We start from the raw sequence: 143,689 nt of genomic DNA, 5'->3' as shown, positions 1-143,689 counted from the left end.
GCTGTGTCTGCTTAGTTCGGCCTGGCAGGGTGAACCCAGGGCGCCAACATGAAGCCCGGGAAAGCAAGGCCTAAGACGGACCAGTCTCTGCAGCTCTTCTTCCGTGACGCGACAGAGCGAACACCGAAATCCTTGCTGAGGAAGCAGCAGCGAAGTGCGGTTCGCGCAAACCTGAACACCTCTGCGAAAGCATAGCAGTCGCTGAGAAATCAGAGTCGGTTCTGTGGGCTGCTGTTGCTGCTTGCCTTAGCGTAGTATTCGCAGCACGGCGGGAGAAACCCGCATAGAGCGAAAGCCTCTTTGCTAGGGCATCCCCTCTGGAAAAGCACAGCATTCTCTTGGAAATCAGAGTCGGATCTGTGGGATGATGCTGCTGTTTTCCAGAGGAAGACTCCACAGCATGGTGTAATAAATCCGCATGGAGCGAGATCCACTTTGCCTGGGCATCCCTTCTGCCTGAGAGAGAAGCGTGGTTGCGCCTGTGGAAAGAGCCTTAAGGAAAGGGACATGTCTGTCACTGCACTCCCCAGGAGCCTGTCTCGGGAAAGTGCAGCATGCTGCCCTAGGAGAAGAGAAGGAGTCGTTGGACTTGTGGTCGGGATATGGTCGCGAAGCAGGAGCGCCGGCCCTGGCAAGAACAGCGGGCCGGTGGCAAGACAAGTGTCACCCTCTGCCTGTGCAGAGAGACGAAGCCTGGCTGCTAGGAGACACGAGGGGACGATTTGGCAGGGGAGCGTGCTCCAATCTGAGGAAGGAGTCTGGGCAGAAGGAAGGTCTTTCCTGTGCCTCTGGGCCCAAGGGGACAGCAGGTCCTTGGCCACCTGTCCAGAGGGCAGACGTGGGCTTGCCACCAATCTCCCGGTCCTGAACTCGCAGAAACACCTCCTGGAGGAACGGGCAATCAGAGGCTGACTTCCTCCAGGATTTGGCAGTCTTGGCGGAGGCAGTGGGTGTCTCGGGGAAACAGGGACAGTTTCCCATTACTCCCCATCCCAGGGCACGGGCCTGTGCAGTGATCCTCTCGCGGCTCCTCAGGGATGGGAAAGGCACGGGCCTAGTCCCCTGTCGCCCTGAACGCCAGAGCAAAAGGGCAGGCCTTGCCTATGCCGAGAGATGGCATTGTGAGCAGAGTGCCATCCTAGGCCACGCACGCTGCTGCAGAGTCGAGGCTGGTTCTGCTTATTTCGGCTTGGCAAAATGAACTCAGGATGTGAACTTGGAGCCCGGGGGAGCAAGGCACAAGAGGCACCAGGCTCCCGCAGCTCTTCTTCCCTGAAGCAACTAAAGCCTTGCTGAGGAAGCAGGGGCCAAGTGTTGTTCGCTCCAAGCCAAAGTCTTTGCGAAAGCACAGCATTCGCTACGAAGTCAGTGTCATTTCTCCGGGCTCTGCTGCTTCTTGCCTGAGCCCAGTCTCGCGGTGGGAGAAATCCGCATACAGCGAAAGCCTCTTTGCCCGGGCATCTCCTCTGGGAAAGCACAGCATTCACTGGGAAATCAGAATCGGATGTGGGGGATGCTGCTGCTGAATGCCTGAGCTAGTCTCTACAGCGTGGTGGAATTTACCCGCATGGAGCGAAATCCTCTTTGCCCTAGCACCTCTTTGCCTAAGAGAGAAGCGTGGTTGCACATCTGAAAGGGCCTTAAGGAAAGGGACACGTCTTTCACCGCACTCCCCAGGAGCAAGTCTGGGGCAGGCGCAACAAGCCGCGCCCCAGAGAAGAGAAGGAGCCATTGGCCTTGTGGGTGGGAAACGGTCGGGAAGCAGGAGAGCCTGCCTTGGCAGGCAGAGCAGGCCGGTGGCAAGACAAGTGTCACCCGCTCCCTGTGCGGAGAGATGATGCCTCCCTTCTAATGAGACATGAGGGGATGACTAGGGCAGTGGTGCCTGTTCCACTCTGAGGAAGGAGTCTGGGCAGAAGGCAGGCCTGTCTTGTGCCTCTGGTCCCAAGGGGACAGCATGTCCTTGACCACCTGTCCGTAGGGCACACTTGGGCTTGCTACCAGGCGCCAAAACCGGAACTCGGAGAAACAGCTCCCTCGAGAAACGGGCAGTCAGATGCCATCTTCCTCCAAAATGTGACAGCGTTTTCGGTGGCAGGGGGTTTGCCGGGGAAGGATTGGGGACAGTCCCCCAAAGATCCCCATTCCAGTGAACGGACGGTGGTCAGGGATCCTGTCGCCTCTCCTCTCCTGTGGCGAAGGCACTGGCCTTGTCCATGAGTCCGCCTGACAGCCAGTGCCAAAGGCCAAGCGTTGCCTACACCGGGAGATGGTAGTATGCATTGAGTGCCATCCTAGGCCACGCACGCTGCTGCAGGGTTGTCGCTGAGTCTGCTTAGTTCGGCCTAGCAGGGTGAACCCAGGGCGCCAACAAGAAGCACGGGAAAGCAAGGTCTAAGACGGACCAGCTCTCCGCAGCTCTTCTTCCGTGACGCGACAGAGCGAACACCGAAATCCTTGCTGAGGAAGCAGCAGCGAAGTGCGGTTCGCGCAAAGCTGAAAACCTCTGCGAAAGCATAGCAGTCGCTGAGAAATCAGAGTCGGTTCTGTGGGCTGCTGTTGCTGCTTGCCTTAGCGTAGTATTCGCAGCACGGCGGGAGAAACCCGCATAGAGCGAAAGCCTCTTTGCTAGGGCATCCCCTCTGGGAAAGCACAGCATTCTCTTGGAAATCAGAGTCGGATCTGTGGGATGCTGCTGCTGTTTTCCTGAGGAAGACTCCACAGCACGGTGTAATAAATCCGCATGGAGCGAGATCCTCTTTGCCTGGGCATCCCTTCTGCCTGAGAGAGAAGCGTGGTTGAGCCTGTGGAAAGAGCCTTAAGGAAAGGGACATGTCTGTCACTGCACTCCCCAGGAGCCTGTCTCGGGAGAGTGCAGCACGCTGCCCCAGGAGAAGAGAAGGAGTCCTTGGCCTAGAGGTCGGGAAACGTTCGCGAAGCAGTAGCGCCGGCCCGGGCAGGAACATCGGGCCGGTGGCAAGACAAGTGTCACCCTCTGCCTGTGCTGAGAGACGAAGCCTGGCTGCTAGGAGACACGAGGGGACGATTTGGCAGGGGAGCGTGCTCCAATCTGAGGAAGGAGTCTGGGCAGAAGGAAGGTCTTTCCTGTGCCTCTGGGCCCAAGGGGACAGCAGGTCCTTGGCCACCTGTCCAGAGGGCAGACGTGCGCTTGCCACCAATCTCCCGGTCCTGAACTCGCAGAAACACCTCCTGGAGGAACGGGCAATCAGATGCTGACTTCCTCCAGGATGTGGCAGTCTTGGCGGAGGCAGGGGGTGTCTCGGGGAAACAGGGACAGTTTCCCATTACTCCCCATCCCAGGGCACGGGCCTGTGCAGTGATCCTCTCGTGGCTCCTCAAGGATGGGAAAGGCACGGGCCTAGTCCCCTGTCGCCCTGAACGCCAGAGCAAAAGGGCAGGCCTTGCCTATGCCTAGTGATGGCATTGTGAGCAGAGTGCCATCCTAGGCCACGCACGCTGCTGCAGGGTCGAGGCTGGTTCTGCTTATTTCGGCTTGGCAAAATGAACTCAGGATGTGAACTTGGAGCCCGGGGGAGCAAGGCACAAGAGGCACCAGGCTCCCGCAGCTCTTCTTCCCTGAAGCAACAAAAGCCTTGCTGAGGAAGCAGGGGCCAAGTGTTGTTCGCTCCAAGCCAAAGTCTTTGCGAAAGCACAGCATTCGCTACGAAGTCAGTGTCGGTTCGGCGGGCTCTGCTGCTTCTTGCCTGAGCCCAGTCTCGCGGTGGGAGAAATCCGCATACAGCGAAAGCCTCTTTGCCCGGGCATCTCCTCTGGGAAAGCACAGCATTCACTGGGAAATCAGAATCGGATGTGGGGGATGCTGCTGCTGAATGCCTGAGCTAGTCTCTACAGCGCAGTGGAATTTACCTGCATGGAGCGAAATCCTCTTTAACCTAGCACCTCTTTGCCTAAGAGAGAAACGTGGTTGCACATCTGAAAGGGCCTTAAGGAAAGGGACACGTCTTTCACCGCACTCCCCAGGAGCAAGTCTGGGGCAGGCGCAACAAGCCGCGCCCCAGAGAAGAGAAGGAGCCATTGGCCTTGTGGGTGTGAAACGGTCGGGAAGCAGGAGAGCCTGCTGTGGCAGGAAGAGCGGGCCGGTGGCAAGACAAGTGTCACCCGCTCCCTGTGCGGAGAGATGATGCCTCCCTTCTAATGAGATATGAGGGGACGACTAGGGCAGTGGCGCCTGTTCCACTCTGAGGAAGGAGTCTGGGCAGAAGGCAGGCCTGTCTTGTGCCTCTGGTCCCAAGTGGACATCATGTCCCTGACCACCTGTCCGTAGGGCACACTTGGGCTTGCTACCAGGCGCCATACACGGAACTCGCAGAAACAGCTCCCTCGAGAAACGGGCAGTCAGATGCCATCTTCCTCCAAGATGTGACAGCGTTTTCGGTGGCAGGGGGTTTGCTGGGGAAGGAGTGGGCACAGTCCCCCAAAGCTCCCCATTCCAGTGAAAGGACGGTGTTCAGGGATCCTGTCGCCTCTCCTCTCCTGTGGCAAAGGCACTGGCATTGTCCGTGAGTCTGCCTGAGAGCCAGTGCCAAAGGCCAAGCGTTGCCTACACCGGGAGATGTTCGTGTGCATTGAGTGCCATCCTAGGCCACGAACGCTGCTGAAGCGTTGTGGCTGAGTCTGCTTAGTTCGGCCTGGCAGGGTGAACCCAGGGCGCCAACATGAAGCCCGGGAAAGCAAGGCCTAAGACGGACCAGCTCTCTGCAGCTCTTCTTCCCTGACGCGACAGAGCAAACACCGTAATCCTTGCTGAGGAAGCAGCAGCGAAGTGCGGTACGCGCAAAGCTGAAAACCAATGCGAAACCATAGCAGTCGCTGAGAAATCAGAGTCGTTTCTGTGGGCTGCTGTTGCTGCTTGCCTTAGCGTAGTATTCGCAGCACGGCGGGAGAAACCCGCATAGAGCGAAAGCCTCTTTGCTAGGGCATCCCCTCTGGGCAAGGACAGCATTCTCTGGGAAATCAGAGTCGGATCTGTGGGATGCTGCTGGTGCTTGCCTGAGCAAGACTCCACAGCACAATGTAATAAACATGCATGGAGCGAGATCCTCTTTGCCTGGGCATCCCTTCTGCGTGGTTGCACCTGTGGAAAGAGCCTTAAAGAAAGGGACATGTCTGTCACTGCACTCCCCAGGAGCCTGTCTCGGGAAAGTGCAGCATGCTGCCCTAGGAGAAGAGAAGGAGTCGTTGGCCTTGTGGTCGGGATACGGTCGCGAAGCAGGAGCGCCGGCCCTGGCAAGAACAGCGGGCCTGTGGCAAGACAAGTGTCACCCTCTGCCTGTGCAGAGAGACGAAGCTAAGGAGACACGAGGTGATGATTGGGCAGGGGAGCGTGCTCCAATCTGAGGAGTCTGGGCAGAAGGAAGGTCTTTCCTGTTCCTCTGGGCCCAAGGGGACAGCAGGTACTTGGCTACCTGTCCAGAGGGCAGACGTGGGCTTGCCACCAAGCTCCCGGTCCTGAACTCGCAGAAACACCGCCTGGAGGAACAGGCAATCAAATGCCGTCTTCCTCCAGGATGTGGCAGCCTTGGCGGAGGCAGGGGGTGTGTCGGGGAAACAGGGACAGTTACCCATTACTCCTCATCCCAGGGCACGGGCCGTGTGCAATGATCCTCTCGCGGCTCCTCAAGGAAGGGGAAGACAGGGACCTAGTCCCCTGTCCCCCTGAATGCCAGAGCAAAAGGGCAGGCCTTGCCTACGAGGAAAGATGTCATTGTGAGCAGAGTGCCATCCCAGGCCATGCACGCTGCTGCAGGGTCGAGGCTGGGTCTGCTTATTTCGGCTTGGTAGGATGAACCCAGGATGTGAACTTGGAGCCCGGGAAAGCAAGGCCCAAGAGGCACAAGCTCTCCCGCTGCTCTTCTTCCCTGAAGCGACTAAAGCCTTGCTGAAGAAGCAGCGGCCAAGTGCTGTTCGCTCCAAGCCAAAGCCTCTGCGAAAGCACAGCATTCGCTGAGAAATCAGAGTCGGATCTGCGGGCTCTACTGCTGCTTGCCTGAGCCCGGTCTCGTGGTGGGAGATACCCGCATACAGCGAAATCCTCTTTGCCCGGGCATCTCCTCTGGGAAAGCACAGCATTCACTGGGAAATCAGAATCGGATGTGGGGGTTGCTGCTGCTGTATGCCTAAGCTACTTTCCACAGCACGTTGGAACTTACCCGCATGCAACGAAGTCCTCTTTGCCCTAGCACGTCTTTGCCTAAGAGAGAAGCGTGGTTGCACATCTGAAGGCCCTTAAGGAAAGGGACATGTCTTTCACTGCACTCCCCAGGAGCAAGTCTGGGGCAGGCCGAACAAGCCGCCCCCAAGGAATAGAAGGTGCCATTGGCCTTGTGGGTGGGAAACGGTCGGGAAGCAGGAGAGCCTGCTGTGGCAGGGAGAGCAGGCCAGTGGCAAGACAAGTGTCACCCGCTCCCTGTGCAGAGAGACGAAGCCTCACTGCTAATGAGACATGAGGTGACGACTAGGGCAGGGGCGGCTGCTCCACTCTGAGGAAGGAGTCTGGGCAGAAGGCAGGCCTGTCTTGTGCCTCTGGTCCCAAGGGGACAGCATGTCCTTGACCACCTGTCCATAGGGCACACTTGGGCTTGCTACCAGGATTCAAACCCGGAACTCGAGGAACAGATCCCTCGTGAAATGGGCAGGCAGATGCCATCTTCCTCCAAGATGTGACAGCGTTTTCGGTGGCATGGGGTTGCCGGGGAAGGAGTGGAGACAGTCCCCCAAAGCTCCCCATTCCAGTGAACGGACGGTGGTCAGGGATCCTGTCGCCTCTCCTCTCCTGTGGCGAAGGAACTGGCATTTTCCGTGAGTCCGCCTGAGAGCCAGTGCCAAAGACCAAGCGTTGCCTACACCGGGAGATGGTAGTGTGCATTGAGTGCCATCCTAGGCCATGCACGCTGCTGCAGGGTTGTGGCTGTGTCTGCCTAGTTCGGCCTGACAGGGTGAACCCAGGGCGCCAACATGAAGCCTGGGAAAGCAAGGCCTAAGACGGACCACTCTGTGCTTCTCTTCTTCCCTGACGCGACAGAGCGAACACCGAAATCCTTGCTGAGGAAGCAGCAGCGAAGTGCGGTTCGCGCAAAGCTGAAAACCTCTGCGAAAGCATAGCAGTCGCTGAGAAATCAGAGTCGGTTCTGTGGGCTGCTGTTGCTGCTTGCCTTAGCGTAGTATTCGCAGCACGGCGGGAGTAACCCGCATAGAGCGAAAGCCTCTTTGCTAGGGCATCCCCTCTGGGAAAGCACAGCATTCTCTGGGAAATCAGAGTCAGATCTGTGGGATGCTGCTGCTGCTTGCCTGAGCAAGACTCCACAGCACGGTGTAATAAACACGCATGGAGCGAGATCCTCTTTGCCTGGGAATCCCTTCTGCCTGAGAGAGAAGCGTGGTTGAGCCTGTGGAAAGAGCCTTAAGGAAAGGGACATGTCTGTCACTGCACTCCCCTGGAGCCTGTCTCGGGAAAGTGCAGCATGCTGTCCTAGGAGAAGAGAAGGAGTCGTTGGCCTTGTGGTCGGGAAACATTCGCGAAGCAGGAGCGCCGGCCCTGGCAAGAACAGCGGGCCTGTGGCAAGACAAGTGTCACCCTCTGCCTGTGCAGAGAGACGAAGCTAAGGAGACACGAGGGGATGATTGGGCAAGGGAGCGTGCTCCCATCTGAGGAAGGAGTCTGGGCTGAAGGAAGGCCTTTCCTGTGCCTCTGGGCCCAAGGGGACAGCAGGTCCTTGGCCACCTGTCTAGAGGGCAGACGTGGGCTTGCCACCAATCTCCCGGTCCTGAACTCGCAGAAACACCTCCTAGAGGAACGGGCAATCAAATGCCATCTTTTTCCAGGATGTGGCAGCTTTGGTGGAGGTAGGGGGTGTCCCGGGGAAACAGGGACAGTTACCCATTACTCCTCATCCCAGGGCACGGGCCGTGTGCAATGATCCTCTGGCGGCTCCTCAAGGATGGGGAAGGCACGGGCGTAGTCCCCTGTCCCCCTGAATGCCAGAGTGAAAGGGCAGGCCTTGCCTACGAGGAAAGATGTCATTGTGAGCAGAGTGCCATCCTAGGCGATGCACGCTGCTGCAGGGTCGAGGCTATGTCTGCTTATTTCGGCTTGGTAGGATGAACCCAGGATGTGAACTTGGAGCCCGGGAAAGCAAGGCCCAAGAGGCACCAGCTCTCCCGCTGCTCTTCATCCCTGAAGCGACTAAAGCCTTGCTGAAGAAGCAGCGGCCAAGTGCTGTTCGCTCCAAGCCAAAGCCTCTGCGATAGCACAGCATTCGCTGAGAAATCAGAGTCGGATCTGCGGGCTCTACTGCTGCTTGCCTGAGCCCGGTCTCGCGGTGGGAGAAACCCACATACAGCGACATCCTCTTTGCCCGGGTATCTCCTCTGGGAAAGCACAGCATTCACTGGGAAATCAGAATCGTATGTGGGGGTTGTTGCTGCTGAATACCTAAGCTACTCTCTACAGCACGTTGGAAGTTACCCGCATGCAACGAAATCCTCTTTGCCCTAGCACTTCTTTGCCTAATAGAGAAGCGTGGTTGCACATCTGAAAGGGCCTTAAGGAAAGGGACATGTCTTTCACTGCACTCCCCAGGAGCAAGTCTGGAGCAGGCCGAACAAGCCGCCCCCAGAGAAGAGAAGGTGCCATTGGCCTTGTGGGTGATACCGTCGGGAAGCAGGAGAGCCTCGTGTGGCAGGAAGAGCAGGCCGGTGGCTAGAAAAGTGTCACCCGCTCCCTGTGCGGAGAGATGATGCCTCCCTTCTAATGAGACATGAGGGGACGACTAGGGCAGTGGCACCTGTTCCACTCTGAGGAAGGAGTCTGGGCAGAAGGCAGGCCTGTCTTGTGCCTCTGGTCCCAAGGGGACAGCATGTCCTTGACCACCTGTCCGTAGGGCACACTTGGGCTTGCTACCCGGCGCCATACCCGGGTCTCGCAGAAACAGCTCCCTCGAGAAACAGGCAGTCAGATGCCATCTTCCTCCAAGATGTGACAGCGTTTTCGGTGGCAGGGGGTTTGCCGGGGAAGGAGTGGGCACAGTTCCCCAAAGCTCCCCATTCCAGTGAAAGGACGGTGTTCAGGGATCCTGTCGCCTCTCCTCTCCTGTGGCGAAGGCACTGGCCTTGTCCGTGAGTCCGCCTGAGAGCCTGTGCCAAAGGCCAAGCGTTGCCTACACCGGGAGATGGTAGTGTGCATTAAGTGCCATCCTAGGCCACGCACGCTGCTGCAGGGTTGTGGCTGTGTCTGCTTAGTTCGGCCTGGCAGGGTGAACCCAGGGCGCCAACATGAAGCCCGGGAAAGCAAGGCCTAAGACGGACCAGTCTCTGCAGCTCTTCTTCCGTGACGCGACAGAGCGAACACCGAAATCCTTGCTGAGGAAACAGCAGCGAAGTGCGGTTCGCGCAAACCTGAAAACCTCTGCGAAAGCATAGCAGTCGCTGAGAAATCAGAGTCGGTTCTGGGGGCTGCTGTTCCTGCTTGCCTTAGCCTAGTATTTGAGCATGTTGGGAGGAACCCGCATAGAGCAAAAGCCTCTTTGCTAGGGCATCCCCTCTGGGAAAGCACAGCATTCTCTTGGAAATCAGAGTCGGATTTGTGGGATGCTGCTTGTTTTCCTGAGGAAGACTCCACAGCACGGTGTAATAAATCCGCATGGAGCGAGATCCACTTTGCCTGGGCATCCCTTCTGCCTGAGAGAGAAGCGTGGTTGCGCCTGTGGAAAGAGCCTTAAGGAAAGGGACATGTCTGTCACTGCACTCCCCAGGAGCCTGTCTCGGGAAAGTGCAGCATGCTGCCCTAGGAGAAGAGAAGGAGTCGTTGGCCTTGTGGTCGGGATACGGTCGCGAAGCAGGAGCGCCGGCCCTGGCAAGAACAGCGGGCCGGTGGCAAGACAAGTGTCACCCTCTGCCTGTGCAGAGAGACGAAGCTAAGGAGACACGAGGGGATGATTGGGCAGGGGAGCGTGCTCCCATCTGAGGAAGTAGTCTGGGCAGAAGGAAGGTCTTTCCTGTGCCTCTGGGCCCAAGGGGACAGCAGGTCCTTGGCCACCTGTCCAGAGGGCAGACGTGGGCTTGCCACCAAGCTCCCGGTCCTGAACTCGCAGAAACACCTCCTGGAGGAACGGGCAATCAGACGCTGACTTCCTCCAGGATGTGGCAGTCTTGGCGGAGGCAGGGGGTGTCTCGGGGAAACAGGGACAGTTTCCCATTACTCCCCATCCCAGGGCACGGGCCTGTGCAGTGATCCTCTCGCGGCTCCTCAAGGATGGGAAAGGCACGGGCCTAGTCCCCTGTCGCCCTGAACGCCAGAGCTAAAGGGCAGGCCTTGCCTATGCCGAGAGATGTCATTGTGAGCAGAGTGCCATCCTAGGCCACGCACGCTGCTGCAGAGTCGAGGCTGGTTCTGCTTATTTCGGTTGGCAAAATGAACTCAGGATGTGAACTTGGAGCCCGGGGGAGCAAGGCACAAGAGGCACCAGGCTCCCGCAGCTCTTCTTCCCTGAAGCAACTAAAGCCTTGCTGAGGAAGCAGGGGCCAAGTGTTGTTCGCTCCAAGCCAAAGTCTTTGCGAAAGCACAGCATTCGCTACGAAGTCAGTGTCAGTTCTGCGGGTTCTGCTGCTTCTTGCCTGAGCCCAGTCTCGCGGTGGGAGAAATCCGCATACAGCGAAAGCCTCTTTGCCCGGGCATCTCCTCTGGGAAAGCACAGCATTCACTGGGAATTCAGAATCGGATGTGGGGGATGCTGCTGCTGAATGCCTGAGCTAGTCTCTACAGCGCGGTGGAATTTACCCGCATGGAGCGAAATCCTCTTTGTCCTAGCACCTCTTTGCCTAAGAGAGAAGCGTGGTTGCACATCTGAAAGGGCCTTAAGGAAAGGGACACGTCTTTCACCGCACTCCCCAGGAGCAAGTCTGGGGCAGGCGCAACAAGCCGCGCCCCAGAGAAGAGAAGGAGCCATTGGCCTTGTGGGTGGGAAACGGTCGGGAAGCAGGAGAGCCTGCCTTGGCAGGCAGAGCAGGCCGGTGGCAAGACAAGTGTCACCCGCTCCCTGTGCGGAGAGATGATGCCTCCCTTCTAATGAGACATGAGGGGACGACTAGGGCAGTGGTGCCTGTTCCACTCTGAGGAAGGAGTCTGGGCAGAAGGCAGGCCTGTCTTGTGCCTCTGGTCCCAAGGGGACAGCATGTCCTTGACCACCTGTACGTAGGGCACACTTGGGCTTGCTACCAGGCGCCAAAACCGGAACTCGGAGAAACAGCTCCCTCGAGAAACGGGCAGTCAGATGCCATCTTCCTCCAAAATGTGACAGCGTTTTGGGAGGCAGGGGGTTTGCCGGGGAAGGATTGGGGACAGTCCCCCAAAGATCTCCATTCCAGTGAATGGACGGTTGTCAGGGATCCTGTCGCCTCTCCTCTCCTGTGGCGAAGGCACTGGCCTTGTTCGTGAGTCCGCCTGACAGCCAGTGCCAAAGGCCAAGCGTTGCCTACACCGGGAGATGGTAGTATGCATTGAGTGCCATCCTAGGCCACGCACGCTGCTGCAGGGTTGTGGCTGAGTCTGCTTAGTTCGGCCTGGCAGGGTGAACCCAGGGCGCCAACATGAAGCACGGGAAAGCAAGGCCTAAGACGGACCAGCTCTCCGCAGCTCTTCTTCCCTGACGCGACAGAGCGAACACCGAAATCCTTGGTGAGTAAGCAGCAGCGAAGTGCGGTTCCCGCCAAGCTGAAAACCTCTGCAAAAGCATAGCCGTCGCTGAGAAATCAGAGTCGGTTCTGTGGGCTGCTGTTGCTGCTTGCCTTAGCCTAGTATTCGAGCACGGCGGGAGGAACCCGCATAGAGCAAAAGCCTCTTTGCTAGGTCATCCCCTCTGGGAAAGCACAGCATTCTCTTGGAAATCAGAGTCGGATCTGTGGGATGCTGCTGCTGTTTTCCTAAGGAAGAGTTCTCAGCACGGTTTAATAAATCCGCATGGAGCGAGATCCACTTTGGCTGGGCATCCCTTCTGCCTGAGAGAGAAGCGTGGTTGCGCCTGTGGAAAGATCCTTAAGGAAAGGGACATGTCTGTCACTGCACTCCCTAGGAGCCTCTCGGGAAAGTGCAGCATGCTGCCCTAGGAGAAGAGAAGGAGTCATTGGCCTTGTGGTCGGGATACGGTCGCGAAGCAGGAGCGCCGACCCTGGCAAGAACAGCGGGCCGGTGGCAAGACAAGTGTCACCCTCTGCCTGTGCAGAGAGACGAAGCTAAGGAGACACGAGGGGATGATTGGGCAGGGGAGCGTGCTCCCATCTGAGGAAGGAGTCTGGGCAGAAGGAAGGTCTTTCCTGTGCCTCTGGGCCCAAGGGGACAGCAGGTCCTTGGCCACCTGTCCAGAGGGCAGACGTGGGCTTGCCACCAATCTCCCGAACCTGAACGCGCAGAAACACCTCCTGGAGGAACGGGCAATCAAATGCCGTCTTCCTCCAGGATGTGGCAGCCTTGGAGGAGGTAGGGGGTGTCCCGGGGAAACAGGGACAGTTACCCATTACTCCCCAACCCAGGGCACGGGCCGTGTGCAATGATCCTCTCGCGGCTCCTCAAGGATGGGGAAGGCACGGGCCTAGTCCCCTGTCCTCCTGAATGCCAGAGCGAAAGGGCAGGCCTTGCCTACGAGGAGAGATGTCATTGTGAGCAGAGTGCCATCCTAGGCCATGCACGCTGCTGCAGGGTCGAGGCTGGGTCTGCTTATTTCGGCTTGGTAGGATGAACCCAGGATGTGAACTTGGAGCCCGGGAAAGCAAGGCCCAAGAGGCACCAGCTCTCCCGCTGCTCTTCTTCCCTGAAGCGACTAAAGCCTTGTTGAAGAAGCAGCGGCCAAGTGCTGTTCGCTCCAAGCCAAAGCCTCTGCGAAAGCACAGCATTCGCTGTGAAATCAGAGTCGGATCTCCGGGCTCTACTGCTGCTTGCCTGATCCCGGTCTCGCGGTGGGAGAAACCCGCATACAGCGACATCCTCTTTGCCCGGGCATCTCCTCTGGGAAAGCACAGCATTCACTGGGAAATCAGAATCGGATGTGAGGGATGTTGCTGCCGAATACCTAAGCTACTCTCCACAGCACGTTGGAGGATACCCGCATGCTACGAAATCCTCTTTGCCCTAGCACCTCTTTGCCTAAGAGAGAAGCGTGGTTGCACATCTGAAAGGGCCTTAAGGAAAGGGACATGTCTTTCACTGCACTCCCCAGGAGCAAGTCTGGGGCAGGCCGAACATGCCGCCCCCAGAGAAGAGAAGTTGCCATTGGCCTTGTGGGTGGGAAACGGTCGGGAAGCAGGAGAGCCTGCTGTGGCAGGAAGAGCAGGCCGGTGGCAAGACAAGTGTCACCCGCTCCCTGTGCGGAGAGACGATGCCTCCCTTCTAATGAGACATGAGTGGACGACTAGGGCAGTGGCACTTGTTCCACTCTGAGGAAGGAGTCTGGGCAGAAGGCAGGCCTGTCTTGTGCCTCTGGTCCCAAGGGGACAGCATGTCCTTGACCACCTGTCCGTAGGGCACACTTGGGCTTGCTACCCGGCGCCATACCCGGAACTCGCAGAAACAGCTCCCTCGAGAAACAGGCAGTCAGATGCCATCTTCCTCCAAGATGTGACAGCGTTTTCGGTGGCAGGGTGTTTGCTGGGGAACGAGTGGGCACAGTTCCCCAAAGCTCCCCATTCCAGTGAAAGGACGGTGTTCAGGGATCCTGTCTCCTCTCCTCTCCTGTGGCGAAGGCACTGTCCTTGTCCGTGAGTCCGCCTGAGAGCCTGTGCCAAAGGCCAAGCGTTGCCTACACCGGGAGATGGTAGTGTGCATTAAGTGCCATCCTAGGCCACGCACGCTGCTGCAGGGTTGTGGCTGTGTCTGCTTAGTTCGGCCTGGCAGGGTGAACCCAGGGCGCCAATTGAAGCCCGGGAAAGCAAGGCCTAAGACGGACCAGTCTCTGCAGCTCTTCTTCCGTGACGCGACAGAGCGAACACCGAAATCCTTGCTGAGGAAGCAGCAGCGAAGTGCGGTTCGCGCAAACCTGAACACCTCTGCGAAAGCATAGCAGTCGCTGAGAAATCAGAGTCGGTTCTGTGGGCTGCTGTTGCTGCTTGCCTTAGCGTAGTATTCGCAGCACGGCGGGAGAAACCCGCATAGAGCGAAAGCCTCTTTGCTAGGGCATCCCCTCTGGAAAAGCACAGCATTCTCTTGGAAATCAGAGTCGGATCTGTGGGATGCTGCTGCTGTTTTCCTGAGGAAGACTCCACAGCATGGTGTAATAAATCCGCATGGAGCGAGATCCACTTTGCCTGGGCATCCCTTCTGCCTGAGAGAGAAGCGTGGTTGCGCCTGTGGAAAGAGCCTTAAGGAAAGGGACATGTCTGTCACTGCACTCCCCAGGAGCCTGTCTCGGGAAAGTGCAGCATGCTGCCCTAGGAGAAGAGAAGGAGTCGTTGGACTTGTGGTCGGGATATGGTCGCGAAGCAGGAGCGCCGGCCCTGGCAAGAACAGCGGGCCGGTGGCAAGACAAGTGTCACCCTCTGCCTGTGCAGAGAGACGAAGCCTGGCTGCTAGGAGACACGAGGGGACGATTTGGAAGGGGAGCGTGCTCCAATCTGAGGAAGGAGTCTGGGCAGAAGGAAGGTCTTTCCTGTGCCTCTGGGCCCAAGGGGACAGCAGGTCCTTGGCCACCTGTCCAGAGGGCAGACGTGGGCTTGCCACCAATCTCCCGGTCCTGAACTCGCAGAAACACCTCCTGGAGGAACGGGCAATCAGACGCTGACTTCCTCCAGGATGTGGCAGTCTTGGCGGAGGCAGGGGGTGTCTCGGGGAAACAGGGACAGTTTCCCATTACTCCCCATCCCAGGGCACGGGCCTGTGCAGTGATCCTCTCGCGGCTCCTCAAGGATGGGAAAGGCACGGGCCTAGTCCCCTGTCGCCCTGAACGCCAGAGCAAAAGGGCAGGCCTTGCCTATGCCGAGAGATGGCATTGTGAGCAGAGTGCCATCCTAGGCCACGCACGCTGCTGCAGAGTCGAGGCTGGTTCTGCTTATTTCGGCTTGGCAAAATGAACTCAGGATGTGAACTTGGAGCCCGGGGGAGCAAGGCACAAGAGGCACCAGGCTCCCGCAGCTCTTCTTCCCTGAAGCAACTAAAGCCTTGCTGAGGAAGCAGGGGCCAAGTGTTGTTCGCTCCAAGCCAAAGTCTTTGCGAAAGCACAGCATTCGCTACGAAGTCAGTGTCAGTTCTGCGGGCTCTGATGCTTCTTGCCTGAGCCCAGTCTCGCGGTGGGAGAAATCCGCATACAGCGAAAGCCTCTTTGCCCGGGCATCTCCTCTGGGAAAGCACAGCATTCACTGGGAAATCAGAATCGGATGTGGGGGATGCTGCTGCTGAATGCCTGAGCTAGTCTCTACAGCGCGGTGGAATTTACCCGCATGGAGCGAAATCCTCTTTGCCCTAGCACCTCTTTGCCTAAGAGAGAAGCGTGGTTGCACATCTGAAAGGGCCTTAAGGAAAGGGACACGTCTTTCACCGCACTCCCCAGGAGCAAGTCTGGGGCAGGCGCAACAAGCCGCGCCCCAGAGAAGAGAAGGAGCCATTGGCCTTGTGGGTGGGAAACGGTCGGGAAGCAGGAGAGCCTGCCTTGGCAGGCAGAGCAGGCCGGTGGCAAGACAAGTGTCACCCGCTCCCTGTGCGGAGAGATGATGCCTCCCTTCTAATGAGACATGAGGGGACGACTAGGGCAGTGGTGCCTGTTCCACTCTGAGGAAGGAGTCTGGGCAGAAGGCAGGCCTGTCTTGTGCCTCTGGTCCCAAGGGGACAGCATGTCCTTGACCACCTGTCCGTAGGGCACACTTGGGCTTGCTACCAGGCGCCAAAACCGGAACTCGCAGAAACAGCTCCCTCGAGAAACGAGCAGTCAGATGCCATCTTCCTCCAAAATGTGACAGCGTTTTCGGTGGCAGGGGGTTTGCCGGGGAAGGATTGGGGACAGTCCCCCAAAGATCCCCATTCCAGTGAACGGACGGTGGTCAGGGATCCTGTCGCCTCTCCTCTCCTGTGGCGAAGGCACGGGCCTTGTCCATGAGTCCGCCTGACAGCCAGTGCCAAAGGCCAAGCGTTGCCTACACCGGGAGATGGTAGTATGCATTGAGTGCCATCCTAGGCCACGCACGCTGCTGCAGGGTTGTGGCTGAGTCTGCTTAGTTCGGCCTAGCAGGGTGAACCCAGGGCGCCAACATGAAGCACGGGAAAGCAAGGTCTAAGACGGACCAGCTCTCCGCAGCTCTTCTTCCGTGACGCGACAAGGCGAACACCGAAATCCTTGCTGAGGAAGCAGCAGCGAAGTGCGGTTCGCGCAAAGCTGAAAACCTCTGCGAAAGCATAGCAGTCGCTGAGAAATCAGAGTCGGTTCTGTGGGCTGCTGTTGCTGCTTGCCTTAGCGTAGTATTCACAGCACGGCGGGAGAAACCCGCATAGAGCGAAAGCCTCTTTGCTAGGGCATCCCCTCTGGGAAAGCACAGCATTCTCTTGGAAATCAGAGTCGGATCTGTGGGATGCTGCTGCTGTTTTCCTGAGGAAGACTCCACAGCACGGTGTAATAAATCCGCATGGAGCGAGATCCTCTTTGCCTGGGCATCCCTTCTGCCTGAGAGAGAAGCGTGGTTGAGCCTGTGGAAAGAGCCTTAAGGAAAGGGACATGTCTGTCACTGCACTCCCCAGGAGCCTGTCTCGGGAAAGTGCAGCATGCTGCCCTAGGAGAAGAGAAGGATTCGTTGGCCTTGTGGTCGGGAAACGGTCGCGAAGCAGGAGCGCCGGCCCTGGCAAGAACAGCGGGCCGGTGGCAAGACAAGTGTCACCATCTGCCTGTGCAGAGAGACGAAGCTAAGGAGACACGAGGGGATGATTGTGCAAGGGAGCGTGCTCCCATCTGAGGAAGGAGTCTGGGCAGAAGGAAGGCCTTTCCTGTGCCTCTGGGCCCAAGGGGACAGCAGGTCCTTGGCCACCTGTCTAGAGGGCAGACGTGGGCTTGCCACCAAGCTCCCGGTCCTGAACTCGCAGAAACACCTCCTGGAGGAACGGGCAATCAAATGCCGTCTTCCTCCAGGATGTGGCAGCCTTGGCGGAAGTAGGGGGTGTCCCGGGGAAACAGGGACAGTTACCCATTACTCCCCATCCCAGGGGACGGGCCGTGTGCAATGATCCTCTGGCGGCTCCTCAAGGATGGGTAAGGCACGGGCCTAGTCCTCTGTCCCCCTGAATGCCAGAGCGAAAGGGCAGGCCTTGCCTACGAGGAGAGATGTCATTGTGAGCAGAGTGCCATCCTAGGCCATGCACGCTGCTGCAGGGTCGAGGCTGGGTCTGCTTATTTCGGCTTGGTTGGATGAACCCAGGATGTGAACTTGGAGCCCGGGAAAGCAAGGCCCAAGAGGCACCAGCTCTCCCACTGCTCTTCTTCCCTGAAGCGACTAAAGCCTTGCTGAAGAAGCAGCGGCCAAGTGCTGTTCGCTCCAAGCCAAAGCCTCTGCGATAGCACAGCATTCGCTGAGAAATCAGAGTCGGATCTGCGGGCTCTACTGCTGCTTGCCTGAGCCCGGTCTCGCGGTGGGAGAAACCCGCATACAGCGACATCCTCTTTGCCCGGGCATCTCCTCTGGGAAAGCACAGCATTCACTGGGAAATCAGAATCGGATTTTGGGGATGCTGCTGCTGAATACCTAAGCTACTCTCCACAGCACGTTGGAAGTTAGCCGCATGCAACGAAATCCTCTTTGCCCTAGCACCTCTTTGCCTAAGAGAGAAGCGTGGTTGCACATCTGAAAGGGCCTTAAGGAAAGGGACACGTCTTTCACTGCACTCCCCTGGAGCAAGTCTGGGGCAGGCCGAACAAGCCACCCCGGAGAAGAGAAGGTGCCATTGGCCTTGTGGGTGGGATACGGTCGGGAAGCAGGAGAGCCTGCTGTGGCAGGAAGAGCAGGCCGGTGGCAAGACAAGTGTCACCCGCTCGATGTGCGGAGAGTCGAAGCTTCACTGCTAATGAGACATGAGGTGACGACTATGGCAGGGGCGCCTGCTCCACTCTGAGGAAGGAGTCTGGGCATAAGTCAGGCCTGTCTTGTGCCTCTGGTCCCAAGGGAACAGCATGTCCTTGACCACCTGTCCGTAGGGCACACTTGGGCTTGCTACCAGGCGCCAAACCGGAACTCGCAGAAACAGCACCCTCGAGAAACGGGCAGATGCCATCTTCCTCCAAGATGTGGCAGCGTTTTCGGTGGCAGGGGGTTTTCTGGAGAAGGAGTGGGGCAGTCCCCCAAAGCTCCCCGTTCCAGTGAACGGACGGTGTTCAGGGATCCTGTCGCCTCTCCTATCCTGTGGCGAAGGCACTGGCCTTGTCCGTGAGTCCGCCTGAGAGCCAGTGCCAAAGGCCAAGCGTTGCCTACACCGGGAGATGGTAGTGTGCATTGAGTGCCATCCTAGTCCACGCACACTGCTGCAGGGTTGTGGCTGAGTCTGCTTAGTGCGGCCTGGCAGGGTGAACCCAGGGCGCCAACATGAAGCCCGGGAAATCAAGGCCTAAGACGGACCAGCTCTCCGCAGCTCTTCTTCCCTGACGCGACAGAGCGAACACCGAAATCCTTGCTGAGGAAGCAGCAGCGAAGTGCGGTTCCCGCCAAGCTGAAAACCTCTGCAAAAGCATAGCCGTCGCTGAGAAATCAGAGTCGGTTCTGTGGGCTGCTGTTGCTGCTTGCCTTAGCCTAGTATTTGAGCACGGCGGGAGGAACCCGCATAGAGCAAAAGCCTCTTTGCTAGGTCATCCCCTCTGGGAAAGCAGAGCATTCTCTTGGAAATCAGAGTCGGATCTGTGGGATGCTGCTGCTGTTTTCCTGAGGAAGAGTTCACAGCACGGTGTAATAAATCCGCATGGAGCGAGATCCACTTTGCTTGGGCATCCCTTCTGCCTGAGAGAGAAGCGTGGTTGCGCCTGTGGAAAGAGCCTTAAGGAAAGGGACATGTCTGTCACTGCACTCCCCAGGAGCCTGTCTCGGGAAAGTGCAGCATGCTGCCCTAGGAGAAGAGAAGGAGTCGTTGGCCTTGTGGTCGGGATCTGGTCGCGAAGCAGGAGCGCAGGCCCTGGCAAGAACAGCGGGCCGGTGGCAAGACAAGTGTCACCCTCTGCTTGTGCAGAGAGACGAAGCTAAGGAGACACGGGGGGATGATTGGGCACGAGAGCGTGCTCTAATCTGAGGAAGGAGTCTGGGCAGAAGAAAGGCCTTTCCTGTGCCTCTGGGCCCAAGGGGATAGCAGGTCCTTGGACACCTGTCCAGAGGGCAGACGTGGGCTTGCCACCAATCTCCCGGTTCTGAACTCGCAGAAACACCTCCTGGAGGAACGGGTAATCAAATTCCGTCTTCCTCCAGGATGTGGCAGCCTTGGCGGAGGCAGAGGGTGTGTCGGGGAAACAGGGACAGTTACCATTACTCCCCATCCCTTGGCACGAGCCGTGTGCTTTATCCTCTCGCGGCTCCTCTAGGATGGGGAAGGCACGGGCCTAGTCCCCTGTCCCCCTGAATGCCAGAGCGAAAGGGCACGCCTTGCCTACGAGGAAAGATGTCATTGTGAGCAGAGTGCCATCCTAGGCCATGCACGCTGCTGCAGGGTCGAGGCTGGGTCTGCTTATTTCGGCTTGGTAGGATGAACCCAGGATGTGAACTTGGAGCCCGGGAAAGCAAGGCCCAAGAGGCACCAGCTCTCCCGCTGCTCTTCTTCCCTGAAGCGACTAAAGCCTTGCTGAAGAAGCAGCGGCCAAGTGCTGTTCCCTCCAAGCCAAAGCCTCTGCGAAAGCACAGCATTCGCTGAGAAATCAGAGTCGGATCTGCGGGCTCTACTGCTGCTTGCCTGAGCCCGGTCTCGCGGTGGGAGAAACCCGCATACAGAGAAATCCTCTTTGCCCGGGCATCTCCTCTGGGCAAGCACAGCATTCACTGGGAAATCAGAATTCTATGTGGGGGATTCTGCTGCTGAATACCTAAGCTACTCTCCACAGCACGTTGGAAGTTACCCGCATGCAACGAAAACCTCTTTGCCCTAGCACCTCTTTGCCTAAGAGAGAAGCGTGGTTGCACATCTGAAAGGGCCTTAAGGAAAGGGACACGTCTTTCACCGCACTCCCCAGGAGCATGTCTGGGGCAGGCCAAACAAGCCGCCCCCAGAGAAGAGAAGGAGCTATTGGCCTTGTGGGTGGGAAACGTCGGGAAGCAGGAGAGCCCGCCGTGGCAGGAAGAGCAGGCCGGTGGCAAGACAAGTGTCACCCGCTCCCTGTGCGGAGAGACGAAGCCTCGCTGCTAATGAGACATGAGGTGACGACCATGGCAGGGTCGCCTACTCCACTCTGACGAAGGAGTCTGGGCAGAAGGCAGGCCTGTCTTGTGCCTCTTGTCCCAAGGGGACAGCATGTCCTAGACCACCTGTCCGTAGGGCACACTTGGGCTTGCTACCAGGATTCAAACCCGGAACTCGAGGAACAGCTCCGTCGTGAAATGGGCAGTCAGATGCCACCTTCCTCCAAGATGTGACAGCGTTTTTGGTGGCAGGGGGTTTGCCGGGGAAGGAGTGGAGACAGTCCCCCAAAGCTCCCCATTCCAGTGAACAGACGGTGTTCAGGGATCCTGTCGCCTCTCCTCTCCTGTGGCGAAGGCAGTGGCCTTGTCCGTGAGTCCGCCTGAGAGCCAGTGCCAAAGACCAAGCGTTGCCTACACCGGGAGATGGTAGTGTGCATTGAGTGCCATCCTAGGCCACGCACGCTGCTGCAGGGTTGTGGCTGTGTCTGCTTACTTCGGCCTGGCAGGGTGAACCCAGGGCGCCAACATGAAGCCCGGGAAAGCAAGGCCTACGACGGACAAGTCTCTGCAGCTCTTCTTCACTGACGCGACAGAGCGAACACCGAAATCCTTGCTGAGGAAGCAGCAGCGAAGTGCGGTTCCCGCCAAGCTGAAAACCTGCGAAAGCATAGCCGTCGCTGGGAAATCAGAGTCGGTTCTGTGGGCTGTTGTTGCTGCTTGCCTTAGACTAGTATTCGAGCACGGCGGGAGGAACCCTCATAGAGCAAAAGCCTCTTTGCTAGGTCATCACCTCTGGGAAAGCACAGCATTCTCTTTGAAATCAGAGTCGGATCTGTGGGATGCTGCTGCTGTTTTCCTGAGGAAGACTCCACAGCACGGTGTAATAAATCCGCATGGAGCGAGATCCACTTTGCCTGGGCATCCCTTCTGCCTGAGAGAGAAGCGTGGTTGCGCCTGTGGAAAGAGCCTTAAGGAAAGGGACATGTCTGTCACTGCACTCCCCAGGAGCCTGTCTCGGGAAAGTGCAGCATGCTGCCCTAGGAGAGGAGAAAGAGTCGTTGGCCTTGTGGTCGGGATACGGTCGCGAAGCAGGAGCGCCGGCCCTGGCAAGAACAGCGGGCCGGTGGCAAGACAAGTGTCACCCTCTGCCTGTGCAGAGTGACGAAGCTAAGGAGACACGAGGGGATGATTGGGCAGGGGAGCGTGCTCCAATCTGAGGAAGGGTCTGGGCAGAAGGAAGGTCTTTCCTGTGCCTCTGGGCCCAAGGGGACAGCAGGTCCTTGGCCACCTGTCCAGAGGGCAGACTTGGGCTTGCCACCAAGCTCCCGGTCCTGAACTCGCAGAAACACCTCCTGGAGGAACGGGCAATCAAATGCCGTCTTCCTCCAGGATGTGAAGCCTTGGCGGAGGTAGGGGGTGTCCCGGGGAAACAGGGACAGTTACCCATTACTCCCCATCCCAGGGCACGGGCCGTGTGCAATAATCCTCTCTGGGCTCCTCAAGGATGGGGAAGGCACGGGCCTAGTCCCCTGTGCCCCTGAATGCCAGAGCGAAAGGGCAGGCCTTGCCTACGAGGAGAGATGTCATTGTGAACAGAGTGCCATCCTTGGCCATGCACGCTGCTGCAGGGTCGAGGCTGGGTCTGCTTATTTCAGCTTGGTAGGATGAACCCAGGATGTGAACTTGGAGCCCGGGAAAGCAAGGCCCAAGAGGCACCAGCTCTCCCGCTGCCTCTTCCCTGAAGCGACTAAAGCCTTGCTGAGGAAGCAGCGGCCAAGTGCTGCTCGCTCCAAGCCTAAGCCTCTGCGAAAGCCCAGCATTCGCTGAGAAATCAGAGTCGGATCTGCGGGCTCTACTGCTGCTTGCCTGAGCCCGGTCTCGCGATGGGAGAAACCCGCATACAGTGAAATCCTCTTTGCCCGGGCATCTCCTCTGGGAAAGCACAGCATTCACTGGGAAATCAGAATCGGATTTTGGGGATGCTGCTGCTGAATGCCTAAGCTACTCTCCACAGCACGTTGGAAGTTACCCGCATGCAACGAAATCCTCTTTGCCCTAGCACCTCTTTGCCTAAGAGAGAAGCGTGGTTGCACATCTGAAAGGGCCTTAAGGAAAGGGACACGTCTTTCACTGCACTCCCCAGGAGCAAGTCTGGAGCAGGCCGAACAAGCCGCCCCCAGAGAAGAGAAGGTGCCATTGGCCTTGTGGGTGGGAAACGGTCGGGAAGCAGGAGAGCCTGCTGTGGCAGGAAGAGCAGGCCGGTGGCAAGACAAGTGTCACCCGCTCCCTGTGCGGAGAGACGAAGCCTCGCTGCTAATGAGACATGAGGGGACGACTAGGGCAGGGGCGCCTGCTCCACTCTGAGGAAGGAGTCTGGGCAGAAGGCAGGCCTGTCTTGTGCCTCTGGTCCCAAGGGGACAGCATGTCCTTGACCACCTGTCCGTAGGGCACACTTGGGCTTGCTACCAGGCACCATCCCCGGAACTCGCGGAAACAGCACCCTCGAGAAACGGGCAGATGCCATCTTCCTCCAAGATGTGGCAGCATTTTCGGTGGCAGGGCGTTTCTGGAGAAGGAGTGGGGCAGTCCCTCAAAGCTCCCCATTCCAGTGAAAGGACGGTGTTCAGGGATCCTGTCGCCTCTCCTCTCCTGTGGCGAAGGCACTGGCCTTGTCCGTGTGTCCACCTGAGAGCCAGTGCCAAAGGCCAAGCGTTGCCTACACCGGGAGATGGTAGTGTGCATTGAGTGCCATCATAGGCCACGCACGCTGCTGCAGGGTTGTGTCTGTGTCTGCTTATTTCGGCCTGGCAGCGAGAACCCAGGGCGCCAACATGAAGCCCGGGAAACCTAGTCCTAAGACGGGCCAGCTCTCCGCAGCTCTTCTTCCCTGACGCGACAGAGCAAACACCGAAATCCTTGCTGAGGAAGCAGCAGCGAAGTGCTGTTCACGCCAAGCTGAAAACCTCTGCGAAAGCATAGCAGTCGCTGAGAAATCAGAGTCAGTTCTTGGGCTGCTGTTGCTGCTTGACGTAGCCTAGGATCCGCAGCACGGCGGGAGAAACCCGAATAGATCGAAAGCCTCCTTGATAGGGCATCCCCTCTGGGAAAGCACAGCATCCTCTGGGAAATCAGAGTCGGGTCTGTGGGATACTGCTGCTGCTTGCCTGAGCAAGACTCCAAACCATGGTGTAATAAACCCGCATGGAGCGAAATCCTCTTTGTCTGGGCATCCCTTCTGCCTGAGAGAGTAGGGTGGTTGCGCCTGTGGAAAGTGCCTTAAGGAAAGGGACATGCCTGTCACTGCACTCCCCAGGAGCCTGTCTCGGGAGAGTGCAGCACGCTGCCCCAGGAGAAGAGAAGGAGTCCTTGGCCTAGAGGTCGGGAAACGTTCGCGAAGCAGTAGCGCCGGCCCGGGCAGGAACATCGGGCCGGTGGCAAGACAAGTGTCACCCTCTGCCTGTGCTGAGAGACGAAGCCTGGCTGCTAGGAGACACGAGGGGACGATTTGGCAGGGGAGCGTGCTCCAATCTGAGGAAGGAGTCTGGGCAGAAGGAAGGTCTTTCCTGTGCCTCTGGGCCCAAGGGGACAGCAGGTCCTTGGCCACCTGTCCAGAGGGCAGACGTGCGCTTGCCACCAATCTCCCGGTCCTGAACTCGCAGAAACACCTCCTGGAGGAACGGGCAATCAGATGCTGACTTCCTCCAGGATGTGGCAGTCTTGGCGGAGGCAGGGGGTGTCTCGGGGAAACAGGGACAGTTTCCCATTACTCCCCATCCCAGGGCACGGGCCTGTGCAGTGATCCTCTCGTGGCTCCTCAAGGATGGGAAAGGCACGGGCCTAGTCCCCTGTCGCCCTGAACGCCAGAGCAAAAGGGCAGGCCTTGCCTATGCCTAGTGATGGCATTGTGAGCAGAGTGCCATCCTAGGCCACGCACGCTGCTGCAGGGTCGAGGCTGGTTCTGCTTATTTCGGCTTGGCAAAATGAACTCAGGATGTGAACTTGGAGCCCGGGGGAGCAAGGCACAAGAGGCACCAGGCTCCCGCAGCTCTTCTTCCCTGAAGCAACAAAAGCCTTGCTGAGGAAGCAGGGGCCAAGTGTTGTTCGCTCCAAGCCAAAGTCTTTGCGAAAGCACAGCATTCGCTACGAAGTCAGTGTCGGTTCGGCGGGCTCTGCTGCTTCTTGCCTGAGCCCAGTCTCGCGGTGGGAGAAATCCGCATACAGCGAAAGCCTCTTTGCCCGGGCATCTCCTCTGGGAAAGCACAGCATTCACTGGGAAATCAGAATCGGATGTGGGGGATGCTGCTGCTGAATGCCTGAGCTAGTCTCTACAGCGCAGTGGAATTTACCTGCATGGAGCGAAATCCTCTTTAACCTAGCACCTCTTTGCCTAAGAGAGAAACGTGGTTGCACATCTGAAAGGGCCTTAAGGAAAGGGACACGTCTTTCACCGCACTCCCCAGGAGCAAGTCTGGGGCAGGCGCAACAAGCCGCGCCCCAGAGAAGAGAAGGAGCCATTGGCCTTGTGGTCGGGAAACGGTCGGGAAGCAGGAGAGCCTGCCGTGGCAGGAAGAGCAGGCAGGTGGCAAGACAAGTGTCACCCGCTCCCTGTGCGGAGAGATGATGCCTCCCTTCTAATGAGACATGAGGGGACGACTAGGGCAGTGGTGCCTGTTCCACTCTGAGGAAGGAGTCTGGGCAGAAGGCAGGCCTGTCTTGTGCCTCTGGTCCCAAGGGGACAGCATGTCCTTGACCACCTGTCCGTAGGGCACACTTGGGCTTGCTACCAGGCGCCAAAACCGGAACTCGGAGAAACAGCTCCCTCGAGAAACGGGCAGTCAGATGCCATCTTCCTCCAAAATGTGACAGCGTTTTCGGTGGCAGGGGGTTTGCCGGGGAAGGATTGGGGACAGTCCCCCAAAGATCCCCATTCCAGTGAACGGACGGTTGTCAGGGATCCTGTCGCCTCTCCTCTCCTGTGGCGAAGGCACTGGCCTTGTCCGTGAGTCCGCCTGACAGCCAGTGCCAAAGGCCAAGCGTTGCTTACACCGGGAGATGGTAGTATGCATTGAGTGCCATCCTAGGCCACGCACGCTGCTGCCGGGTTGTGGCTGAATCTGCTTAGTTCGGCCTGGCAGGGTGAACCCTGGGCACGAACTTGGAGCCCGGGAAAGCAAGGCCCAAGAAGCACCAGCACTCCCGCTGCTCTTCTTCCCTGAAGCGACTAAAGCCTTGCTGAAGAAGCAGCGGCCAAGTGCTGTTCGCTCCAAACCAACGCCTCTGCGAAAGCACAGCATTCGCTGAGAAATCAGAGTCGGATCAGCGGGCTCTACTGCTGCTTGCCTGAGCCCGGTCTCGCGGTGGGAGAAACCCGCATACAGCGACATCCTCTTTGCCCGGGTATCTCCTCTGGGAAAGCACAGCATTCACTGGGAAATCAGAATCGGATGTGGGGGATGTTGCTGCTGAATACCTAAGCTACTCTCCACAGCACGTTGGAAGATACCCGCATGCAACGAAATCCTCTTTGCCCTAGCAACTCTTTGCCTAAGAGAGAAGCGTGGTTGCACATCTGAAAGGGCCTTAAGGAAAGGGACATGTCTTTCACTGCACTCCCCAGGAGCAAGTCTGGGGTAGGCCGAACAAGCCGCCCCCAGAGAAGAGAAGGTGCCATTGGCCTTGTGGGTGTGAAACGGTCGGGAAGCAGGAGAGCCTGCTGTGGCAGGAAGAGCGGGCCGGTGGCAAGACAAGTGTCACCCGCTCCCTGTGCGGAGAGATGATGCCTCCCTTCTAATGAGACATGAGGGGACGACTAGGGCAGTGGCACCTGTTCCACTCTGAGGAAGGAGTCTGGGCAGAAGGCAGGCCTGTCTTGTGCCTCTGGTCCCAAGGGGACAGCATGTCCTTGACCACCTGTCCGTAGGGCACACTTGGGCTGGCTACCAGGCGCCATACCCGGAACTCGCAGAAACAGCTCCCTCGGAAACAGGCAGTCAGATGCCATCTTCCTCCAAGATGTGACAGCGTTTTCAGTGGCAGGGGGTTTGCTGGGGAAGGAGTGGGCACAGTTCCCCAAAGCTCCCCATTCCAGTGAACGGACGGTGTTCAGGGATCCTGTCGCCTCTCCTCTCCTGTGGCGAAGGCACTGGCCTTGTCCGTGAGTCCGCCTGAGAGCCAGTACCAAAGGCCAAGCGTTGCCTACACCGGGAGATGGTAGTGTGCATTGAGTGCCATCCTAGGCCACGCACGCTGCTGCAGTGTTGTGGCTCTGTCTGCTTAGTTTGGCCTGGCAGGGTGAACCCAGGGCGCTAACATGAAGCCCGGGAAAGCAAGGCCCAAGACGGACCAGCTCTCTGCAGCTCTTCTTCACTGACGCGACAGAGCGAACACCGAAATCCTTGCTGAGGAAGCAGCAGCGTAGTGCGGATCCCACCAAGCTGAAAACCTCTGCGAAAGCATAGCCGTCGCTGGGAAATCAGAGTCGGTTCTGTGGGCTGCTGTTGCTGCTTGCCTTAGACTAGTATTAGAGCAATGCAGGAGGAACCCGCATAGAGCGAAAGCCTCTTTCCTAGGGCATCCCCTCCATGAACGCACAGCATTCTCCGGTAAATCAGAGTCGTGTCAGTGGGATGCTGCTGCTGCTTGCCTGAGGAAGACTCCACAGCTCGGTGTAATAAACCCACATGGAGCGAGATCCACTTTGCCTGGGCATCCCTTCTGCCTGAGAGAGAAGCGTGGTTGCCTGTGGAAAGAGCCTTAAAGAAAGGGACATGTCTGTCACTGCACTCCCCAGGAGCCTGTCTCAGGAAAGTGCAGCACGCTGCCCCAGGAGAAGAGTAGGAGTCGTTGGCCTTGTGGTCGGGAAACGGCCGTGAATCAGGAGCGCCGGCCGGGGCAGGAACAGCGGGCTGGTGGCAAGACAAGTGTCACCCTCTCCCTGTGCAGATTGGGCAGGGCAGCGTGCTCCAATCTGAGTTAGGAGTCTGGGCAGATGGAAGGACTTTGCTGTGCCTCTGGCCCCAAGGGGACAGGAGCTCTTTGGCCACCTGTCCAGAGGGCAGACGTGCGCTTGCCACCAAGCTCCCGGACCTGAGCTCGCAGAAACACCTCCTGGAGGAACGGGCAATCAAATGCCATCTTCCTCCAGTATGTGGCAGCCTTGGCAGAGGCAGGGGGTGTTCCGGGGAAACAGGGACAGTTTCCCATTACTCCCCATCCCAGGGCATGGGCGGTGTGCAGTGACCCTCTCGTGGCTCCTCAAGGTTTGGGAAGGCACGGGCCTAGTCCCTTGTCCCCCTGAACGCCAGAACAAAAGGGCAGCCCTGCCTAAGCCGAGAGATGGCATTGTGAGCAGAGTGCCATCCTAGGCCACGCACGCTGCTGCAGGGCCGAGGCTGGGTCTGCTTATTTCGGCTTGGCAGGATGAACCCAGGATGTGAACTTGGAGCCCGGGAAAGCAAGGCCCAAGAGGAACCAGCCTTCCCGCAGACTTCTTCCCTGAAGCAACTAATTCCTTGCTGAGGAAGCAGCGGCCAAGTGCTGTTCGCTCCAAGCCAAAGCCTCTGCGAAAGCACAGCATTTGCTGAGAAATCAGTGTCGGTTCTGCGGGCTCTGCTGCTGCTTGCCTGAGCCCAGTCTCGCGGTGGGAGAAATCCGCATACAGCGAAAGCCTCTTTGCCCGGGCATCTCCTCTGGGAAAGCACAGCATTCCCTGGGAAATCAGAATAGGATGTGGGGGATGCTGCTGCTGAATGCCTGAGCTAGTCTCTACAGCGCGGTGGAATTTACCCGCATGGAGCGAAATCCTCTTTAACCTATCACCTCTTTGCCTAAGAGAGAAGCGTGGTTGTACATCTGAAAGGGCCTTAAGGAAAGGGACACGTCTTTCACCGCACTCCCCAAGAGCAAGTCTGGGGCAGGCGCAACAAGCCGCGCCCCAGAGAAGAGAAGGAGCCATTGGCCTTGTGGGTGTGAAACGGTCGGGAAGCAGGAGAGCCTGCTGTGGCAGGAAGAGCGGGCCGGTGGCAAGACAAGTGTCACCCGCTCCCTGTGCGGAGAGATGATGCCTCCCTTCTAATGAGACATGAGGGGACGACTAGGGCAGTGGCGCCTGTTCCACTCTGAGGAAGGAGTCTGGGCAGAAGGCAGGCCTGTCTTGTGCCTCTGGTCCCAAGGGGACAGCATGTCCTTGACCACCTGTCCGTAGGGCACACTTGGGCTTGCTACCAGGCGCCATACACGGAACTCGCAGAAACAGCTCCCTCGAGAAACGGGCAGTCGGATGCCATCTTCCTCCAAGATGTGACAGCGTTTTCGGTGGCAGGGGGTTTGCTGGGGAAGGAGTGGGCACAGTCGCCCAAAGCTCCCCATTCCAGTGAAAGGACGGTGTTCAGGGATCCTGTCGCCTCTCCTCTCCTGTGGCAAAGGCACTGGCATTGTCCGTGAGTCTGCCTGAGAGCCAGTGCCAAAGGCCAAGCGTTGCCTACACCGGGAGATGTTCGTGTGCATTGAGTGCCATCCTAGGCCACGCACGCTGCTGCAGGGTTGTGGCTGAGTCTGCTTAGTTCGGCCTGGCAGGGTGAACCCAGGGCGCCAACATGAAGCCCGGGAAAGCAAGGCCTAAGACGGACCAGCTCTCTGTAGCTCTTCTTCCCTGACGCGACAGAGCAAACACCGTAATCCTTGCTGAGGAAGCAGCAGCGAAGTGCGGTACGCGCAAAGCTGAAAACCAATGCGAAACCATAGCAGTCGCTGAGAAATCAGAGTCGTTTCTGTGGGCTGCTGTTGCTGCTTGCCTTAGCGTAGTATTCGCAGCACGGCGGGAGAAACCCGCATAGAGCGAAAGCCTCTTTGCTAGGGCATCCCCTCTGGGCAAGGACAGCATTCTCTGGGAAATCAGAGTCGGATCTGTGGGATGCTGCTGGTGCTTCCCTGAGCAAGACTCCACAGCACAATGTAATAAACATGCATGGAGCGAGATCCTCTTTGCCTGGGCATCCCTTCTGCGTGGTTGCACCTGTGGAAAGAGCCTTAAAGAAAGGGACATGTCTGTCACTGCACTCCCCAGGAGCCTGTCTCGGGAAAGTGCAGCATGCTGCCCTAGGAGAAGAGAAGGAGTCGTTGGCCTTGTGGTCGGGATACGGTCGCGAAGCAGGAGCGCCGGCCCTGGCAAGAACAGCGGGCCTGTGGCAAGACAAGTGTCACCCTCTGCCTGTGCAGAGAGACGAAGCTAAGGAGACACGAGGTGATGATTGGGCAGGGGAGCGTGCTCCAATCTGAGGAGTCTGGGCAGAAGGAAGGTCTTTCCTGTTCCTCTGGGCCCAAGGGGACAGCAGGTACTTGGCTACCTGTCCAGAGGGCAGACGTGGGCTTGCCACCAAGCTCCCGGTCCTGAACTCGCAGAAACACCGCCTGGAGGAACAGGCAATCAAATGCCGTCTTCCTCCAGGATGTGGCAGCCTTGGCGGAGGCAGGGGGTGTGTCGGGTAAACAGGGACAGTTACCCATTAATCCTCATCCCAGGGCACGGGCCGTGTGCAATGATCCTCTCGCGGCTCCTCAAGGAAGGGGAAGACACGGACCTAGTCCCCTGTCCCCCTGAATGCCAGAGCAAAAGGGCAGGCCTTGCCTACGAGGAAAGATGTCATTGTGAGCAGAGTGCCATCCCAGGCCATGCACGCTGCTGCAGGGTCAAGGCTGGGTCTGCTTATTTCGGCTTGGTAGGATGAACCCAGGATGTGAACTTGGAGCCCGGGAAAGCAAGGCCCAAGAGGCACAAGCTCTCCCGCTGCTCTTCTTCCCTGAAGCGACTAAAGCCTTGCTGAAGAAGCAGCGGCCAAGTGCTGTTCGCTCCAAGCCAAAGCCTCTGCGAAAGCACAGCATTCGCTGAGAAATCAGAGTCGGATCTGCGGGCTCTACTGCTGCTTGCCTGAGCCCGGTCTCGTGGTGGGAGATACCCGCATACAGCGAAATCCTCTTTGCCCGGGCATCTCCTCTGGGAAAGCACAGCATTCACTGGGAAATCAGAATCGGATGTGGGGGTTGCTGCTGCTGTATGCCTAAGCTACTTTCCACAGCACGTTGGAAGTTACCCGCATGCAACGAAGTCCTCTTTGCCCTAGCACGTCTTTGCCTAAGAGAGAAGCGTGGTTGCACATCTGAAGGCCCTTAAGGAAAGGGACATGTCTTTCACTGCACTCCCCAGGAGCAAGTCTGGGGCAGGCCAAACAAGCCGCCCCCAGAGAATAGAAGGTGCCATTGGCCTTGTGGGTGGGAAACGGTCGGGAAGCAGGAGAGCCTGCTGTGGCAGGGAGAGCAGGCCAGTGGCAAGACAAGTGTCACCCGCTCCCTGTGCGGAGAGACGAAGCCTCACTGCTAATGAGACATGAGGTGACGACTAGGGCAGGGGCGGCTGCTCCACTCTGAGGAAGGAGTCTGGGCAGAAGGCAGGCCTGTCTTGTGCCTCTGGTCCCAAGGGGACAGCATGTCCTTGACCACCTGTCCATAGGGCACACTTGGGCTTGCTACCAGGATTCAAACCCGGAACTCGAGGAACAGATCCCTCGTGAAATGGGCAGGCAGATGCCATCTTCCTCCAAGATGTGACAGCGTTTTCGGTGGCATGGGGTTGCCGGGGAAGGAGTGGAGACAGTCCCCCAAAGCTCCCCATTCCAGTGAACGGACGGTGGTCAGGGATCCTGTCGCCTCTCCTCTCCTGTGGCGAAGGAACTGGCATTTTCCGTGAGTCCGCCTGAGAGCCAGTGCCAAAGACCAAGCGTTGCCTACACCGGGAGATGGTAGTGTGCATTGAGTGCCATCCTAGGCCATGCACGCTGCTGCAGGGTTGTGGCTGTGTCTGCCTAGTTCGGCCTGACAGGGTGAACCCAGGGCGCCAACATGAAGCCTGGGAAAGCAAGGCCTAAGACGGACCAGTCTGTGCTTCTCTTCTTCCCTGACGCGACAGAGCGAACACCGAAATCCTTGCTGAGGAAGCAGCAGCGAAGTGCGGTTCGCGCAAAGCTGAAAACCTCTGCGAAAGCATAGCAGTCGCTGAGAAATCAGAGTCGGTTCTGTGGGCTGCTGTTGCTGCTTGCCTTAGCGTAGTATTCGCAGCACGGCGGGAGTAACCCGCATAGAGCGAAAGCCTCTTTGCTAGGGCATCCCCTCTGGGAAAGCACAGCATTCTCTGGGAAATCAGAGTCAGATCTGTGGGATGCTGCTGCTGCTTGCCTGAGCAAGACTCCACAGCACGGTGTAATAAACACGCATGTAGCGAGATCCTCTCTGCCTGGGAATCCCTTCTGCCTGAGAGAGAAGCGTGGTTGAGCCTGTGGAAAGAGCCTTAAGGAAAGGGACATGTCTGTCACTGCACTCCCCTGGAGCCTGTCTCGGGAAAGTGCAGCATGCTGTCCTAGGAGAAGAGAAGGAGTCGTTGGCCTTGTGGTCGGGAAACATTCGCGAAGCAGGAGCGCCGGCCCTGGCAAGAACAGCGGGCCTGTGGCAAGACAAGTGTCACCCTCTGCCTGTGCAGAGAGACGAAGCTAAGGAGACACGAGGGGATGATTGGGCAAGGGAGCGTGCTCCCATCTGAGGAAGGAGTCTGGGCAGAAGGAAGGCCTTTCCTGTGCCTCTGGGCCCAAGGGGACAGCAGTTCCTTGGCCACCTGTCTAGAGGGCAGACGTGGGCTTGCCACCAATCACCCGGTCCTGAACTCGCAGAAACACCTCCTAGAGGAACGGGCAATCAAATGCCATCTTTTTCCAGGATGTGGCAGCTTTGGTGGAGGTAGGGGGTGTCCCGGGGAAACAGGGACAGTTACCCATTACTCCTCATCCCAGGGCACGGGCCGTGTGCAATGATCCTATGGCGGCTCCTCAAGGATGGGGAAGGCACGGGCGTAGTCCCCTGTCCCCCTGAATGCCAGAGTGAAAGGGCAGGCCTTGCCTACGAGGAAAGATGTCATTGTGAGCAGAGTGCCATCCTAGGCGATGCACGCTGCTGCAGGGTCGAGGCTAGGTCTGCTTATTTCGGCTTGGTAGGATGAACCCAGGATGTGAACTTGGAGCCCGGGAAAGCAAGGCCCAAGAGGCACCAGCTCTCCCGCTGCTCTTCATCCCTGAAGCGACTAAAGCCTTGCTGAAGAAGCAGCGGCCAAGTGCTGTTCGCTCCAAGCCAAAGCCTCTGCGATAGCACAGCATTCGCTGAGAAATCAGAGTCGGATCTGCGGGCTTTACTGCTGCTTGCCTGAGCCCGGTCTCGCGGTGGGAGAAACCCACATAAAGCGACATCCTCTTTGCCCGGGTATCTCCTCTGGGAAAGCACAGCATTCACTGGGAAATCAGAATCGTATGTGGGGGTTGTTGCTGCTGAATACCTAAGCTACTCTCTACAGCACGTTGGAAGTTACCCGCATGCAACGAAATACTCTTTGCCCTAGCACTTCTTTGCCTAATAGAGAAGCGTGGTTGCACATCTGAAAGGGCCTTAAGGAAAGGGACATGTCTTTCACTGCACTCCCCAGGAGCAAGTCTGGAGCAGGCCGAACAAGCCGCCCCCAGAGAAGAGAAGGTGCCATTGGCCTTGTGGGTGATACCGTCGGGAAGCAGGAGAGCCTCGTGTGGCAGGAAGAGCAGGCCGGTGGCTAGACAAGTGTCACCCGCTCCCTGTGCGGAGAGATGATGCCTCCCTTCTAATGAGACATGAGGGGACGACTAGGGCAGTGGCACCTGTTCCACTCTGAGGAAGGAGTCTGGGCAGAAGGCAGGCCTGTCTTGTGCCTCTGGTCCCAAGGGGACAGCATGTCCTTGACCACCTGTCCGTAGGGCACACTTGGGCTTGCTACCCGGCGCCATACCCGGAACTCGCAGAAACAGCTCCCTCGAGAAACAGGCAGTCAGATGCCATCTTCCTCCAAGATGTGACAGCGTTTTCGGTGGCAGGGGGTTTGCCGGGGAAGGAGTGGGCACAGTTCCCCAAAGCTCCCCATTCCAGTGAAAGGACGGTGTTCAGGGATCCTGTCGCCTCTCCTCTCCTGTGGCGAAGGCACTGGCCTTGTCCGTGAGTCCGCCTGAGAGCCTGTGCCAAAGGCCAAGCGTTGCCTACACCGGGAGATGGTAGTGTGCATTAAGTGCCATCCTAGGCCACGCACGCTGCTGCAGGGTTGTGGCTGTGTCTGCTTAGTTCGGCCTGGCAGGGTGAACCCAGGGCGCCAACATGAAGCCCGGGAAAGCAAGGCCTAAGACGGACCAGTCTCTGCAGCTCTTCTTCCGTGACGCGACATAGCGAACACCGAAATCCTTGCTGAGGAAGCAGCAGCGAAGTGCGGTTCGCGCAAACCTGAAAACCTCTGCGAAAGCATAGCAGTCGCTGAGAAATCAGAGTCGGTTCTGGGGGCTGCTGTTCCTGCTTGCCTTAGCCTAGTATTTGAGCATGTTGGGAGGAACCCGCATAGAGCAAAAGCCTCTTTGCTAGGTCATCCCCTCTGGGAAAGCACAGCATTCTCTTGGAAATCAGAGTCGGATTTGTGGGATGCTGCTTGTTTTCCTGAGGAAGACTCCACAGCACGGTGTAATAAATCCGCATGGAGCGAGATCCACTTTGCCTGGGCATCCCTTCTGCCTGAGAGAGAAGCGTGGTTGCGCCTGTGGAAAGAGCCTTAAGGAAAGGGACATGTCTGTCGCTACACTCCCCAGGAGCCTGTCTCGGGAAAGTGCAGCATGCTGCCCTAGGAGAAGAGAAGGAGTCGTTGGCCTTGTGGTCGGGATACGGTCGCGAAGCAGGAGCGCCGGCCCTGGCAAGAACAGCGGGCCGGTGGCAAGACAAGTGTCACCCTCTGCCTGTGCAGAGAGACGAAGCTAAGGAGACACGAGGGGATGATTGGGCAGGGGAGCGAGCTCCCATCTGAGGAAGTAGTCTGGGCAGAAGGAAGGTCTTTCCTGTGCCTCTGGGCCCAAGGGGACAGCAGGTCCTTGGCCACCTGTCCAGAGGGCAGACGTGGGCTTGCCACCAAGCTCCCGGTCCTGAACTCGCAGAAACACCTCCTGGAGGAACGGGCAATAGACGCTGACTTCCTCCAGGATGTGGCAGTCTTGGCGGAGGCAGGGGGTGTCTCGGGGAAACAGGGACAGTTTCCCATTACTCCCCATCCCAGGGCACGGGCCTGTGCAGTGATCCTCTCGCGGCTCCTCAAGGATGGGAAAGGCACGGGCCTAGTCCCCTGTCGCCCTGAACGCCAGAGCTAAAGGGCAGGCCTTGCCTATGCCGAGAGATGTCATTGTGAGCAGAGTGCCATCCTAGGCCACGCACGCTGCTGCAGAGTCGAGGTTGCTTCTGCTTATTTCGGTTGGCAAAATGAACTCAGGATGTGAACTTGGAGCCCGGGGGAGCAAGGCACAAGAGGCACCAGGCTCCCGCAGCTCTTCTTCCCTGAAGCAACTAAAGCCTTGCTGAGGAAGCAGGGGCCAAGTGTTGTTCGCTCCAAGCCAAAGTCTTTGCGAAAGCACAGCATTCGCTACGAAGTCAGTGTCTTGTTCTGCGGGTTCTGCTGCTTCTTGCCTGAGCCCAGTCTCGCGGTGGGAGAAATCCGCATACAGCGAAAGCCTCTTTGCCTGGGCATCTCCTCTGGGAAAGCACAGCATTCACTGGGAAATCAGAATCGGATGTGGGGGATGCTGCTGCTGAATGCCTGAGCTAGTCTCTACAGCGCGGTGGAATTTACCCGCATGGAGCGAAATCCTCTTTGCCCTAGCACCTCTTTGCCTAAGAGAGAAGCGTGGTTGCACATCTGAAAGGGCCTTAAGGAAAGGGACACGTCTTTCACCGCACTCCCCAGGAGCAAGTCTGGGGCAGGCGCAACAAGCCGCGCCCCAGAGAAGAGAAGGAGCCATTGGCCTTGTGGGTGGGAAACGGTCGGGAAGCAGGAGAGCCTGCCGTGGCAGGCAGAGCAGGCCGGTGGCAAGACAAGTGTCACCCGCTCCCTGTGCGGAGAGATGATGCCTCCCTTCTAATGAGACATGAGGGGACGACTAGGGCAGTGGTGCCTGTTCCACTCTGAGGAAGGAGTCTGGGCAGAAGGCAGGCCTGTCTTGTGCCTCTGGTCCCAAGGGGACAGCATGTCCTTGACCACCTGTACGTAGGGCACACTTGGGCTTGCTACCAGGCGCCAAAACCGGAACTCGCAGAAACAGCTCCCTCGAGAAACGGGCAGTCAGATGCCATCTTCCTCCAAAATGTGACAGCGTTTTGGGAGGCAGGGGGTTTGCCGGGGAAGGATTGGGGACAGTCCCCCAAAGATCTCCATTCCAGTGAATGGACGGTTGTCAGGGATCCTGTCGCCTCTCCTCTCCTGTGGCGAAGGCACTGGCCTTGTTCGTGAGTCCGCCTGACAGCCAGTGCCAAAGGCCAAGCGTTGCATACACCGGGAGATGGTAGTATGCATTGAGTGCCATCCTAGGCCACGCACGCTGCTGCAGGGTTGTGGCTGAGTCTGCTTAGTTCGGCCTGGCAGGGTGAACCCAGGGCGCCAACATGAAGCACGGGAAAGCAAGGCCTAAGACGGACCAGCTCTCCGCAGCTCTTCTTCCCTGACGCTACAGAGCGAACACCGAAGTCCTTGGTGAGTAAGCAGCAGCGAAGTGCGGTTCCCGCCAAGCTGAAAACCTCTGCAAAAGCATAGCCGTCGCTGAGAAATCAGAGTCGGTTCTGTGGGCTGCTGTTGCTGCTTGCCTTAGCCTAGTATTTGAGCACGGCGGGAGGAACCCGCATAGAGCAAAAGACTCTTTGCTAGGTCATCCCCTCTGGGAAAGCACAGCATTCACTTGGAAATCAGAGTCGGATCTGTGGGATGCTGCTGCTGTTTTCCTAAGGAAGAGTTCTCAGCACGGTGTAATAAATCCGCATGGAGCGAGATCCACTTTGGCTGGGCATCCCTTCTGCCTGAGAGAGAAGCGTGGTTGCGCCTGTGGAAAGATCCTTAAGGAAAGGGACATGTCTGTCACTGCACTCCCTAGGAGCCTCTCGGGAAAGTGCAGCATGCTGCCCTAGGAGAAGAGAAGGAGTCATTGGCCTTGTGGTCGAGATACGGTCGCGAAGCAGGAGCGCCGACCCTGGCAAGAACAGCGGGCCGGTGGCAAGACAAGTGTCACCCTCTGCCTGTGCAGAGAGACGAAGCTAAGGAGACACGAGGGGATGATTGGGCAGGGGAGCGTGCTCCCATCTGAGGAAGGAGTCTGGGCAGAAGGAAGGTCTTTCCTGTGCCTCTGGGCCCAAGGGGACAGCAGGTCCTTGGCCACCTGTCCAGAGGGCAGACGTGGGCTTGCCACCAATCTCCCGAACCTGAACGCGCAGAAACACCTCCTGGAGGAACGGGCAATCAAATGCCGTCTTCCTCCAGGATGTGGCAGCCTTGGAGGAGGTAGGGGGTGTCCCGGGGAAACAGGGACAGTTACCCATTACTCCCCAACCCAGGGCACGGGCCGTGTGCAATGATCCTCTCGCGGCTCCTCAAGGATGGGGAAGGCACGGGCCTAGTCCCCTGTCCTCCTGAATGCCAGAGCGAAAGGGGAGGCCTTGCCTACGAGGAGAGATGTCATTGTGAGCAGAGTGCCATCCTAGGCCATGCACGCTGCTGCAGGGTCGAGGCTGGGTCTGCTTATTTCGGCTTGGTAGGATGAACCCAGGATGTGAACTTGGAGCCCGGGAAAGCAAGGCCCAAGAGGCACCAGTTCTCCCGCTGCTCTTCTTCCCTGAAGCGACTAAAGCCTTGTTGAAGAAGCAGCGGCCAAGTGCTGTTCGCTCCAAGCCAAAGCCTCTGCGAAAGCACAGTATTCGCTGTGAAATCAGAGTCGGATCTCCGGGCTCTACTGCTGCTTGCCTGATCCCGGTCTCGCGGTGGGAGAAACCCGCATACAGCGACATCCTCTTTGCCCGGGCATCCCCTCTGGGAAAGCACAGCATTCACTGGGAAATCAGAATCGGATGTGAGGGATGTTGCTGCCGAATACCTAAGCTACTCTCCACAGCACGTTGGAAGATACCCGCATGCTACGAAATCCTCTTTGCCCTAGCACCTCTTTGCCTAAGAGAGAAGCGTGGTTGCACATCTGAAAGGGCCTTAAGGAAAGGGACATGTCTTTCACTGCACTCCCCAGGAGCAAGTCTGGGGCAGGCCGAACATGCCGCCCCCAGAGAAGAGAAGTTGCCATTGGCCTTGTGGGTGGGAAACGGTCGGGAAGCAGGAGAGCCTGCTGTGGCAGGAAGAGCAGGCCGGTGGCAAGACAAGTGTCACCCGCTCCCTGTGCGGAGAGACGATGCCTCCCTTCTAATGAGACATGAGTGGACGACTAGGGCAGTGGCATTTGTTCCACTCTGAGGAAGGAGTCTGGGCAGAAGGCAGGCCTGTCTTGTGCCTCTGGTCCCAAGGGGACAGCATGTCCTTGACCACCTGTCCGTAGGGCACACTTGGGCTTGCTACCAGGCGCCATACCCGGAACTCGCAGAAACAGCTCCCTCGAGAAACAGGCAGTCAGATGCCATCTTCCTCCAAGATGTGACAGCGTTTTCGGTGGCAGGGTGTTTGCTGGGGAAGGAGTGGGCACAGTTCCCCAAAGCTCCCCATTCCAGTGAAAGGACGGTGTTCAGGGATCCTGTCGCCTCTCCTCTCCTGTGGCGAAGGCACTGTCCTTGTCCGTGAGTCCGCCTGAGAGCCTGTGCCAAAGGCCAAGCGTTGCCTACACCGGGAGATGGTAGTGTGCATTAAGTGCCATCCTAGGCCACGCACGCTGCTGCAGGGTTGTGGCTGTGTCTGCTTAGTTCGGCCTGGCAGGGTGAACCCAGGGCGCCAACATGAAGCCCGGGAAAGCAAGGCCTAAGACGGACCAGTCTCTGCAGCTCTTCTTCCGTGACGCGACAGAGCGAACACCGAAATCCTTGCTGAGGAAGCAGCAGCGAAGTGCGGTTCGCGCAAACCTGAACACCTCTGCGAAAGCATAGCAGTCGCTGAGAAATCAGAGTCGGTTCTGTGGGCTGCTGTTGCTGCTTGCCTTAGCGTAGTATTCGCAGCACGGCGGGAGAAACCCGCATAGAGCGAAAGCCTCTTTGCTAGGGCATCCCCTCTGGAAAAGCACAGCATTCTCTTGGAAATCAGAGTCGGATCTGTGGGATGATGCTGCTGTTTTCCAGAGGAAGACTCCACAGCATGGTGTAATAAATCCGCATGGAGCGAGATCCACTTTGCCTGGGCATCCCTTCTGCCTGAGAGAGAAGCGTGGTTGCGCCTGTGGAAAGAGCCTTAAGGAAAGGGACATGTCTGTCACTGCACTCCCCAGGAGCCTGTCTCGGGAAAGTGCAGCATGCTGCCCTAGGAGAAGAGAAGGAGTCGTTGGACTTGTGGTCGGGATATGGTCGCGAAGCAGGAGCGCCGGCCCTGGCAAGAACAGCGGGCCGGTGGCAAGACAAGTGTCACCCTCTGCCTGTGCAGAGAGACGAAGCCTGGCTGCTAGGAGACACGAGGGGACGATTTGGCAGGGGAGCGTGCTCCAATCTGAGGAAGGAGTCTGGGCAGAAGGAAGGTCTTTCCTGTGCCTCTGGGCCCAAGGGGACAGCAGGTCCTTGGCCACCTGTCCAGAGGGCAGACGTGGGCTTGCCACCAATCTCCCGGTCCTGAACTCGCAGAAACACCTCCTGGAGGAACGGGCAATCAAATGCCGTCTTCCTCCAGGATGTGGCAGCCTTGGAGGAGGTAGGGGGTGTCCCGGGGAAACAGGGACAGTTACCCATTACTCCCCAACCCAGGGCACGGGCCGTGTGCAATGATCCTCTCGCGGCTCCTCAAGGATGGGGAAGGCACGGGCCTAGTCCCCTGTCCTCCTGAATGCCAGAGCGAAAGGGGAGGCCTTGCCTACGAGGAGAGATGTCATTGTGAGCAGAGTGCCATCCTAGGCCATGCACGCTGCTGCAGGGTCGAGGCTGGGTCTGCTTATTTCGGCTTGGTAGGATGAACCCAGGATGTGAACTTGGAGCCCGGGAAAGCAAGGCCCAAGAGGCACCAGTTCTCCCGCTGCTCTTCTTCCCTGAAGCGACTAAAGCCTTGTTGAAGAAGCAGCGGCCAAGTGCTGTTCGCTCCAAGCCAAAGCCTCTGCGAAAGCACAGTATTCGCTGTGAAATCAGAGTCGGATCTCCGGGCTCTACTGCTGCTTGCCTGATCCCGGTCTCGCGGTGGGAGAAACCCGCATACAGCGACATCCTCTTTGCCCGGGCATCCCCTCTGGGAAAGCACAGCATTCACTGGGAAATCAGAATCGGATGTGAGGGATGTTGCTGCCGAATACCTAAGCTACTCTCCACAGCACGTTGGAAGATACCCGCATGCTACGAAATCCTCTTTGCCCTAGCACCTCTTTGCCTAAGAGAGAAGCGTGGTTGCACATCTGAAAGGGCCTTAAGGAAAGGGACATGTCTTTCACTGCACTCCCCAGGAGCAAGTCTGGGGCAGGCCGAACATGCCGCCCCCAGAGAAGAGAAGTTGCCATTGGCCTTGTGGGTGGGAAACGGTCGGGAAGCAGGAGAGCCTGCTGTGGCAGGAAGAGCAGGCCGGTGGCAAGACAAGTGTCACCCGCTCCCTGTGCGGAGAGACGATGCCTCCCTTCTAATGAGACATGAGTGGACGACTAGGGCAGTGGCATTTGTTCCACTCTGAGGAAGGAGTCTGGGCAGAAGGCAGGCCTGTCTTGTGCCTCTGGTCCCAAGGGGACAGCATGTCCTTGACCACCTGTCCGTAGGGCACACTTGGGCTTGCTACCAGGCGCCATACCCGGAACTCGCAGAAACAGCTCCCTCGAGAAACAGGCAGTCAGATGCCATCTTCCTCCAAGATGTGACAGCGTTTTCGGTGGCAGGGTGTTTGCTGGGGAAGGAGTGGGCACAGTTCCCCAAAGCTCCCCATTCCAGTGAAAGGACGGTGTTCAGGGATCCTGTCGCCTCTCCTCTCCTGTGGCGAAGGCACTGTCCTTGTCCGTGAGTCCGCCTGAGAGCCTGTGCCAAAGGCCAAGCGTTGCCTACACCGGGAGATGGTAGTGTGCATTAAGTGCCATCCTAGGCCACGCACGCTGCTGCAGGGTTGTGGCTGTGTCTGCTTAGTTCGGCCTGGCAGGGTGAACCCAGGGCGCCAACATGAAGCCCGGGAAAGCAAGGCCTAAGACGGACCAGTCTCTGCAGCTCTTCTTCCGTGACGCGACAGAGCGAACACCGAAATCCTTGCTGAGGAAGCAGCAGCGAAGTGCGGTTCGCGCAAACCTGAACACCTCTGCGAAAGCATAGCAGTCGCTGAGAAATCAGAGTCGGTTCTGTGGGCTGCTGTTGCTGCTTGCCTTAGCGTAGTATTCGCAGCACGGCGGGAGAAACCCGCATAGAGCGAAAGCCTCTTTGCTAGGGCATCCCCTCTGGAAAAGCACAGCATTCTCTTGGAAATCAGAGTCGGATCTGTGGGATGATGCTGCTGTTTTCCAGAGGAAGACTCCACAGCATGGTGTAATAAATCCGCATGGAGCGAGATCCACTTTGCCTGGGCATCCCTTCTGCCTGAGAGAGAAGCGTGGTTGCGCCTGTGGAAAGAGCCTTAAGGAAAGGGACATGTCTGTCACTGCACTCCCCAGGAGCCTGTCTCGGGAAAGTGCAGCATGCTGCCCTAGGAGAAGAGAAGGAGTCGTTGGACTTGTGGTCGGGATATGGTCGCGAAGCAGGAGCGCCGGCCCTGGCAAGAACAGCGGGCCGGTGGCAAGACAAGTGTCACCCTCTGCCTGTGCAGAGAGACGAAGCCTGGCTGCTAGGAGACACGAGGGGACGATTTGGCAGGGGAGCGTGCTCCAATCTGAGGAAGGAGTCTGGGCAGAAGGAAGGTCTTTCCTGTGCCTCTGGGCCCAAGGGGACAGCAGGTCCTTGGCCACCTGTCCAGAGGGCAGACGTGGGCTTGCCACCAATCTCCCGGTCCTGAACTCGCAGAAACACCTCCTGGAGGAACGGGCAATCAGAGGCTGACTTCCTCCAGGATTTGGCAGTCTTGGCGGAGGCAGTGGGTGTCTCGGGGAAACAGGGACAGTTTCCCATTACTCCCCATCCCAGGGCACGGGCCTGTGCAGTGATCCTCTCGCGGCTCCTCAGGGATGGGAAAGGCACGGGCCTAGTCCCCTGTCGCCCTGAACGCCAGAGCAAAAGGGCAGGCCTTGCCTATGCCGAGAGATGGCATTGTGAGCAGAGTGCCATCCTAGGCCACGCACGCTGCTGCAGAGTCGAGGCTGGTTCTGCTTATTTCGGCTTGGCAAAATGAACTCAGGATGTGAACTTGGAGCCCGGGGGAGCAAGGCACAAGAGGCACCAGGCTCCCGCAGCTCTTCTTCCCTGAAGCAACTAAAGCCTTGCTGAGGAAGCAGGGGCCAAGTGTTGTTCGCTCCAAGCCAAAGTCTTTGCGAAAGCACAGCATTCGCTACGAAGTCAGTGTCATTTCTCCGGGCTCTGCTGCTTCTTGCCTGAGCCCAGTCTCGCGGTGGGAGAAATCCGCATACAGCGAAAGCCTCTTTGCCCGGGCATCTCCTCTGGGAAAGCACAGCATTCACTGGGAAATCAGAATCGGATGTGGGGGATGCTGCTGCTGAATGCCTGAGCTAGTCTCTACAGCGTGGTGGAATTTACCCGCATGGAGCGAAATCCTCTTTGCCCTAGCACCTCTTTGCCTAAGAGAGAAGCGTGGTTGCACATCTGAAAGGGCCTTAAGGAAAGGGACACGTCTTTCACCGCACTCCCCAGGAGCAAGTCTGGGGCAGGCGCAACAAGCCGCGCCCCAGAGAAGAGAAGGAGCCATTGGCCTTGTGGGTGGGAAACGGTCGGGAAGCAGGAGAGCCTGCCTTGGCAGGCAGAGCAGGCCGGTGGCAAGACAAGTGTCACCCGCTCCCTGTGCGGAGAGATGATGCCTCCCTTCTAATGAGACATGAGGGGATGACTAGGGCAGTGGTGCCTGTTCCACTCTGAGGAAGGAGTCTGGGCAGAAGGCAGGCCTGTCTTGTGCCTCTGGTCCCAAGGGGACAGCATGTCCTTGACCACCTGTCCGTAGGGCACACTTGGGCTTGCTACCAGGCGCCAAAACCGGAACTCGGAGAAACAGCTCCCTCGAGAAACGGGCAGTCAGATGCCATCTTCCTCCAAAATGTGACAGCGTTTTCGGTGGCAGGGGGTTTGCCGGGGAAGGATTGGGGACAGTCCCCCAAAGATCCCCATTCCAGTGAACGGACGGTGGTCAGGGATCCTGTCGCCTCTCCTCTCCTGTGGCGAAGGCACTGGCCTTGTCCATGAGTCCGCCTGACAGCCAGTGCCAAAGGCCAAGCGTTGCCTACACCGGGAGATGGTAGTATGCATTGAGTGCCATCCTAGGCCACGCACGCTGCTGCAGGGTTGTCGCTGAGTCTGCTTAGTTCGGCCTAGCAGGGTGAACCCAGGGCGCCAACAAGAAGCACGGGAAAGCAAGGTCTAAGACGGACCAGCTCTCCGCAGCTCTTCTTCCGTGACGCGACAGAGCGAACACCGAAATCCTTGCTGAGGAAGCAGCAGCGAAGTGCGGTTCGCGCAAAGCTGAAAACCTCTGCGAAAGCATAGCAGTCGCTGAGAAATCAGAGTCGGTTCTGTGGGCTGCTGTTGCTGCTTGCCTTAGCGTAGTATTCGCAGCACGGCGGGAGAAACCCGCATAGAGCGAAAGCCTCTTTGCTAGGGCATCCCCTCTGGGAAAGCACAGCATTCTCTTGGAAATCAGAGTCGGATCTGTGGGATGCTGCTGCTGTTTTCCTGAGGAAGACTCCACAGCACGGTGTAATAAATCCGCATGGAGCGAGATCCTCTTTGCCTGGGCATCCCTTCTGCCTGAGAGAGAAGCGTGGTTGAGCCTGTGGAAAGAGCCTTAAGGAAAGGGACATGTCTGTCACTGCACTCCCCAGGAGCCTGTCTCGGGAGAGTGCAGCACGCTGCCCCAGGAGAAGAGAAGGAGTCCTTGGCCTAGAGGTCGGGAAACGTTCGCGAAGCAGTAGCGCCGGCCCGGGCAGGAACATCGGGCCGGTGGCAAGACAAGTGTCACCCTCTGCCTGTGCTGAGAGACGAAGCCTGGCTGCTAGGAGACACGAGGGGACGATTTGGCAGGGGAGCGTGCTCCAATCTGAGGAAGGAGTCTGGGCAGAAGGAAGGTCTTTCCTGTGCCTCTGGGCCCAAGGGGACAGCAGGTCCTTGGCCACCTGTCCAGAGGGCAGACGTGCGCTTGCCACCAATCTCCCGGTCCTGAACTCGCAGAAACACCTCCTGGAGGAACGGGCAATCAGATGCTGACTTCCTCCAGGATGTGGCAGTCTTGGCGGAGGCAGGGGGTGTCTCGGGGAAACAGGGACAGTTTCCCATTACTCCCCATCCCAGGGCACGGGCCTGTGCAGTGATCCTCTCGTGGCTCCTCAAGGATGGGAAAGGCACGGGCCTAGTCCCCTGTCGCCCTGAACGCCAGAGCAAAAGGGCAGGCCTTGCCTATGCCTAGTGATGGCATTGTGAGCAGAGTGCCATCCTAGGCCACGCACGCTGCTGCAGGGTCGAGGCTGGTTCTGCTTATTTCGGCTTGGCAAAATGAACTCAGGATGTGAACTTGGAGCCCGGGGGAGCAAGGCACAAGAGGCACCAGGCTCCCGCAGCTCTTCTTCCCTGAAGCAACTAAAGCCTTGCTGAGGAAGCAGGGGCCAAGTGTTGTTCGCTCCAAGCCAAAGTCTTTGCGAAAGCACAGCATTCGCTACGAAGTCAGTGTCAGTTCTGCGGGCTCTGCTGCTTCTTGCCTGAGCCCAGTCTCGCGGTGGGAGAAATCCGCATACAGCGAAAGCCTCTTTGCCCGGGCATCTCCTCTGGGAAAGCACAGCATTCACTGGGAAATCAGAATCGGATGTGGGGGATGCTGCTGCTGAATGCCTGAGCTAGTCTCTACAGCGTGGTGGAATTTACCCGCATGGAGCGAAATCCTCTTTGCCCTAGCACCTCTTTGCCTAAGAGAGAAGCGTGGTTGCACATCTGAAAGGGCCTTAAGGAAAGGGACACGTCTTTCACCGCACTCCCCAGGAGCAAGTCTGGGGCAGGCGCAACAAGCCGCGCCCCAGAGAAGAGAAGGAGCCATTGGCCTTGTGGGTGGGAAACGGTCGGGAAGCAGGAGAGCCTGCCTTGGCAGGCAGAGCAGGCCGGTGGCAAGACAAGTGTCACCCGCTCCCTGTGCGGAGAGATGATGCCTCCCTTCTAATGAGACATGAGGGGACGACTAGGGCAGTGGTGCCTGTTCCACTCTGAGGAAGGAGTCTGGGCAGAAGGCAGGCCTGTCTTGTGCCTCTGGTCCCAAGGGGACAGCATGTCCTTGACCACCTGTCCGTAGGGCACACTTGGGCTTGCTACCAGGCGCCAAAACCGGAACTCGGAGAAACAGCTCCCTCGAGAAACGGGCAGTCAGATGCCATCTTCCTCCAAAATGTGACAGCGTTTTCGGTGGCAGGGGGTTTGCCGGGGAAGGATTGGGGACAGTCCCCCAAAGATCCCCATTCCAGTGAACGGACGGTGGTCAGGGATCCTGTCGCCTCTCCTCTCCTGTGGCGAAGGCACTGGCCTTGTCCATGAGTCCGCCTGACAGCCAGTGCCAAAGGCCAAGCGTTGCCTACACCGGGAGATGGTAGTGTGCATTGAGTGCCATCCTAGTCCACGCACACTGCTGCAGGGTTGTGGCTGAGTCTGCTTAGTGCGGCCTGGCAGGGTGAACCCAGGGCGCCAACATGAAGCCCGGGAAAGCAAGGCCTAAGACGGACCAGCTCTCCGCAGCTCTTCTTCCCTGACGCGACAGAGCGAACACCGAAATCCTTGCTGAGGAAGCAGCAGCGAAGTGCGGTTCCCGCCAAGCTGAAAACCTCTGCAAAAGCATAGCCGTCGCTGAGAAATCAGAGTCGGTTCTGTGGGCTGCTGTTGCTGCTTGCCTTAGCCTAGTATTTGAGCACGGCGGGAGGAACCCGCATAGAGCAAAAGCCTCTTTGCTAGGTCATCCCCTCTGGGAAAGCAGAGCATTCTCTTGGAAATCAGAGTCGGATCTGTGGGATGCTGCTGCTGTTTTCCTGAGGAAGAGTTCACAGCACGGTGTAATAAATCCGCATGGAGCGAGATCCACTTTGCTTGGGCATCCCTTCTGCCTGAGAGAGAAGCGTGGTTGCGCCTGTGGAAAGAGCCTTAAGGAAAGGGACATGTCTGTCACTGCACTCCCCAGGAGCCTGTCTCGGGAAAGTGCAGCATGCTGCCCTAGGAGAAGAGAAGGAGTCGTTGGCCTTGTGGTCGGGATCTGGTCGCGAAGCAGGAGCGCCGGCCCTGGCAAGAACAGCGGGCCGGTGGCAAGACAAGTGTCACCCTCTGCTTGTGCAGAGAGACGAAGCTAAGGAGACACGGGGGGATGATTGGGCACGGGAGCGTGCTCTTATCTGAGGAAGGAGTCTGGGCAGAAGAAAGGCCTTTCCTGTGCCTCTGGGCCCAAGGGGATAGCAGGTCCTTGGCCACCTGTCCAGAGGGCAGACGTGGGCTTGCCACCAATCTCCCGGTCCTGAACTCGCAGAAACACCTCCTGGAGGAACGGGTAATCAAATTCCGTCTTCCTCCAGGATGTGGCAGCCTTGGCGGAGGCAGAGGGTGTGTCGGGGAAACAGGGACAGTTACACATTACTCCCCATCCCTGGGCACGAGCCGTGTGCTTTATCCTCTCGCGGCTCCTCAAGGATGGGGAAGGCACGGGCCTAGTCCCCTGTCCCCCTGAATGCCAGAGCGAAAGGGCACGCCTTGCCTACGAGGAAAGATGTCATTGTGAGCAGAGTGCCATCCTAGGCCATGCACGCTGCTGCAGGGTCGAGGCTGGGTCTGCTTATTTCGGCTTGGTAGGATGAACCCAGGATGTGAACTTGGAGCCCGGGAAAGCAAGGCCCAAGAGGCACCAGCTCTCCCGCTGCTCTTCTTCCCTGAAGCGACTAAAGCCTTGCTGAAGAAGCAGCGGCCAAGTGCTGTTCCCTCCAAGCCAAAGCCTCTGCGAAAGCACAGCATTCGCTGAGAAATCAGAGTCGGATCTGCGGGCTCTACTGCTGCTTGCCTGAGCCCGGTCTCGCGGTGGGAGAAACCCGCATACAGAGAAATCCTCTTTGCCCGGGCATCTCCTCTGGGCAAGCACAGCATTCACTGGGAAATCAGAATTCTATGTGGGGGATTCTGCTGCTGAATACCTAAGCTACTCTCCACAGCACGTTGGAAGTTACCCGCATGCAACGAAAACCACTTTGCCCTAGCACCTCTTTGCCTAAGAGAGAAGCGTGGTTGCACATCTGAAAGGGCCTTAAGGAAAGGGACACGTCTTTCACCGCACTCCCCAGGAGCATGTCTGGGGCAGGCCAAACAAGCCGCCCCCAGAGAAGAGAAGGAGCTATTGGCCTTGTGGGTGGGAAACGTCGGGAAGCAGGAGAGCCCGCCGTGGCAGGAAGAGCAGGCCGGTGGCAAGACAAGTGTCACCCGCTCCCTGTGCGGAGAGACGAAGCCTCGCTGCTAATGAGACATGAGGTGACGACCATGGCAGGGTCGCCTACTCCACTCTGAGGAAGGAGTCTGGGCAGAAGGCAGGCCTGTCTTGTGCCTCTTGTCCCAAGGGGACAGCATGTCCTTGACCACCTGTCCGTAGGGCACACTTGGGCTTGCTACCAGGATTCAAACCCGGAACTCGAGGAACAGCTCCCTCGTGAAATGGGCAGTCAGATGCCACCTTCCTCCAAGATGTGACAGCGTTTTTGGTGGCAGGGGGTTTGCCGGGGAAGGAGTGGAGACAGTCCCCCAAAGCTCCCCATTCCAGTGAACAGACGGTGTTCAGGGATCCTGTCGCCTCTCCTCTCCTGTGGCGAAGGCAGTGGCCTTGTCCGTGAGTCCGCCTGAGAGCCAGTGCCAAAGACCAAGCGTTGCCTACACCGGGAGATGGTAGTGTGCATTGAGTGCCATCCTAGGCCACGCACGCTGCTGCAGGGTTGTGGCTGTGTCTGCTTACTTCGGCCTGGCAGGGTGAACCCAGGGCGCCAACATGAAGCCCGGGAAAGCAAGGCCTACGACGGACAAGTCTCTGCAGCTCTTCTTCACTGACGCGACAGAGCGAACACCGAAATCCTTGCTGAGGAAGCAGCAGCGAAGTGCGGTTCCCGCCAAGCTGAAAACCTGCGAAAGCATAGCCGTCGCTGGGAAATCAGAGTCGGTTCTGTGGGCTGTTGTTGCTGCTTGCCTTAGACTAGTATTCGAGCACGGCGGGAGGAACCCTCATAGAGCAAAAGCCTCTTTGCTAGGTCATCCCCTCTGGGAAAGCACAGCATTCTCTTTGAAATCAGAGTCGGATCTGTGGGATGCTGCTGCTGTTTTCCTGAGGAAGACTCCACAGCACGGTGTAATAAATCCGCATGGAGCGAGATCCACTTTGCCTGGGCATCCCTTCTGCCTGAGAGAGAAGCGTGGTTGCACCTGTGGAAAGAGCCTTAAGGAAAGGGACATGTCTGTCACTGCACTCCCCAGGAGCCTGTCTCGGGAAAGTGCAGCATGCTGCCCTAGGAGAAGAGAAGGATTCGTTGGCCTTGTGGTCGGGAAACGGTCGCGAAGCAGGAGCGCCGGCCCTGGCAAGAACAGCGGGCCGGTGGCAAGACAAGTGTCACCATCTGCCTGTGCAGAGAGACGAAGCTAAGGAGACACGAGGGGATGATTGTGCAAGGGAGCGTGCTCCCATCTGAGGAAGGAGTCTGGGCAGAAGGAAGGCCTTTCCTGTGCCTCTGGGCCCAAGGGGACAGCAGGTCCTTGGCCACCTGTCTAGAGGGCAGACGTGGGCTTGCCACCAAGCTCCCGGTCCTGAACTCGCAGAAACACCTCCTGGAGGAACGGGCAATCAAATGCCGTCTTCCTCCAGGATGTGGCAGCCTTGGCGGAAGTAGGGGGTGTCCCGGGGAAACAGGGACAGTTACCCATTACTCCCCATCCCAGGGGACGGGCCGTGTGCAATGATCCTCTGGCGGCTCCTCAAGGATGGGTAAGGCACGGGCCTAGTCCCCTGTCCCCCTGAATGCCAGAGCGAAAGGGCAGGCCTTGCCTACGAGGAGAGATGTCATTGTGAGCAGAGTGCCATCCTAGGCCATGCACGCTGCTGCAGGGTCGAGGCTGGGTCTGCTTATTTCGGCTTGGTTGGATGAACCCAGGATGTGAACTTGGAGCCCGGGAAAGCAAGGCCCAAGAGGCACCAGCTCTCCCACTGCTCTTCTTCCCTGAAGCGACTAAAGCCTTGCTGAAGAAGCAGCGGCCAAGTGCTGTTCGCTCCAAGCCAAAGCCTCTGCGATAGCACAGCATTCGCTGAGAAATCAGAGTCGGATCTGCGGGCTCTACTGCTGCTTGCCTGAGCCCGGTCTCGCGGTGGGAGAAACCCGCATACAGCGACATCCTCTTTGCCCGGGCATCTCCTCTGGGAAAGCACAGCATTCACTGGGAAATCAGAATCGGATTTTGGGGATGCTGCTGCTGAATACCTAAGCTACTCTCCACAGCACGTTATAAGTTACCCGCAGGCAACGAAATCCTCTTTGCCCTAGCACGTCTTTGCCTAAGAGAGAAGCGTGGTTGCACATCTGAAAGGGCCTTAAGGAAAGGGACACGTCTTTCACTGCACTCCCCTGGAGCAAGTCTGGGGCAGGCCGAACAAGCCACCCCAGAGAAGAGAAGGTCCCATTGGCCTTGTGGGTGGGATACGGTCGGGAAGCAGGAGAGCCTGCTGTGGCAGGAAGAGCAGGCCGGTGGCAAGACAAGTGTCACCCGCTCCCTGTGCGAAGAGATGAAGCTTCACTGCTAATGAGACATGAGGTGATGACTATGACAGGGGCGCCTGCTCCACTCTGAGGAAGGAGTCTGGGCATAAGTCAGGCCTGTCTTGTGCCTCTGGTCCCAAGGGGACAGCATGTCCTTGACCACCTGTCCGTAGGGCACACTTGGGCTTGCTACCAGGCGCCAAACCGGAACTCGCAGAAACAGCACCCTCGAGAAACGGGCAGATGCCATCTTCCTCCAAGATGTGGCAGCGTTTTCGGTGGCAGGGGGTTTTCTGGAGAAGGAGTGGGGCAGTCCCCCAAAGCTCCCCGTTCCAGTGAACGGACGGTGTTCAGGGATCCTGTCGCCTCTCCTATCCTGTGGCGAAGGCACTGGCCTTGTCCGTGAGTCCGCCTGAGAGCCAGTGCCAAAGGCCAAGCGTTTCCTACACCGGGAGATGGTAGTGTGCATTGAGTGCCATCCTAGTCCACGCACACTGCTGCAGGGTTGTGGCTGAGTCTGCTTAGTGCGGCCTGGCAGGGTGAACCCAGGGCGCCAACATGAAGCCCGGGAAAGCAAGGCCTAAGACGGACCAGCTCTCCGCAGCTCTTCTTCCCTGACGCGACAGAGCGAACACCGAAATCCTTGCTGAGGAAGCAGCAGCGAAGTGCGGTTCCCGCCAAGCTGAAAACCTCTGCAAAAGCATAGCCGTCGCTGAGAAATCAGAGTCGGTTCTGTGGGCTGCTGTTGCTGCTTGCCTTAGCCTAGTATTTGAGCACGGCGGGAGGAACCCGCATAGAGCAAAAGCCTCTTTGCTAGGTCATCCCCTCTGGGAAAGCAGAGCATTCTCTTGGAAATCAGAGTCGGATCTGTGGGATGCTGCTGCTGTTTTCCTGAGGAAGAGTTCACAGCACGGTGTAATAAATCCGCATGGAGCGAGATCCACTTTGCTTGGGCATCCCTTCTGCCTGAGAGAGAAGCGTGGTTGCGCCTGTGGAAAGAGCCTTAAGGAAAGGGACATGTCTGTCACTGCACTCCCCAGGAGCCTGTCTCGGGAAAGTGCAGCATGCTGCCCTAGGAGAAGAGAAGGAGTCGTTGGCCTTGTGGTCGGGATCTGGTCGCGAAGCAGGAGCGCCGGCCCTGGCAAGAACAGCGGGCCGGTGGCAAGACAAGTGTCACCCTCTGCTTGTGCAGAGAGACGAAGCTAAGGAGACACGGGGGGATGATTGGGCACGGGAGCGTGCTCTTATCTGAGGAAGGAGTCTGGGCAGAAGAAAGGCCTTTCCTGTGCCTCTGGGCCCAAGGGGATAGCAGGTCCTTGGCCACCTGTCCAGAGGGCAGACGTGGGCTTGCCACCAATCTCCCGGTCCTGAACTCGCAGAAACACCTCCTGGAGGAACGGGTAATCAAATTCCGTCTTCCTCCAGGATGTGGCAGCCTTGGCGGAGGCAGAGGGTGTGTCGGGGAAACAGGGACAGTTACACATTACTCCCCATCCCTGGGCACGAGCCGTGTGCTTTATCCTCTCGCGGCTCCTCAAGGATGGGGAAGGCACGGGCCTAGTCCCCTGTCCCCCTGAATGCCAGAGCGAAAGGGCACGCCTTGCCTACGAGGAAAGATGTCATTGTGAGCAGAGTGCCATCCTAGGCCATGCACGCTGCTGCAGGGTCGAGGCTGGGTCTGCTTATTTCGGCTTGGTAGGATGAACCCAGGATGTGAACTTGGAGCCCGGGAAAGCAAGGCCCAAGAGGCACCAGCTCTCCCGCTGCTCTTCTTCCCTGAAGCGACTAAAGCCTTGCTGAAGAAGCAGCGGCCAAGTGCTGTTCCCTCCAAGCCAAAGCCTCTGCGAAAGCACAGCATTCGCTGAGAAATCAGAGTCGGATCTGCGGGCTCTACTGCTGCTTGCCTGAGCCCGGTCTCGCGGTGGGAGAAACCCGCATACAGAGAAATCCTCTTTGCCCGGGCATCTCCTCTGGGCAAGCACAGCATTCACTGGGAAATCAGAATTCTATGTGGGGGATTCTGCTGCTGAATACCTAAGCTACTCTCCACAGCACGTTGGAAGTTACCCGCATGCAACGAAAACCACTTTGCCCTAGCACCTCTTTGCCTAAGAGAGAAGCGTGGTTGCACATCTGAAAGGGCCTTAAGGAAAGGGACACGTCTTTCACCGCACTCCCCAGGAGCATGTCTGGGGCAGGCCAAACAAGCCGCCCCCAGAGAAGAGAAGGAGCTATTGGCCTTGTGGGTGGGAAACGTCGGGAAGCAGGAGAGCCCGCCGTGGCAGGAAGAGCAGGCCGGTGGCAAGACAAGTGTCACCCGCTCCCTGTGCGGAGAGACGAAGCCTCGCTGCTAATGAGACATGAGGTGACGACCATGGCAGGGTCGCCTACTCCACTCTGAGGAAGGAGTCTGGGCAGAAGGCAGGCCTGTCTTGTGCCTCTTGTCCCAAGGGGACAGCATGTCCTTGACCACCTGTCCGTAGGGCACACTTGGGCTTGCTACCAGGATTCAAACCCGGAACTCGAGGAACAGCTCCCTCGTGAAATGGGCAGTCAGATGCCACCTTCCTCCAAGATGTGACAGCGTTTTTGGTGGCAGGGGGTTTGCCGGGGAAGGAGTGGAGACAGTCCCCCAAAGCTCCCCATTCCAGTGAACAGACGGTGTTCAGGGATCCTGTCGCCTCTCCTCTCCTGTGGCGAAGGCAGTGGCCTTGTCCGTGAGTCCGCCTGAGAGCCAGTGCCAAAGACCAAGCGTTGCCTACACCGGGAGATGGTAGTGTGCATTGAGTGCCATCCTAGGCCACGCACGCTGCTGCAGGGTTGTGGCTGTGTCTGCTTACTTCGGCCTGGCAGGGTGAACCCAGGGCGCCAACATGAAGCCCGGGAAAGCAAGGCCTACGACGGACAAGTCTCTGCAGCTCTTCTTCACTGACGCGACAGAGCGAACACCGAAATCCTTGCTGAGGAAGCAGCAGCGAAGTGCGGTTCCCGCCAAGCTGAAAACCTGCGAAAGCATAGCCGTCGCTGGGAAATCAGAGTCGGTTCTGTGGGCTGTTGTTGCTGCTTGCCTTAGACTAGTATTCGAGCACGGCGGGAGGAACCCTCATAGAGCAAAAGCCTCTTTGCTAGGTCATCCCCTCTGGGAAAGCACAGCATTCTCTTTGAAATCAGAGTCGGATCTGTGGGATGCTGCTGCTGTTTTCCTGAGGAAGACTCCACAGCACGGTGTAATAAATCCGCATGGAGCGAGATCCACTTTGCCTGGGCATCCCTTCTGCCTGAGAGAGAAGCGTGGTTGCACCTGTGGAAAGAGCCTTAAGGAAAGGGACATGTCTGTCACTGCACTCCCCAGGAGCCTGTCTCGGGAAAGTGCAGCATGCTGCCCTAGGAGAGGAGAAAGAGTCGTTGGCCTTGTGGTCGGGATACGGTCGCGAAGCAGGAGCGCCGGCCCTGGCAAGAACAGCGGGCCGGTGGCAAGACAAGTGTCACCCTCTGCCTGTGCAGAGAGACGAAGCTAAGGAGACACGAGGGGATGATTGGGCAGGGGAGCGTGCTCCAATCTGAGGAAGGGTCTGGGCAGAAGGAAGGTCTTTCCTGTGCCTCTGGGCCCAAGGGGACAGCAGGTCCTTGGCCACCTGTCCAGAGGGCAGACTTGGGCTTGCCACCAAGCTCCCGGTCCTGAACTCGCAGAAACACCTCCTGGAGGAACGGGCAATCAAATGCCGTCTTCCTCCAGGATGTGAAGCCTTGGCGGAGGTAGGGGGTGTCCCGGGGAAACAGGGACAGTTACCCATTACTCCCCATCCCAGGGCACGGGCCGTGTGCAATAATCCTCTCGGGGCTCCTCAAGGATGGGGAAGGCACGGGCCTAGTCCCCTGTGCCCCTGAATGCCAGAGCGAAAGGGCAGGCCTTGCCTACGAGGAGAGATGTCATTGTGAACAGAGTGCCATCCTTGGCCATGCACGCTGCTGCAGGGTCGAGGCTGGGTCTTCTTATTTCAGCTTGGTAGGATGAACCCAGGATGTGAACTTGGAGCACGGGAAAGCAAGGCCCAAGAGGCACCAGCTCTCCCGCTGTCTTCTTCCCTGAAGCGACTAAAGCCTTGCTGAGGAAGCAGCGGCCAAGTGCTGCTCGCTCCAAGCCTAAGCCTCTGCGAAAGCCCAGCATTCGCTGAGAAATCAGAGTCGGATCTGCGGGCTCTACTGCTGCTTGCCTGAGCCCGGTCTCGCGGTGGGAGAAACCCGCATACAGTGAAATCATCTTTGCCCGGGCATCTCCTCTGGGAAAGCACAGCATTCACTGGGAAATCAGAATCGGATTTTGGGGATGCTGCTGCTGAATGCCTAAGCTACTCTCCACAGCACGTTGGAAGTTACCCGCATGCAACGAAATCCTCTTTGCCCTAGCACCTCTTTGCCTAAGAGAGAAGCGTGGTTGCACATCTGAAAGGGCCTTAAGGAAAGGGACACGTCTTTCACTGCACTCCCCAGGAGCAAGTCTGGAGCAGGCCGAACAAGCCGCCCCCAGAGAAGAGAAGGTGCCATTGGCCTTGTGGGTGGGAAACGGTCGGGAAGCAGGAGAGCCTGCTGTGGCAGGAAGAGCAGGCCGGTGGCAAGACAAGTGTCACCCGCTCCCTGTGCGGAGAGATGAAGCCTCGCTGCTAATGAGACATGAGGGGACGACTAGGGCAGGGGCGCCTGCTCCACTCTGAGGAAGGAGTCTGGGCAGAAGGCAGGCCTGTCTTGTGCCTCTGGTCCCAAGGGGACAGCATGTCCTTGACCACCTGTCCGTAGGGCACACTTGGGCTTGCTACCAGGCACCATCCCCGGAACTCGCGGAAACAGCACCCTCGAGAAACGGGCAGATGCCATCTTCCTCCAAGATGTGGCAGCATTTTCGGTGGCAGGGCGTTTCTGGAGAAGGAGTGGGGCAGTCCCTCAAAGCTCCCCATTCCAGTGAAAGGACGGTGTTCAGGGATCCTGTCGCCTCTCCTCTCCTGTGGCGAAGGCACTGGCCTTGTCCGTGTGTCCACCTGAGAGCCAGTGCCAAAGGCCAAGCGTTGCCTACACCGGGAGATGGTAGTGTGCATTGAGTGCCATCCTAGGCCACGCACGCTGCTGCAGGGTTGTGTCTGTGTCTGCTTATTTCGGCCTGGCAGCGAGAACCCAGGGCGCCAACATGAAGCCCGGGAAACCTAGTCCTAAGACGGGCCAGCTCTCCGCAGCTCTTCTTCCCTGACGCGACAGAGCAAACACCGAAATCCTTGCTGAGGAAGCAGCAGCGAAGTGCTGTTCACGCCAAGCTGAAAACCTCTGCGAAAGCATAGCAGTCGCTGAGAAATCAGAGTCAGTTCTTGGGCTGCTGTTGCTGCTTGACGTAGCCTAGGATCCGCAGCACGGCGGGAGAAACCCGAATAGATCGAAAGCCTCCTTGATAGGGCATCCCCTCTGGGAAAGCACAGCATCCTCTGGGAAATCAGAGTCGGGTCTGTGGGATACTGCTGCTGCTTGCCTGAGCAAGACTCCAAACCATGGTGTAATAAACCCGCATGGAGCGAAATCCTCTTTGTCTGGGCATCCCTTCTGCCTGAGAGAGTAGGGTGGAAGCGCCTGTGGAAAGTGCCTTAAGGAAAGGGACATGCCTGTCACTGCACTCCCCAGGAGCCTGTCTCGGGAGAGTGCAGCACGCTGCCCCAGGAGAAGAGAAGGAGTCCTTGGCCTAGAGGTCGGGAAACGTTCGCGAAGCAGTAGCGCCGGCCCGGGCAGGAACATCGGGCCGGTGGCAAGACAAGTGTCACCCTCTGCCTGTGCTGAGAGACGAAGCCTGGCTGCTAGGAGACACGAGGGGACGATTTGGCAGGGGAGCGTGCTCCATGCTGAGGAAGAAGTCTGGGCAGAAGGAAGGTCTTTCCTGTGCCTCTGGGCCCAAGGGGACAGCAGGTCATTGTCCACCTGTCCAGAGGGCAGACGTGCGCTTGCCACCAATCTCCCGGTCCTGAACTCGCAGAAACACCTCCTGGAGGAACGGGCAATCAGATGCTGACTTCCTCCAGGATGTGGCAGTCTTGGCGGAGGCAGGGGGTGTCTCGGGGAAACAGGGACAGTTTCCCATTACTCCCCATCCCAGGGCACGGGCCTGTGCAGTGATCCTCTCGTGGCTCCTCAAGGATGGGAAAGGCACGGGCCTAGTCCCCTGTCGCCCTGAACGCCAGAGCAAAAGGGCAGGCCTTGCCTATGCCTAGTGATGGCATTGTGAGGAGAGTGCCATCCTAGGCCACACACGCTGCTGCAGGGTCGAGGCTGGTTCTGCTTATTTCGGCTTGGCAAAATGAACTCAGGATGTGAACTTGGAGCCCGGGGGAGCAAGGCACAAGAGGCACCAGGCTCCCGCAGCTCTTCTTCCCTGAAGCAACAAAAGCCTTGCTGAGGAAGCAGGGGCCAAGTGTTGTTCGCTCCAAGCCAAAGTCTTTGCGAAAGCACAGCATTCGCTACGAAGTCAGTGTCGGTTCGGCGGGCTCTGCTGCTTCTTGCCTGAGCCCAGTCTCGCGGTGGGAGAAATCCGCATACAGCGAAAGCCTCTTTGCCCGGGCATCTCCTCTGGGAAAGCACAGCATTCACTGGGAAATCAGAATCGGATGTGGGGGATGCTGCTGCTGAATGCCTGAGCTAGTCTCTACAGCGCGGTGGAATTTACCTGCATGGAGCGAAATCCTCTTTAACCTAGCACCTCTTTGCCTAAGAGAGAAACGTGGTTGCACATCTGAAAGGGCCTTAAGGAAAGGGACACGTCTTTCACCGCACTCCCCAGGAGCAAGTCTGGGGCAGGCGCAACAAGCCGCGCCCCAGAGAAGAGAAGGAGCCATTGGCCTTGTGGTCGGGAAACGGTCGGGAAGCAGGAGAGCCTGCCGTGGCAGGAAGAGCAGGCAGGTGGCAAGACAAGTGTCACCCGCTCCCTGTGCGGAGAGATGATGCCTCCCTTCTAATGAGACATGAGTGGACGACTAGGGCAGTGGCGCCTGTTCCACTCTGAGGAAGGAGTCTGGGCAGAAGGCAGGCCTGTCTTGTGCCTCTGGTCCCAAGGGGACAGCATGTCCTTGACCACCTGTCCGTAGGGCACACTTGGGCTTGCTACCAGGCGCCAAAACCGGAACTCGCAGAAACAGCTCCCTCGAGAAAAAGGGCAGTCTGATGCCATCTTCCTCCAAAATGTGACAGCGTTTTCGGTGGCAGGGGGTTTGCCGGGGAAGGATTGGGGACAGTCCCCCATGATCCCCATTCCAGTGAACGGACGGTTGTCAGGGATCCTGTCGCCTCTCCTCTCCTGTGGCGAAGGCACTGGCCTTGTCCGTGAGTCCGCCTGACAGCCAGTGCCAAAGGCCAAGCGTTGCCTACACCGGGAGATGGTAGTATGCATTGAGTGCCATCCTAGGCCACGCACGCTGCTGCAGGGTTGTGGCTGAGTCTGCTTAGATCGGCCTGGCAGGGTGAACCCAGGGCGCCAACATGCAGCCCGGGAAAGCAAGGCCTAAGACGGACCAGCTCTCCTCAGCTCTTCTTCCCTGACGCGACAGAGCGAACACCGAAGTCCTTGGTGAGTAAGCAGCAGCGAAGTGCGGTTCCCGCCAAGCTGAAAACCTCTGCAAAAGCATAGACGTCGCTGAGAAATCAGAGTCGGTTCTGTGGGCTGCTGTTGCTGCTTGCCTTAGCCTAGTATTTGAGCACGGCGGGAGGAACCCGCATAGAGCAAAAGCCTCTTTGCTAGGTCATCCCCTCTGGGAAAGCACAGCATTCTCTTGGAAATCAGAGTCGGATCTGTGGGATGCTGCTGCTGTTTTCCTGAGGAAGAGTTCACAGCACGGTGTAATAAATCCGCATGGAGCGAGATCCACTTTGCCTGGGCATCCCTTCTGCCTGAGAGGGAAGCGTGGTTGCGCCTGTGGAAAGAGCCTTAAGGAAAGGGACATGTCTGACGCTGCACTCCCCAGGAGCCTGTCTCGGGAAAGTGCAGCATGCTGCCCTAGGAGAAGAGAAGGAGTCGTTGGCCTTGTGGTCGGGATACGGTCGCGAAGCAGGAGCGCCGGCCCTGGCAAGAACAGCGGGCCGGTGGCAAGACAAGTTTCACCCTCTGCCTGTGCAGAGAGACGAAGCCTGGATGCTAGGAGACACGAGGGGACGATTTGGCAGGGGAGCGTGCTCCATTCTGAGGAAGGGGTCTGGGCAGAAGGAAGGTCTTTCCTGTGCCTCTGGGCCCAAGGGGACAGCAGGTCCTTGGCCACCTGTCCAGAGGGCAGACGTGGGCTTGCCACCATTCTCCCGGTCCTGAACTCGCAGAAACACCTCCTGGAGGAACGGGCAATCAGAGGCTGACTTCCTCCAGGATGTGGCAGTCTTGGCGGAGGCAGGGGGTGTCTCGGGGAAACAGGGACAGTTTCCCATTACTCCCCATCCCAGGGCATGGGCCTGTGCAGTGATCCTCTCGTGGCTCCTCAAGGATGAGAAAGGCAAGGGCCTAGTCCCCTGTCGCCCTGAACGCCAGAGCAAAAGGGCAGGCCTTGCCTATGCCGAGAGATGGCATTGTGAGGAGAGTGCCATCCTAGGCCACACACGCTGCTGCAGGGTCGAGGCTGGTTCTGCTTATTTCGGCTTGGCAAAATGAACTCAGGATGTGAACCTGGAGCCCGGGGGAGCAAGGCACAAGAGGCACCAGGCTTCCTCAGCTCTTCTTCCCTGAAGCAACTAAAGCCTTGCTGAGGAAGCAGGGGCCAAGTGTTGTTCGCTCCAAGCCAAAGTCTTTGCGAAAAAAGCACAGCATTCGCTACGAAGTCCGTGTCGGTTCTGCGGGCTCTGCTGCTTCTTGCCTGAGCCCAGTCTCTCGGTGGGAGAAATCCGCATACAGCGAAAGCCTCTTTGCCCGGGCATCTCCTCTGGGAAAGCACAGCATTCACTGGGAATTCAGAATCGGATGTCGGGGATGCTGCTGCTGAATGCCTGAGCTAGTCTCTACAGCGCGGTGGAATTTACCCGCATGGAGCGAAATCCTCTTTGCCCTAGCACCTCTTTGCCTAAGAGAGAAGCGTGGTTGCACATCTGAAAGGGCCTTAAGGAAAGGGACACGTCTTTCACCGCACTCCCCAGGAGCAAGTCTGGGGCAGGCGCAATAAGCCGCGCCCCAGAGAAGAGAAGGAGCCATTGGCATTGTGGTCGGGAAACGGTCGGGAAGCAGGAGAGCCTGCTGTGGCAGGAAGAGCAGGCTGGTGGCAAGACAAGTGTCACCCGCTCCCTGTGCGGAGAGATGATGCCTCCCTTCTAATGAGACATGAGGGGACGACTAGGGCAGTGGCACCTGTTCCACTCTGAGGAAGGAGTCTGGGCAGAAGGCAGGCCTGTCTTGTGCCTCTGGTCCCAAGGGGACAGCATGTCCTTGACCACCTGTCCGTAGGGCACACTTGGGCTTGATACCAGGCGCCATACCCGGAACTCGCAGAAACAGCTCCCTCGAGAAACGGGCAGTCAGATGCCATCTTCCTCCAAGATGTGACAGCGTTTTCGGTGGCAGGTGGTTTGCTGGGGAAGGAGTGGGCACAGTTCCCCAAAGCTCCCCATTCCAGTGAAAGGACGGTGTTCAGGGATCCTGTCGCCTCTCCTCTCCTGTGGCGAAGGCACTGGCCTTGTCGTGAGTCCGCCTGAAATCCAGTGCCAAAGGCCAAGCGTTGCCTACACCGGGAGATGGTAGAGTGCATTAAGTGCCATTATAGGCCACGCACGCTGCTGCAGGGTTGTGGCTGTGTCTGCTTAGTTCGGCCTGGCAGGGTGAACCCAGGGAGCCAACATGAAACCCGGGTAGGCAAGGCCTAAGACGGACCAGTCTCTGCAGCTCTTCTTCCGTGACGCGACAGAGCGAACACCGAAATCCTTGCTGAGGAAGCAGCAGCGAAGTGCGGTTCGCGCAAACCTGAAAACCTGTGCGAAAGCATAGCAGTCGCTGAGAAATCAGAGTCGGTTCTGTGAGCTGCTGTTGCTGCTTGCCTTAGCGTAGTATTCGCAGCACGGCGGGAGGAACCCGCATAGAGCGAAAGCCTCTTTGCTAGGGCATCCCCTCTGGGAAAGCACAGCATTCTCTTGGAAATCAGAGTCGGATCTGTGGGATGCTGCTGCTGTTTTCCTGAGGAAGACTCCACAGCATGATGTAATAAATCCGCATGGAGCGAGATCCACTTTGCCTGGGCATCCCTTCTGCCTGAGAGAGAAGCGTGGTTGCGCCTGTGGAAAGAGCCTTAAGGAAAGGGACATGTATGTCACTGCACTCCCCAGGAGCCTGTCTTGGGAAAGTGCAGCATGCTGCCCTAGGAGAAGAGAAGGAGTCGTTGGCCTTGTGGTCGGGATCCGGTCGCGAAGCAGGAGCGCCGGCCCTGACAAGAACAGCGGGCCGGTGGCAAGACAAGTGTCACCCTCTGCCTGTGCAGAGAGACGAAGCTAAGGACACATGAGTGGATGATTGGGCAGGGGAGCGTGCTCCCATCTGAGGAAGGAGTCTGGGCAGAAGGAAGGTCTTTCCTGTGCCTCTGGGCCCAAGGGGACAGCAGGTCCTTGGCCACCTGTCCAGAGGGCAGACGGGGGCTTGCCACCAATCTCCCGGTCCTGACCTCGCAGAAACACCTCCTGGAGGAACGGGCAATCAAATGCCGTCTTACTCCAGGATGTGGCAGCCTTGGAGGAGGTAGGGGGTGTCCCGGGGTAACAGGGACAGTTACCCATTACTCCCCATCCCAGGGCACGGGCCGTGTGCAATGATCCTCTCGCGGCTCCTCAAGGATGGGGAAGGCACGGGCCTATTCCCCTGTCCCCCTGAATGCCAGAGCGAAAGGGCAGGCCTTGCCTACGTGGAGAGATGTCATTGTGAGCAGAGTGCCATCCTAGGCCATGCACGCTGCTGCAGGGTCGAGGCTGGGTCTGCTTATTTCGGCTTGGTAGGATGAACCCAGGATGTGAATTTGGAGCCCGGGAAAGCAAGGCCCAAGAGGCACCAGCCCTCCCGCTGCTCTTCTTCCCTGAAGCGACTAAAGCCTTGCTGAAGAAGCAGCGGCCAAGTGCTGTTCGCTCCAAGCCAAAGCCTCTGCGAAAGCACAGCATTCGCTGATAAATCAGAGTCCGATCTGCGGGCTCTACTGCTGCTTGCCTGAGCCCGGTCTCGCGGTGGGAGAAACCCGCATACAGCGAAATCCTCTTTGCCCGGGCATCTCCTCTGGGAAAGCACAGCATTCCCTGGGAAATCAGAATCGGATTTTGGGGATGCTGCTGCTGAATACCTAAGCTACTCTCCACAGCACGTTGGAAGTTACCCGCATGCAACATAATCCTCTTTGCCCTAGCACCTCTTTGCCTAAGAGAGAAGCGTGGTTGCACATCTGAAAGGGCCTTAAGGAAAGGGACACATCTTTCACTGCACACCCCTGGAGCAAGTCTGGGGCAGGCCGAACAAGCCACCCCAGAGAAGAGAAGGTGCCATTGACATTGTGGGTGGGATACGATCGGGAAGCAGGAGAGCCTGCTGTGGCAGGAAGAGCAGCCCGGTGGCAAGACAAGTGTCACCGCACCCTGTGCGGAGAGACGAAGCCTCACTGCTAATGAGACATGAGGTGACGACTATGGCAGGGGCGCCTGCTCCACTCTGTGGAAGGAGTCTGGGCAGAAGTCAGGCCTGTCTTGTGCCTCTGGTCCCAAGGGGACAGCATGTCCTTGACCACCTGTCCGTAGGCACACTTGGACTTGCTACCAGGCGCCATACCCGGAACTCGCAGAAACAGCACCCTCGAGAAACGGGCAGATGCCATCTTCCTCCAAGATGTGGCAGCGTTTTTGGTGGCCGTGGGGTGTTCTGGAGAAGGAGTCGGGCAGTCCCCCAAAGCTCCCCATTCCAGTGAACGGACGGTGTTCATGGATCCTGTCGCCTCTCCTATCCTGTGGCGAAGGCACTGGCCTTGTCCGTGAGTCCGCCTGAGAGCCAGTGCCAAAGGTCAAGCGTTGCCTACACCGGGATATGGTAGTGTGCATTGAGTGCCATCCTAGGCCTCGCACACTGCTGCAGGGTTGTGGCTGAGTCGGCTTAGTTCGGCCTGGCAGGGTGAACCCAGGGCACCAACATGAAGCCCGGGAAAGCAAGGCCTAAGACGGACCAGCTCTCCGCAGCTCTTCTTCCCTGACGCGACAGAGCAAACACCGAAGTCCTTGGTGAGTAAGCAGCAGCGAAGTGCGGTTCCCGCCAAGCTGCAAACCTCTGCAAAAGCATAGCCGTCGCTGAGAAATCAGAGTCGGTTCTGTGGGCTGCTGTTGCTGCTTGCCTTAGCCTAGTATTTGAGCACGACGGGAGGAACCCGCATAGAGCAAAAGCCTCTTTGCTAGGTCATCCCCTCTGGGAAAGCACAGCATTCTCTTGGAAATAAGATTCGGATCTGTGGGATGCTGCTGCTGTTTTCCTGAGGAAGAGTTCACAGCACGGTGTAATAAATCCGCTTGGAGCGAGATCCACTTTGCCTGGACATCCCTTCTGCCTGAGAGAGAAGCGTGGTTGCGCCTGTGGAAAGAGCCTTAAGGAAAGGGACATGTCTGTCACTGCACTCCCCAGGAGCCTGTCTCGGGAAAGTGCAGCATGCTGCCCTAGGAGAAGAGAAGGAGTCGTTGGCCTTGTGGTCGGGATACGGTCGCGAAGCAGGAGCGCCGGCCCTGGCAAAAACAGCGGGCCGGTAGCAAGACAAGTGTCACCCTCTGCCTGTGCAAAGAGACGAAGCTAAGGAGACACGAAGGGATGATTGGGCAGGGGAGCGTGCTCCCATCTGAGGAAGGAGTCTGGGCAGAAGGAAGGTCTTTCCTGTGCCTCTGGGCCCAAGGGGACAGCAGGTCCTTGGCCACCTGTCCAGAGGGCAGACGGGGGCTTGCCACCAATCTCCCGGTCCTGAACTCGCAGAAACACCGCCTGGAGGAACGGGCAATCAAATGCCGTCTTCCTCCAGGATGTGGCAGCCTTGGAGGAGGTAGGGGGTGTCCCGGGGAAACAGGGACAGTTACCCATTACTCCCCATCCCAGGGCACGGGCCGTGTGCAATGATCCTCTCGCGGCTCCTCAAGGATGGGGAAGGCACGGGCCTAGTCCCCTGTCCCCCTGAATGCGAGAGCGAAAGGGCAGGCCTTGCCTACGAGGAAAGATGTCATTGTGAGCAGAGTGCCATCCTAGGCCATGCACGCTGCTGCAGGGTCGAGGCTGGGTCTGCTTATTTCGGCTTGGTAGGATGAACCCAGGATGTGAACTTGGAGCCCGGGAAAGCAAGGCTCCAGAGGCACCACCTCTCCCGCTGCCTTCTTCCCTGAAGCGACTAAAGCCTCGCTGAAGAAGCAGCGGCCAAGTGCTGTTCGCTCCAAGCCAAAGCCTCTGCGAAAGCACAGCATTGGCCGAGAAATCAGAGTCGGATCTGCTTGCTCTACTGCTGCTTGCCTGAGCCCGGTCTCGCGGTGGGAGAAACCCGCATACAGCGAAATCCTCTTTGCCCGGGCATCTACTATGGGAAAGCACAGCATTCACTGGGAAATCAGAATCGGATGTGGGGGATGCTGCAGCTGAATGCCTAAGCTACTCTCCACAGCACGTTGGAAGTTACCCGCAGGCAACGAAATCCTCTTTGCCCTAGCACCTCTTTGCCTAAGAGAGAAGCGTGGTTGCACATCTGAAAGGGCCTTAAGGAAAGGGACACGTCTTTCACTGCACTCCCCTGGAGCAAGTCTGGGGCAGGCCGAACAAGCCACCCCAGAGAAGAGAAGGTGCCCTTGGCCTTGTGGGTGGGATACGGTCGGGAAGCAGGAGAGCCTGCTGTGGCAGGAAGAGCAGGCCGGTGGCAAGACAAGTGTCACCGGCTCCCTGTGCGGAGAGACGAAGCCTCACTGCTAATGAGACATGAGGTGACGACTATGGCAGGGGCGCCGGCTCCAATCTGAGGAAGGAGTCTGGGCAGAAGTCAGGCCTGTCTTGTGCCTCTGCTCCCAAGGGTACAGCATGGCCTTGACCACCTGTCCGTAGAGCACAATTGGGCTTGCTACTAGGGGCCATATCCGGAACTCGCAGGAACAGCACCCTCGAGAAACGGGCAGATGCCATCTTCCTCCAAGATGTGGCAGCGTTTTCTTTGGCAGGGGGTTTTCTGGAGGAGTGGGTCAGTCCCCCAAAGCTCCCCATTCCAGTGAACGGACGGTGTTCAGGGATCCTGTCGCCTCTCCTATCCTGTGGCGAAGGCACTGGCATTGTCCGTGAGTCCGCCTGAGAGCCAGTGCCAAAGGCCAAACGTTGCCTACACCGGGAGATGGTAGTGTGCATTGAGTGCCATCCTAGGCCACGCACACTGCTGCAGGGTTGTGGCTGAGTCTGCTTAGTTCGGCCTGGCAGGGTGAACCCAGGGCGTCAACATGAAGCCCGGGAAAGCAAGGCCTAAGACGGACCAGCTCTCCGCAGCTCTTCTTCCCTGACGCGACAGAACGAACACCGAAGTCCTTGGTGAGTAAGCAGCAGCGAAGTGGGTTCCCGCCAAGCTGCAAACCTCTGCAAAAGCATAGCCGTCGCTGAGAAATCAGAGTCGGTTCTGTGGGCTGCTGTTGCTGCTTGCCTTAGCCTAGTATTTGAGCACGGCGGGAGGAACCCGCATAGAGCAAAAGCCTCTTTGCTAGGTCATCCCCTCTGGGAAAGCACAGCATTCCCTTGGAAATCAGAGTCGGATCTGTGGGATGTTGCTGCTGTTTTCCTGAGGAAGACTCCACAGCACGGTGTCATAAATCCGCATGGAGCGAGATCCACTTTGCCTGGGCATCCCTTCTGCCTGAGAGAGAAGCGTGGTTGCGCCTGTGGAAAGAGCCTTAAGGAAAGGGACATGTCTGTCACTGCACTCCCCAGGAGCCTGTCTCGGGAACGTGCAGCATGCTGCCCTAGGAGAAGAGAAGGAGTCGTTGGCCTTGTGGTCGAGATACGGTCGCGAAGCAGGAGCGCCGGCCCTGGCAAGAACAGCGGGCCGGTGGCAAGACAAGTGTCACCCTCTGCCTGTGCAGAGAGACGAAGCTAAGGAGACACGAGGGGATGATTGGGCAGGGGAGCGTGCTCCCATCTGAGGAAGCGGTCTGGGCAGAAGGAAGGTCTTTCCTGTGCCTCTGGGCCCAAGGGGACAGCAGGTCCTTGGCCACCTGTCCAGAGGGCAGACGTGGGCTTGCCACCAATCTCCCGGTCCTGAACTCGCAGAAACACCTCCTGGAGGAACGGGCAATCAAATGCCGTCTTCCTCCAGGATGTGGCAGCCTTGGAGGAGGTAGGGGGTGTCCCGGGGAAACAGGGACAGTTACCCATTACTCCCCATCCCAGGGCACGGGCCGTGTGCAATGATCCTCTCGCGGCTCCTCAAGGATGGGGAAGGCACGGGCCTAGTCCCCTGTCCTCCTGAATGCCAGAGCGAAAGGGCAGGCCTTGCCTACGAGGAGAGATGTCATTGTGAGCAGAGTGCCATCCTAGGCCATGCAAGCTGCTGCAGGGTCGAGGCTGGGTCTGCTTATTTCGGCTTGGTAGGATGAACCCAGGATGTGAAATTGGAGCCCGGGAAAGCAAGGCCCAAGAGGCACCAGCTCTCCCGCTGCTCTTCTTCCCTGAAGCGACTAAAGCCTTGCTGAAGAAGCAGCGGCCAAGTGCTCTTCGCTCCAAGCAAACGCCTCTGCGAAAGCACAGCATTCGCTGAGAAATCAGAGTCGGATCTGCGGGCTCTACTGCTGCTTGCCTGAGCCCGGTCTCGCGGTGGGAGAAACCCGCATACAGCGACATCCTCTTTGCCCGGGCATCTCCTCTGGGAAAGCACAGCATTCACTGGGAAATCAGAATCGGATGTGGGGGATGTTGCTGCTGAATGCCTAAGCTACTCTCCACAGCACGTTGGAAGTTACCCGCAGGCAACGAAATCCTCTTTGCCCTAGCACCTCTTTGCCTAAGAGAGAAGCGTGGTTGCACATCTGAAAGGGCCTTAAGGAAAGGGACACGTCTTCATGTTGGCGCCCTGGGTTCACCCTGCCAGGCCGAACTAAGCAGACACAGCCACAACCCTGCAGCAGCTTGCGTGGCCTAGGATGGCACTCAATGCACACTACCATCTCCCGGTGTAGGCAACGCTTGGCCTTTGGCACAGGCTCTCAGGCGGACTCACGGACAAGGCCAGTGCCTTCGCCACAGGAGAGGAGAGGCGACAGGATCCCTGAACACCGTCCTTTCACTGGAATGGGGAGCTTTGGGGAACTGTGCCCACTCCTTCCCCAGCAAACCCCCTGCCACCGAAACGCTGTCATATCTTGGAGGAAGATGGCATCTGACTGCCTGTTTCTCGAGGGAGCTGTTTCTGCGAGTTCCGGGTATGGCGCCTGGTAGAAAGCCCAAGTGTGCCCTACGGACAGGTGGTCAAGGACATGCTGTCCCCTTGGGACCAGAGGCACAAGACAGGCCTGCCTTCTGCCCAGACTCCTTCCTCAGAGTGGAACAGGTGCCACTGCCCTAGTCGTCCCCTCATGTCTCATTAGAAGGGAGGCATCATCTCTCCGCACAGGGAGCGGGTGACACTTGTCTTGCCACAGGCCTGCTCTTCCTGCCACTGCAGGCTCTCCTGCTTCCCGACCATTTCCCGACCACAAGGCCAATGGCACCTTCTCTTCTCTGGGGGCGGCTTGTTCGGCCTGCCCCAGACTTGCTCCTGGGGAGTGCAGTGAAAGACATGTCCCTTTCCTTAAGGCCCTTTCAGATGTGCAACCACGCTTCTCTCTTAGGCAAAGAGGTGCTAGGGCAAAGAGGATTTCGTTGCATGCGGGTAACATCCAACGTGCTGTGGAGAGTAGCTTAGGTATTCAGCAGCAACATCCCCCACATCCGATTATGATTTCCCAGTGAATGCTGTGCTTTCCCAGAGGTGATGCCCGGGCAAAGAGGATGTCGCTGTATGCGGGTTTCTCCCACCGCGAGACCGGGCTCAGGCAAGCAGCAGTAGAGCCCGCAGATCCGACTCTGATTTCTCAGCAAATGCTGTGCTTTCGCAGAGGCATTGGCTTGGAGCGAACAGCACTTGGCCGCTGCTTCTTCAGCAAGGTTTTAGTCGCTTCAGGGAAGAAGAGCAGCGGGAGAGCTGGTGCCTCTTGGGCCTTGCTTTCCCGGGCTTCATGTTGGCGCCCTGGGTTCACCCTGCCAGGCCGAACTAAGCAGACTCAGCCACAACCCTGCAGCAGTGTGCGTAGCCTAGGATGGCACTCAATGCACACTACCATCTCCTGGTGTAGGCAACGCTTGGCCTTTGGCACTGGCTCTCAGGCGGACTCACGGACAATGCCAGTGCCTTCGCCACAGGATAGGAGAGGCGACAGGATCCCTGAACACCGTCCGTTCACTGGAATGGGGAGCTTTGGGGGACTGCCCCACTCCTTCTCCAGAAAACCCCCTGCCACCGAAAATGCTGCCACATCTTGGAGGAAGATGGCATCTGCCCGTTTCTCGAGGGTGCTGTTTCTGTGAGTTCCGGGTATGGCGCCTGGTAGCAAGCCCAAGTGTGCCCTACGTACAGGTGGTCAAGGACATGCTGTCCCCTTGGGACCAGAGGCACAAGACAGGCCTGACTTCTGCCCAGACTCCTTCCTCAGAGTGGAGCAGGCGCCCCTGCCATAGTCGTCACCTCATGTCTCATTAGCAGTGAAGCTTCGTCTCTCCGCACAGGGAGCGGTGACACTTGTCTTGCCACCGGCCTGCCCTTCCTGCCACAGCAGGCTCTCCTGCTTCCCGACCGTATATCACCCACAAGGCCAATGGCACCTTCTCTTCTCTGGGGTGGCTTGTTCGGCCTGCCCCAGACTTGCTCCAGGGGAGTGCAGTGAAAGACGTGTCCCTTTCATTAAGGCCCTTTCAGATGTGTAACCACGCTTCTCTCTTAGGCAAAGAGGTGCTAGGGCAAAGAGGATTTCGTTGCATGCGGGTAACTTCCAACGTGCTGTGGAGAGTAGCTTAGGTATTCAGCAGCAGCATCCCCAAAATTGGATTCTGATTTCCCAGGGAATGCTGTGCTTTCCCAGAGGAGATGCCCGGGCAAAGAGGATTTCGCTGTATGCGGGTTTCTCCCACCGCGAGACCGGGCTCAGGCAAGCAGCAGTAGAGCCCGCAGATCCGACTCTGATTTCTCAGCGAATGCTGTGCTATCGCAGAGGCGTTGGCTTGGAGCGAACAGCACTTGGCCGCTGCTTCTTCAGCAAGGCTTTAGTCGCTTCAGGGAAGAAGAGCAGCGGGAGAGCTGGTGCCTCTTTGGCCTTGCTTTCCCGGGCTCCAAGTTCACATCCTGCGTTCATCCTACCAAGCCGAAATAAGCAGACCCAGCCTCGACCCTGCAGCAGCGTGCATGGCCTAGGATGGCACTCTGCTCACAATGACATCTTTCCTCGTAGGCAAGGCCTGCCTTTCGCTCTGCCATTCAGGGGGACAGGGGACTAGGCCCGTGCCTTCCCCATCCTTGAGGAGCCGCGAGAGGATCATTGCACACGGCCCGTGCCCTGGGATGGGGAGTAATGGGTAACTGTCCCTGTTTCCCCGGGTCACCCCCTACCTCCTCCAAGGCTGCCACATCCTGGAGGAAGACGGCATTTGATTGCCCGTTCCTCCAGGAGGTGTTTCTGCGAGTTCAGGACCGGGAGATTTGTGCCAAGCCCACGTCTGCCCTCTGGACAGGTGGCCAAGGACCTGCTGTCCCCTTGGGCCCAGAGGCACAGGAAAACCTTCCTTCTGCCCAGACTCCTTCCTCAGATGGGAGCACGCTCCCCTGCCCAATCATCCCTCGTGTCTCCTTAGCTTCGTCTCTCTGCACAGGCAGAGGGTGACACTTGTCTTGCCACCGGCCCGCTGTTTTTGCCAGGGCCGGCGCTCCTGCTTCGCGACCGTATCCCGACCACAAGGCCAACGACTCCTTCTCTTCTCCTAGGGCAGCATGCTGCACTTTCCCGAGACAGGCTCTTGGGGAGAGCAGCGACAGACATGTCCCTTTCCTTAAGGCTCTTTCCACAGGCGCAACCACGCTTCTCTCTCAGGCAGAAGGGATGCCCAGGCAAAGTGGATCTCGCTCCATGCGGATTTATTACACCGTGCTGTGGAGTCTTCCTCAGGAAAACAGCAGCAGCATCCCACAGATCCGACTCTGATTTCCAAGAGAATGCTGTGCTTTACCAGAGGGGATGACCTAGCAAAGAGGCTTTTGCTCTATGCGGGTTCCTCCCGCCATGCTCAAATACTAGGCTAAGGCAAGCAGCAACAGCAGCCCTCAGAACCGACTCTGATTTCTCAGCGACGGCTATGCTTTTGCAGAGGTTTTCAGCTTTGCGCGAACCGCAATTCGCTGCTGCTTCCTCAGCAAGGATTTCCGTGTTCGCTCTGTCGCGTCACGGAAGAAGAGCTGCGGAGAGCTGGTCCGTCTTAGGCCTTGCTTTCCCGGGCTTCATGTTGGAGCCCTGGGTTCACCCTGCCAGGCCGAACTAAGCAGACACAGCCACAACCCTGCAGCAGCGTGCGTGGCCTAGGATGGCACTTAATGCACACTACCATCTCCCGGTGTAGGCAACGCTTGGCCTTTGGCACAGGCTCTCAGGCGGACTCACGGACAAGGCCAGTGCCTTCGCCACAGGAGAGGAGAGGCGACAGGAACCCTAAACACCGCCCTTTCACTGGAATGGGGAGCTTTGGGGAACTGTGTCCACACTTTCCCCAGCAAACCCCCTGCCATCGAAAACGCTGTCACATCTTGGAGGAAGATGGCATCTGACTGCCTGTTTCTCGAGGGAGCTGTTTCTGTGAGTTCCGGTTTTGGCGCCTGGTAGCAAGCCCAAGTGTGCCCTACGGACAGGTGGTCAAGGACATGCTGTCCCCTTGGGACCAGAGGCACAAGACAGGCCTGCCTTCTGCCCAGACTCCTTCCTCAGAGTCGAACAGGTGCCACTGCCCTAGTCGTCCCCTCATGTCTCATTAGAATGGAGGCATCATCTCTCCGCACAGGGAGCGGGTGACACTTGTCTTGCCACCGGCCTGCTCTTCCTGCCACAGCAGGCTCTCCTGCTTTCCGACCGTTTCCCACCCACAAGGCCAATGGCACCTTCTCTTCTCTGGGGGCCGCTTGTTCGGCCTGCCCCAGACTTGCTCCTGGGGAGTGCAGTGAAAGACATGTCCCTTTCCTTAAGGCCCTTTCAGATGTGCAACCATGCTTCTCTCTTAGGCAAAGAGGTGCTAGGGCAAAGAGGATTTTGTTGCATGCGGGTATCTTCCAACGTGCTGTGGAGAGTAGCTTAGGTATTCAGCAGCAACATCCCCCACGTCCGATTCTGATTTCCCAGTGAATGCTATGCTTTCCCAGAGGAGATACCCGGGCAAAGAGGATGTCGCTGTATGCGGGTTTCTCCCACCGCGAGACCGGGCTCAGGCAAGCAGCAGTAGAGCCCGCAGATCCGACTCTGATTTCTCAGCGAATGCTGTGCTTTCGCAGAGGCGTTGGCTCGGAGCGAACAGCACTTGGCCGCTGCTTCTTCAGCAAGGCTTTAGTCGCTTCAGGGAAGAAGAGCAGCGGGAGAGCTGGTGCCTCTTGGGCCTTGCTTTCCCGGGCTCCAAGTTCACATCCTGGGTTCATCCTACCAAGCCGAAATAAGCAGACCCAGCCTCGACCCTGCAGCCGCGTGCATGGCCTAGGATGGCACTCTGCTCACAATGACATCTTTCCTCGTAGGCAAGGCCTGCCCTTTCGCTCTGGCATTCAGGGGTACAGGGGACTAGGCCCGTGCCTTCCCCATCCTTGAGGAGCCGCGAGAGGATCATTGCACACGGCCCGTGCCCTGGGATGGGGAGTAATGGGTAACTGTCCCTGTTTCCCCGGGACACCCCCTACCTCCTCCAAGGCTTCCACATCCGGGAGGAAGACGGCATTTGATTGCCCGTTCCTCCAGGAGGTGTTTCTGCGAGTTCAGGACCGGGAGATGGGTGGCAAGCCCACGTCTGCCCTCTGGACAGGTGGTCAAGGACATGCTGTCCCCTTGGGACAAGAGGCACAAGACAGGCCTGCCTTCTGCCCAGACTCCTTCCTCAGAGTGGAGTAGGCGACCCTGCCATGGTCGTCACCTCATGTCTCATTAGCAGCGAGGCTTCGTCTCTCCGCACAAGGAGCGGGTGACACTTGTCTTGCCACCGGCCTGCTCTTCCTGCCACGGCAGGCTCTCCTGCTTCCCGACCGTTTCCCACCCACAAGGCCAATAGCTCCTTCTCTTCTCTGGGGGCGGCTTGTTTGGCCTGCCCCAGACATGCTCCTGGGGAGTGCGGTGAAAGACGTGTCCCTTTCCTTAAGGCCCTTTCAGATGTGCAACCACGCTTCTCTCTTAGGCAAAGAGGTGCTAGGGCAAAGAGGTTTTCGTTGCATGCGGGTAACTTCCAACGTGCTGTGGAGAGTAGCTTAGGTATTCAGCAGCAGAATCCCCCACATAGAATTCTGATTTCCCAGTGAATGCTGTGCTTTCCCAGAGGAGATGCCCGGGCAAAGAGGATTTCTCTGTATGCGGGTTTCTCCCACTGCGAGACCGGGCTCAGGCAAGCAGCAGTAGAGCCCGCAGATCCGACTCTGATTTCTCAGCGAATGCTGTGCTTTCGCAGAGGCTTTGGCTATGAGGGAACAGCACTTGGCCGCTGCTTCTTCAGCAAGGCTTTAGTCGCTTCAGGGAAGAAGAGCAGCGGGAGAGCTGGTGCCTCTTGGGCCTTGCTTTCCCGGGCTCCAAGTTCACATCCTGGGTTCATCCTACCAAGCCGAAATAAGCAGACCCAGCCTCGACCCTGCAGCAGCGTGCATGGCCTAGGATGGCACTCTGCTCACAATGACATCTTTCCTCGTAGGCAAGGCGTGCCCTTTCGCTCTGGCATTCAGGGGGACAGGGGACTAGGCCCGTGCCTTCCCCATCCTTGAGGAGCCGCGAGAGGATAAAGCACACGGCTCGTGCCCAGGGATGGGGAGTAATGTGTAACTGTCCCTGTTTCCCCGACACACCCTCTGCCTCCGCCAAGGCTGCCACATCCTGGAGGAAGACGGAATTTGATTACCCGTTCCTCCAGGAGGTGTTTCTGCGAGTTCAGGACCGGGAGATTGGTGGCAAGCCCACGTCTGCCCTCTGGACAGGTGGCCAAGGACCTGCTATCCCCTTGGGCCCAGAGGCACAGGAAAGGCCTTTCTTCTGCCCAGACTCCTTCCTCAGATTAGAGCACGCTCCCGTGCCCAATCATCCCCTCGTGTCTCCTTAGGTTCGTCTCTCTGCACAGGCAGAGGGTGACACTTGTCTTGCCACCGGCCCGCTGTTCTTACCAGCGCCGGCGCTCCTGCTTCGCGACTGTTTCCCGACCACAAGACCAACGAATCCTTCTCTTCTCCTAGGGCAACATGCTGCACGTTCCCGAGACAGGCTCCTGGGGAGTGCAGTGACAGACATGTCCCTTTCCTTAAGGCTCTTTCCACAGGCGCAACCACGCTTCTCTCTCAGGCAGAAGGGATGGCCAGACAAAGATGATCTCGCTCCATGCGTGTTTATTACAAAGTGCTGTGGAGTCTTGCTCAGGCAAGCAGCAGCAGCATCCCACAGCTCCGACTCTGATTTCCCAGAGAATGCTGTGCTTTCCCAGAGGGGATGCTCTAGCAAAGAGGCTTTCGCTCTATGCGTGTTTCTCCCGCCGTGCTGCGAATACTACGCTAAGGCAAGTAGCAACAGCAGCCCACAGAACCGACTCTCATTTCTCAGCGACTGCTACGCTTTCGCAGATGTTTTCAGCTTTGCGCGAACCGCACTTCGCTGCTGCTTCCTCAGCAAGGATTTCGGTGTTCGCCTGTCGTGTCAGTGAAGAAGAGCTGCAGAGAGCTGGTCCGTCTTGTGCTTTGCTTTCCCGGGCTTCATGTTAGCGCCCTGGGTTCACCCTGCCAGGACAAACTAAGCAGACAGAGCCACAACACTGCAGCAGCGTGCGTGGCCTAGGATGGCACTCAATGCACACTACCAACTCCCGGTGTAGGCAACGCTTGGCCTTTGGTACTGGCTCTCAGGCGGACTCACGGACAAGGCCAGTGCCTTCGCCACAGGAGAGGTGTGGCGACAGGATCCCTGAAACCGTCCGTTCACTGGAATGGGGAGCTTTGGGGAACTGCCCCACTCCTTCTCCAGAAAACCCCCTGCCACCGAAAACGCTGCCACATCTTGGAGGAAGATGGCATCTGCCCGTTTCTCGAGGGTGCTGTTTCTGCGAGTTCCGGGTATGGCGCCTGGTAGCAAGCCCAAGTGTGCCCTACGGACAGGTGGTCAAGGACATGCTGTCCCCTTGGGACAAGAGGCACAAGACAGGCCTGCCTTCTGCCCAGACTCCTTCCTCAGAGTGGAGCAGGCGCCCCTGCCCTAGTCGTCCCCTCATGTCTCATTAGCAGCGAGGCTTCGTCTCTCCGCACAGGGAGCGGGTGACACTTGTCTTGCCACCGGCCTGCTCTTCCTGCCACGGCAGGCTCTCCTGCTTCCCGACCGTTTCCCACCCACAAGGCCAATAGCTCCTTCTCTTCTCTGGGGGCGGCTTGTTTGGCCTGCCCCAGACATGCTCCTGGGGAGTGCGGTGAAAGACGTGTCCCTTTCCTTAAGGCCCTTTCAGATGTGCAACCACGCTTCTCTCTTAGGCAAAGAGGTGCTAGGGCAAAGAGGTTTTCGTTGCATGCGGGTAACTTCCAACGTGCTGTGGAGAGTAGCTTAGGTATTCAGCAGCAGAATCCCCCACATAGAATTCTGATTTCCCAGTGAATGCTGTGCTTTCACAGAGGAGATGCCCGGGCAAAGAGGATTTCTCTGTATGCGGGTTTCTCCCACCGCGAGACCGGGCTCCGGCAAGCAGCAGTAGAGCCCGCAGATCCGACTCTGATTTCTCAGCCAATGCTGTGCTTTCGCAGAGGCTTTGGCTAGGAGGGAACAGCACTTGGCCGCTGCTTCTTCAGCAAGGCTTTAGTCGCTTCAGGGAAGAAGAGCAGCGGGAGAGCTGGTGCCTCTTGGGCCTTGCTTTCCCGGGCTCCAAGTTCACATCCTGGGTTCATCCTACCAAGCCGAAATATGCAGACCCAGCCTCGACCCTGCAGCAGCGTGCTGGCCTAGGATGGCACTCTGCTCACAATGACATCTTTCCTCGTAGGCAAGGCGTGCCCTTTCGCTCTGGCATTCAGGGGGACAGGGGACTAGGCCCGTGCCTTCCACATCCTTGAGGAGCCGCGAGAGGATAACAGCACACGGCTCGTGCCCAGGGATGGGGAGTAATGTGTAACTGTCCCTGTTTCCCCGACACACTCTCTGCCTCCGCCAAGGCTGCCACATCCTGGAGGAAGACGGAATTTGATTACCCGTTCCTCCAGGAGGTGTTTCTGCGAGTTCAGGACCGGGAGATTAGTGGCAAGCCCACGTCTGCCCTCTAGACAGGTGGCCAAGGAACTGCTATCCCCTTGGGCCCAGAGGCACAGGAAAGGCCTTTCTTCTGCCCAGACTCCTTCCTCAGATTAGAGCACGCTCCCTTGCCCAATCATCCCCTCGTGTCTCCTTAGCTTCGTCTCTCTGCACAGGCAGAGGGTGACACTTGTCTTGCCACCGGCCCGCTGTTCTTGCCAGGGCCGGCGCTCCTGCTTGGCGACCGTATCTCGACCACAAGGCCAACGACTCCTTCTCTTCTCCTAGGGCAGCATGCTGCACGTTCCCGAGACAGGCTCCTGGGGAGTGCAGTGACAGACATGTCCCTTTCCTTAAGGCTCTTTCCACAGGCGCAACCACGCTTCTCTCTCAGGCAGAAGGGATGGCCAGGCAAAGATGATCTCGCTCCATGCGTGTTTATTACAAAGTGCTGTGGAGTCTTGCTCAGGCAAGCAGCAGCAGCATCCCACAGCTCCGACTCTGATTTCTCAGAGAATGCTGTGCTTTCACAGAGGGGATGCTCTAGCAAAGAGGCTTTCGCTCTATGCGGGTTTCTCCCGCCGTGCTGCGAATACTACGCTAAGGCAAGCAGCAACAGCAGCCCACAGAACCGACTCTGATATCTCAGCGACTGCTGTGCTTTCGCAGAGGTTTTCAGCTTTGCGCGAACCGCACTTCGCTGCTGCTTCCTCAACAAGGATTTCGGTGTTCGCTCTGTCGCGTCACGGAAGAAGAGCTGCAGAGAGCTGGTCCGTCTTAGGCCTTGCTTTCCCGGGCTTCATGTTGGCGCCCTGGGTTCATCCTGCCAGGCCGAACTAAGCAGACACAGCCACAACCCTGCAGCAGCGTGCGTGGTCTAGGATGGCACTTAATGCACACTACCATCTCCCGGTGTAGGCAACGCTTGGCCTTTGGCACTGGCTCTCAGGCGGACTCACGGACAAGGCCAGTGCCTTCGCCACAGGAGAGGAGAGGCGACAGGATCCCTGAACACCGTCCGTTCACTGGAATGGGGAGCTTTGGGGAACTGTGCCCACTCCTTCCCCAGCAAACCCCCTGCCACTGAAAACGCTGTCACATCTTGGAGGAAGATGGCATCTGACTGCCTGTTTCCGAGGGAGCTGTTTCTCCGAGTTCCGGGTATGGCGCCTGGTAGCAAGCCCAAGTGTGCCCTACGGACAGGTGGTCAAGGACATGCTGTCCCCTTGGGACCAGAGGCACAAGACAGGCCTGCCTTCTGCCCAGACTCCTTCCTCAGAGTGGAACAGGTGCCACTGCCCTAGTCGTCCCCTCATGTCTCATTAGAAGGGAGGCATCATCTCTCCGCACAGGGAGCGGGTGACACTTGCCTTGCCACCGGCCCGCTCTTCCTGCCACAGCAGGCTCTCCTGCTTCCCGACCGTTTCACACCCACAAGGCCAATGGCACCTTCTCTTCTCTGGGGGCGGCTTGTTCGGCCTACCCCAGACTTGCTCCTGGGGAGTGCAGTGAAAGACATGTCCCTTTCCTTAAGGCCCTTTCAGATGTGCAACCACGCTTCTCTCTTAGGCAAAGAGGTGCTAGGGCAAAGAGGATTTCGTTGCATGCGGGTATCTTCCAACGTGCTGTGGAGAGTAGCTTAGGTATTCAGCAGCAACATCCCCCACATCCGATTCTGATTTCCCAGTGAATGCTGTGCTTTCCCAGAGGAGATACCCGGGCAAAGAGGATTTCACTGTATGCGGGTTTCTCCCACCGCGAGACCGGGCTCAGGCAAGCAGCAGTAGAGCCCGCAGATCCGACTCTGATTTCTCAGTGAATGCTGTGCTTTCGCAGAGGCTTTGGTTTGGAGCGAACAGCACTTGGCCGCTGCTTCTTCAGCAAGGCTTTAGTCGCTTCAGGGAAGAAGAGCAGCGGGAGTGCTGGTGCTTCTTGGGCCTTGCTTTCCCGGGCTCCAAGTTCGTGCCCAGGGTTCACCCTGCCAGGCCGAACTAAGCAGATTCAGCCACAACCCGGCAGCAGCGTGCGTGGCCTAGGATGGCACTCAATGCATACTACCATCTCCCGGTGTAAGCAACGCTTGGCCTTTGGCACTGGCTGTCAGGCGGACTCACGGACAAGGCCAGTGCCTTCGCCACAGGAGAGGAGAGGCGACAGGATCCCTGACAACCGTCCGTTCACTGGAATGGGGATCTTTGGGGGACTGTCCCCAATCCTTCCCCGGCAAACCCCCTGCCACCGAAAACGCTTTCACATTTTGGAGGAAGATGGCATCTGACTGCCCGTTTCTCGAGGGAGCTGTTTCTCCGAGTTCCGGTTTTGGCGCCTGGTAGCAAGCCCAAGTGTGCCCTACGGACAGGTGGTCAAGGACATGCTGTCCCCTTGGGACCAGAGGCACAAGACAGGCCTGCCTTCTGCCCAGACTCCTTCCTCAGAGTGGAACAGGCACCACTGCCCTAGTCGTCCCCTCATGTCTCATTAGAAGGGAGGCATCATCTCTCCGCACAGGGAGCGGGTGACACTTGTCTTGCCACCGGCCTGCTCTTCCTGCCACGGCAGGCTCTCCTGCTTCCCGACCGTTTCCCGAACACAAGGCCAATGGCTCCTTCTCTTCTCTGGGGCGCGGCTTGTTGCGCCTGCCCCAGACTTGCTCCTGGGGAGTGCGCTGAAAGACGTGTCCCTTTCCTTAAGGCCCTTTCAGATGTGCAACCACGCTTCTCTCTTAGGCAAAGAGGTGCTAGGTTAAAGAGGATTTCGCTCCATGCGGGTAAATTCCACCGCGCTGTAGAGACTAGCTCAGGCATTCAGCAGCAGCATCCCCCACATCCAATTCTGATTTCCCAGTTTATGCTGTGCTTTCCCAGAGGAGATGCCCGGGCAAAGAGGCTTTCGCTGTATGCGGATTTCTCCCACCGCGAGACTGGGCTCAGGCAAGAAGCAGCAGAGCCCGCCGAACCGACACTGACTTCGTAGCGAATGCTGTGCTTTCGCAAAGACTTTGGCTTGGAGCGAACAACACTTGGCCCCTGCTTCCTCAGCAAGGCTTTTGTTGCTTCAGGGAAGAAGAGCTGCGGGAGCCTGGTGCCTCTTGTGCCTTGCTCCCCCGGGCTCCAAGTTCACATCCTGAGTTCATTTTGCCAAGCCGAAATAAGCAGAACCAGCCTCGACCCTGCAGCAGCGTGCGTGGCCTAGGATGGCACTCTGCTCACAATGCCATCACTAGGCATAGGCAAGGCCTGCCCTTTTGCTCTGGCGTTCAGGGCGACAGGGGACTAGGCCCGTGCCTTTCCCATCCTTGAGGAGCCACGAGAGGATCACTGCACAGGCCCGTGCCCTGGGATGGGGAGTAATGGGAAACTGTCCCTGTTTCCCCGAGACACCCCCTGCCTCCGCCAAGACTGCCACATCCTGGAGGAAGTCAGCATCTGATTGCCCATTCCTCCAGGAGGTGTTTCTGCGAGTTCAGGACCGGGAGATTGGTGGCAAGCGCACGTCTGCCCTCTGGACAGGTGGCCAAGGACCTGCTGTCCCCTTGGGCCCAGAGGCACAGGAAAGACCTTCCTTCTGCCCAGACTCCTTCCTCAGATTGGAGCACGCTCCCCTGCCAAATCGTCCCCTCGTGTCTCCTAGCAGCCAGGCTTCGTCTCTCAGCACAGGCAGAGGGTGACACTTGTCTTGCCACCGGCCCGATGTTCCTGCCCGGGCCGGCGCTACTGCTTCGCGAACGTTTCCCGACCTCTAGGCCAAGGACTCCTTCTCTTCTCCTGGGGCAGCGTGCTGCACTCTCCCGAGACAGGCTCCTGGGGAGTGCAGTGACAGGCATGTCCCTTTCCTTAAGGCACTTTCCACAGGCGCAACCACCCTACTCTCTCAGGCAGAAGGGATGCCCAGACAAAGAGGATTTCGCTCCATGCGGGTTTATTACACCATGGTTTGGAGTCTTGCTCAGGCAAGCAGCAGCAGCATCCCACACACCCGACTCTGATTTCCCAGAGAATGCTGTGCTTTCCCAGAGGGGATGCCCTATCAAGGAGGCTTTCGATCTATTCGGGTTTCTCCCGCCGTGCTGCGGATCCTAGGCTACGTCAAGCAGCAACAGCAGCCCAAGAACTGACTCTGATTTCTCAGCGACTGCTATGCTTTCGCAGAGGTTTTCAGCTTGGCGTGAACAGCACTTCGCTGCTGCTTCCTCAGCAAGGATTTCGGTGTTTGCTCAGTCGCGTCAGGGAAGAAGAGCTGCGGAGAGCTGGCCCGTCTTAGGCCTAGGTTTCCCGGGCTTCATGTTGGCGCCCTGGGTTCTCGCTGCCAGGCCGAAATAAGCAGACACAGACACAACCCTGCAGCAGCGTGCGTGGCCTAGGATGGCACTCAATGCACACTACCATCTCCCGGTGTAGGCAACGCTTGGCCTTTGGCACTGGCTCTCAGGTGGACACACGGACAAGGCCAGTGCCTTCGCCACAGGAGAGGAGAGGCGACAGGATCCCTGAACACCGTCCTTTCACTGGAATGGGGAGCTTTGAGGGACTGCCCCACTCCTCTCCAGAAACGCCCTGCAACCGAAAATGCTGCCACATCTTGGAGGAAGATGGTATCTGCCCGTTTCTCGAGGGTGCTGTTTCCGCGAGTTCCGGGGATGGTGCCTGATAGCAAGCCCAAGTGTGCCCTACGGACAGGTGGTCAAGGACATGCTGTCCCCTTGGGACCAGAGGCACAAGACAGGCCTGCCTTCTGCCCAGACTCCTTCCTCAGAGTGGAGCAGGCGCCCCTGCCCTAGTCGTCCCCTCATGTCTCATTAGCAGCGAGGCTTCGTCTCTCCGCACAGGGAGCGGGTGACACTTGTCTTGCCACCGGCCTGCTCTTCCTGCCACAGCAGGCTCTCCTGCTTCCCGACCGTTTCCCACCCACAAGGCCAATGGCACCTTCTCTTCTCTGGGGGCGGCTTGTTCGGCCTGCCCCAGACTTGCTCCTGGGGAGTGCGGTGAAAGACGTGTCCCTTTCCTTAAGGCCCTTTCAGATGTGCAACCACGCTTCTCTCTTAGGCAAAGAGGTGCTAGGGCAAAGAGGATTTCGTTGCATGCGGGTAACTTCCAACGTGCTGTGGAGAGTAGCTTAGGCATTCAGCAGCAGCATCCCCAAAATCCGATTCTGATTTCCCAGTGATGCTGTGCTTTCCCAGAGGAGATGCCCGGGCAAAGAGGATTTCACTGTATGCGGGTTTCTCCCACCGCGAGACCGGGCTCCGGCAAGCAGCAGTAGAGCCCGCAGATCCGACTCTGATTTCTCAGCGAATGCTGGGCTTTCGCAGAGGCTTAGGCTTGGAGCGAGCAGCACTTGGCCGCTGCTTCCTCAGCAAGGCTTTAATCGCTTCAGGGAAGAAGACAGCGGGAGAGCTGGTGCCTCTTGGGCCTTGCTTTCCCGGGCTCCAAGTTCACATCCTGGGTTCATCCTACCAAGCCGAAATAAGCAGACCCAGCCTCGACCCTGCAGCAGCGTGCATGGCCAAGGATGGCACTCTGTTCACAATGACATCTCTCCTCGTAGGCAAGGCCTGCCCTTTCGCTCTGGCATTCAGGGGCACAGGGGACTAGGCCCGTGCCTTCCCCATCCTTGAGGAGCTGCGAGAGGATTATTGCACACGGCCCGTGCCCTGGGATGGGGAGTAATGGGTAACTGTCCCTGTTTCCCCGGGACACCCCCTACCTCCTCCAAGGCTTCACATCCTGGAGGAAGACGGCATTTGATTGCCCGTTCCTCCAGGAGGTGTTTCTGCGAGTTCAGGACCGGGAGCTTGGTGGCAAGCCCACGTCTGCCCTCTGGACAGGTGGCCAAGGACCTGCTGTCCCCTTGGGCCCAGAGGCACAGGAAAGACCTTCCTTCTGCCCAGACCCTTCCTCAGATTGGAGCACGCTCCCCTGCCCAATCATCCCCTCGTGTCTCCTTAGCTTCGTCTCTCTGCACAGGCAGAGGGTGACACTTGTCTTGCCACCGGCCCGCTGTTCTTGCCAGGGCCGGCGCTCCTGCTTCGCGACCGTATCCCGACCACAAGGCCAACGATTCTTTCTCCTCTCCTAGGGCAGCATGCTGCACTTTCCCGAGACAGGCTCCTGGGGAGTGCAGTGACAGACATGTCCCTTTCCTTAAGGCTCTTTCCACAGGCGCAACCACGCTTCTCTCTCAGGCAGAAGGGATGCCCAGGCAAAGTGGATCTCGCTCCATGCGGATTTATTACACCGTGCTGTGGAGTCTTCCTCAGGAAAACAGCAGCAGCATCCCACAGATCCGACTCTGATTTCAAAGAGAATGCTGTGCTTTCCCAGAGGGGATGACCTAGCAAAGAGGCTTTTGCTCTATGAGGGTTCCTCCCGCCGTGCTCGAATACTAGTCTAAGGCAAGCAGCAACAACAGCCCACAGAACCGACTCTGATTTCCCAGCGACGGCTATGCTTTCGCAGAGGTTTTCAGCTTGGCGGGAACCGCACTTCGCTGCTGCTTCCTCAGCAAGGATTTCCGTGTTCGCTCTGTCGCGTCACGGAAGAAGAGCTGCGGAGAGCTGGTCCGTCTTAGGCCTTGCTTTCCCGGGCTTCATGTTGGCGCCCTGGGTTCACCCTGCCAGGCCGAAGTAAGCAGACACAGCCACAACCCAGCAGCAGTGTGCGTGGCCTAGGATGGCACTCAATGCACACTACCATCTCCCGGTGTAGGCAACGCTTGGTCTTTGGCACTGGCTCTCAGGCGGACTCACGGACAAGGCCACTGCCTTCGCCACAGGAGAGGAGAGGCGACAGGATCCCTGAACACCGTCTGTTCACTGGAATGGGGAGCTTTGGGGGACTGTCTCCACTCCTTCCCCGGCAAACCCCCTGCCACCGAAAACGCTGTCACATCTTGGAGGAAGGTGGCATCTGACTGCCCATTTCACGAGGGAGCTGTTCCTCGAGTTCCGGGTTTGAATCCTGGTAGCAAGCCCAAGTGTGCCCTACGGACAGGTGGTCAAGGACATGCTGTCCCCTTGGGACAAGAGGCACAAGACAGGCCTGCCTTCTGCCCAGACTCCTTCCTCAGAGTGGAGTAGGCGACCCTGCCATGGTCGTCACCTCATGTCTCATTAGCAGCGAGGCTTCGTCTCTCCGCACAAGGAGCGGGTGACACTTGTCTTGCCACCGGCCTGCTCTTCCTGCCACGGCAGGCTCTCCTGCTTCCCGACCGTTTCCCACCCACAAGGCCAATAGCTCCTTCTCTTCTCTGGGGGCGGCTTGTTTGGCCTGCCCCAGACATGCTCCTGGGGAGTGCGGTGAAAGACGTGTCCCTTTCCTTAAGGCCCTTTCAGATGTGCAACCACGCTTCTCTCTTAGGCAAAGAGGTGCTAGGGCAAAGAGGTTTTCGTTGCATGCGGGTAACTTCCAACGTGCTGTGGAGAGTAGCTTAGGTATTCAGCAGCAGAATCCCCCACATAGAATTCTGATTTCCCAGTGAATGCTGTGCTTTCCCAGAGGAGATGCCCGGGCAAAGAGGATTTCTCTGTATGCGGGTTTCTCCCACCGCGAGACCGGGCTCAGGCAAGCAGCAGTAGAGCCCGCAGATCCGACTCTGATTTCTCAGTGAATGCTGTGCTTTCGCAGAGGCTTTGGCTTGGAGGGAACAGCACTTGGCCGCTGCTTCTTCAGCAAGGCTTTAGTCGCTTCAGGGAAGAAGAGCAGCGGGAGAGCTGGTGCCTCTTGGGCCTTGCTTTCCCGGGCTCCAAGTTCACATCCTGGGTTCATCCTACCAAGCCGAAATAAGCAGACCCAGCCTCGACCCTGCAGCAGCGTGCATGGCCTAGGATGGCACTCTGCTCACAATGACATCTTTCCTCGTAGGCAAGGCGTGCCCTTTCGCTCTGGCATTCAGGGGGACAGGGGACTAGGCCCGTGCCTTCCCCATCCTTGAGGAGCCGCGAGAGGATAAAGCACACGGCTCGTGCCCAGGGATGGGGAGTAATGTGTAACTGTCCCTGTTTCCCCGACACACCCTCTGCCTCCGCCAAGGCTGCCACATCCTGGAGGAAGACGGCATTTGATTACCCGTTCCTCCAGGAGGTGTTTCTGCGAGTTCAGGACCGGGAGATTGGTGGCAAGCCCACGTCTGCCCTCTGGACAGGTGGCCAAGGACCTGCTATCCCCTTGGGCCCAGAGGCACAGGAAAGGCCTTTCTTCTGCCCAGACTCCTTTCTCAGATTAGAGCACGCTCCCGTGCCCAATCATCCCCTCGTGTCTCCTTAGCTTCGTCTCTCTGCACAGGCAGAGGGTGACACTTGTCTTGCCACCGGCCCGCTGTTCTTACCAGCGCCGGCGCTCCTGCTTCACGACTGTTTCCCGACCACAAGGCCAACGAATCCTTCTCTTCTCCTAGGGCAGCATGCTGCACTTTCCCGAGTCAGGCTCCTGGGATATGCAGTGACAGACATGTCCCTTTCTTTAAGGCTCTTTCCACAGGCGCAACCACGCTTCTCTCTCAGGCAGAAGGGATGGCCAGGCAAAGAGGATCTCGCTCCATGCGTGTTTATTACAAAGTGCTGTGGAGTCTTGCTCAGGCAAGCAGCAGCAGCATCCCACAGCTCCGACCCTGATTTCCCAGAGAATGCTGTGCTTTCCCAGAGGGGATGCTCTAGCAAAGAGGCTTTCGATCTATGCGGGTTTCTCCCGCCGTGCTGCGAATACTACGCTAAGGCAAGCAGCAACAGCAGCCCTCAGAACCGACTCTCATTTCTCAGCGACTGCTACGCTTTCGCAGAGGTTTTCAGCTTTGCGCGAACCGCACTTCGCTGCTGCTTCCTCAGCAAGGATTTCGGTGTTCGCTCTGTCGTGTCAGTGAAGAAGAGCTGCAGAGAGCTGGTCCGTCTTGTGCCTTGCTTTCCCGGGCTTCATGTTAGCGCCCTGGGTTCACCCTGCCAGGACGAACTAAGCAGACAAAGCCACAACCATGCAGCAGCGTGCGTGGCCTAGGATGGCACTCTGCACACTACCATCTCCCGGTGTAGAGAACGCTTGGCCTTTGGCACTGACTCTCAGGCGGACTCACGGAAAAGGCCAGTGCCTTCGCCACAGGAGAGGAGAGGCGACAGGATCCCTGAACACCGTCCGTTCACTGGAATGGGGAGCTTGGGGGACTATCCCCAATCCTTCCCCGGCAAACCCCCTGCCACCGAAAACGCTGTCACATCTTGGTGGAAGATGGCATCTGACTGCCCGTTTCTCGAGGGAGCTGTTTCTGCAAGTTCCGGTTTTGGCGCCTGGTAGCAAGCCCAAGTGTGCCCAACGGACAGGTGGTCAAGGACATGCTGTCCCCTTGGGACCAGAGGCACAAGACAGGCCTGCCTTCTGCCCAGACTCCTTCCTCAGAGTGGAGCAGGTGCCACTGCCCTAGTCGTCCCCTCATGTCTCATTAGCAGCGAGGCTTCGTCTCTCCGCACAGGGAGCGGGTGACACTTGTCTTGCCACCGGCCTGCTCTTCCTGCCACGGCAGGCTCTCCTGCTTCCCGACGGTTTCCCGAACACAAGACCAATGGCTCCTTCTCTACTCTGGGGGCGGCTTGTTCAGCCTGCCCCAGACTTGCTCCTGGGGAGTGCAGTGAAAGACATGTCCCTTTCCTTAAGGCCCTTTCAGATGTGCAACCACGCTACTCTCTTAGGCAAAGAGGTGCTAGGGCAAAGAGTATTTCGTTGCATGCGGGTAACTTCCAACGTGCTGTGGAGAGTAGCTTAGGCATTCAGCAGCAGCATCCCAAAAATCCGATTCTGATTTCCCAGTGAATGCTGTGCTTTCCCAGAGGAGATGGCCGGGCAAAGAGGATTTCGCTGTAGGCGGGTATCTCCCACCGCGAGACCGGGGTCAGGCAATCAGCAGCAGTGCCCGCAGATCCGACTCTGATTTCTCAGCGAATGCTGTGCTTTCGCAAAGACTTTGGCTTGGAGCGAACAACACTTGGCCCCTGCTTCCTCAGCAAGGCTTCGTCGCTTCAGGGAAGAAGAGCTGCGGGAGAGCTGGTGCCTCTTGTGCCTTGCGCTCCCGGGCTCCAAGTTCACATCCTGGGTTCATTCTGCCAAGCCGAAATAAGCAGATCCAGCCTCGACCCTGCAGCAGCTGCGTGGTCTAGGATGGCACTCTGCTCACAATGCCATCTCTCGGCGTAGGCAAGGCCTGCCCTTTTGCTCTGGCGTTCATGGGGAGAGGGGACTAGGCCCGTGCCTTTCCCATCCTTGAGGAGCCGCGAGAGGATCACTGCACACGGCCCGTGCTCTGGGATGGGGAGTAATGGGAAACTGTCCCTGTTTCCCCGGGACACCCCCTGCCTCCGCCAAGGCTGCCACATCCTGGAGGAAGTCGGCATCTGATTGCCCGTTCCTCCAGGAGGTGTTTCTGCGAGTTCAGGACCGGGAGCTTGGTGGCAAGCCCACGTCTGCCCTCTGGACAGGTGGCCAAGGACCTGCTGTCCCCTTGGGCCCAGAGGCACAGGAAAGACCTTCCTTCTGCCCAGACTCCTTCCTCAGATTGGAGCACGCTACCCTGCCCAATCGTCCCCTCGTGTCTCTTAGCAGCCAGGCTTCGTCTCTCTGCACAGGCAGAGAGTGACACTTGTCTTGCCACCGGCCCGCTGTTCTTGCCAGGCCCGGCGCTCCTGCCTCGCTACCGTTTCCCGACCACAAGGCCAACAACTCCTACTCTTCTCCTGGGGCAGCGTGCTGCTCTTTCCCGAGACAGGCTCCTGGGGTGTGCAGTGACAGACATGTCCCTTTCTTTAAGGGTCTTTCCACAGGCGCAACCACGCTTCTCTCTCAGGCAGAAGGGATGCCCAGGCAAAGTGGATCTCGCTCCATGCGGATTTATACACCGTGCTGTGGAATCTTCCTCAGGAAAACAGCAGCAGCATCCCACAGATCCGACTCTGATTTTCAAGAGAATGCTGTGCTTTCCCAGAGGTGATGCCCTAGCAAATAGGCTTTCGCTCTATGCGGGTTTCTCCCGCCGTGCTGCGAATACTACGCTAAGGCAAGCAGCAACAGCAGCCCACAGAACCGACTCTGATATCTCAGCGACTGCTGTGCTTTCGCAGAGGTTTTCAGCTTTGCGCGAACCGCACTTCGCTGCTGCTTCCTCAACAAGGATTTCGGTGTTCGCTCTGTCGCGTCACGGAAGAAGAGCTGCAGAGAGCTGGTCCGTCTTAGGCCTTGCTTTCCCGGGCTTCATGTTGGCGCCCTGGGTTCATCCTGCCAGGCCGAACTAAGCAGACACAGCCACAACCCTGCAGCAGCGTGCGTGGTCTAGGATGGCACTTAATGCACACTACCATCTCCCGGTGTAGGCAACGCTTGGCCTTTGGCACTGGCTCTCAGGCGGACTCACGGACAAGGCCAGTGCCTTCGCCACAGGAGAGGAGAGGCGACAGGATCCCTGAACACCGTCCGTTCACTGGAATGGGGAGCTTTGGGGAACTGTGCCCACTCCTTCCCCAGCAAACCCCCTGCTACCGAAAACGCTGTCACATCTTGGAGGAAGATGGCATCTGACTGCCTGTTTCCGAGGGAGCTGTTTCTGCGAGTTCCGGGTATGGCGCCTGGTAGCCAGCCCAAGTGTGCCCTACGGACAGGTGGTCAACGACATGCTGTCCCCTTGGGACCAGAGGCACAAGACAGGCCTGCCTTCTGCCCAGACTCCTTCCTCAGAGTGGAACAGGTGCCACTGCCCTAGTCGTCCCCTCATGTCTCATTAGAAGGGAGGCATCATCTCTCCGCACAGGGAGCGGGTGACACTTGTCTTGCCACCGGCCCGCTCTTCCTGCCACAGCAGGCTCTCCTGCTTCCCGACCGTTTCACACCCACAAGGCCAATGGCACCTTCTCTTCTCTGGGGGCGGCTTGTTCGGCCTACCCCAGACTTGCTCCTGGGGAGTGCAGTGAAAGACATGTCCCTTTCCTTAAGGGCGTTCAGATGTGCAACCACGCTTCTCTCTTAGGCAAAGACGTGCTAGGGCAAAGAGGTTTTCGTTGCATGCGGGTAAGTTCCAACGTGCTGTGGAGAGTAGCTTAGGCATTCAGCTGCGCATCCCCCACATCCGATTCTGATTTCCCAGTGAATGCTGTGCTTGCCCAGAGGAGATGCCCGGGCAAAGAGGATGTCGCTGTATGCGGGTTTCTCCCACCGCGAGACCGGGCTCAGGCAAGCAGCAGTAGAGCCCGCAGATCCGACTCTGATTTCTCAGCGAATGCTGTGCTTTCGCAGAGGCTTTGGCTTGGAGGGAACAGCACTTGGCCGCTGCTTCTTCAGCAAGGCTTTAGTCGCTTCAGGGAAGAAGAGCAGCGGGAGAGCTGGTGCCTCTTGGGCCTTGCTTTCCCGGGCTACAAGTTCACATCCTGGGTTCATCCTACCAAGCCGAAATAAGCAGACCCAGCCTCGACCCTGCAGCAGCGTGCATGGCCTAGGATGGCACTCTGCTCACAATGACATCTTTCCTCGTAGGCAAGGCGTGCCCTTTCGCTCTGGCATTCAGGGGGACAGGGGACTAGGCCCGTGCCTTCCCCATCCCTGAGGAGCCGCGAGAGGATAACAGCACACGGCTCGTGCCCCGGGATGGGGAGTAATGTGTAACTGTCCCTGTTTCCCCGACACACCCTCTGCCTCCGCCAAGGCTGCCACATCCTGGAGGAAGACGGAATTTGATTACCCGTTCCTCCAGGAGGTGTTTCTGCGAGTTCAGGACCGGGAGATTGGTGGCAAGCCCACGTCTGCCCTCTGGACAGGTGGCCAAGGACCTGCTATCCCCTTGGGCCCAGAGGCACAGGAAAGGCCTTTCTTCTGCCCAGACTCCTTCCTCAGATTAGAGCACGTTCCCTTGCCCAATCATCCCCTCGTGTCTCCTTAGCTTCGTCTCTCTGCACAGGCAGAGGGTGACACTTGTCTTGCCACCGGCCCGCTGTTCTTACCAGGGCCGGCGCTCTTGCTTCGCCACTGTTTCCCGACCACAAGGCCAACGAATCCTTCTCTTCTCCTAGGGCAGCATGCTGCACTTTCCCGAGTCAGGCTCCTGGGGAGTGCAGTGACAGACATGTCCCTTTCTTTAAGGCTCTTTCCACAGGCGCAACCAGGCTTCTCTCTCAGGCAGAAGGGATGGCCAGGCAAAGAGGATCTCGCTCCATGCATGTTTATTACACTGTGCTGTGGAGTCTTGCTCAGGCAAGCAGCAGCAGCATCCCACAGATCCGACTCTGATATCCCAGAGAATGCTGTGCTTTCCCAGAGGGGATGCCCTAGCAAAGAGGCTTTCGCTCTATGCGGGTTTCTCCCACCGTGCTGCGAATACTACGCTAAGGCAAGCAGCAACAGCAGCCCACAGAACCGACTCTCATTTCTCAGCGACTGCTATGGTTTCGCAGTGGTTTTCAACTTTGCGCGTACCGCACTTCGCTGCTGCTTCCTCAGCAAGGATTTCGGTGTTCGCTCTGTCGCGTCAGGGAAGAAGAGCTGCGGAGAGCTGGTCCGTCTTAGGCCTTGCTTTCCCGGGCTTCATGTTGGCGCCCTGGATTCACCCTGCCAGGCCGAACTAAGCAGACTCAGCCACAAACCTGCAGCAGCGTGCGTGGCCTAGGATGGCACTCAATGCACACTACCATCTCCCGGTGTAGGCAACGCTTGGCCTTTGGCACTGGCTCTCAGGCGGACTCACGGACAAGGCCAGTGCCTTTGCCACAGGAGAGGAGAGGCGACAGGATCCCTGACCACCGTCCTTTCACTGGAATGGGGAGCTTTGGGGGACTGTGCCCACTCCTTCCCCAGCAAACCCCCTGCCACCGAAAACACCGTCACATCTTGGAGGAAGATGGCATTTGACTGCCCGTTTCTCGAGGGAGCTGTTTCTGCGAGTTCCGTGTATGGCGCCTGGTAGCAAGCCCAAGTGTGCCCTACGGACAGGTGGTCAAGGACATGATGTCCACTTGGGACCAGAGGCACAAGACAGGCCTGCCTTCTGCCCAGACTCCTTCCTCAGAGTGGAACAGGCGCCACTGCCCTAGTCGTCCCCTCATGTCTCATTAGAAGGGAGGCATCATCTCTCCGCACAGGGAGCGGGTGACACTTGTCTTGCCACCGGCCTGCTCTTCCTGCCACGGCAGGCTCTCCTGCTTCCCGACCGTTTCCCGACCACAAGGCCAATGGCTCCTTCTCTTCTCTGGAGCGCGGCTTGTTTCGCCTGCCCCAGACTTGCTCCTGGTGAGTGCAGTGAAAGACATGTCCCTTTCCTTAAGGCCCTTTCAGATGTGCAACCACGCTACTCTCTTAGGCAAAGAGGTGCTAGGGCAAAGAGGATTTCATTGCATGCGGGTAACTTCCAACGTGCTGTGGAGAGTAGCTTAGGCATTCAGCAGCAGCATCCCCAAAATCCGATTCTGATTTCCCAGTGAATGCTGTGCTTTCCCAGAGGAGATGCCCGGGCAAAGAGGATTTCGCTGTATGCGGGTATCTCCCACCGCGAGACCGGGCTCAGGCAAGCAGCAGCAGAGCCCGCAGATCCGACACTGACTTCGTAGCGAATGCTGTGCTTTCGCAAAGACTTTGGCTTGGAGCGAACAACACTTGGCCCCTGCTTCCTCAGCAAGGCTTTCGTTGCTTCAGGGAAGAAGAGCTGCGGGAGCCTGGTGCCTCTTGTGCCTTGCTCTCCCGGGCTCCAAGTTCACATCCTGAGTTCATTTTGCCAAGCCGAAATAAGCAGAACCAGCCTCGACACTGCTGCAGCGTGCGTGGCCCAGGATGGCGCTCTGTTCACAATGCCATCTCTCGGTATAGGCAAGGCCTGCCCTTTTGCTCTGGCGTTCAGGGGGACAGGGGACTAGGCCCGTGCCTTTCCCATCCTTGAGGAGCCGCGAGAGGATAAGTGCACACGGCCCGTGCCCTGGGATGGGGAGTAATGGGAAACTGTCCCTGTTTCCCCGAGAAACCCCCTGCCTCCGCCAAGACTGCCACATCCTGGAGGAAGTCAGCATGTGATTGCCCGTTCCTCCAGGAGGTGTTTCTGCGAGTTAGGACCGGGAGCTTGGTGGCAAGCCCACGTCTGCCCTCTGGACAGGTGGCCAAGGACCTGCTGTCCCCTTGGGCCCAGAGGCACAGGAAAGACCTTCCTTCTGCCCAGACTCCTTCCTCAGATTGGAGCACGCTCCCCTGCCAAATCGTCCCCTCGTGTCTCCTAGCAGCCAGGCTTCGTCTCTCAGCACAGGCAGAGGGTGACACTTGTCTTGCCACCGGCCCGCTGTTCCTGCCCGGGCCGGCGCTCCTGCTTCGCGAACGTTTCCCGACCACAAGGCCAAGGACTCCTTCTCTTCTCCTGGGGCAGCGTGCTGCACTCTCCCGAGACAGGCTCCTGGGGAGTGCAGTGACAGGCATGTCCCTTTCCTTAAGGCACTTTCCACAGGCGCAACCACCCTACTCTCTCAGGCAGAAGGGATGCCCAAAGAGGATTTCGTTCCATGCGGGTTTATTACACCATGGTTTGGAGTCTTGCTCAGGCAAGCAGCAGCAGCATCCCACAGACCCGACTCTGATTTCCCAGAGGATGCTGTGCTTTCCCAGAGGGGATGCCCTATCAAGGAGGCTTTCGATCTATTCGGGTTTCTCCCGCCATGCTGCGGATCCTAGGCTACGTCAAGCAGCAACAGCAGCCCACAGAACCGACTCTGATTTCTCAGCGACTGCTATGCTTTCGCAGAGGTTTTCAGCTTGGCGTGAACAGCACTTCGCTGCTGCTTCCTCAGCAAGGATTTCGGTGTTTGCTCTGTCGCGTCAGGGAAGAAGAGCTGCGGAGAGCTGGTCCGTCTTATGCCTTGGTTTCCCGGGCTTCATGTTGGCGCCCTGGGTTCTCGCTGCCAGGTCGAAATAAGCAGACACAGACACAACCCTGCAGCAGCGTGCGTGGCCTAGTTGGCACTCAGTGCACACTACCATCTCCCGGTGTAGGCAACGCTTGGCCTTTGGCACTGGCTCTCAGGTGGACAAACGGACAAGGCCAGTGCCTTCGCCACAGGAGAGGAGAGGCGACAGGATCCCTGAACACCGTCCGTTCACTGGAATGGGGAGCTTTGGGGGACTGCCCCACTCCTTCTCCAGAAAACCCCCTGCCACTGAAAACGCTGCCACATCTTGGAGGAAGATGGCATCTTACTGCCCGTTTCTCGAGGGAGCTGTTTCTCGAGTTCCGGGTTTGGCGCCTGGTAGCAAGCCCAAGTGTGCCCTACAGACAGGTGGTCAAGGACATGCTGTCCCCTTGGGACCAGAGGCACAAGACAGGCCTGCCTTCTGCCCCGACTCTTTCCTCAGATTGGAGCAGGCTCCCCTGCCCTAGTTGTCCCCTCATGTCTCAGTAGCCCGGTCATCCCCTCTGCCTGAGAGAGAAGCGTGGTTGCGCCTGTGGAAACAGCCTTACGGAAAGGGACACGTCTGTCACTGTCCTCCCCAGGAGCATGTCTGGGAAATGCGCTGCAACGCCGCCCTGGGAGAAGAGAAGGAGCCTTTGGCCTTGTTGTCGGGAAACGGTCGTGAAGCAGGAGATCCTGCCATGGCAGGAACAGCGGGCGGGTGACAAGACAAGTGTCCCCACAGTCTATGATGACACTTTTGAGTCAAGGTTCATCTACTCTACAGATGAGACTGTAAAATTTTTAAAGGCAACATCATGAAAGAAGGTTTGGTGGATTGCTTTGATTTTCTATTCATGGTATCAGATGAGTTTAAGGGAGCATAATCCAATAAAAAATTTAAAATTAATTTTAAAAAATAAGGAAAAAACATTTGAATGTCTTTGCCTTTGTGGTTCCTGCAAATGAAACTACAAGAAAGGACTGAGAACATTTTCTTTTTTTCTATTTGTTTTTCTTCAATTTGGACCTCCTCCTTAGGTCTCTGATCAAAGAATGCTTACACAGACTCTGTAGTGTAGAAAGGACAAAATATCATATTACAAAATATTCCATTCCTATCCTTTTGTATACCCAGAACAATAAGTTAATATATGTGCTGCCAAAGAAGCACACCAGAGCAATAAGTTAAATGAAGATTGTACTGGGAAGATAAAACAATTATTCCATAAAATGAGTGGGTTTTGAATGGGACATGAAGGGCGGACTTGTGAGTTAGGAAAAAATATATATATAAAGACTTAATGAAGGTTTAATTAAAGCATAACAACTGTGCTGTATTCCTGAAATATATTAAAATGATGATATGGAAATACCTTGCCTAGTACTTAATATCTCACAGAGTAACATCAAGGCACCTATTAATCCTTTCTACTAACAGCTGTTCTTCTTTGTTTCACTTTACATAACATGTGATGGATTGACATTTGTAGAAATAAGGAGGAAATATGGAAAAAAGTGAACAATTAGAAAGGATCAAAATACAGTAATAAACCAGGTAAATAACCAGTGAATATTATTATAGTAAACATATGCACATTCATAAACTGAGAATTTTCAGGAGTGACAGCCAATGTAGAAAATCGAGATGGTGTTTAGTTCTTTAATTTTATTCATGTGGTGATGGCTTCCTTCATTTAAAGGAAGCTTAAAAAATTCATTTAGCCAAAAGCTCCCAAGAATTAAAAATGTCATGGATCTAATGTAGACATGGATATCATTAGTTAATGGGTAACTATATATTTTCCACTCTAGTGAGATAACAATCAGAGTATTTTTCTAAGTTTTAGTCTCTCAGTGTTCAAAAGGACTTTGTTAAAATAGAAATATTTAGACAAAGGTGATCAAAAGTCTGGATCAGGTCACCTTAAGATAAATATTAGGAAACTGAGGAAACAAATGGAGATATGAACACTGAGCTAGGATATAATGAATCATTTCAAGTATTTAGTAGAGCATAGAAAAGCCCTTTAAAGCCTGGTCTTAGCCTAGCATTGCAGCTTCTGGGATATCTGTCTATCTATCATCTACCTATCTATCTATCTAGATATAAATTTGAAAACTTTTTTAACTTAAAGATTTTGAGAAATAGAACATAATTAGCACCATAGAAGATCTGTTTATGATAACAACCTAGCCCCTCCTCCCAGTTTGTTAATATTCTCTCTTATTTAATGTAACATTGTGCAAATATACCACTACTGATCTGCCGTTATGAAGGAAATAACTATAATCATCTGTTTGCATATCCTGGTGAAAATATTCATTTAGTTCCATGTTGTATTTCTAGGAATGGACCAAATTTTTTTTTTAATTTTTAAGTTTTCTAAATATTGTCCAACTTACCTAATACGTTTTTATTATGTGCACTGTCATTCCTTCACATTCTTGCAAGTCATTTTCACTGTTGCCCAATATGGTAAGTGTGTAATAGTATGTCATTCTAGGTTTTAATTTATTTTTAATTTAATTTAATTTAATTCCAGATTCATAATAAAGATAAACAGTTTTTATATATGAGTGGCCATTTGGATTACCCTTTCTGTAAAGTACATGCTCAAATCTTTTGATATCTTAACATTGTATCATACTGACATCTTTAATAGTAGATTTTCTGAATGAACTTTTAGCTGTGTAGGTCTTCTCTATTTTATTTTGAACTTGTTTTCATTTCAAAATCTTTATATTTTTTTCATAATCTGCTTTTATTTTGCTTTGTCTATGATTTATCTATCTATCTATCTATCTATCTATCTATTTGCAAGCAAGAGAGAGCGAGCAAGTGAGAGCGCAGGGAGGGATAGAAAAAGAAGGGAAAAGAATCTTAAGCAGGCTCCAGGCTCAGCACAGAGCCCAACTCTGGGCTCTATTTCACAACCCTGACATCATGACCTCAGCCAAATGAAAGAAATAAAATAAAATTAAGGTGTTAAAAAAAGGAAAAAGAGTTGGAGGTTTAATTAAGTGAGCCACCCAGGCACCCCTGTGGTATCTTAAATTAGCTGTCATATGTTTAAAGTTCTAGAGTATCCAATTGGTTCATTTATAAAATCTTTCTCAATATCATTTTTACTTTCAGTTTTTTGTTCAATTTGCTTCCCCTCTCATTTCTTTGAGCAGAGTAATCAAGTCATTTTACAATCTTTATGGATCATTTTAACATCATACTTAATCCCATTTTGTCTATCAAATCTTGTTAATGGTTTTTCTTTGTGTGCTTTGTTCCATTTTGCTATGTTCAAGACATTATATTTGAAACTCTTATTGAGTAGGGATAATTAAGAGCTATAATAATGGTATGGTCCTCCTTGGCAGGATTTTCTCTTATATCTGAGACTCTACAAGACAATCATACTCCAAATTCCGTGATTGACTTTCTCAGTTTACACAGAAGGCATGGTAGGCTATAGTCTTATTTCTGCTTCTCCTTGTGCTTTGGGGATCTCAACGTAAATTTGGGTTGTACCAAAGTCCTCAAATTTGATTGCTGCTGGATTTTGAATTTTGTTTCTCTAGTATCAAGAGTCTATTGAAAACACAGCTCAGTGTGTTTTAGCAGTTTCAACTCCTCTCATAGCTAAAATGGCTTCAGGGCATATATCTCTAGGCTCTCATTGTATTTCCTATTTTGGCCCAGTAATCCCTCACTTATTTTTATAATCATTCTTATATTTTTAACTTTAAAAGCTATTTTGTCTGGATTTTTAGTTGTCTTAAGAAAGAGTTTTTAGATCACCATTGCTAGAAGCAACAACAAATATACATGAAAATATCTGCAGTAGTTTATCACATCTTTATGGCTTTGAATTTCCATAAGCTGAGGCATCCTTCTCTAATCACTTATGCAAACTCCAATTTACCCTTTAAAACAATATAAGAATTCCTTCATTTAAGAACATGTTCAGGGATGACTCTTCCCCACTGTTCTTACCAACATTCCCACACACTCTTTGCTACCCACACCTTGTTTATGAACTTTCATTAGGTATATCAGCGTCACCAGAATTTTGCTCTATTGTATTTTTGTCCTTTAGAGCTTTAATTAAATATGAATTCCATAGAAAGTCTGTCCCTTTTCTTTCAAACCTGGGTTAGTTCTTTCTTCTCATTCTTTGTCAGAAGTTACTTTATTAGAGAAACTTACAGCTGTATTGTGACTTTGGAGCCTTTACCGTTTTTTGACTGGAAAAATCACCCATCCCTGAGATTTTTACGCAGCTTCCTAGCTGATATTATTCAGAAATCTGTTCAAAACAGACTTTTTCAGGGAGGCCCTTTCGGACCACTCAGTTACAAAACCTATTCTCAATCACTGCTCTTTTAAAAATGTGCTTATTTAGTTCAAATATGCATCACTATTAAAGAAAAACCAGTACGATTTTTTTTCTTTTTAAAGTTGGCTTACCCATTATCTATCTCTCCCATTAAAATGATTCCTCTGGGCTGGGGTTTTGTTGTGCTCATCTTAGGCCAGGCACTCAATAAATTGTCTCTGAATGATTGAATTGTTTGACTCCCTTGCTAGATTCTCAACTTCATGAGGCCAAGGATTGTTCTATTCAGTCCTTCTTTATCCTCAATGTCTGTTATATTGCAGTCACTTACGTGACTAATGGGAAAAATCACAGAAAGAAAGAGTTAAAACTACAGAAAAACCCCGTAGGTTCAATAACACAAAGCTTTCTAAAATTATTTAGCCCAGGAATTGAATACTGGCTGCACTTTTGATTTTTTTTAATGGTATTGAATTTAATTTAAATGGAAATACTTGAATGGTAGAATAATAAAAAAATTATAAAAGAAACTTGCTCCTTAAAGTAAGAATTATATAGGGCATCTCTTCTAGAAGCAAAATTTTCAAATGTCAAACATCTGAAAGCATAGAAGGAGAAGTAAGAGTGTGAATTGTACTTCAATGCTCTTTTCTTTATATTCAGCAAACAGCTTCATTCACACCTTTCCAATTTTTTCAACTCTTTTGACAAAGCCTTCAGAGGAGTTACTGCTGATGACAACCATCACAGCCTAACAGGAGAAATTTTATAAAGAAAAATAATAGCATGTTTTTCCCAAATTATTAAGGATATGGTGAAGCTCTGTCGGATTCAAAGGAGGAATGTGCAATTCCATGCTATATATCATAATAACTTATTTTAATAGTGGCTTTGCAATTTTTCAGATATATCCATTTACTGAAACCACTATCAAATAAACAAAAACAAACAAATTAACAGGGGTTCAAGACAGGAATTATCTAATCTAAAAATAGCACATGTTCACAGAATACACAACACATATCCTAAGTACTACTATAGGTTTCAAGTAATAGTCAAAACAATAGTAAACATGATTCAGACCCTACCAGTCAAATCATAAATGGGACCTTAACTGTAAATCCTTATCTTTAGATCAAAGCGGGCAATTGGGTGCTGAAGATACATTATAGAACTAATATGTTATAGAACTACTCTGAAATGAGTCATTTATTCCATCACTTTTCCTGCACAGCTGCTGACCCATGTTTTGGTTCCTGGAAATAGCTGCTACCCTGTCATACATCTTAAAAGCACATTTATTGATAACTCTACTCATTCCTCCATTCCTCTGTGACTGTCACTGTGTTAAAATGTGGAGTCAGCTGACTCACTTGAGGTGGTAATAAAGTAGATCAGTTTGCAAAGTATTTTGTTATTTCTAAAAATGCAAAAACCAAATTACATTGAAATCATAAGGGGTGTTTCAGGGAGAGCTGTAGGATGTGGTTTCTTGTGTAATCCACAGAGATTAGCTCCAACACATATTTAAACTCTCCTCTAGGAGCAACCTTAGTGGTAAAGCAAGAAAATAAACAGATGTATACACACCCTGGCACAAAATTATCACTTATGTTTGGCTTCCTAGTCTCCTCGTGTTACTTATTTATCTTAACTTCTCTCTGAAATCAGGGAACACAGAATCTCAATCAGTTGACATTTTTCTACTGAATTACTCAATAGTCTGATCATACCCCTAAGACTTTTTTAAATTATTTCACTCATAATCCCAAATCTGCTTTGCTTCCTCATCTTAGTACACTGTAATTTGATTTCAAAATGAGGACAGTTGTCAGTAATGCCACATTCATTAATCTATTTTACAATTCCATGTACTTAGAACTATGAAAATATGTTAATAACATCCATTCCAAGAAGCCACCCTAAATTTATTATTATGAAACAAGACCTCAAGAAAGAGAATTCAAAATCATCCATGTATTTGCAACTTATTGCAATAAAGCCTTTATCAATAGACTTCCCTGTGCACATGGTGGTCAAATTGCTGGTGAAAACCAGCCAGATCTACTACAGGCTTTCTCATGGCTTCTAGGTAACCCAAGTGAGCCTTTATTGATATTGGGAAGGGATAAAGCAGGGAAGGGATAAACAGTGATGTAAGAATTGGCTAGACAAAAGTAATGATTCTCATTACAAAGTGAGTATTTTAAAGCAAAAGGGCCTGTTGGGAATATTGTTTTATAAAATAGTGGGGTTTTTAATTAACTTTTTAAAATTCAATTAGTTAACATATAGTGTACCATTAGTTTCAAATGTAGATTTCAGTTATTCATCCATAGCATATAATAGCTAATGCTCAGTACTTACTGTTATAGCTTCTTGAAAGCAGAATTTTAACCCACTGAACCACCCAGGCGCCCTTGAAAGCAGAATTTTAGATCATATTTTCTGATTACTTCCATGTAGTACAACACTTTCCTGCTAGCAACCTTCAAAACATACTGTTTGTTAGAGGAATTTCTTTAATAATAAATAAATAAATAGTAATTTATTTAAATTTATAAATATATAAAATAAATAGGAATTTATTTAAATTTATTTAAATATTGCACACTGTTTCATTGTTCATAAATAAGGTGATGATATTAGAGCCATTAGTTGGTAGCACTGATATATCACTTTCTTTTTACTTCTCAGTGCATTCTCTTTACACAAAATAGATATATATTTTAAAAGAATCTGAATCTGTGGCAAACTTTAAAAAAACCCTATACAGTAAAGTTTATCATTTTAAGTAATCTCAATTATCTTCCTCAATTGTGATAGTATATCCTTCTATCTAGGCCAGATATTGTATGAGGGATTTGAAGAGACATACTTTTCTAAATTTCACTTTTCTCATCTGAAAAATGCTGATCATGATCCTACAATAAAATACACTTACAAATTTTTGATGAAAATTTATTTATTTATTTTAAGATTTTATTTCTTTATCAGAGAGAGTGGGCGAGAGAGCAAGCACAGGCAGACAGAATGGCAGGCAGAGGCAGAGGGAGAAGCAGGCTCGCGGCCGAGCAAGGAGCCCGATGCGGGACTCGATCCCACGACGCTGGGATCATGACCTGAGCCAAAGGCAGCTGCTTAACCAACTGAGCCACCCAGGCGTCCCTTTTGATGAAAATTTAATCTGTATAAACAATATATTTGCTGTAATGCGTGGTTCATGGAAAACATCTTATTTAATTATAAGCAACAGCAGTATTAGAAATTAAGTCAATGTGTCTATAATATTTAAAGTTTTAACACATAATTCCAGTGCTTTGCCTTATTTTCTCAAATCCCTTTACCACTTTCACTGACCGAGTCAAATGTACTTTTTCTACTAGTAGGCGGCTCTTTGTCTTTTGTCAGAAAGATGCCCTTGTGAATTATTTGTAATAGAGATATTAGCAATAATAATAATAATAATAATAATAAATAGCAATGAAAATGTTAAAAAAAAGTTTTCTTAACTAATTAGGGTTCTTAGACATCAATTAGAGGAACCACCTCTGGCAAGCAAATTAATCTGCAAGACATTCCCAGAATTAACAAGTCTGTCAGATACAGGGTTGTCCGTAGACTGAAAGGTGAAGCAAAAGGACTAGGTTTGGAAAATAGGTAAGGACAGTGAAAAAAATGATCAGATTTTTGGGCAAAGTAAATTCTTAGGTGTCCTTTCAATGGAGTCCTTGGCATTATGTACCAGAAACTCTGGAGATTTTCTCAATCCATTGGATTCACTCCATTTATTAGCTTACTATTGACAAAGTTATTTACAAACTGTAGAGCAAGAGGCAATAATGTAGAACACTGATGGTAATGCACAAGATTCTTGTTAACAATAATGCAAGTTAGTGATTTTTCATTAGAAAACATAAATTGTATAACTCAAATTATGGGCCCAGAGCACTTCTGCTGCACAACTCTGCTTATATCCCAAATAACCATGTGAACTAGTTTTAATATCTGCTTCTCTTATTAATTTTTGAATAAAAATTCTTGACACAAGTATTTTATAATTGTGTGATAATCATGCATTTAATTTCTTGGAGAACAAAACACACTTTAGCAGAACTATGTTCGTTCACAGAACCAGCCTTGATAATACACTTCTCTATGTTAGAAATGATGTAATAAATGTAGAATATTGGGCACTCGTTTGGTATTCTTTGCCATGTTTTGCACTATCTAAAAAGAGATCAGAAAACTTGGACTGGAGTTAGTAGACATGGAAGAAAATAAAATATTACAGAGAAGAATACTCTGTGGTCCACAACCTAAACGGGCTGGGATTCCCATCATTTGGATGCCGTAGCTTTACAAAAGTCAATTAAATTTTCGTATCTCCGATTAAAGTTGATTCCCCAGTACTTTTTCAAACATCTCTTGTAAAGTATTGTTTCCCAGAAAAAAAGGGATTTTGCACATGTATCTGCCTTTGTCTCTGGTCATGATCTCAGTCAGGATCCTGGGATCGAGCTCCATATTGGGCTTCCTGCTCATTAGGGAGTATACTTCTCAGTCTCTCTCTGCAGCTACCTCCCCCTGCCCCACTCATGCTCTCTCTCTCAAATAAATAAATACAATCTTTAATTTTTTAATTAAAAATAAGATCAATAAAATAAAAAGTCTGGTCTTACTGCCCCATTTAGCTCCTTTTTTTTTTTTTTTGAGTTGTATTTAAAGCAGCATGAGAGAACATGAGGCTCTCAAACTTAAAAAATATAAAGGAAAAAATTGAGTTTTGTTAGGATTTAAGATCTTGTTTGCTAGACAAAAATGTTGGCTTTGTTAACATGTGAAAATTAACAAAAGAGAATAAGATAGAATTCTAATAATCTTTCTAGAAATTAAAAATTTCCTCCAACCCAATTACATACAGACCCATTAAGTAAATTCATTCCAATGTCCCAAACCAACCTTTTCTAATAATAATGCATCTGTGTAAACAGGGTCAACCCAAGGAATAAATAAATATTATTATTTTTTTCCTGTCTCTTCCACAGTCACATCTGGGTATATTGGTAGCAAGCCAATTATCTATCTTATAAGACATGATATCATAAGAAAGGGTATTCTGTCCATTTGGAACAACTGAAAATCATTGTTATTTTATCTGGTGCAGTAACTTGAGATGGCACTGTGTGGGTTATGAATATATATATATATATATATATATATATATATATTTTACTGGGAAGAAGAGATTATAGAGATATTGGTTATCCAAGAGAGACTGACAGGTGTTGATAGTTGCCAGGTCAATATCCATCTACTTTTTCCTTTAATCTCAGAAAGCACTGAGGGATTGACAACAAGGAAACTTAAAACGACATCAAATATTTTATTGTCGCTTTTCTAGTTATATTGTAACCATATGACAAAGTATCAGTCGTACAAGATATCATTCTCTTTTACCTCTATCATTCTGCCAGAAATGTGGGCTTAATAGTGAGAACTCCAACAGCAATTTTTGCAACCGTGAATAAAAAGCCATGAAAACCTCTAAGATAGTTCACTTGACTTTCTTAAGACTCTGAAGCAACACCAGAAAACACTCTCTGTAGTCTTCTTGTTAAATGAAAAGATATGGTTAAACCACTTTTGACAGTCTACTACATACAGCAAAATGTAAATCTGAATTGAAATATGTCCTCTCAGCTGTGCTTAAGCAACTGAGTCCTGAGCTTTTCAGGTTTTCAGTCTGAAAGAGTACACCTCTGGTGCTCTGAAAGGGAAGAGAAAGGACACCCTGTTCTCCATATAAAGTAAAGAAGAGAAATCTGTGCATTTAAGTGGGCCATATAAAATTTATCAAGCAATTATCTCCTATCTCCTTCCTATTCAAATTACCTGATATGCTCTCCCTACTCTTTTATTCCACGTTACTGCCTTTTCCAGGATTCTGTATCACAACACAACATATCTTCTGTTATTTCCTTCTTGCAAGCTAGTTTTGTTTTCTCCATCTAAAAAAATCAACAATCATTGTGTATTTCAATTCCCATTTTACTCAAATGCATTGATTTTTCTTATCTATTACTCTTTTCTCATACTTAGTGTCTTTGTCTTTATGGGGTTTGTACTTTGCTTTTCCCCATCCTTTACTGCCATTATATAATCAAATCTAATAACTTCTTAGGGAAAGTTAAAAATCCTGCATAGCCACACGAAGTCACTGATTTTTAGCAAACCTATAAGATAGTCAGACATCCATTCAATTTCTTTTTTTTTAAAGATTTTATTTATTTATTTGACAGAGAGAGATGACAAGCAGGCAGAGAGACAGGCAGAGAGAGAGGAGGAAGCAGGCTCCCTGCTGAGCAGAGAGCCCGATTTGGGGCTCGATCCCAGAACCCTGGGATCATGACCTGAGCCGAAGACAGTGGCTTAACCCACTGAGCCACCCAGGTGTCCCTCCATTCAATTTCTTAACTGAGTCTCAAATGCATCCTGAGTTCTAACCTAAACCTAAGTTCTACTTCTTACACGTTGTTATATGACCAAATTCTTTCATTTCAGTATTTTGTAATATTTAAATATTAATCAATTGATGCTTTGTCTGTGTATTTTTCTGAAAATAATTTGAATACTGTAGATTTATTGTTATATTTATAGATTTATAATCAAAGTTTCATCAGTTGAAGTTTTTGGAAATTTCAGATATAATGATTAACCTAAAATGATACTGCCTCAAATCCCTCTGATATCAAGGCCCAACACCTGATTATAGCCAAACCTGTGGTGGATAGTTCCATGGGAAATTGCAGTTACTTAACACTGATAACATTCACTTTCCCATTCTTTTCTACCTTGGATAATCTCCCAGATAAACTAACAGTACTCAAATCCTTTGTCCTACTCTTTGCTCTCAGGATAAATGGAGCCAAAAGACTTAGATTAATATCAAGTTCTGAATGGGATCTTAGAGCTATTTCTGTCCAGATTCTCATAAACATAGGGACCTTTGAATTATCAGGCTATAAATAAGTTCCAAGTGGAGGGGGCAAAAGCAAAAGTAGACATTTTTATGTTTGATTTTTAATCATGATTAATTGACTTTATTGATTATTAAAAATACTAACATTATAAAAGTGTGGATCTTTGTAAAACAATGTCATAATGTAAGAAATAAGTTGCATAGTCCTTTTGAGAATATTAAACCAAGTGTTCAGGTGCCATCTAATTTCTTGTTTAATCCAGAACTTTGGTGTGCATTATCTTGAGGAATAGGATTTTGAAGTCCGGACAGACTAACAGAAAACTGATCCAAATGTGTGTGTTTATATTTCTGCTTTTGTTGTAAAAATCAAAGTGTGATTGCTGGTTTAATATGGTAAAACTAATCATGTTCATGGACTCTATTATAAATTTTCTAATTATATGGGAAGAATCCAAGAAACATATATTTAATTGATTTGCAAATCCTCAAAGAGCTACAGGATCAGGTAGTGGTATGTTCTGATTCAACAGCATCATAATGCAGCATTTTATATGTGTGGCTAATGGATATTTTCATGAATGTTTGCTAGCTAGTCAGCCAATACAGAGAAATATTAGGTAGGGTAATTACTCACAGTTGTGTTTAATAAAATGAGAGAAAATTATCAAATGACACTAATAATAATAATCCTATAGCAGGCTAAATAATTCAATAATAATTACAAGTATTAATCAAGCTTTCTTCCCTGATTATGACTCTTTTCTCCTTTATCATAATGGGAGTAGAAGATTGTCTGCAATGAATTGTGAAAACCCAGCAGTGACTTTGGCAGTGAAGGCCTCCCATCAATTTTGATAGGTTAAAATGATTCTGGTTGGTCTTGAGCAAATGTGCCAATTTTTTTTTCTGTTTGTGTCATAAAAGAAAGAAGCAATAGTAAATTCTTGCTGTTATTCCATGGAGCCAATAAAATCATACTGCCAACAAGAGGCTGTTGACACCATAAGTGTAGTTAACTGTCTTGAAATACTAGGCCTCGAAATAAAATTCCAATATTTCACATAACCTCTTCTTTTTTTAAAGAAAAAAAACAAAACAAAACAAAACAAAACAACTATACTGCTTACATTTAGGGCCCTGCTGTTGTGTAACTATCTTTGAACATGTCTACTGTAAGTGTATATATATATTTTTTTTTCTGTACAATAAATTCATTTAGAGATAAATTTGGATTGCAAATTATTTTGGGGGAAGCATGGTATTTGTGGCTAGTCTTACAAGTATAAAGGACTAAAAGAAAGAAGAAAAACATTTTTTATTACAGCATATTTACATCTGTCCAAAGTACTTATTTACTTTAATACTGACTAATGTATAATACTGTACACAAAGAGAGAAGTTAAATGAGTTATAATTCAGTCGAAGTATAGCTGGCCATTTTAAAACTTACCACTGAATCTTTCTGGTATGAAATGTGATATCTGGCAATCTGGTCCAGTTCATTACATCAGGGCATTTGTATGTTCTTCTTACCATTTTGATAGCATAGCACATTTTATAACCCAGACATTATACAATGGAACTATGATGCATGTATTTTCAAAAGTATAGACATACATGAAGCTATGAGGTCAAAAAAGATGAATGTCCGTAGTACCTTATAGACTCAACAAATAAAAGTGTCCAAGACTCTGAGTGAGATTTATGAATATTGTATAAGATTAGGCCAACATGTGGTTTTGATATAAATAATCTGTTCTTAATTTAGAATTACAATCGTTGAGTACAGTGTTGAAAATGGCAGATAGATTTTAGCTATCTTTGCTCACTAGGGAAAATGGAAAAATGTTTAGTATGGTCAGATTTTCACTCAACTTCTGAAAAATCTTACGTTTGAGAGAACCCTTTGGAAATCCTTAAAGACATAACCCCTTTGGCACAAGTTTTCAAGAAACTTGTTTGATGTTGTAGACAATTATATGGCACACGTACTGTTCTAGATGTTTCATGCCAATAATATGTAAGCCATACCAAGGCTACATATACATATAGAGATGTTCCTCAGCTTACGATGGGGCTATGTACAGAGAAACACATAAAAAATTGAAAATGCATTTAATACCCCTAAACTATCAAATATCATAGCTTACATTAAGCTTATTTAAACATACTCAGAACACTTACATTTGCCTGAATTTGGGCAAAATCATTTTAAGCAAAGACTATTTTATAAGAAAGTATCAAATATCACATGCAATTTATTAAATATTACACTAAAAAAAAGAAGAATGTTTATATATAGAATGGTTGTAAGAATATCAGGTGTTCACCCCTGTAACCTTCTAGCTGACTGGGAGCTGTGGCTCACTGCCCCTGCCCAGCATCACAAGACGGCACCATACCACATGTCACTGGCCCTTTTTATAAAGACCCAAATTCAAAATTCAAAGTACAGTTTCTAGTGAATCACTTTCACTTTCACATCATTGCCAAATATATCGTAAGTTGAATCATTGTAAATCAGGAGCCATCTTATTTGAAAGTTAAATCACAGTCACCCATATACACACAAAAAAAGGCCTTCGTGTAGGGCCATCTATGTATCTCTAAACAACATAGCATGACATATCAACAGCAAAAAATGGATGTGAAGGGGACAATTGCTTTGCGTCAGTACTCTGAGCAGTAACATACATGGCCTTACTAACCAAGCAGAAGTCCAGGGCTAGCTGATGGCAAGGAATTTTACAAATGTTTGCTGAACAGCTTAAGCACTATTATTTTTAAATTAGTGTGCATATCTGTTTTTTAAAGATGTGTTAATTTATTTCATTGACTTATTACAAAACCAAATAATTTCCTCTTATTTCAGTGGCAGGTAAATAGAATTCTTTTTAATTTAAATCAAATGGCTTTTTAGGGAAAATATACTAAAAATTCTGAAACTTGTATTGCTTATGAATCTTTTATTGGAATCCTTATCAAGTTGTACTTTTGAAGCTTTTCCTAAATAATCTTCAATTAATTGAAAATATTTTTTGGATTTTATTCAAGGCTATTAACACACAATTTCACTTTGTTAAATATAGTGCTAAACGTTCAACCAAAACGTTGTGTATTTTTTTTTACAATACCACATCCTCCATCTACTGACTGGATTCTCTCCCCAACTAGCACATATATACCATTGTCTATCTTTAGGATAAGTAAGGGTCATCTTTTGTCTTAATTCTATTCCTCGTATGCTTCTGAACTTGTTGAGTTTGAATATAGTCACACCATAAGCATCACATATTTGATTCCCCTTTAAATAGTAAATAGTGCACAACCAGAGCATACTTTCAAAGCTATCAATAGACTTACTCTGATATATTATTTTTGTATTTTTGTAAATTAAAATAATTAAATTATAGAACAAGAGTTTCAGGTGGTAGGTGTTGTAAGTTTTACCCAAACTGACTTTTGTCAAACTCGTTTTTGTCATCATATATCTCAAATAGTTTTCTCACGTTTATTTTTAGAATATCTGTGTATAATGAATATTTACACTGATATCTAGTATAAAAATCTTGCAATTTATTTTAGAAACATTAAGATATTGAAAATCAGTCTATTTCTTTAATTCATTAAAGACATTTTTGGCTTGTTTCCAGTACTTTCTTACTGGTTAAAAAATGAATTTGAAGTAGTCTGAATTTCATTATTATATGGCCCTTTCCCTTTGATGAATACAAAGACGATATTCTATATTAGCTATCTGAGAAGAATTTATTTTTAAATTTTATTTATTTGTAAGAGAGAGAGTGCGAGAGAGCACAAGCAGGGGGAGCAGCAGGGTGAGGCAGAAGCAAACTCCCCGCTAAGCAGGGAATCTGTTGCAGAACTGAGTCCCAGAACCCTAAGATCATGACCTGAGCTAAAGGCTCAGGCGTTTAACTGACTGAGCCACCCAGGTGTCCCAATCTGAGAAGAGTTCTGTATGTTATTCCTATTAATATGCAGTTTATTTATTTATTTATTTTTAAAGATTTTATTTATTTATTTGACAGAGAGATCACAGTAGGAGAGAGGAAGGGAAGAGATCACAGAGAGAGAGGAAGGGAAGCAGGCCCCCTGCTGAGCACAGAGCCCGATGTGGGACTCGATCCCAGGACCCTGAGATCATGACCTGGGCCGAAGGCAGCGGCTTAACCCACTGAGCCACCCAGGCGCCCTAATATGCAGTTTAAAGTCTAGGTAATTAACTTAATATTTTAGTGGCTATTACATAGATAGCACTATGTTCCAGGCAGAGAGTAAGAAAGAAATATTAAATCAACCATATTCTATGCATTCTAAATGAAAATAATTAATCAATCATAATAAATCCTTCTATTTATGGAATATCAACTTCTAAGCTTTCCTCCATATGAACAATGCCAAATACCAGAATAAAGGGTCATCTAATACAAATAAAGGATAGAATTAAAGAATTCTGGTAAGCCATTTAATTTTGAAAAATGGTGCTATATTGTTGCTGAGTTGTGGTTTTCAGTTACATAATATCTGATAAGTGTAGAAGTAACATGAGTGTTACGTGAGATAAGAAATGGTATATAATTAAGATATTTTTAAAAGTACAGATAAATACAAATTTGTAAACATAGCATTATGGAGGAATAAAAATAAATGATAGCTACACACTCTAAAGTGAATATATCTTGGAAAGTTAATAGAGAATTAAAACAAGGACAGTGCAAAAAGTATGTTACTTTTTTATGAAGTTCAAACAAATTCTGTGAAACCATAGATGGACTTAAAGATACTATTATGTATCAAATATTGTAAAAATTAAGCAAGGAAATAGCAAACATAAAATAACCAAAGCATACAAACTTGGGTAGATACAATAGGTGTGATCATGTTCTACTTCATAAAGAGACGAATTAATAGATAAATAGAAGTAACTAGACTTTTTAGAAGTTAATAAAACTTTGCCTGTTATTTCTTAGTAATATAAAATATATGGTTTTCTAACAAAAGCGTTTATCTTAAAAATATTTAAAAATAAATTTCAGGCTACTCATAGGGTTATATTTACTTTTCCACTGAAGGAAAAGCTGGTTGTTGTAGTTGTAGTTGTTTGTTTGTTTTAGTCTCCTCCTAGTTTTTATTATTATAATGTGGAATGAGGAATGTTAGATTGAAAAGTGAATTATTTTATAAACAAAAATCATTACTTGATTCACCTCCTGGTACAGAAGATGGAACTCCTGAAAACATGCCCCTTTGCCTTACAGATGAGTAACAGTTATGCTTACTTCTGAAACATACTTGGTGGTGGCCATAAATAGTGACACCATAGTAAACATTTTGAATATTTGCAATTAATTTTTATAGTCATAGGGCTCCAAAAGGCACTGCTGGTATCTTAGCAGGTATTTCAATAAAGCTAGAAGTTGCCTGACTGTTTAAAAATATTAACAAGGCACAAAACATGGCAGAAGTATTGTCCTCAGATATTATTTTTTTCCATATGCTCCTGATTCCAGACATGATAAGTTATTTTTTTAAATTTTTTTTATAAAAGATTTTATTTATTTATTTGACAGAGATCACAAGTAGGCAGAGTGAGGCAGAGAGAGAGGAGGAAGCAGGCTCCCTGCTGAGCTGAGAGCCCGATGTGGGACTGGATCCAAGGATCCTGGGATCATGACCTGAGCCGAAGGCAGAGGCTTTAACCCACTGAGCCACTTAGGCGCCCCCATGACAAGTTAATTTTTTTAAGGATTTTATTTATTTATTTGACAGAGATCACAAGTAGGCAGAGTCAGGCAGAGAGAGAGGAGGAAGCAGGCTCCCTGCTGAGCTGAGAGCCCAATGTGGGACTGGATCCAAGGATCCTGGGATCATGACCTGAGCCGAAGGCAGAGGCTTTAACCCACTGAGCCACTTAGGCGCCCCCATGACAAGTTAATTTTTTTAAAGATTTTATTTATTTATTTGACAGAGAGAGATTACAAGTAGGCAGAGAGGCATGCAGAGATAGAGAGGATGTAGCAGGCTCCCCGCTGAGCAGAGAGATCAATGTGTGGCTGGATCCCAGGACCCTGAGATCATGACCTGAGCCGAAGGCAGTGGCTTAACCCACTGAGCCACGCAGGTGCCTGACAAGTTATTTTTGATAGATATATATACAATGTATTTTCCAGTTATAAGAAAAATGGTTCTGCTATTTTTAACCTTTTTAAAAAATTACATAATTTTTTAATTAAATTTTATTTTTTAATGTTTTACTTTTCTTTTCTTTTTTTTTAAGATTTTATTTATTTATTTGACAGACAGAGATCACAAGTAGGCAGAGAGGCAGGCAGAGAGAGAGAGAGAGAGGAAGTGGGAAGCAGGCTTCCTGCAGAGCAGAGAGCCCGATGTGGGGCTCGATCCCAGGACCCTGAGATCATGACCCGAGCTGAAGGCAGCAGCCCAACCACTGAGCCACCCAGGCGCCCCAATGTTTTACTTTTCAATATACTACTTAGAATATAAAACCTGTTCCATTTTGTAAGAAGTTTACCATTTACAAAATGATAATTTTCTCATTGTGTCTTCCCCTCTCATTGCTTTATTTTGAATAAAAATTTTACAATAAACATAACTGATGCTTTCCTTTTGATGGTCCCTCTGTTGGTCATATTGTATATGAGCCATGACAATTAGTTTTACAAAATTTATTGATGTTTTTTGATATGTTTTATCATAACTAATTTTCCCTCCCTTCTCTAGATTCCCCAGCTTTCAGACAGGTGGACACTACAATAAACCATACCCAAGGGATGTATCAAGTACTTCTTAGACATTCTCTCAGATCCTTGAGGTCTCATTTTGCCTAGGGATTTGCAATAGGCAAAGAGGCACCACTGTGACAACTGATGTACATGGTCTATCTCCTGCTAAGCTCAAGAGGTCACTGGTTTCCAAGTTTATCTATACAATTAATGCATTCCAGCAAGTTCTTTTTTTTAATATTAACAAACTTATTTTAAAGTTTATATGGAGAGTCAAAGACTCACAATAGTCAATATAGTGTTGAAGGAGAACAAAGACTTAGGACTGACTTCAAAGTTTACCATAATGATGGGTCACCTGGGTGGCTCAGTGGGTTAAGCCTCTACCTTCAGCTCAGGTCATGATCCCAGGGGCCTGGGATCGAGTCCCGCATTGGGCTCTCTGCTCAGCAGGGAGCCTGCTTCTCCTCATCTCTCTCTCTGTCCGTATCTCTGCCTATTTGTGATCTCTCTCTCTGCCAAATAAATAAATAAAATCTTTTTAAAAAGTATACCATAACGATAATTGTAAGCAAGATATTGTAATACCACAGAAAGACTAGATTAAAGAAACAGAATATATATTATCAATTATATTTTATATTTAATATAAAAGCAAAAGCAATACAAGAGAGCAAAATACAATCTTTTAAACAAATGGTTCTGGAGTAAAGCTAAATGTGAAAATATAAAATAAAAATAAAATAAAATAATAATATAAAATAAATACAGGCATATATCATACACTCTTCACAAAAATTAACTCAGATTGGATTACAAATCCAAACATGAAACATGTAGAAGGTAATATAGAAGAAAATTTAAATGACCTTGGTTTTGGCAATAACTTTAGCTACAAAAGCACAAGCACTGAATTTAAAAATGTCTACTCTGTGAAACACAATGCCAAGAGAATGAAAAGGCAAAGCACAGACTATGAGAAAAAATTTGCAAAATACACATCTGGCAAAGGACTGTTAATCAAAAATACACAAAGACCCCTTAAAACTCAACAATGGGGGAAAAACCTGATTAAAAATGAGCCAAAGACCTTAGCAGATATCTCACAAAAGAAAATATTACAGATGGCAAGTAAGTATATAAAAAGATGCTTCACATCATATGTCATCAGGAAAATGCAAATTAAAACAAAAAAGAGACACCAGTACATACCCAGAATCCAGAACACTGACAACAGAACACGAAATGTTGGTGAGGATGTGGAGCAACAGGAATGTTCTTCCATGTCTATTGAGAATAAAGAATGGAAAACTTCTTGGCAGTTTCTTACAAAACTAAACATATTCTTGCCAGATGATTCAGCAGTAGCAGTTCTTGGTATTTATCCAAAAAGATGAAATCTATACCCACAAAGGTGTCTATAGTAGTTTTATTCATAACTGACAAAAGCTTGGAAGCAACCAAGATATCATTCCATAGGTGAAAGGTCAAATAAAGTGTAGTACATGCAAACAATGGAATATTATTTAATGCTAGAGAAATGAATTACCAAGCCATGAAAAGATATGGATATAAATATTTAATAAATATTTGAGTTTAGGCTTCTACCAGTCTATCAATAGTATTAGTATATTTTAACAGTGAATGCTCAGCATTCATGAATTTACCTAATAAAATATTTTGGGTTCAATATTTTAAATACTTCAACCTCTATGATTATATTCCTAATAATTTTGAATTGGGGTAAATAAACCTTAGTTTTTTGTAACTTGTTTCTTATTGCAAAAGAGCTCAATGAAATTTTAGAAAATAAAAATTTACAAAAAAGTTTAGTTTACTATTGCCAAATAATTTAAAACTTTATCTTATATTCAAATACATATATTTTTCTAAATTGATTTATATGCTACTAAAACCAAAAACTTTTAGTTATACTAGATTTCATATCATGCAATCAATGCCAGAAAGCCATCTGGCGATCACTTGTCTTAAATAAAGTTAAGATGGGTGTTATTACAATGCAAGATGGAAACAAAGATAGTATAACAATTGAGTGTTACATAACTTTTCTGTTTTGATCAAGTTACTAATCTACAAAAGGCTTTTATCGGTGACAGACTTGGGAATTTAACAAAATTTTTAAACTAGCATGTGCGACTCATTCCTAGAAAACAACACAATAAATAACACTTTATTTCGATTAAATCATGAGTATTTCTCCATTTGAATAAAAAAGGTAGCAACCCCAATAAGTTTATTGAACATGAAAAGTTGAAATGCTGTAATGCTCCTAAGGAATTAAATGATCCAGTCATGAATTAGAAAAAAAAAAGGATATAAATTACCAAAGTGTTTGTATAATTGTAATGTACAACTGCCCATTATCATTCAATAGTGGAGGCTTGTACAAGAACTCTATAAAAGAACTCCACTTCTAAACTGTGGAAAAAATGTTCCCTTTCCCCCTATATACAACTATTTAGCCATTCATTTAGCTTTTAAAATATCCACTTAATACAGGCTTTTTACTCATTTGAACAGGCAGCAGGGCTCTATTCTTATTGCTTACATCTGAAGGATAGACTTCTAGCATAAGAGGTAAAGCCCATAAAGGAGTCCAATAATAACAACAAAATACAGTTTAGTGAGCCCTTACAATCTGCCAGCTACCTTTCTGAGAATACTTCAATTAATAAAACATATAAAATACCTGACCACAAAGAGCTTACATTCTTTTGAAATATAATAGTGAAATAAACCAATAATAGAGGGGCACCTCGGTGGCTCAGTCCATTGAGTGACTGCCTTTGGCTTGGGTCATGATCTCAGGGTCCTGGGATGTAACTCCCCAGAAGGCTTTCTAGGCAGTGGGGTGTTTTCTTCTTCCTCTGCGCCCCCTCCCAAATCTCTCTCCCTCTGTCTCCAATAAGAAAAAAAACCAGTAATAGAATAATGATTGATGGTTGATGGTGATAAGTGTTACAAAAAAATACAAGAAAGGTAAAAGCCATTGCAGAATGCTGGGATGAAAGTTAATTTTATTTTGTGTTGGGTGGTTATATCTCATTTATGAGATGTTATTTGTACAAAGACCCAGGAAGTGAAGGAGGGTGTTATACAAATATTAACGGAAAAGATTGCTCTAGGCAGAGCAAGTAAGTATATAGACTTTGTGTGAACAGCTGGTCTGTTACTTTTGAGGAAAAGCAAGGAGGCCAATGAGGAGTTCATAGTGGTGGAGAGAGGAAGAACGTATTAATGTATGACCTTCTAGTACATTGAAACGCCTTCAGTTTTTATTTAATATGAAAGGGCAAGATACCAAAATACTTTCAAGAGCAGAATAAAATCATCTACCTTTAGGTTAAGTTGCTGTACCAAAATAAATTTGCAGGGAGAAAGGAGTGCAGTATGTGTGGAAGTGGGGTTATCAATCAAGTCAATAATTCAGGAACATATATATGATGGTGTTTCTAGCATGCTGGGTGGTAATAGAAGTGGTGAGGTATGGTTTTTATTTTGTATATATTTTGATGATGAATATTCTGGTGAACAGGATGGGGTATGTGCAGGACAGACAATATCAACATTTATTTTACCTGCACAAACAGAAGGGTGGAGTCTTCATTCCCGGACATGGAGAGAACTCTGAGTTCAAATATTCTTTCTGATTTAATGGCATAGTGATGATGAGGATTTAGTCAGACAGTGAAAGAGAACAGTAAGCATAGTGTTAAGCGGTAAGACATTTAATACATTTGAACATCAAAAAACGTGTTGGATCATCTGTTTATGTGAGTAAATAAATAAATAAAACTACCTGGGGTTCTGATAGAGGTAAAGAAGACTACTATATGATCCAAAGGGGCACGTGCACCAAATGTTTATAGCAGCAATATCCACAATAGCCAAACTATGGAAAGAACCTAGATGACCATCAACAAATGAATGGTATATATATATATATATATATATATATATATATATATATATATATGATGGAATACTATGCACCCATCAAAAGAAATGAAATCTTGCCATTTGCGATGACATGGATGGAACTAGAGGGTATTATGCTTAGCAAAATAAGTCAACCAGAGAAAGACACTATCATATGATCTCCCTGATATGAGGAAATGGAGGTGCAATGGGGGGGTTTGGGGGACAGGAAAAGAGTAAATGAAACAAGATGGGATTGGGAGGGAAACAAACCATAAGAGACTCTTAATCTCACAAAAGAAACTGAGAGTTGCCGGGGGGTGGGGAGGTTTGTGAGAGGGTGGTGGGATTATGAACATTGGGGAGGGTATGTGCTGTGGTGAGTGCTGTGAAGTGTGTAAACCTGGCGATTCACAGACCTGTAACCCTGAGCTAATAATACATTATATGTTAATTTAAAAGAAGAAGAAGAAGAAGAAGGAGGAGAAGAAGAAGAAGAAGAAGAAGAAGAAGAAGAAGAGGAAGTAGAAGGAGAAGAAGAAGACTATGAATCAAATGCTATGATTTTCAGCGAAGAGTTTGTAATCAGGCATATTTTATTAAAGTAACCAAGTAAAATGATGGTCGAAAATTGGAATAACAGAAAACATAAAAATCAGAGATTTTCAAAAGAGATATGGGACAGTGCAGAGAATATAGTCAATGATATTATAATAGTGTTATATGGTGACAGATGGTGGCTATATTTGTAGTGATCATAGAATAATGTATGGATATATTGAAAACCTGAAACCAATGAAACACTGAATATCAACTATACTCAAATAAAAAATAGTAAAAATAAAACATTTTAATTTAAAAAGATAAAAGAGGGACAAGAATTTGAAAAGTGAATTTCAAAAAGCGTAAAGATGAGGCTAAGACATACTCTGAACCTTGAGGAAAACACCATTTTGAAAATTCTTCCCATTTTGAGAAAACTCAAATGAATCAATACCATAAAAGAACCCATTTTAACTGAGAGATGTAATGAATGCTGAAGAAATAATTTTATGACAGGATAATTCTTCCCTATGAAACAGCATACAGAAACCAGGGGAAACACTTGGATGCAAAATAAACTATACTGAAAATAAGAATTAGGAAAAAGATAAATGATGAAGGATGAGAAAATTAGACCTGCAACAGAGACCTAGTGAAGATAATTTTTAGCTTGTGGTTTAATATTTTTAAGGATAATCTAGAGTTCATAACTGCCTTGAGACAGGCTGGTTGTAGGCAGTTTAGGCAGACTCCTAAGACTGGCCTACTTTGGGCAGGTGGTGTTGGAGGAGGCCATTGGGCTGGACAAAGACAAATCCAACCATTTGACTAAAGTGTCTGTGAAGATGTTGAAGTCAGATGCAACAGAGAAAGACCTGTCAAACCTAATCTCAGAAATGGAGATGATGAAGATGATTGGAAAGCACAAGGACACCATCAACCTGCTGGGTCCTGCACACAGGACAGTCCTTCGTACACTCTCATGGAATATGCCTCCAAAGACAACATACAGAAGTCCCTGCAGGCCCAGAGGCCTCCTTACCTGGAGTACTGTTACAATATCAGCCACAATGCAGCAGAGCAACTCTCCTCCAAGGACCTGGTATCCTGTGCCTATCAGGTAGCCTGAGGCATGGAGTACCTTGCCTCCAAGAAGTGCATACACCTAGACCTGGCCACCAGGGAAGTGCTGGTGACAAAGGACAACATGATGAAGTTCTCAGACTTCAGCCTTGCCAGAGATATCACCACATCAGTTACTATATAAAGACAACCAACAGTGGACTGCCTGTGAAGTGGATGGTCTTTAAGGCCATGTTTGACCAGATCTACATCCACCAGAGTGACTTGTTGTCTTTTGAGGTGATCCTGTGCAAAATCTTCACTCTGGAAGCCTCCCATATCCTGGAGTGCCTGTGGAGGTGGTTTTCAAGCTGCTGAAGGAGTCATTTGATGGATAAGCCAATAAGTGCACCAGGGAGTTATACACAATAATGAGGGGTGGCTGGCATGTGGTACCTTCAAGCTGCTGGTAGAAGACCTGGATCATACTGTGGCCTTGACCTCCAACCAGGAGTACCCAGACCTGTCCAATGCCCTGGAACAATACTGTCTATGCTTTCCCAACACCCAAGGCTCCACCTGCTCCTCAGAGAATAATTCCACCTTCTCTCATGTGCCATTGCCCAGGGAGGCCTATCTGCCCTGACACCCCGCCCAGCTTGCCAATGGTGGACTCAAATGACTAGTATCCCTATTACTCCTGTCCAGATTCCATCATAAGCTGTAACCCTTACCCCCCACCCTCCCTGCAAGACTCACTGCCTTCTCCTTTGTCCCTTTCCTACTGGCAGGAGCCAGCTGTCTGCCTGAGGCCTTCACCCCTTGAAGTTCACCTCTCTTCCCCTTCCTCTTCCTCCTCCTTAAAACCTGCTCATGAAAGAAAGGAACAGAGAGGCAGGTACTTGCTCATGGCTACTTCCTTCCCTCCCATATGTTGGACCAAGACCCCTCCCTGGCATCTGGTACTGCCTGGACGTCGAGGTAGTGGGAGATGAGGCATGCCAGTGAAAGCTGCCAGTGCTTTCCTCTTTTGGTTGTGTCTGCTTAGCATAACATGTAAGACTGAGTTCTGGTGGCAGGGACCTAGTCCTTGGGGCTATAGCACTAGCGAGGGGAGGTCAACTGCTCTGGGCCTTGGCTAAGAGCAACCCCTGCTCCAGAGATATGGTGCCAAGGGCTTATTAATTTTCATACTAATTTGCTTTACTGACTGAATACCTGGTATCAAAAGATGGGAAGGGAAAGACTGGAAGCAGTGTTGTGAGCAGGCGTTCCAGCCCCAAACTATGAAGAAAACACAAAGTGTATAAATCTGAGTAAGTATATATTTACACACCTTTTTAAATAGGTTGTTATCAAAGATTTAATCAATGGGTAATATGCTCCCGTGGCTGGGAATCATCATTGCCATATATTAAAAACAAAGAAAAGAGGTGTCTGGGTGGCTTCCTCCATAAGTGTCCCTTCTTTTCAGGTCATGATCTGAGGGCCCTGGGATGGAGCACCACATCAGGCTCTCTGCTCAGTGGGAAACCTGCTTCTCCTTTTCCCTCTGCCCTGCTTATAGTTCCCTTCCTGTCTCTCTGTCTGTCAAATAAATAAAATATTTTTAAAAAAGAAAGAAACAAAATGTTTTTGAAAGGTCTTTTTTTTTTTTAATTTTCTAGGGGTGCCTGGATGACTCAGTTGTTTAAGCAGATGTTTGCCTTTGGCTGAGGTCATGATTCAAGTGTACAGGGATCCAGCCCTGCATGGGACTACTTGCACCCCAAGGAGCTTGCTTCTTCCTCTCCCTTTGCACATGATTACCCCTGCTTGTAAGTTTCCAAATATAAAAGCCAGAGTTTTACAATGACTTCTAAGCTTTTATATGATCTAGCCACTCATTTAACCTCTGTGACCTCTTTCCCTGCTACTCTTCAGTCACTCACAGTGGCCTCCTTGCTATTCCTAAGATATGCCAGGCACGATCCAAGCTTATGGCCTTCAAGATAGCCAATTCCTTTGTCTGGAGTGACGTTATTGCTGATAGTTCTGGGCAAATTCATCAGCTTTCCATACCTTTGTTCAATTGTTAGCCTCATTATAACTACCTTGATCTTCCTATTAAAATTTTAACTCCCCATTCCCTGCCTAGCAACCTTGATTTTTCTCACCCTGATTTAATTTTTCTTTTTCCCCATTGTACTCATCATTTTTGAATGCACTATGCAATTTTTATTAAGGTTTATAGCTTTTAATTGTCTCACCCATTAAAATAAAAGTTCTACAAAGCCAGGTATTTCATTTAGCAGTGTAGTCTAAAGTAACATCTGCCATATAATAGGTTTAATAGACAATTGGTAAATTTCAGAATAAATTAATGTTGAGAGTATACTGAATTTCATACATCATTTCAATATTTTTTTCCAAACAATAAACTATGTAAAACATACCTTAAATTTACTTTCAAAATATTTTATAGCATATAATGAAAAATATACATAAGCCTTAAAGAAACAATCATATAAATAACCATTTCATACCTACTTAAATATTGCATAATACCACACTCCTAGATCCTCTCTCAATGCTCTAAAATAGCCCTTCAAAGGAAATACATTTTTAAAAATAACAGATTTTTTGGCAAATAATTTAATAAAATAAAAGTTTCATTCATCTATGTAGATCATAATAAATGTTTTTAATAAGCATGAAATTATAACTCTGAAGTGTGCTAAAATGAAACCACCTGCTAAGGGTGAGAGAACAAAAATAAACATCATTTTTCCAAATAAGAGGAATTTTTTACCTTTGAATCAAAGCATGTGGATATGTTCAAACTGGCAATAAAGGAATATGGAAACACAAACCATAGAAAGTCATACTTTAGATTTCTAAAAGACTTCAAAGTGAAGAGTATACATTTTTTAAATGCTACATAATGCTACATAATGACAAGATGACAGGTTGTGACAAATAGCATTTTAAAAGCTCTACTCATAATGGAACGGAAGGTGTCATTTCCCTATAATTTTATATATGTCATTAATTTACTATATCTGGATACAACATATTATCAAACAGATGTTCATCAAAGACTAAATAATTTTTAATGGAACATAATATTTTGAACCTACATCTATTAATCATTTTTTCGATCTAACATTTACAGTCTTGCTAAACAATTTATCAATTGTCGACAAAATTAAAAAAAATAGGATAAAAAGTCGTGTTTGGAAAAGTAGACTTTTTTCAAATTTGCATTTAAATGAAAATATTTGCTGATATTTTTAAAACTTTAAATGTAATTTTATATATATCGGACCAATCAGATGATATAAAATTTTTGGAGAAAATATGACATATTTTTTGATCTTGGTTGAAGGTATTTTTTTTTTAAGATTTTATTTATTTATCAGAGTGGGGGGTTGGAGAGAGAGCACAGGCAGAGGCAGAGGGAGAAGCAGGCTCCCTGCCAAGCAAGGAGCCCGACATGGGACTCGATCCCAGGACGCTGGGATCATGACCTGAGCCGAAGACAGCTGCTTAACCAACTGAGCCACCCAGGCGTCCCTTGGTTGAAGGTGTTAATAAAGAGCCACTGTTTGTATTATTTCTATTGTGATATCTTAGTTAATAAACATGAATCACTGGTATAAAATATGTTTTTTTAAAAATTTTATTTATTTATTTGACAGAGATCACAGGAAGGCAGAGAGGCAGGCAGAGAGAGAGGAATGGAAGCAGGCTCCCTCCTCAGAAGAGAGCCCACTGTGGGACTCAATCCCAGGAACCTGGAATCATAACCTGAGCCGAAGGCAGAGATTTTAACCCACTGAGCCATCCAGGCGCTCTAAAATATGTTTTTTTAATATAGAATTATAGTTCTTGCAAAAATATGGAACTAGCTGAAACTGAATGCCTCCTTCAAAGTCAGCTCTGGAGAAATTATGCAAGTGTAATATAGAACTATTTCAGATATTAACCAAAAACAAAGAAATGATGATAAATTCCTTAAAAGACTCAAAGATGCTCTTGACTGGTATGTTTCAAGCTCTATTCCTGGTTTGAGGACAGGTTTTAACAGGCCTGTCACTGTAGAAATCAGCTGGATGTTTAAAGGCTATCAGAACTGTGCAAAAACCTTGAAGGGGTAAAGACTTGAAGATTCTTTAGAGAGATTAACTCCCTAAGGCATTATTCCTCCACACATTTTCCTCCAAACAATTAAGGCTGATGGATGAGGGGAAACTGAGTGGCTCTCTCATCACGTGGGTGGTGGGTTAAGCCTCTGCCTTCATCTCAAGTCATGGTCTCTGGGTCCTGGGATCCAGCCCCACATCGGGCTCTGCTCAAAAGGAAGCCTGCTTCCCTCCCTGCTTGCCTGCCTCTCTGCTTACTTGTAATCTCTCTCTCTCTCTCTCTCTCTCTCTCTGTGTCCAATAAATAAATAAAATCTTAAAAAAGGCTGATGGATGATAAATTATGAAAACTGCTCCCTCCAAATGATGCTTCTTCATAAGGATTTAAGAATTTAAAATTGTAAGAATTTAAAATTGAAACTTGATCGTAGGATTTATCTTATAGAATAACATCAAGTGAAGGCAGTTATTATTAGTTCTGAGGTATTTGTGATTCTGAATTCTTGGCCTCTTTGGTAAATTTATTTTTAAATTCTCCCATGGAGTGGTGATTGGCCTTCAGTCTTTCATTGATGTACATCATTGGTTCAAATGAGATGTGTGTGCCCAGAACTATTTATAATCTTCTTTGTATTTCACTGGAGATGGCATTTCTGAGTTTTGTTCAATTGAATTTGGACAGATGTTTTAATAGTCACTTCTAGAGTTGGCCCTGGAGAATATCTTCCTTTTTTTTTTTCTCTTCCCGATTCTCTGAAAAACCCTGACTAAATCACATTATCACAGTGATATCACAATTCAAGTTTTTCCAAACACTATAGCTGCAAAATAGAAGGAAGCTACTCAGACTGTAATGCTATTGTGAATGATTGAGAAAGAAAACATTATTATAATTAAGCTACCAGGTTTCAATGTATTTTATTGTTGCTTAGAAAATCCTAGCATACCCAGAATTTAAGAGATTTGATGATCCTAAGAGGAGCTGAACTCATGGACCAAAATAACTATGCACATAAAAGGTACAATTACTTACCAGAAAATATGATGTGGTTAACTTTATATGGCAATCGAAATGTTATTGGAACAGGAATTTAAAAAATAGCTTAGGGGCGCCTAGGTGGCTCAGTGGATTAAGCCACTGCCTTCAGCCCAGGTCATGATCTCAGGGTCCAGGGATCAAATCCTGCATCAGGCTCTCTGCTCAGCAGGGAGTCTGCTTCTCTCTCTCTCTCTCTCTGTCTCTCTCTGCCTGCCCTCTGTCTACTTGTGATCTCTCTCTGTCAAATAAATAAATAAATAAAATTAAAAAAAAAAGAATGACTTTTCTTTTAAAAAATAGATTAAAAGGGACACCTGGGTGGCTCAGTGGGTTAAGCCGCTGCCTTCGGTTCAAGTCATGATCTCAGGGTCCGGGAATCAAACCCCACATCAGGCTTTCTGCTCAGCAGGTAGCCTGCTTCCCTTCCTCTCTCTCTGCCCGCCTATCTGCCTACTTGTGATTTCTCACTGTCAAATATATAAATAAAATATTTTTAAAAATAGCTTAAAAGTATATGATAAAATAATGATATAAATATACAAACAAAAGAAAGATACTATACTGTGAATATAAATTAAGTGAAAATTGTTGAAATAAAGAATACAGTAAAAGGAGACTAAGATGAATATAGCTGTAAAATGAATAAGTGAGTTGGAAAAAACAAACAATCAAATTAATGACTTCTGCCCAAATGCAGCAGAAGAGAAAAAAAATAAAGAAAATATCTAAATAAGTAGTGAGATAAATTTTGGAGAATTAAAGAAAGATAAAAGATACCAGACTTAAAATGATGCCAAACATGAGAAATCAGAAACCAAACAAAACAAAAACCACACACACACACAACCACTCATATAGGGTGCCTGGGTGGCTCAATGGGTTAAGCCGCTGCCTTCGGCTCAGGTCATGATCTCAGGGTCCTGGGATCGAGTCCCGCATGGGGCGCTCTGCTCGGCGGGGAGCCTGCTTCCTCCTCTCTCTCTCTCTGCCTGCCTCTCCAACTACTTGTGATTTCTCTCTGTCAAATAAATAAATAAAATCTTTAAAAAAACACTCATATATATTATGGTGAGTTTTAAGAATATCAAAAACAGAGAAGAGCATAAATGATGCCCAAGAGAAGAACAGATCACCTAAAATGTACAAGAATAATACTGACAGCACAATTCTCAATAGTAATAGCATATAAAGGAGACAGCTGGGTGTTTGTATAGATGGAAAAGATATTTGAAACTAGATATTATACATCAAGCCAAATTTTTGATTAAATGTGAGAGCACAGTAAAAATACAATGAAGCATGTTAGGTCTTAGAACATTTATCACACAGAGACACACATTTTAGAAAACTTCCTTGGAGGACAGCTCAATTTAGATAGAGAAAACAGAATTATGTACTCAAAGGCACATTTTGAAGGAAGGATTGAATATAGTCTGCACTGCAAATATTCTTTAATCGTATGTTCTGAATTTCCTAAATTTAAGAAGTATTTGTTCAAATATTTATCTTTAAATAAACCCTAGGAGACTTTTTCTTGGATTCTGGAAAATCAGTCCATTTGGATACAAATCTTTTTGTCGCTGATGGAAATTTTGATAGCCCTTAACTGTGGAATGCCTAATGTATTGTTACAGCAATTGTGATTTGCCAATACATGGGTGATGTGTGTGTGTTGTGTGTGTTTATTTTTATTTTTGATGGTTTTACTCTTCTATGAGATTTTTAAGTAGACATAATTTTAATAAATTATGATTTGTTGAAATTTATCTGAGGTTATATATAATAAAATGAAATTTGTGTGAACTGAAGAAGTGCGTCTCCATTTTTTTTTAAGAGTAGACTAGTCTTTAAAAATTGTCCAAAGAAGTACAGTATATTCATTATTAAATTTGATAATATACAATAAAGTATTTATGGTCATATGGAACCATATCAAATTCTACTATTAATTCATATTAATAATTACCATAAGAGGAAAAAGGGATATTTTTCAAAATGAAAATTAGTGTATTTCTCAAAATATGATATAGTGTTATTCACTGAACAGAGGGAACAAATGTCAAAGTTTAACACAGTGTACAGAATGTTTTAACATAAATTGAAATTTAAATCTGACCAAATTTCACAGTTTTAAGTAAAATGATAGCACTTTATATCCTTGAAAAGTGGTAAGTGACCCAAAACATTGCTTAGAAAAACAAATTTAACACTACACTAGTCTGAGATGGTTAAGGGATGGTACAACTTGCCATTGTGTATCATCAAATGGTATATCTTTTTCTTTTGGTCTTGTCATTATATTGTATTTTAGCCATTCTGATAAGTGTGTAGTGATATCTCAGTGTCATTTTAATTGCATTTCCTTGATGTCTAATTATGTCAAATTATATTATTTGGATGTTTAATGTTCTGAGCTTTCTCAGTTCAAGACCATGAAGCCACTTAGGAAAAATACAGTTGCAGATGCACTCATAGACCAACTCTTATTTAGAAATAAGAACAAACATTACTACCCATTCCAACAAAAAATAGCTTTGTTATGCAGTAGGGATTTTATAAATTACCTGACACAACTTATATAGTAGAGATGAAATGGGACAGGCGGCTTCTTGCAGCTATATACAACATCATTTTAATTTCAATTTTCAGTATAATTTCTCCAAGGTATACACAGAATATATATTTAATGTAAATTGTGAACATTTTAAACTCTGTATATGGAAATTGATCAATTTTAAGTTTATAACAATCGAAATTAACGGAAGTTTATTTTAAATTAGTTAGCTTTCTCTGCATTGCAAGACAGAATAAACAAGAATTGGTAAGAAAAAAATAATCTCTGTAAAATTACCAGAGGTGCATTATAAAGTGTTCGGTAACAGATCAAACTCACAATTTGGATTGAATGGCAAGGGATTTTTAACATCTGGAACTCATTATCAATTTTTTTTTCTTCATTGTGTCTTAATAAATTACTGTGTTCATTTGCATGGAAGTGAAGAAAAATGCATGACATTTCATCTCAACACTAACACTTTTAACTGGCAACTCTGAATGTACTTTAGAGCAGTGTAACAAAGTAAAGATCAATGATGTTTCATGAAATATTTGTTATAATTCTCAAGGAGATAGGGAGTTTGTGCAAAAATGCAAATCACTTTGCGACTAAACACATTGTTTATTTCAGCTAATTTTAAGAAAATATGCTAAGACTCTCTCAAAAAAGGAAGCAATGATTTAGGTTTTCCTTCAAACTCCTTATCTAATCCTGAACCAACAGCACATAGTTCAAAGAGCAACTAATTTGAGCAGCTCCAATTTACACGTTTCCTAACAAAGCTTAATTTAGTGGAATTTCTGTCCAATTATGTTCATTTGATGTAGTGAAAGACAAACATTCAAAAACATCATCCTTAATTTATATAGAATGCCAAACTCTGCATTTTCTGAATGACGCCCAGGAAAGCATTTTCAAAAACAAACAAACAAACAATGCCAGAACCACTATTAGGTCATCTCTAGGCAGAAAGTGACTCAGAGCCTACATTACTCTCTCCCTGAAAGTATACTGTAGGCACTGAAACTACTACCCTGAGTCTGTGCTATCAAATTCCTTAAGTTAGAAAGTTTTAAAACCAGTCTGTGTGGGAGTATTTCATTTACAGATAGAGACTTGGTTGTCTATACATTTTCATACTTGATTTTTATGGTGTAATAACTATGTTTTAAAATTCATGGTGGTTTTGAATACTGTTGGATAATTGTGCTAAAATGGTATATCCATTCCTCCTAGGAAACAGAAATTATAGAAAGGTAGTGTTTTTCAGATCTGACGTCTTTGAGTCATTGCAGTTTCAGTATAAATGCAATAGGAAAAGTGACATTCATGTTTATGATATTTTCTATACATAAATTAGAATGTACTGGAGGCCTGATATAAAGTGGGATGACTAAACTTCAGTAAGATCTTGTTTTCAATTCAAAATAAATTTTAAATTGAATTATGCACCTCTAAGTTCAGAGACAATAAACATTGACCAACACAATTAATAAGTTCTATTTCTTGAAATTTCGGGAACATTGATAGTCTCACCTACTGGATGGACAACAGCTAAAATTTTTGGTCACGGATTCTTGCTAAAATATCACTTTCCCCCAAAAAATTAATGTTATGAATTTTCACTGATTGTTATTGATCTTGAAGAATATAACAACCACGATAAAAAGAGTAGGAAAAACATGATATCTCATCTGTAAGGGCATGTGGAAAGTAGGAAATGCTAATAAAAATAACTACCATTATTTCCCAAGTTAACATAATATAACAGAACAAAAATATTTCATAATAATATTTTCTAGGCTCTTTCTGATAACTCTTTTCTACATTCAAATTTAAAGGTTGAGGCATGTGATGTATATTACACAAAACCATCCCAAGGAATTCATTTAAAAAAAAATTCTTAATAAAGGACAAATCCAAAGGAATTTCTTTTCTAATTTAATTAACAAATTATAAATCGACTTACCTATTTCATCACAGTGTATCAGGCACCAATAATATTTTTAATCATCATACCTGATGCAATAGTTGCCATCTTTCAGACATACTGATCACGAACAAGCAAATAAACAAGAGCACTGTAGCTTAAGATCTACCTGCATAAATATAGGACTACTTCAGACAATCTCTTCACCACAACATAGCAATGAATAGAAATCCTACATGCACTGTAATGGACATACAGATGAGATAGAAGGGGATGGGTGTTAATATATGCAGAATCTTTAATAATTACATTGTAAAACACAATATGGAAAAGAAGAATACAATTTTAGAAATACCCAGGTCACCATCATTGTTTTATTTTTATAAGTTTAGATAAGGAGTTTAGTAAATAATGCATGACTATTCAACTTCTTATATTTTGAAAATTTTAGCAAAAGTAACAAAACTAGCAACTAGAAAATTGTATCTATCTGCAAAATACAGCTTTGCCAGCATGGTAGAGGAAAAGCAAAACAAAATAAGTAAGAAAAGTTTAACATTTCACAAGAGTTTTACTTTTATTTTTAATTTATTATTTTTTATTTTTCACTTATTATTTACTTCTATTTTCTACTTTATTTTAATGAAAATGTCATGACCATAACATAAGAGCCGAATTAAACGTAACATGAGAAATTATTCTTTCATAATTTATAATAAAGCAGCTTGGTGATTAATTCAAAAATTATATTACAAACTTAAGTGTTCTTGCAGTAAGTATCACTTCATAAATAAATAAGTCACGAGTCATAAACTAATGATGATTCTAAATGTTATTTAGAGAGACATTCTGTTCTTAAAATATTTCAAATATTCTACACAAGGCAAAGTGGATCCAAGTAATCTGTAGGCAAAATAAGATTTTAGAGAAGTATATATTTCCAACAGTATTTATAAAATATTACCTTCATGTAAGGCATCATCCTGGACTTTGTGGAAATCATACAAAGGAGTAAGAAGTGGCCCTTCAAGAAACATATACAATATCAAGGTTTAACATGAAGCAGCATGTCTTCTCTAAGGAAAAAAACATTGTACCAACTGACTTTACTGAAGCTTTATATTTATTGCTCTCGTTTTAGGTCATATTGTCCTTCTGCATGCAGGCTGCTATAACGGACATGATATAGACTGAATAGCTTATAAAGAACAGGAATTTATTTCTCACAGTTCTAGAACTGAGAAGTTCAAGATTAAGGAATGGGCAGATCCAGGGAGAGCCCACTTCCTCATAGATGGCTATCTTCTCACTGTAAATGTACATGATGAATGAAGCAAGAGAACTCTCTGGGGTCTCCTTTAAAAGGACTGTAATCCCACTTATGACCTAATCACCTCCCAAAGGCCCCTATGTTTTAATATTATCACTTCCAGAGTTAGATTTCATAATATGATTTTGGGAGACATAAACATTCACACCATAGTATATATAAACAAAAAAAAGACACAGAAACAACAAACAACAAAAATTATTTTAACTACCTATTATTTTCAACTACATAAAATTTTAATTTGTTTCTATATAATTTTAAATAACTCATTTGAGTGATTCACTTATATCCAATGCATCTGAGTGCAATTAAATTTGCTTACCCAACATATCCAGCAGCATATTTCTTCAGACTATCCCATTCCCCACCTTACAGGATTTACCACAATTAGAAGACAGAGGATAGAGGATAGATAGATAGATGTATACATAAACACACTTGTACATACACATATGCATATTTTTTCCTGTTAATGATACTCATGCAAATAAAATTTAAGCTCAAGGAAACCTGTCTTGTGTGATACTTAATATCCAGTTTTTAGTCAACATCCAAAAACAAATAATCCAGTAAAAACATGGATAGAAGACATGAACAAGTGTTTCCCCAAAGAACACATTCAAATCTTCAGTAGATACATGAAAAGATGTCCATCATCATGTATCATCAGGAAATTGCAAAGCAAAACTAGAAAGAGATACCACCTCACACCTGTCAGAATGGCTAAAATCAACACTACAAGAAACAAAAGGTGTTGGAGAGGATGTGAAAAAGTAACACTTGTTGGGGCTGCCTGGGTGGCTCAGTGGGTTAAGCCTCTGCCTTCAGCTCAGGTCATGATCTCAGGGTCCTGGGATCAAGTCCCACATTGGGCTCTCTGCCAGGCATGGAGCCTGCTCCCTCCTCTCTCTCTCTACTTGTGATCTCTCTCTGTCAAATGAATAAAATCTTAAAAAAAAAAGAAAATAAAATCAAAAGTAACAATTGTGAACTGTTGGTGGTGATGCAAACTGATACAGCCATATTGGAAAACAGTATGGAATTTCCATAAAATTTAAAAATAGAAGTCCTTTGTGATCCAACAATCCTGTTGTGTATTTACCCAATGAATATAAGAAAACTTATTCAAAGGGATGCTAGCACCCCTATGTTCATAGCAGCATTATTTATAAAGCTAAGATATGGAAAGAGCCCAAGTGTCCATCAATTGATGAATAAAGAATAAGTGGTATGTATATACAATGGAATATTATTCAGCCATAAAAAAGACTGAAATCTTGCCACTTGCAATAACATGGATGGAACTAGACAGTATAATGCTAAAAGTGAAATAAGTCAGTCAGAGAAAGACAAATACCTTTACTCATATATGGAATAAAAGAAACAAAACAAACAAGCAAAGGGGAAAATAATAAGACATAGAAAGAGAAACAAAGCAAGAAACAGACATTTCATTAAGGAGAACAAACTGATGGTTACTTGAGGGGATCTGGAAGGAGTGATGGTTAAATAAATGATGGGGGTTAATTAGGGCACTTGTCATGATGAGCACTGAGTGTTATATGTTATATTGTACACATGAAACTAATACAACCATATATGTTATCTAACTGGATTTCAAATGAAAACTTTTTTAAAATCCCAGTTTTTAGCTCACATTCTGGCTTACAAAAGGGATTTAGTCAGGAATTTGGTGATTAGTTAATGAACAAATAAAGTGGTGAACAGGCAGTTGTTAAATAAAATTACTATCCTTTCTGGCATGATCGTATACCTTTTATATAGAATTATTTTTAGCACTTTAGACTCTTCCTATTTTATTTTGAGTCATTAAACAAAAATTTTCTCAAAGGACCTTAGACTCTATCCAATTTGAGCAACAGTGTGAGAGACGAAATGGTGTCCAGGAGGAAAAAAAAAAAAAGATTAAACTACTTTTGATTACTAGTGAATGCATAGTTCTTCCACAGAAAAAGCTCTAAATGGTCATGGCTCCAGCTTTATATGTGTTCAGTCATATGTTCAGAAGTAGGTAACACTTTCAAAAAATATAAAGCATCTTAGATTATTTTCCCTTATTTGAAAGCTGGTGTATGAGTCTGCCATGGTTTCTTGGGTGCTGATAGAAGACACAGACTCATGGTTCAGAAATAATATAGTTTATAATTCACAGCACTAGAGGTAGCCAGAATATTAACAGTTTTGTGTGTGTGTGTGTGTGTGTGTGTGTGTGTGTGTGTAGGAGTGGGAATTATATATCAGTTCTGAGCCTCAGTTCCCACAAGAAGAATCAAAACAGAGGCAGATAATATTTGCAAACACAACAGGTTAAGTTAAAAAAAAGATACTATTTCTGTCTTCCAAGACTATTCAATACAACCATCTTCAAAGGATGGTCTAGAACAAATAATAAATGCAGAAATGTAAGCAACCAATTGAAAAGTGTCTCCCAAGAAACACACTTTGAGAGTCTTCATTTGACAAAAATACTATAGGATATTACATAGATCAGGTGCATTGAATACTGGAAGGTGAAAATTACAAGGGACCAAATATTTTTAAGCAGTTCTGGCATCCAGTAGAGTTCAAATAGGTTTTATAAGATTGAGGAAAGAAACCATCAAAACCTGGGCCTAGAGGCGCCTGGGTGGCTCAGTGGGTTAAGCCTCTGCCTTCGGCTCAGGCCATGATCTCAGGGTTCTGGGATCGAGCTCCGCATCAGGCTCTCTGTTCAGCCGGGGGCCTGCTTCCCCCTCTCTCTCTGCCTCTCTGCCTACTTGTGGTCTCTGTCTGTCAAATAAATAAATAAAATCTTAAAACAAAACAAAACAAATAAAACCTGGGCCCAATTTTCCCAAAAGTATGATTCTGATTCTAGTCTCTATGATGTTATCCCTTGAAGACAATGTCTCTAATTTAGTTGAATTAGTTTACTAAAGAGCATACCCCCATTTGTTATAGGAGATGAACAATATGCAAGAGGCAAAATGCCACATGGAAGCCACCTGGTCTTCAGTGGAATATAGAATCAATTCCTTTGGGATGAATTTGTTCCACATTTGACTTCCCACTTAAGGGAAAATAAGAGTGCCTTCTAATAGATTTTGAATAGGAAATGACAACGGAAGCTTATACAAGATTATAAAATGGGAAATTTCATTTAGATAAGCAATAATTTCAAAGTCATCTTCTTAATATTACAGACCCTTCACATAATCATAATTTTATTTTGGCATTATATGGTAATTTCAAATATAGTAAATATAAAGAATTTACCTCTGTAATTATAGCGAGTGTGGTCGTAGTTTAATGGCAACAAAACTTCAATTTAGAAGTATGGTCTACCAATTATTAATACATTTGGAAATGGTGTGTCATCTTCACTGCACTTGTCTCACTAAAACAGTGAGCCAAACAAAGTAGGTCCAAGCAGTTTACTATGGTCAAAATGGGTTGCTTTTGCACTTGGTAAAGAAGCAGTCATATTTTGGAAGAAGAAACTGAGGCTATTAATATTTTCAACTTATTTTCAGAAAAGGAAAGAAAGGATAATCTAAGCTAAAGCCAAAATCTTACACAAGGTGGCAGGAAAATGATCTTTTCCCAGATAAAGGGTTTTTCAACTTAGCCATGTTAGGAGGAAGAAGAGATGAGACATTGTGGACTTGACTAAGGTTTGTACACTGTTCAAAAAGTTTTCAAAATAATGTGTATTAGTTTTCTTCTTTTAGTTGAGACAAAAAAAAAAAAACAAAGAAACAAAAAACCACTAATGATCTTAGTCTTAAAAGGAGGTAAACAAGAAACTAGGAAAAATTGAGTGTTAGGAATTGTCCCCCTCCTTTTTTTTTAATTATTTTATGTTAGTTACCATACAATACATCATTTGTTTTTGAAGTAGTGTTCCATGATTCATTGTTTGTGTAAAACACCCAGTGCCCCATGCAATATGTGCCCTCCTTAATACCCAACACCAGGCTCACCCATCCCCACATCCTTCTCATCTTTAAAACCCTCAGTTTGTTTCTTGGAGTCCATAGTTTTTCATGTTTCATTTCCCCCTCCAATTCCCCCACTTCATTTTTCCTTTCCTTCTCCTAATGTCCTCCATGCTATTCCTTAGGTTCCACAAATAAGTGAAACCATATGATGATTGACTTTCTCTGCTTGAGTTATTTCACTTAGCACAATCTCCTCCAGTCCATCCATGTTGATGCAAAAGTTGGGTATTCATCCTCTCTGTTGCCATTAAACTACGACCACACTCGCTATAATTACAGAGGTAAATTCTTTATATTTACTATATTTGAAATTACCATATAATGCCAAAATAAAATTATGATTATGTGAAGAGTCTGTAATATTAAGAAGATGACTTTGAAGATCTGAGTGATCTTCCATTGTATCCATAGATCGCATCTTCTTTATCCGTTTGTTTGTTGAAGGGGATCTTGGCTCTTTCAACAGAATGGCTATTGTGGACATTGCTGCTACGAACACTGGGGTGCATATGGCCCTTCTTTCCAGTAAAATACAGCTAGCCTATGACCCAGTGATTGCACTACTGATACAGATATAGTGAAAAGAATTAGGTATTGTTAAAGCACAAATGCAGGGAATAGAAGTTATGGTACAGAAGAGGGAAGGGCAACCATATGGCAGAGTAGAATAAAGTAGCTAAGGAAGAGATTAGTCATATCCAGATATTGTAAGGCATGTGCGGTTGGCAGGGAGAGCATGAGAAATCATGAGAGCAGAGAGAGAAAATGGACCAGGCAGGAGAGGTTTATAACATTTTAACATCTAAGGTAAGCATATGCAAAGCAGAATAGGGAAAGAAATAAAAGTTTTTAGAAGACTCAATACATAAGGAATAACGTGGAGGACACTGGGAGATGGAGAGAAGTGTGCTGGGGGAAATCAGAGGGAGAGACAAACCATGAGAGACTGTGGACTCTGAGAAACAAACTGAGGGTTTTGAAGAGGAGGGTGGCAGGTGGTTGGGTGAGCCCAGTGGTGGGTATTAGGGAGGGAATTTATTGCTTGAAGCACTGGCTGTGGTGCATAAACAGTGAATTTTGGATCACTAAAAATAAATTAAAAGAAAAAAAAAGACTGACTACAGACATGGACCTCAGTGTAACACAGATATGGAACTCACTGTAATACCAGCCACTTCCCACCGACACACACACACTATGATAATAATAAATAATAATGCAATTAAGAAAATTGCCTGCCAAATAATTTTTCCTTTTATATTTTTATGATTATTATTTTTATTTTATTTTTAAAGTTTTTATTTAAATTCGTTAGTTAAAATAAGGTTAATATTAGTTTCAGGTGTACAATATAGTGATCAACACTGCCGTACAATGGCTTAAAAAAATGAAAAAAAATTTTTTAAAGATTTTATTTTTAAAAACCTCTACACCCAAGGTGGAATTCAAACGTACAACCCCAAGATCAAGAGTTACATGTTTTACTGACTGATCCAGCCAGGCACCCCAACAAATAAAAATTTTATAAAATTGTGGAGTTTGTGGGAGTCTCATTTGCTCAGTCAGTTAAGTGTCTGCCTTTGGCTCAGATCATGATCTCAACAGTTCTGGGATCGAGCCCCATATTGCTCATGCTCTCTCTCTCTCTCTGGCTAGTTTTAAACTAGTAGACAGAGATGAAGATAAAGTATGATGTCATGACAGGGAAAAATACAACTTACACGTTTTAAAAATAAAATGTGTAATGCAAGTTACATCACTTCTTTTATCACCACACTGGGACTTTCCCTACTGAGTTGTTGTAATGTAAGGACCTATTTTATATTTTTATATTTTACTAAGAGGCTTTCATTGAGGTTAACCCTTAAACTGTCCTTGCTCCCCTTCCCCCAGGGGATTTACTTAAAAACAAGTCCTGGAAATCAGCTCCAGGTAACAAAGCACATATACAAGGGTGGGTCAGGCCAGGTGGAGACATCAATCAGCGGTGAGGGGGGGGGATTTGCACACTGTCCCTTAGATACTAAGGAGTATGCCCCACTCCTCCACCCTTTGGGAACCTTTTTGGCACCAATCCTATTCAAGGTGTATTAGGCTGGGTCAAATGTCTATACTAGGGTAAATTGAACCTCAATTGGTCACCTAGCCTCACTGTGGAGTTTCCTGTGTGTGTTAAAATCTCATTGGTCACCTGTGCGTGGCCAGGCCTGACTGCATGGCCTTTGCCCTTAAAAGCTAGACTGTGAAACAGAGAAGGGTTGCCTTCTCTCGTAAGAGGTGTGGCCCCGAACATTCGATTAGATTCTTGATGCTTGGAATGAAATAAAGCTTTGCTTGACCTTCGCTTTATATCAGTCTCGCTCCTATAATCATAGACCCATTATTGGGGCATAATAGTATTAATCTTATAAGTCCACAATGCATCCATCATCCATCCTACCCCTTAACATTCCCCTTTGGACAGACCCATGATCTAGAACAAGCCTTATTTTATAGTGCCTTGTAGGAGAATTTTGCGGCTGCCTAAATTGCCTACTTTCCTCTCACCATTACCACAGAAATTGGGTCCACTGAAACAAAGGGGTAGTGTAAGAAATTAACAACTTTCATAAATCTCTTTAAATAATAAAGTATAAGATAGTGGTACCTTTTTTTCTGCCACATAACCAATTCTTGCAAGAATAAGGTCATATAAGAGAATTTACAACACATGCTAGCATTATCCTACTGGACCCAGATCATTTGTATGTTTCTCTGTCTCTGAGAAATGTAGTTATTGACATGACTGAAACCTACAAATTGTTTGATATGACTACTAATATCACCTACATTATTTTAAAACCTGTTTAAGGCTTCTGAAATACATAGGTTTTGTAAACACTTATTAAGTATCTTGTATATATCAAACACTTTAAAAATCTCTGCTTTAAAAAGAACAAAACAAAAAAACTCTACCTCAATGAAACTTTGGGTCTGAAAAAGATACAGGCAATATACAAGGCAACAGATAGAATAATTACATATTTGATTATATACTCTGAGGATGTCACATTAAATTGATATGAAAATGATGAGAAGGATCTGAATTTCTTGTCAAAATTTTTGCCTTAAAAAGAAATTGATATTTAGGGAAAGTTGTTACTGAAAGAGGTCCTGTGTCAACCAAAAATGTTAAACCATGATCTGACTAAATTTTCCAGTTGTGATCATTGCTTTGTTTAGCTGTCTTATATTAAGACTGAATTTAGTAATTCAGTCTCAGATTTCAGTAAGTCTTTTTCTTTAAGATTTTATTTATTTATTAGAGAGAGAGAGAGAGTGGGTGGGGAGGGGTAGAGGGAGAGGAAGAACCAGACTCCTTGTTGAGCAGGCAGCTGATGCAGGACTGGATCCTAGTACCCTGGCATCATTACCTAAGCTGAAGGAAGACACTTAACCAACTGAGCCACCCAGGCACTCTAGACTGTAAACTTCTTAAAGGTAAAAAGTTTATTCTTCTAGTAGTTCCACAGACATTTTTAACATCCATAAGAAAGCATGTACTGATGTAAAATGCCAGCAAATCAAATTATTTAAAAAAGAAAGAAAGAAAAGATATATCTGGATAAAGAGAAAAACAGAAAATCTAATAATACATTGAATTATTAGAGCAAAGAGTGGAGGAAGAGAAAATAAATATGAAATAGAGATTTCCACTAAAAGAAAAAATTTGAATAAGGCAGGAGATTTAGAAAATTATTATGACAGACTTGAGAAAAAAATAAAATAGGAATTTTTAGAAAATAGCAATGAATGAAAAGGTAAATTGTTCCTACCTCTATAATATTAGCTGTTTGTTGTTGTTGTTGTTGCTAATTTACCTATTTAAGCTAATAAACAAAGAAAGGTTTCATTTAAGGATAAGTTTTCTCTCTCTCTCTCTCTCTCTCTCTCTATATATATATATATATATATATATATATATATATATTCCATTTAGGTATAAGGTGTATATATATATATTTATATATATATATATATTTTTAAATTTTAATTGTTAGAAAATGTGTCACAGAAAGTGTGTAAACTTTAAGATACAGATGCAACATGTAATGAATTACATTGTTTGAACGTCTAATTTGTAAATGCTGTTAGAGGAAACTTGGTGGAAATGTCCTTATGTGGTTGTGTTTCTGGAACTAAGTATATTTATTAATAAGGAATAGTTTAAAATTATGAAATGACCAGGAGTGGACAATTTTCCTAATCCTATCAGCTCTTTGCAGCTCTTTTATTAGCACCCTTTAGGAATATCAGCTTTATTTATCTAATTAAATTTTATATTAATGTGCTTTTGACTTTTGCCCTTTCCCTTCCTTCTGTTCTTTTTTTCCCCTAAATTATAAGTTTATGCTTAACAGCTACTATCAGTTCTTTGATATGAATTCTCAACATCAATATACTAACTCCAGAGATGAAGCAGCATCAATATTTAGAAGCTAAGAATACAAAGCCTTGGGCATCTAGATGGCTCAGTCAGTTAAGCATCTGCCTTCGACTCAGGTGGTGATCCCAGGGTCCTGGGATGGAACCCCAGGTTGATCTTTCTGCTCAGTTGGGAGCCTAATTCTCCCTCTGCCTGCAGCTCCCTTTGCTTGTGCTCGCCCTCTCTTTGTCAACTAAATAAAATAAAATAAAATAAAATAATGTAAATAATACACTTATTTATTTATTAAAATGCAATTATTACACAATACATAATGTATTGCATAATTATAATAATGATTAAACAATTTATTAAATATTTATATTAAATATATCAATTTAATTAAATAAATATTTTTTAGAATTTAAAATATTTCAAATTTAGATTATTAAATATTAAATCATTAATTTATTAAATAAATATCTAAACATAATTAAATAAAATAATTTATTTTTTAAAATGAATAAAATAATGTTAAGTCATTATCTGAGCATGTATTTTTAAATAGTCTAAAATAAACCATCTAATAAAGTCTAAATACATTGAGTTCAGATATTTATACGTTAACACAGACACTCAACCCACAGACAGTTTCAAAACATTTGTTTTTATCTACTACTCAAAATACGATTGTAATGTATTTATTTATAACTTTGACATAGCAAGGAAACTTGGAGGAAAAGGAGACATTTGCTTTTAATATTTGAAAATTATTTTGTTGATTTAAAAAAAATAAAAACCTTAACACATGAACATTTCTTCTTAAATAACACTGTGAAGTTTCTGAGTCGCATTCTATTAAACGTGCTGATAAAATGGCCTCAGTTACTCATTTAAATCATCAGATGAATGGGTAACAAATGAAGTAGAGAGCTTTTTAATTATTTATGAATGTATTGCTTGTGGACGGAGTGCCACATAGAGTTACTTCTCTTTTTTGGCTTTGTTTTGTGAGCAGCAGTGGAATCCATGAATGAGATTAAACATAAGGACATTCACAGAAATTCTTAATGAACTTCTGGGGAAGGGCAGTAAGTGCAAGGAAAAACTGCAGCAAGACTAATTACAAATTTCAAGTGGTCATTGCTTAATTATAGAACCTTTTAAGTACAAGTAATATATCTTTTTTATGAGCCTATCATATTGTATTAATTACCACAAACTGCACTCTTGAACACTTATCTTTTCACATATTTCTTATTCTTAGTACTTAAAATTACCCTTATGATTGATAAGTAAATGGATTTTACTGACAATGCATTTATTTACATAAATAAATAATGCTGTATATATATATAAAAACAATTGACTATGTGTATGTGTTCAATGAAATTTTTTTTCAAATTAACATCTTAAGTCTACCACATTGGTTACAAATAGATATAGACTTTATAGATTCATCAAATATTTTATTCTCAAATTTATATCTCCTTTGTGAAGTAAATGAAACTGTATATATTAAATATAATCCTATCACATGTAACAGTTACTAGTGCATCCCAGGACATACATAGGTCAGGTCCTACTCAAGGCATCACGGATAACTGGATTTAACTTTCAATCCTAGGAGTCTTCTGTATATTTCTGTGGCTTTTATACTACAATCAGGAGGAAGAATTCTTTTGCTAAAAGCTTCCAAATGACTTTGTGAGTAGATTATTTGTAGACCAGTGATATAATATTATAGTTTAATCTGTAAAGCATGATAAAATAAAATGCTATTGCCATATTTAATTTGTTCAGTAAAGCATTTATTTAGTTATCAAGCATTCATTTTCTTTTTTTTTAAGATTTTATTTATTTATTTGACAGACAGAGATCACAAGTAGACAGAGAGGCAGGCAGAGAGAATGGAAGGGAAGCAGGGTCCCTGCTGAGCAGAGAGCCTGGTGTGGGTCTCTATCCCAGGACTCTGGGATCATGACCTGAGGAGAAGGCAGAGGCTTTAACGCACTGAGACACCCAAGAGCCCCAAGCATTCATTTTCTTTATACAGAAGAGATAGAACAATATTATATAGAAGAAAATACAGTAAATAGTCTAGAAACCTTGATCATTTTGTTTTGACAATTTTAGAACATAAAATTAGCTAAAGTTCAAGTGCAAGTTATATTTGTATCATAGGAGGAAAAGTTAATTAAAAGTTTGTTTATTACCATAGTTTAGCACTTCAACAAAATGCTAACGAGTCATATATTAATGAATATATGAAGTATACAATAAAAACAATAATCTTGTGTGTATGTGACTCACTGTAGGTATTGATAGTATATTGAAGTATATTGAAGTCAAAGGGATAGTATCTATAGGGTTTGTTCAGATCCATGCTCATCAGATTAAGAGGCTTTCTCATATTGCTTCCTTCACCACATTAATTTGCCTAATGAAGTTTTCAAGAGTTAAAGACAGTGATAGGTTCATGGCTGGAGAGAAGGTACAGAATCTAAGATAGTTCAGCAGTGCTTATTATTTATGAGAAAGACAGCATGGGAGGAGAGGGGTGGAAGGAAAGGGATAAGAAGAGAGAATCTTAAGCAACCTCCTTGTCCAGCACAGAGCCTATAGGGGCTTCGTCTCATCGCCCTGAGATAACAACCTGAGCTGAAATCAAGAGTCAGATGCTTATCTAATTGAGTCACCCAAGTGCACCATTTTTTTCCCTGTATCTTTATTTTCATCTCTTTCTGTAACTGAGTTTCCCTTCAAAATCAGGACTTGCATACACAACCTAAATAATTATTTTGGGATTTGATCACGTGGAAGAGGAGAGAATGAGAAGAGCTAAGTGGTCCAGGAGAAACATATATGAGTTCAGACTGAGTAGATTATGATTGTAGACAACAGAGCATCAATCCTAATGCACAGAATACATCTCAGAATTATTTTCCTGAAACAAGGAAGAATCTGTTTAACCCACTGGCTTCTGCATCCTATCCACAGTGGTTAAAATTCATCTCAGAAGTAATTAATGTCCATGACTTTACTATTACTGGGCATGAGAGAGGAGCTCAGTGGGCTTGGTCAGTGTCCCACCTAATGAAAGGTAGAGCAGATTCAGGCAAAAAAAAAAAAAATTATTAGTTCTTTCCAAATTAGATTTAATGGGATTCTATTTTTCATTTATGAATTCATTTTACATTTTATATTGTATAGATTTTTCTAAGCTTTGGCCAATATTCACTGCATTTTTGAATAGCTTTTATCTATTATTGTAAATCATTTTTCTGCTACATTTGTTTAGTCATGGTTATCCATTTCTTCTTCCAAGTTTTTCAGATATGTGATATCATTTTCCAAATTAATTATTTAAAATGTTTATTTTTTATACTAAACTTCTATGAAAAACATTGATATATGTATTATGGCATATTGTTCCCCTTTTAACTTATTTTTAAAAATGTGAATGTGCCTTGGCAAATTCATATTGTTTCTTTTTATGTTTATGTAGATTCTTCATAATTTTCCCAAGTTCATTGGCTTATGGTTTATATTTTTTTAATAATTCTCCTACTGCCAATTAATAGATTTTTTTTCCATTACATTATCTAAGTTGCTATTGCCATTATAAGTAAAAAGCACCTGGAAATCTATATCCCTGTCCATTTTCCTCAAATCACTCATTATTTTCAGGATCTAGTTGGATTTTCTTACGGGTTCCAGGTGGACAAGCTTTTGAACTGGTGCTAATTATTTTTTCTGTTTCTGGCTTCCTGCATTTACCAGCTTCAGGGATCATTTTTAACAATTATGATGAAATGAGGCATCATATTCTTATTCTCAACTTCATTAATAATGATATTAGTATACCATGTCTTACAAGATAATAATAGATACATGTAAAATAATTTCATTGACCAAATAAATGTAAATAAAACACAGTGGCAACCAACTAGTCATTTCAAGTTGAGCTATTTTTCCCCCTTTATCTCCCTGTCTCTTTAATTTCCTGTAGCACATTCCTACAATGTATTTTAAGGTGTTTTACATGCACATACATAGAGATCATCATGGAGTCTAAATCTAATAATTCCTTGTCAGTTTTAAATATTTTAAGTATTGTTCATTCCTATGTCAGTTGTCTATGAACTTTTTCTCCACACTGTACTTAAATGCAAGGAAATATTTAATTTTAATATAAATTAATTAATCACTTTAATACATACGTTTACCTTATGGATTAATCTTTGATGCTTATTTCTTAATTTTTTTAACTTTTAAAATTTTATTTAGAGAGAGAGAGAGAAAGAGAGAGAACAAGCACAAGCAGGGGAAGCTGCAGAGGGAGAGGGAAAAGAAGAAGCAGGTTCCCCACCAAGCAGGGAGTCAAGTTCAGTCTCAGGGCCTTGGGATCATGATCTGAGGTGAAGGCAGAGGCTTAGCTGACTGAGCCCCTGAGTCTAATTGTTATCTTTGATATTTAAGGAAATACTTTATCATCTCTAATTGATCCCCTATGTCACAAATACAGTTTTCTCTATGGTGCTATTAATTTTATTGTCTTAAAATTAGACTCTTTTTCTAGAAGCATTTTTAATCATTCTCTTAGGTCTATACTTTAGTTTTTATACATTTCATTTAGTATTTTATTTTATCTTCATAATCTCTGAGTATTTCTGACCAGTACTCATTGGTCAAATATTTTTTATTAATCTATTCCAAAAATTTGTTTGATTCTATAATATTTTGTTATTACTGCTGTCGTTCTTAGGTTTTGCCTTTATATTCTTTTTGTTTTGTTTTGTTGTTTTATGCTTTGGTGTTTTTGTTGTATTGTTTTGTTTTTCTTTTGAATTAATACAATTAAACCTTTAGATTTCCTTAATACCTTTAATTATTGTCACTTATTTTCACAAATGATATTACCATAGTACAGTAATTCTAAATATTTCTGAATTAGCTGTATTATTTCTTTTTAGGTGTGAAGTTAACTTCCAGTTACATGGACTTAATATTTTGGTCATTATATTCTAGTTTTATTGCCTTATCATTGGAAAATATAGCCTGATACTTAACTCTAGGGAATGATGTGGGAGAGCTAGGTTCTTGTCTCTTGGACTCAAAGAAGGAATCTCGTGGGCAATGGAGAGTGAGTAAGTGACAGAAGTTTATCAAGTGAATATATAGAAAAAGCTCTCACAACTAAGAGGGGTCCCCACACAGTTAACAATGAGTGCCTTCAGGGTTTATTTTTTATAAAAAGGTAACCAGGCAACTTTAATCCTTTTAACATCTCTATCAATAACTCCTTCAGTGGCTTACCTCCTTTTTAGCCTCTGATTATTCTTTTTTGGTTACAGGTGATTATCATAGAGACACCCACCCCACATGACCCACCCCATACACCTAGGGCAGGGTGGTCCTCCATCCCACATGCCTAGATCAGGGTGCTCTTCCCTGGGGTAGGGTGGTCCAATTTATCTCTTTACTCTGGTTTTCCCACACCACATTTTGGGGATTTCTGAGAGCCTGTTCACAAAGTTCCCTATGGATCTCTTCCTCCCTAGCCCCACCTGTCCGTTACTCATTTTGAGAGTTGATATTACCATAGTACTTTAATTCTAAAAATTTCTGAATTAGCTGTATTATTTCTTTTTAGGTATGAAGTTAACTTCCAATTATATGAATTTAATATTTTGGTCATTGTTTTCTAATTTTATTGCCTTATTCTTGGAAAATATAGCCTGATATTTAACTCTCGGAATTGATTGGCATATACTTCTGGCCTAAATAATGGCCTGTTTGTGTAAATGTTTAACTTATGCTTATATACTTACTGAAGACTATTGTTTTGGGGTCAGGATGGCTACATTTATTAATAGATCAGGACTATTAGATTCTCTAAATTTTGATGTCTCTTAATTTAATCTAATTAAATTATCAGTTAATGAAAGAAGTTAAATTTTTATGTACTACTGAATCTAAACTTATCAAAGTCTTTTGCTATAATTAGACAAGTATGTCATCCTGTTTTTATACCAAGTCTTACATTAAGAAATATCATACTATCTGAAATATTATTTCTTTATTATTATTATTATTATTATTATTATTATTTTAAAGATTGTATTCATTGGGGTACCTGAGTGGCTCAGTCAGTTAAGTGTCTAACTATAACTCAGGTGATAATACCCGGGTCCGGGGATAGAGCCCCGCAGGGGGTTCCCTGCTCAGTGGGGTGCTTCTCCCTCTCCCTCTGTTATTCCCCCTGCTGTGTGCATGTTTTTCTTTTCTCACTCTCTCTCAAATAAATAAGTAAAATTTAAAGATTATCTCTCTCAAATAAATAAGTCAAATTTATTTTCTCAATGGGAGGGAGAAGCAGACTCTCCACTGAGCAGGGAGCCTGATGCAGGGCTCAATACCAGGACCCTGGAGGGATCATGACCTGAGCTGAAGGCAGACACTTGAACCGACTAAGTCACCCAGGCACTCCGGTTGTTCATTTATTTATTTATTTTTATTATGCATATGTTTTATCTCTCTTTTCTTCAAGTCTTTTTTTCGATCTTTTTACTTTTTTCATAAAACTGAATTATTTCAAGATGACTTGGTCATCCTCTTTTCCCCCACCCCATAGGTCATAGAGTACATTTTAACTGTTAAAATATTAGTGTTTAAGTGCTGCCTACACAAAGTAAGGCAAATTATCTGTGGTCTGTATTCCCGAAAATATTTTTTTTATTATGTCTTCCTATTCCAACGACATTTTATAAGGATCTAAATGTTTACATTTTTGATTATTTTTTCAAGATAATAAAGCTATTACTTCATTCTTTTATAAATCAGATGTTTTTAAAAATTTTCTGTCAGTCTGATTCTTGCTTCATTATTAATGAATTAATTTTTTTTCTCTCTAACACTTATGATTTTTTGTTTGTTTGTTTTTGGTATGTATGCCCAAGTTTGGGATTCATAGAGTCAACTATAGTTATGAATATTTTCTTTCTTTTCTTGTATGTAAGTTTTAATCCAGTGTCTTGACTATTTTATGCTTGAGAAATAGATGTACATTAATATGCAAATATTTCTTTCCTTTTTTCTTCTTTCATTTAAAAAATCATTTATTTTATTTTATTTAAAAAATGTTTATTTATTTATTTATTTGGAGTAGAGGGAGAGGGTCATGAAGAGTGGCTGATGATATACTTTCAATTTGGGAGGAGGTTAGGTATAGCACAAGCCTCCAATGTTTTTTATAGACAAGGTTTCCAGTACCTTGAGGGGGCTAGCTATTGGTAGGGAAAGGTCATTTATTACTATTTAGTAAAAACTCAGGGAAGAGACTCTTCTGATGTTTATCAGTGGGTATATGCTTGGGAGATGATTGCCAATGTATATCTTGAGGGCAGGGGTGGGGAGTAGAGATAAAGAAGTTTCCAAAGTAAGTTTTACATGTGAAAGTAGATTTTCAGTATCCTGGGAGGTGGACTAAGAATGCTTTTTGCCCTGAGTGGACGTGTCCACATTGAAGCAGCTGAGTCCCCAGAGGAACTTCAAGGACTTGTCAACAGGCTATGAGTAGTAAGAAAATCTAATTTTTTCTCTAGCTTTTGTTCCACACACATCACCTACATCTTACACCTCTTTTACATTGATAATTTTAATGCTTTGCTGGTATCCAGATGACTATATCCTTAAGTGACTTCTTATCTCTATTGAATCCATTACATATTCTAACCATTGTATTCTTAATTCAACTAGATTACATATATTTAATCTATTAGTACCACTAGGTTCTTATTCTTGTTTTTATTTCAAACTCTTCCCTTATTTCCTTACACTATTTATTGGGTATATTTTAAACCCCTGATATACTCACTTATTATATATAAGCTGTCAACCTTATTCTTATTTTGAGGTAGCTATATCTTTTTGGGTTTTAGGACATCATACCAACAATGCCAAATAATTTTCAGACAACAGCAGGATCTCCAAGAATTCAACTAAATTCTGACACTATCTACCTGAACATAGCGTAAGATTTCATCAGTTAAGGGATCAGTCCTCCAAGAATATCTCCAACACCACCTCAGATGCCAGTCTCACTCTAGGCCCCAGGTTATTACCTGTGCTTGTGACTGAGCAACTACAGGTTGGAGGTCCCAGTGGCCTACTTCTTACGTTCTTTTAATTTGCTACAGGGACTCACAAAACTCAGAAAAATACTTACTTTATGTTTGCCAGCTTATTAAAAGATATAATAGAAGATTTAAATCAATAGATAGATAAAGAAGTGCACAGGGCAAGGTATGGAGAATGGGCACAGAGCTTCTATTACCTTCTGTAAGACTGCCACTCTTCCTGCCTTTTCATACATTTAACAAACTAAAAGCTTTCTGAACCCAGTCCTTTCAGGTTTTCTGTAGAGGCTTCATGACATAGTCATGACTGACTAAATCATTGTCATTTGCTGATCTAATCTCCAGCTCCGCTTCCTTCCCCAGATAATCCTGAATTGGGAGGAAGGGGAGACATGTTGGGCAAAAGGTTATGAAGGCTTTCACCAAGTGGTTGGTCCTTCAGGCAAACAGCCCTTGCCTTGAGTGAGGTCTGAAGGTCACTTCATTAACATAACAAAACACACCTCTCTCACCCTTATCACAGGAAATTCCAAGAGTTTTGGGAACTGTGAGTCAGTAGCCATGGTTGAAAACCAAATATTCAGATGACCAAAATATATTTCTTCTCAACCACTATATTACACTACATGCTTAAGTATTTAATTATGTGATATTTTAAACAAATATTTTTCTAAGACTATAAACTGTTCTGTCAGTAACCTGGATTGGGGAGTGATGTATTGCCAAATTTCTGTCGTTTTAGTCCAGGAGGTCAAAGAGAAACAACAGGAGAGCCCCTTAGGGCAGGAAGTTCAAAGTAATAATGTTGACTACTACTCCCTTTTCTTGATTTTTTTTTTAAACAAGCAAATCATCTCTTCCGAGTTGCAGTTTAAAGCCAAGAACATGCGGAATTGGGAGAAAAAAATAGTTAAATTTGGAGACTTGCAGAGGTAGAATCAGAGGAGTGAAAGCCATTACAGTAACTGAATTAACTGAGGTCAACCTTTAGTGAATCACAGAAACAGGTGGAGTTGTCAAACAAAGGAATCTTTGTTTACAACATACAAGGAGATCACAGGGAATAAGTTCCAAAGCCTTGACTGTTTGAACAGGAGAGAGATATTTATTTAGTATTTAAGATGAATACTCAGAAGGGAGAGATTTATTATCCCGTGTATGGTTGGTCATAAGGTTGTGGATGCATGCACATCCACATATGTATTAGTGCAATATGTATTGCATGTTCACCTGAATGAAGCTTGTATTCCACCGAGGGCAGAAACTTCACCGTTAGAATAAAGCAGAGGTAACTGTTGGACAAGGTAAAGGGACGCTGCAGGCTTCAAGAGCAGATATAAACTAGATGGAGTCTTGGGCTCATTTTCTGGGACAAGAAATGCAAGGCCTTGATTACTTTCAAAATAGCACTAGGAGTTTTAGCACTGATTTATTGTCTCAATAGCTTAGGCTATTCCCTGGTCTGGTGGTGACTGTTAGTTTTCCCATTGCCTCGTTCCCTCAAAATCCTTAACTAGTGAGGTTTTTGCATTTCTTTGTAAGAACCTCCCAGGAAGTTTTGGAAGAAGTGTGCTTGGGAAGTACACAGGTGGGGTATAGATCATTAAAAATAGCTGGGGACAGGGGCGCCTGGGTGGCTCAGTGGTTAAGCCGCTGCCTTCGGCTCAGGTCATGATCTCGGTGTCCTGGGATCGAGCCCCGCATCGGGCTCTCTGCTCAGCAGGGAGCCTGCTTCCTCCTCTCTCTCTCTCTGCCTCTCTGCCTACTTGTGATCTCTGTCTGTCAAATAAATAAATAAAATCTTTAAAAAAAAATAGCTGGGGACAAAAAATGACTTTTCCTATGTCAGGAAAACTATATCTCATCTTTAATTTTCTGGGAACCTCTAACTCTTTCTGCTGATGTTACCAGCAGGCATCTGAGATATTACTGATTGTTCTCTTGAACCTAAGGAAAAGGAAATGTAGAAAGCAAAAGACAAAACTTTAATATCTATCCTGCAACTCATCAATTCACTGCAGCCACCTCTCTGTCTTTCCCTTTCTCTTTTTCTCTCTTTCTCTTTCTCTCTCACTTTTCTCTCACATACACACAAGACACGCAAATCAACTTAAAACAATTTTTAATTTTCCCTATTCCATTTTGATATACTTGAGGCATGATTATTTTCTTATAAATACAAGAAAAAAAATCTAGGATTCCATCATTCTGTATGATTAAAGTATTAAGGAATTTACTTCCAATAGCACTTATAAAAACATATTTTATTTAAGTAATATTATATAATCAGGTGCCTGCATTTCTCTTATTCTCCAACTACTGTTATTTGGCAATTAATATTTTGTCAATCAATATTCCCCTATATCTGAACATGTGGGCAGTGAGAGATGAGTTAGAGGCAAGGATGGTGAAAAATGGGTTACACATTAGAAGACTGAGGGCACAACCTCCCGACTTTGTGACTTCTGAGACCCTGGGCCTAACAAACCAGGAGACACTGGTACTGAAAATGTTCTCTCCTCTTCTACCTCTAGCCCAGAGTAAGCCCTAGATCTATCATAATGCATTTGCATTGCCATCCCCATGGAAAAGAGTTGCCATGATGGTTCCAGAACAAACCTTTTAAGGTAAAAAACAACTCTTCCCACCAGGCTCCCTCAAAAAATTGAAAACTCCAGAATAAACCAGCTCTCTTTACACCTTAAAGACCAGGAGAATCAACAACAAATTAAGCCAAACCCACATGCAAGAAGGGAAATAATCAAGATTAAAGCAGAGATCAATGAGATAGAAAGTAGAGATACAGTAGAACACATCAATGAAACTAGAAGCTGAATTTTGAAAGAATCAATAAGATTGATAAACTACTGGCCAAACTAATCCAAAGGAAAAGAGAGAATACCCAAATTAATAAAATTATGC

Source organism: Mustela lutreola, chromosome 11, assembly GCF_030435805.1.
Source record: "Mustela lutreola isolate mMusLut2 chromosome 11, mMusLut2.pri, whole genome shotgun sequence".
Taxonomy (NCBI): domain Eukaryota; kingdom Metazoa; phylum Chordata; class Mammalia; order Carnivora; family Mustelidae; genus Mustela; species Mustela lutreola.
Note: the sequence above shows the minus strand (reverse complement) of the source record.